Source organism: Ochotona princeps, chromosome 2, assembly GCF_030435755.1.
Source record: "Ochotona princeps isolate mOchPri1 chromosome 2, mOchPri1.hap1, whole genome shotgun sequence".
Taxonomy (NCBI): domain Eukaryota; kingdom Metazoa; phylum Chordata; class Mammalia; order Lagomorpha; family Ochotonidae; genus Ochotona; species Ochotona princeps.
Window position 1 is genome coordinate 24,497,332 of NC_080833.1, and position 129,484 is coordinate 24,626,815.

At 47.5% G+C, this 129,484-nt stretch overlaps 1 protein-coding gene across 1 annotated transcript; it reads right to left on the reverse strand.

Annotated features, from left to right (window-relative positions):
* Positions 1–6,050: 6,050 nt before the first annotated feature.
* Positions 6,051–118,905, reverse strand: CSMD2 (CUB and Sushi multiple domains 2). The gene is made up of 40 exons (XM_058661032.1): positions 118,836–118,905; positions 118,471–118,584; positions 112,008–112,103; positions 110,731–110,934; positions 110,182–110,306; positions 109,051–109,147; positions 107,969–108,073; positions 103,564–103,682; positions 102,959–103,028; positions 100,737–100,853; positions 97,880–98,089; positions 97,026–97,214; positions 92,667–92,844; positions 91,399–91,544; positions 82,840–82,920; positions 82,302–82,415; positions 74,819–75,007; positions 72,418–72,564; positions 66,190–66,378; positions 63,064–63,249; positions 62,118–62,312; positions 59,762–59,935; positions 58,347–58,520; positions 48,515–48,688; positions 47,948–48,136; positions 38,084–38,257; positions 34,083–34,265; positions 28,889–29,065; positions 28,041–28,220; positions 27,334–27,507; positions 21,286–21,459; positions 20,921–20,994; positions 17,947–18,058; positions 17,258–17,437; positions 13,776–13,841; positions 11,191–11,352; positions 9,761–9,873; positions 7,697–7,784; positions 6,341–6,479; positions 6,051–6,253 (listed from the first exon to the last, which is right to left on the reverse strand). Exons 1-40 carry the CDS (start codon positions 118,903–118,905, stop codon positions 6,094–6,096), a joined length of 5,808 nt encoding a protein of 1,935 aa, XP_058517015.1. The 3' UTR covers positions 6,051–6,093.
* Between the last annotated feature and the right edge of the window lie 10,579 nt (positions 118,906–129,484).

A 129,484-nucleotide genomic window follows, 5' to 3' on the forward strand; every position in this document is an offset into this window, starting at 1 on the left:
TCGATGATGGACATTGATAGCTTCTTGTATGTTTTCGCTACTTTCAATAATACTGTCATGAATATGAATATGCACACATCTCTCCATCTATTCTTGATTCTTATGGGCCTGTATCTGGAAGTAGAATTGTCATTATTATATGATAATTTTATTTTTAATTTTTGAAGCACTACCATATTGTTTCCAGAATGATTGTATCATCAATAGGGTACAAGGGTTCCAGTTTCTCTACTACATCCTCGGCAACAATTGCTATTTTCTTTTTTTTAAATGATATTTACATAGTTGATTATGGTAGGAAGGGTTCAGTTTTAGGGGAATGTGGTTGAGACCATTATTTGCATATTTTCTTCCTTCCTTCCTTCCTTCCTTCCTTCCTTTCCTTCCTTCTTTCCTTCCTTTCTTCCTTCCTCTCTCTGTCTCTCTCTCTCATTCTTTCTTTCCTGAGGGAAGGAGGGAACTACAGGGAGAAGCTGCACTCAGGCTCTCAATGGCCTTAGCATCTGGGGATAGGAAATGGCTACCAGATGTCACCCCAGGGTCCCTGGTGTTGAGCATGCTCTGAGGGTTCTGCTCAAGTGGTTTCAATAGTTCAATAGTTCTGAAATGCTATTTATCTCGCCAAACCAAGAATGAGGAAATCCTTCAAAGGTCTATTGGCTGACGTAGTTCACCTTAAATTCTCCATTCACCCAGATATTTGCTGCCAACATTTGACTGGGGTAGTTGATCAACTTGTTCTGTCCTCCTCCCTCTGTTATGGTACCAGATGTCTTCTGCAGGCTCCAGTGGAGTGCCGTATACTCCATGTGCATCTGGGTATGCTGTCCACTGCTCTGCCCAAGCCACTGAGGAGTCCCAGTTTTGACACACGCACTCCACAGTCAGACTGCAGATCCTGTGATTCTCCCCATGGTTAGTGTTCTGAGTCTAGCAGTTGAGTTGGGGGGATCCCCAAAGAAACCTTAAACAAGGGGATCCCAGACCTGACTCTTGTGTGTACTTACCAGTACGGTGTCTAGCTTTGTCTACCCCCCACATCAGCCTATGCACATACTAGTAGTTGCAATTGCTGGGTCAGTTCTGTCTCCAGCCCTCTTATGTAAACCAATGAATGTTGTGGCCCAGCCCAACCCTGTCCACAACACACTTGACCCTCACGTTCACCAGCAGGAGCTACAGCCTAATGGGAGTGACCCCCATTAGCTCCCACTAGCCTGCCCCCCAGCCCTGGTTCCTGTGCTTGAAAATCTGTATGGCATACTGACCTGGTCTGTCCCATATCCCATTCAGCACTTGTACACATTAATGAGCATTGAAACCTCAACCCAACCAACCCACTATCCAGCCCACATTAATTCCAGTAGGTATCACAGCCAGTCGAGCCAGGTCTGTCCACAGCCCTGGTTCTGTCCATTCCAAGGCCCAGATCTTACAGTCTCCAGTTCCAAATCTTGCAGTGTCCGGGTCATTATGCAGTCTAACTTGAAAGCATTTTCCCCCAGTCCCAGCACTTAAAACCACCTGCAGTTATTTTGGCTTATGTATTTACTAGTGGGTACGATCGGTTAGCCCTGCCTGGTTCTTCCTTGACTGAGCTCACATGCAGGCCCTCAGATGCTGTAGCCCTGCCTAGCCTGGTCTGCACCCTCCCCAGTTCTCACGCTTGCCAATGGGAGCAGTGGCCTAGCAGGGGAGCCCTCCCCTGTAGCTCCTCTATCAGGATTCCCCCTGCCGACTCCACCCCAGATCCATGTGCTGGCTGCCTTGGTGTGAGCCACCAACCCTGCATGTCCCCACCAGTCCCACACCCTAGGACCCTTGCAAGCCTGCACCCCCAGGACCCAGTTGCCTCAGGCACTGCTGGCACAGGAATAATGGTAGCAAAGACCACCACAGGCTGCTGCTGAAATATTTTTTGTTTGTTTTAAAGATTTATTTATTTATTTATTTATTGGAAAGGCAAGTCATATTTTATGGAGAGAAAGACAGAGGGAAAGATTTTCCATCTGCTGGTTCACTCCCCTAGTGGCCACAATAGCCAGAGCTGAACTGATCCAAAGCCAGGAGTCAGGAGCTTCTTCTGGGTTTCCCATGTGGGGGCAGGGTCCCAAACTTTGGACCATCCTCGACTGCTTTCCCAGGCCACAATCAGGAAGAAGGTGGATAGCAAGTGGAGTATCTGGGACATGAGTCAACACCCATATGGGATCCTGGTGCTTGCAAGGTGAGGATTTAGCCGTTGAACCTTCGTGTTGGGCTTTATTTTCTGGTTTTTGATAGTAGCGACCCTAGTGGGTGTAAAGTAATAGCTCACTGTAGTTTTGATTGGCATTTATCTAATGATTGATGACAACTCTTTACATATGCTTGTTGGTCATTTGTGTATTTTCTTTGGAAAAATGACTGTGCAAGTATTTTGTAGGGATTCTTTACATAGGCCTTACCGAGTGTGGCTATTCACCCCTTATCAGATTCGGAATTGCACATATTTTCTCCCGTTCTGTATGTTGGCATCTTCAGTCTATTGATACATCCTTTGGTACACACGGAAGTTTTAGATTTTGATATAATCTAACTGCTGCTTGTAAACTCGGTGTCATATCCAGGAGTTTATTATCAAAGCCAAGGAAGATGTACCGTGTTCTGATCAGAGTTCTATAGTGAGAGGTATTACATGGTAGTTGTTACTCATTCGGAATTGATTTTTGCAGGTGATGGGAATCCTCAGTAGGTGGCACCGGCAACACAGTACAGACAAGACAGGCACTCACACCTCTCCAGCCTTGGATGGTAGCCCAAAATACTTTGTTTTCCCTTCTCTTTCCGCAACAAACACCCTTAGCCATGAAAGATGCCATAAAAATGTGAGAAAACCAATGCAAAAATTTATATTTTATTTGAATTTCAAAAAATTTAAAATTGCTTTCAAATTCAGGAAAGTACCATAATGCAGGACCCCAGGGGAAGCCTCACATACCGAGACAGATAAATTAAATGTATATACTGCAGACAAGCTGGGGGGTGTAGTTTACATATTTACAGCACTTGGTGTTTTCTGAAAACCATATTTATACACTTTGTTACATTTACAAAAGAAGGCTTCCACTACCATTTACCTACAATAATGAAAAAAAATGTACACCTTTTTTTTCTTTCTTTTTTGGTACTGTACAAACTTTGTATAATAAAAATATATCTCTGTACAAAAAAAGGTTTTTTTGTTTATTTTTGTTTTACTTTTTTTTTCTCATGGGATGGCGGTGACGGGTCGATGGTGTGATTGGCAGGTGAAGGACTTGTTCTACCCTGCTCCTTCCCCAGTCTCTGGAGGTGGAGAGAAAATGTCAGAGAGCTGGGAGCAGGTGGGCACAGCCAAGTGGGGGGACCCCACCAGCAAGGGCTCCTTGGGTATCCCTTGGACTTGACCAGGAGACCCACGGAGGGTGGTGGGGCTGGAGAGGGAGTCCACAGGTGGTCTGAGTGAGAGTATGCAGCGGCGGGAGAGGGGAGCAGCTGAAGTGCTTCCTGCACTTGTGTCCGGGGAAGGAAAGAGGTGAGAGTGTGAGTGTGTGCCTGGCTTGGTCCTCTCCCACTCACCCAGGTATCTACCACATCCCAGAGCAAGTGCAGGCAGGAGTGGGTTCCCACCATTGTCTCTCTACTGCATCTGCTGGAAACGGACATCTGTCACTCCACTCAGCCGTCTCAACAGCAGTCAGCTCTTTGAATTGTTCACTTAAGAGCTGGTGCCCCTCACCTCCATTCCCATACTATTAGTATGTGATATGGGCACGAGAGACAGGCATGTGACACACGCACGGGTGTGAGCATCTACTGAAACATTCTTGAGGACACAGCAAGTGGCTCTTGAGGCCATACTTGCATTTCTAAACCTGTAAACTTCCCAACAATCCTCATGGGGGAATTCACCAAGGAGCCACACAGAAGTGACTTCCCTCCTCCTAGGCATTCGACTCGGGAGTTGCTGGGTCCCTTGTTGGCTGTGGTCAGGGGCTGTTGGGAGCCAAGAGGCCAGCGCCAGCTCCAAGAGGTTAGCGGTCCTGGATCCTTGTCCTCATGTGCAGAGAGCAGAGCCCAGGTAGGCCACAGGGCTCCCATGGGGACTCATCTACTACTCCCTGTCTTTGGTGTCCCCTTCTGGACCTGGGTGTCCGGCAGCTGGTGCAGTGGGGTCAGACCCCTCAGGCTCTGTATTCCGACTGCACACTGAATTCTGTGGCTCACATCTCCTGATCTTTCCAGCCTTCCCTTTCTTTGTCTTATAGATGAATCAGTCCTACATTTTGGTGCTGCTGTGTGGCCTAGAAACATTAAATGCTGCAAAGTGTCAGGCACAAGAGAAGGTACCTAGTAGACGGCAGCTGTTACTATCGGGGGTACTGAGGCAAGCAGGCTCCACAGTCCTTTCCAGTGCCTCCCTGCGGCCTTCTGACCTGATGTCCATGTCTCTTCTGCTGGCTGAGAGTCACACTTCATCCTGCGCTCCTGGCCAGACTCCTGCCCTGTCTCCCCCAGGCTCACCTTTCTTTTCCCAGGCTGCCCACTACCCAACCACGTGACTCTTGAGCAACATCTTGGGTTTAGAACTCAAGGCAATTATGTTTGAAAACACAAACAAATGAATTCCCAAATGGTTTCTGAAGATTTCCACCTTGCCGTCCCTGTGCAGACAGGAACGCCCACCTGCATCTCTTGGCTGCTGTGTACTGACCGGCAAGGGATGGATCTCAGCAACGTGCTCACCAGGTCCTCACGCCACAGCTGGTGCCGTGTTGGTGCGGAGGCTGATCGTGTCCAGCCCTGACCATTGCCTCCTGTCTCTGGGGAGCAGGCATGGGCATCCTTGCCCCACACATGTCTTTTTTATCCTAAATGGTGTCTTCTATGGGATGCAGGTGAAACAGAGGTGTGTGTCTGTGAGTGCTCAGGCCCACACAGACACACACACATCCACAAATTGCCTCGCTGTCTTAAATCCATGAAAGTCCTTCCTGTGTCTGCAGCCTCGCTTCCTCTACTGCCCCGATCCAGTGCATCGCAGGAGGCCTCTCCAGGGTGGCGGGCGCAGAAGGTGGCAGGGCAAGGGCCCAAGTCCCAGCAGTGGCAGACACAGGCGGAGAGACGGACGAAGATGGGGACTGGGCGCTGTGCTCAGGAGGCTCCTTCCTGTCCCGAGGGGAGCTGGGAACAAGCAGATCACAGCAGGAGATTAGGTGGGGAGCACACAGAGGCAAAACCAAGATGTGAAAACGGGAAAGAACAAGCAAAAATGAGTTGTCTGGATCTTCAGCTTTGAATTTCAGTGTCTGTTGGGAGGGGTTGGCTGGGGAGGGGGAACCCCTGGTCTCCCTCCCTTTAGCAGTTTCACCCTTGCGGGGCTTCCACACCCAGCATGGGATTGAATTCTCTCCTTACCAAAATGTGTTTGAGATGGTTATTTTAGTTATACATATGAATGAGTGCAACGTGATGTATTCAAGACACATACTCGGGGTGGGGGGCGGTGAACGCTTGAGATTGGCTCGCATTTCAGACTCCATAACCATTGAAAGTATTTGGATGAAACTTGCGAACTGGATGCATTTCTGGGGGTCGGTGTGGTATTTTGGTACATGTAGGTAAACGTGATGGCTAGAGGCTTGCAGTGAGTGGCTGGCATCGGGCTGAGAGCCTCTCTGTGTTGGTCTAGGGGAGCATGGGGGCTGACCCCACTGCTTATTAGCTGTGTTCACTGGAGACGCACCTGCTTTTGGTTTTCTCATCTATCCCATAGATCCTAACGGAAGCTTCCTCCCAGGGGGTGAGTCAGAGCCACAAGCACCTGTGCGGTGCCTGGGAAACAGGGTTACCCAGCACACAGCCCTGTGTCTGTGTGCGTGTGTGTATGAATGTATGCATGTATATATGTGTGTATGTGTTTCCGTGAGTCCGAGCTCCCATGCTCCCAGGGGCCACTCTGTTATCCTGGCCCTCTTCCTCGCCCCATTTCCCACTGCCTGTGTCCCCTCACTCACTGGCTTCTGGAGGCGGGGCTCTCGGTGGCGGTGGGGCGGCAGCCAGGCCCAGAGGCTATACGGCGGTACACACCGTGCTGACTGTGAACTCCGCCTCGCTGGCCATGATGTCCGTGGGCTGGATGTTGCGATCGTACATCGGATTCTCAAATGTGGCTCTGACATTCGTGTTCTCATGGCCTGCATAGCCATTGAAGGGAACTTTGGGTCTTCTCCTGGGAGAGGAGACAGAGCATGAGGCTGGGTTGGGCCAGGCCCCCAGGCATCACGTTGCCCACCCCGGGGTCCCTCCTTCTGGGTACCTGTGCTTGTACAGATAGAGCACAAAGCCCGCGATGATGAGGGCGATGAAAGGCACCAGGATGGCAGCCGCCACCGAGCTGCTGTTGGAAGCAAAGTGGCGGCCGATAGACTCGGGGTCCGACTCCCATAGCCTGAGGTCTGCAAAGGCCCAAAGCAGGAAACTCAAGTTACGGAGACAGGCCAAGGTGCATGCGCCCTGAGCGCTCCCACACATCCCTGGAAAGTGATCGTGGCTGAAGCCTCTGTTCACTCTAGCTCAGCCAGGGGGCCCCTGGGGAGCCCTGGTGCTGGCCTTCTGCACACACGTAGCCTCGTCCTCAGAGAACCAGAGGCCTGAGTGCAGGCCCTGGGAGGAGGATGTGGATGATAGAGTGGGTCTCAGAATAGCCTTTTAAGGGTGTAGGGCTTTGGAAGATTCCATGTTTCTTTGGGGCCTTAGAGAGCTATTGTCATATGAAAGCTTAGGAAGACGAATTGTCAACTGAGAGCAAGTGGAGAGGTGGGGGTAGGGGTTGTGGCAGCAACGGTTCCTTCTGGGACACCCCTGCTCCAGGTGAGGGATGGGAGTTGTGGCTCTGAAGAGCAGCGTAGCCCCTGTGGCCCTATGTAGTGCCCAGTTAACTGAGGAGCTGGATCTCTGGAGGAGGGAACAGGTCGGCCTCAGAGGAGTTGCCTGTGAAGCAAAGCAAGCTCTGGATGTTCTAGGTCTTTCCCTGGTGCCTGGCCTTGGGGGCTGGGAGCGCCTGCAAGCCTCTGAGGGCTGCATGGATCTGGGGACCTCAGAGCCTGCTATGGGGCACCAGGATGGCCTCCTGCTTCTCTGTCCACTGCTCCTGAGGGGCCAGAGTCTGGGACTGGGCATCCTCAGATTCTGGGTCAAGGCCATTGTCTGAAGTGAGAATGTTGGGCAGCGGTGACGGGAATCACACTGATGCAGGTGCAGAACAAGGTGGGGAGAGGAGTGCTGTCTCCATGGGGCTCAGCTTTCCCTGTCTTTAAAATGCAGACAACACTACCAGCCTCCTAGCACCTTGCTAAGAGGAAGTGACAGTGCAAGTCAAGGCACCTTGGAGAACCAGAGCCATTAAGGACATCTGTGTTTCTGGATGTAGTTGAGGGCTGGCCAGAGAATGTGGCTGGGGGTGGGGCCTGGGTGGGAGGCTCTCCACTTCCAGGTGGAGGGTACAACTGAGATTATGTGTTATATAGCTACCCTTCTTCCTGGAGAGATCCCAGAGCTTGGGGTCGACTCTCAAAGGCCCCAAAGAAGCCAAGGACTCCTGTGGGATGCGAAGCCTGGCCAGCCCTCACCCACCCCCTCAGCACTTGGCTGCTCAGGGACCAGCACTGGTTACCGAGTCGTTGAAAGCCGAAATGCCCAAAGCCTTGACCCTTGACGGAACCTTGGTAGATGAAGGTGCCTCCGGAGGACTCACAAGAGACCTGGGAAGGTGAGGATTACAGAGAGCAAGAGGGGAGGTGTGTGGAAGGATCTAGCTGCTGATCCATTCAAAGGCATGCACTCCCAAACAGGTCAGGTCACCCTTGACCCACTGCTGTAGATAAATGACAATCTGCCCACCCCCAAGTCCCGGGCTGGGCATGAGTGACCCACTGATTTGTGGCAGGGCCACCACCTACATGGATGAGGTAGGAAGAGAGCCTTAATGTTTTACTGCTCAAATTACTGGATCAGTCTCTGCCTCAGCTTCTCATTCGTCAAATGGGGAATGATAGCAGTAGTTGTGTCCCAGGGTTGCTAGGAAGATTGAGTTTCCACAGAGAAAGCACTAAACTCAGAGCAATTAGTCTAACACCTATGGGTGCTGATATTCCTAGGAATAAAAAAAGGCCTTTGATCCAAGATGGACCAAACAGAGCCAGCAGAACCTTGACTACAATGTGCCAAGTGGATGAGCATATTTTGAGCATGAGCTATTTTTCCAATGGCCGTTCATTTTTGGGTGGGTAGCTGGGGACATGACAGCTCCCTGCTGTTGCACTGCCACTGTGTCCCTGTGATGCTCATGTGATACGTGACAGGTGGTCTGATCTCTGAAGGCGCTCTAAGAGGCTCCACCATGCCCCAGCATCCCAGAGGCTGCTCTGGGAAAACCTCTCCACAATGCCCCTCAAATACACGCTGGCCATTGTGGGGGGGACTCTTATGGGCTGCTACTGGCCCTCCAGAGCCCACTCTCACTTTGCCCCAGCCTATACTTCCAGCTCCACATTCTGACTTTGATCTTTGTTCTCGCACATCCAGCTTTCCCACTAGCATGGTGGATGGCCGAGTCTCTTGCTTCTGTGCAGGGTTTGCCCTGTGATTCTAGGAGTTGGTTGGTGTCTTATGCATACAAAGGTTTAACTGTGCACCAACACTTGGGGATGCCACTTGGTTTTCTGCATGAATAAAGTCAGTCTAGCCACCATGCTCTACCAGCTGGTCCTATTGAGGGGGATACACTGTGACCCCTTAGCTGTCTGCCACTCTGGCCCACAAAGATTTCACCTTCCTTCCCACCCTCCCCATCTAGCTCCAACAACCTAAGATGGAGAGGCCAAGGTACTCAACTCTGCCACTTGTGAAACAGGAAGGTAGGGGCAGAAGTGTATGGCTGGAGACCCATCTTTTCAGTTCCAGGACGCCCCAGAATGATGAGCTACCAAGAAATAAAGGTTCATTCTATCCACCAGGTCCTGGTCTCCCCAGCTGTGCTAAGTCACAAGGCATCCACTTCCTCCAGCGAGAGTAGATGCAGGTGCTCCTGATGGACTCATAATCACCTTCTCCCAGCTTCCACCCACCACATCATCACTGCAGTTCCTTCTTTCTCTGCTATTCCTTTCTGCAGTTTCTATTACTCCTGGCCACTTGAAGTCCAAACATGTTAAATGGGAAATTTTAGATATAAATAACCCAGAAGTTTTAAATAACATTATAGTATATTATAGTTGTTCAACTGTATTGTTGGGCTCTCTTGTCTCTTACTGTGCCTAACGGGAAAATTAAACTTTTTCATAGGGAGGAGCAGGTCCAGGACCATCCACAGCTTCAGGATTTCCTGAGGGTCCTGGAACACACTTCCCTAGGGGAAAGGGAGGATTTTGTACCTTGACTTGGCTCCTATCTCCCAGTCTCCTATCCCAAGCTTCCTACTCCAGCAGTAAATCTTACTCCATCCCCCTCAGCTGTGTGCTGCTCTCTGGACTTGGCGCCTTCAGGGTCTTTTCACTGTTGCTTTTGACTTCACTAGCAGAGGGGGATTCCTGTGTTCCCAGTCCTGGCCCCACAGGAACCTTCATTATGAGATTCCATGTGAATCCTTGGAATCTTCACACTCCCTGTCCTCTTCCCTGCCTGGGAACTGGGACTTAGGACTTGAGAGGAAGACAAGGAGTCAGTTGGCAGAACTTACATGCCCATCCAAAGCCCAGTGATCATCTTTGAACTTGTTCACAAAGATCTCTGCAGGCCCCATGATCTGGTAAACCTGGAGGAGGAGATGGAAATCTTCTTTCTTGTAAGTTCCTGGGGAAAGAAAGTCCAGGAGTATACTTGGAAGTTCTAGGAAATGTCAAAGTTCAAGTGTGTGGGTCTGTGAGTGGAGTTTCTTGCGTGATGTTGATATAAGCAATCCCTGAATACCTACACATAGGTCTGTGTAGTGTGTATTGGGGTTGTGTGAGCTGAGTTTGAGTTGTGCAAGGCATGCACGTGTGTGCTCATGCTGGGCGCAGAAGACAGCAGCCCTATTCACACGTGTGCAAGGTGTTCATTAACACGTGAGCATGTGTGCAACTCAGTGGGGGCCACAGTGCATGAGGGCAGGTGCCTGGCAGAGGGCCAGTGTGTTTATGACTACATGTTAGAGTAAATAAGTGAAGAACGCGACTATGGAGTTTGTGTGTGCATGCAGAGTGTGCACTCAGTTTGTTCCTTTACTCCTACATCCATCCATCAGTCTATTCAAGAATGCTCGGTTACTAAGATATGTAGTTTTTCTGATTCTAGAAACATTGAAAATTGGGGAAATTTTGGACAATACACACATCCCTGGAGAGCCTGTTCTGATTTTAACACTAAGCAATGACTGCTGTTGACATTTTGGTGTAAATACTTCCAGTCTTCTTTCTTATGAAGATACCTTTTCCTTGAAGAAATTAAGGTTATATTGTATACACATTAGGGTGGGTGCATTTTCCCCAAAACTGACAGATATACCTCAATCACAATATCCATTTCTCTATTTTTGGGAGGTTACCCATTTTCAGTTTGTATGTAATATGAAAAAAGCATGTAAAGTGAGCATCCTTTATTCCTGTGTGTTAGCTTACTGTTGTGCCTGTTTCTTGTGATATGCATTGAGAGAAGTGTAATTAATGGGTTCAGTAAGTTTCAAAGGCCTGGAAACAAACTGCTGACTTGTTTTCTAGAATTTTGTTCTTTTATCCTTTCACCAACACTAAGGGTTATCACTTTAAAAACTCAGTCGATGGGATCAGCGGAACATGATATTTTGTGTTTTGTTTTTTGGTTACTACTGAAGAATATTTTTTGCTTTTGTTAATTGGCTTGTTGCATTTTGGCTTCTGGGAGTTCCCCACTCTTACTTATGATCTCTCTTCTCTATTGATACAAGTTCTTTACATCTTCAAGCTACGAATATTTGTCATCTGACCATTTCGCTCTGGCCAAGGTGTTTTTGTCATGCAAACAATCACCTCCTCTTCCCTTGACTTAAAGCCAAGCCAAGCCCTGCTTGACAGCACATTCACCCTTGTAATGGGCATTTGCCATCCACACTCACCACCTGACCTACACCTGTAGATACAGCCTGCTTCTTACCAGCCAAGTGCAGCTCCACACCGCTGTGGTCAATCATGGTGGCGTTGACCTTGCTGTTGCCAACCTGGAAGCCAGTGACTTTGAGCATGGCTGGTTGCTTCTTCCCCTGGTACTCATATGCCCCTTTCCAAAGAGAATTCTTGGCAAAAACGTCCCCAGGAACTAGAGGAATTGAGAAAAAATATGTGACAGGGACTTTGTGTGTACCGGTAAAATTGAGCCATCTCATTAACACTTTGGCCTGAACCCACTGTATGGAGTCAGACTGTTTTCTTTACCCAACCTGTGGGGAGGTGGTAGAGTGCTCTGTCCCTCTTGTGATCCTTTTGTGTGTCAGGGTAGAAGGGTGGAGGAATTTAAATCAGCCTCTTGAAGAGCTATGTGCACTCCATTAGTCGGAGAGAACAAGAGTCAAAATATGGACCCAACCTATGTGTCCATCAACAGATGAATAGATAAAGAAATGCTATATTGGGCTCATGTTGTATTAAGCTGCAGTTTGCAACACTAGCATCCCATATTGAAGTGTCTTTTTGGGTCCTGACTGCTCCCCATCCAATCTAGCTTCTTGCTAATGCATCTGAAAAGGCAGTAACAGATCGCTAAATTATTGGGTTCTTGCCATCCAGGTGGGGAATCAGAATGGACTTGCTGGCTCTTGGCTTTGGCCTGGCTCAAATTTGACTGTTGCAGCCTTTTGGGGAGCAAACCAGCAGAAGGAAGATCTCTCTCTTTCCTCTCTGTCATTCTGTCAAATCAATCACTCAATTGATCTTAACAGAAAAATAAGGCACACATACACAACGGAGTATCATTCAACCTTTTAAAAAAAGGGAATTCTCTCTCTGATCTGGGTGAACCTGGAGGAATTATGCTAAGTGGAGCAAGGCAGACACAGAGAGACAAACACAGAATGATCACTTACAATGGAATCTGAGAAACCTGAATTCACAGAAGGAGAGAGGGAATGCTGGATTGGGAAGATGGTGGCCAAAGGATACAAAAATCCAGCTGGACAAGGCGAATGCACTAGCATTTGCTGCATGGTGTGGAAGCTGTAGTGAACAATAGTGTATTACATATTCCAAAATTGCTAGAAGAATAGGTTTCACATGTTCTTACCCTTACCTCGGATCTGTGCATGATGACTAGCTGAAGGGATGGGTATGCCAGCTAGCTTCATTATATATCTGTATATGTAGCTATTATTTGTCAATAAAAAGTAAAACATAAGGAGAGAGTAAACTACAAAAGGAAGAGTAATAAGAAGTAAGGAGAAAAAAACAGAAGGGGGTTTTAGAAGGTTAAGAAAAAAGGGAAGAGAGAGAAGTGACTTGGCAGTTCAGTTTGATGGACAGGGACGTGACTAAAAGAGTCAGACAGAGCTGGGTGGTTACTGGTTTGTTTGTTTGTTTATAGCAAGTGAGCTGGAGAGAGCAAGAGTGAGAGAGCAAGCACAAGAGACAGAATGCATCTGCTGGTTCAATCTTCAAATGCCTGCAATGGTCAGGGTTGCAGCTGGGCCTGGACCAAAGCCCAGACTCAGGAACCTAATCCAGATCTCACATGTGAGTGGCAAGGATCCAGTCACTTGATCATCATCTCTGTTGCCCAGAGTCTTCATCAGCAGCATGCTGGAGTTATGTACCAGAGCCAGGAATCAAACCCAGGCTCTCTCAGGTAGTATGTGAGCATCTTAACTACCACCTTAAATGCCTTATCCTTAGAACTGGATTCTGATTTCAGTCTGGTCACTCGTTACTTGATGATGTGCAAGAGTCAACTTCATCATCTGTATGGCCCACACACATCTGTAGTTCTATAAGTGAGGTCCTCTCACCTCCCTGATTAGGCAAGTGTAGGTTAAATTATCTGGTGTAGCAACTTGTGTATGACATGATATAAGGCCCATAAAAGCATGTAAGGGGTGATGACAAGTTAAACTGTTTTGTGTCCTTCTAAGGAATCTCTAAGGCATGCATTCTAATCCCTGGTTCACCATAGGTACACTGGACCAGAACAGGTAAAGCTCATTTACCTGAGTACCGAGCTCATTAGTGACCAAAACGGCAACTGAATGGAACTTAGGATGTCAAATCTAGTCTTGTTTCCTATGTAATGCATGCCCTGACATGGCACATACAAGAAGCAGGTAAAAGTCTTAAAGAATTTTATGCTGGTCAGGTCACAGCTCTAGTTCTGTGTTCAGGTCTGAACGTGACACTTACAAAGCCATCAGCTCCTTGGATAAGACTTGAGTTGGCCTTTGTGTCTGTATGACCACACACTGGATGGTTTTGTTCCAGTGGAATTAAGGGAATGAATGGTGACAGAGATTGCAGCCCTAGTCACATTCTGAAGGCCCTGGCCCTCACCCTGGCTGTGGGTGAGGTTTCTGCTTCCTTCAAGGTCACTTCTTTCTGGGCTTGGGAGGCAGCTGAGGACTTCTGCTCAGGTCCAGACCTGTGTTTATTTGTGTTTCTGTCCTTCCACTGGCCACTCAGCTGCTCACATGCATGTTTCTGGCCAACCAGGTGAGGGAGGCATCACCAGTTTCTAGAGCCAATGGCTGGGACCATACATACCTGAGGCTTGGGTGAGTGGTGGCTCTCGAGCTGTGTTGATGGGTCTCCCACTGGGCCGGACCTCTGCTGGGGAGAGAGCATGAAAACAACAGATTTAGTCTCTGGTTGATACTCTACTGGAAAAATAATGGCCACCTGTTGGATATGTGGTCAGTGTGATACTCTGAGATCTTGCTTTGGGTTTATCTGTTCAGACCAGGAACGATTGCTCTTATGGACTTGTGATGTCATGGATTTATCTCAGAGTAACAAAATGCCAAGGAAATCAGTCATGTCATTATAGTTATTAAAATGTTAAGGTATTAGGATATATATGTATATGTGATTCTTAATTGTTTCATTAAATAACAGGATCTAGCTGTGGGGTCTTCCAACTATAATCTTCAAGTAGTCAGCAGAAAAACTCAAAATTATCATATGATTGAGCAAACCCACTACTGGGTATATACCCAGAGACACTGAAGTCGGCATCCCAAGGAGATGTCAACATTCCCATATTCCTTGCAGCACTGTTCACAGTGGCCGAGAGGTAGACTTAACTCAGCAGCTATCTGTCAGTGAATGAACGGACAAAGAAAACATAGAATATTATTCAGCCTTTAAAAAAGAGGGAAATCGGGCCCAGCGGCGTGGCCTAGCGGCTAAAGTCCTCGCCTTGAACGCCCCGGGATACCATATGGGCGCCGGTTCTAATCCCAGCAACTCCACTTCCCATCCAGCTCCCTGCTTGTGGCCTGGGAAAGCAGTTGAGGACGGCCCAATGCATTGGAACCCTGCACCCATGTGGGAGACCCGGAAGAGGTTCCTGGTTTCCGGCTTCGGATCGGCGCACATCGGCCCGTTGCGGCTCACTTGGGGAGAGAATCATCGGACGGAAGATCTTCCTCTCTGTCTCTCCTCCTCTGTGTATATCTGGCTGTAATAAAAATGAATAAATCTTAAAAAAAAAGAGGGAAATCCTAGACTTTGTACAACATGAGAATATTTTGTGGGGTGAAATAAGAAACAAAGAAACAAATTCTGCATGTCTCACTTACATATGAGATCTATAAAATTGAAACTCACAGAAGTAGAGGAAAATGGTGCTTACAAGGGTCAGGTGATGGGAGAGCTGTGAAGATGTGGGTCAAAGGGTACAAAATTTCAGCTGGAGTGTTGGGAGAAGTTCAAAGTCTATTGTACACCAAGGTGAATAGAGTGAATAACAAGGTATATTTGAAAATTGTCAAGAGAATAAATTTTAGTATTTTCACCTTGATAATTATGTGAGATGATAAATATGTCATGATTTAGCCATTCCACAATGCATGCATATATTAAAATATCATGTTGTATGCCATATATGTATAAAAATAGACAATTAACTGTATAAACACTTCAAATGAACCACAAGATACCACTTTACACCCACTTATGATGGAGATTCTAAAACAATGGCTGAGAACAGTGCTAGCAAGGATGCAGAGAAGTTGGAACACCGGTGCACAGCTCATGGGAGTGAGAAAAGGTACATGCAGGTGGGGATGCCGTATGCCAGTCCCTTCAGATGTTGCACAAGAGCTGCCATCCTTCTCCTAGGCATATATCCAAGAGAGTAAAAAACATTCCCATTCAAAGCTTCCCGAGATGTTCACGGCTACACTCTTCATCAATAACCCCAGATCAGAGACAAGCCAAGTGTCCACCAGTGGGTGAAGGCACCTACAAACTGTGGTATATCCACAGGATGGACTATTGCTCAATGCAATTCTGACGCCTCCTCTAACACGGGCGGAGGGTGGGGGAGGAGACCTGGAACACATGGTGTTAAACGAAGGAGACACAAAGGAACGGGTAAGGTGTGATTCCACTAAGGACAGGCAGATTGCCAGAGTACAAACGTGATTACCCTGGGGAAGGGAAATTAAAGCTACTGTTGAATAGGCACAGTTTCTGTTCGGGGTGATAAGAATGCAGCTGTGTGGGATGGTGGGAAAGTTCTAGAAACAGCAGTAATGGTGTCCTGTATCATGAAGGTAGCCAGTGCTACTGAACTGTAAACTTCAACTCTTCCATTATGTACAGTTTTACCACAATAAAAATGTATTTTAAAAAAGAAAACTGATGGGGCCGTGTGATGGCTCAACTGGCTAGTCCTCCACCTGCTGGTGCCGGGACCCTATATTTGTGCCAGTTTGTGTCCTGGTTATTCTACTTCCCTCCAAGCTCTGTGTTTATGGCCTGGGAAAGCAGGAGAAGAGGGCCAAGGCCTTGGGACCCTGAACCCAAGCAGGAGACCTGGAAAAAGCTCCTGGCTCCTGGCTTCGGATTGGCTTAGCTCCAGCCATTGTGGTCATTTAGGGAGTGAAACATCAGATGGAAGATCTTTCTGTCTCTCCTTCTCTCTGTAAATTAGCCTTTCCAATAAAAATAAACAAAGATTTAAAAAAATCCAAATAAATACAAAGGAAACTGATACCACTCCTGCACATGGAAATCCTAGAAATGATGTGTTTGAGGAGCTGGAAACGCTAACCCCTGAAGTGATCATTATGTGGTCCTGCCGTACCCCATCAATACGTACCAATATTTTTTTGTCAATTGAAAACTAAACATTAAAAAGTAAAAGCAAATGTTGTTTTTCATAAGGAAAAGAACCTTGCAAAAATGTATGCAATGAAAATACAACAATGCTATAGAATTCTGGCCCTGATGAAGGCCTTGACCTTGTGGTCTAGGGGCAGGGTGGTAAATGATAGTTGGCCATCAACCGGGTCTTCAGCGCCTTCCTTTGCTGGCAAGTGGTCTCAGCTTTCTCATCTGCTGGGGAGAGGAGCAGCACCTGCCTCACAGGGTGACTGTGAGGATCAAGTGTGTTAACCCACACAGTGCGCTTAGGGCAGTGCTTGCTGCGGGGCGAAATCAGCCCCCTGGGAGTTCAACACGACTCCAGCAGTGAGCCGATCCCTCTAAAAATAGTTCATCATTTAAAAAAATTTGTGCTTGTGCTTTAAAAAGCATTTGCTAATTTAATTTATTGGAGAGGCAGAGAGAGGGAGAGTGGTGAGAGAGAGAGGAAGAAAGAGAAAGAGAGGGAGAAAGAGAAAGAGAGAGAAAGAAAGGGAGATGGAGAGGGAGAAAGAGAAAGAGAGAGGGAGTGAGAGAGAAAAAGAGAGAGGGAGAGAAGGAAAGAGAAAGAGAGAGAGAGAGAAATGTTACTAAATGTGTGAAACAGTCAGGGGCCGAGTCAGGCTGAAGCCAGGGTCCAGGAACTCAACCTAGGTCCCCTCGGATGGAATGTGCTCACCTGAACCTAGCTCAATTACCTGGCCCCAAACTGTTTTAAACGTTTTCACTGCTCTGGTTTGAGTCCCTGGAGACACCACACCTCAGTCAGCAGCAGCAAGCTGCAGGTTCGAAGTCAAATTCTGCCGCCTTTCAGCTCACGTTCAGTCGTCACCTGTGTCTCCCACCCCAGAGAGGTCCAGCAAATGGGCACTCACCCAGGCAGATGGGTGGCTTGCCTGTCCAGCTGCCATCCGCTTTGCAGGTGCGGTGCTCAGAGCCACCCTTGAGGGAGAAGCCTTCCTGGCAGGAGTAGATTAGCGTGTAGCCCATGGAGGGCAGGTCCAGGGCCCCGACGTTGGCATGGGTGGGTGTCTCGGGCTGCCTGCAGTGGTGGGCTGGGCAAGAGGGAAGACAGCATTGAGCCTGAGAAGGTGGGGGGGGGTCTTCAGGGACCTCTTGGACCATTCATTCCTCTGATCCCAGTTGGGACACCCTCTTCATGCTCCCTCAGAGCCCCTTTGCAGCCAGCATGGGCCTCTAGGCTTGTTTCCCTGGCTCCAGGCTGGCATTACTAGGCCTAAAAGGAGTTCACTCGGATACTTGGATACTGGCTTGGCCAGTCCTGGCAGGGGGCTGGTGCGGGTGGGGGGGACAAATCGGGAGCCCTTTTCCTGAAGGAAGACAAAAGAATTCCAGTCAAGAGCCTGAACTCTCCACCAGAGGCCTGGCCTTGCAGTCCATGGAGACTGTATTCAGATGCCAGGGGGTTTCTGTAGAGTGGAAGCATCTTCCGGAAGGCTCCATGGGGTAAGGATTATAGAGAGACCAACACTTGCTGGAGGACAAGTAGTGAGCTCCCTGTTACTGAGAGCATTCCAGCATGTCAGGGTGGGTGTGCACTCACGGACACAGTCGGGCGGGGTGCCGCTCCACGTTAGGTTGGGGAGGCAGGTCCTGGTGGTGGAACCCTGCAGCAGGTAACCTTTCTGACAGCGGAAGAGCACGGTGCTTCCAACCTGGGGCAAGTACAGCAGGTCCCGTCATCTTCCCATTCCAGCTCTGCCTCACATGCCTACCTCTACAAAAAGCTTCTCATGGCCTACCTGCAACCCAGCCGCCAGCAACTTCTCTGCCTCTCCACACCCACTTGGCAAAATTCTGTAGGGCAGGGTCCATTTTCCACACTGCAGGTGGGAATTCACTGTCTCTCAGCTCAGTTCCTCCCCTCCCCTGGCCTGTCACTGCTACCTATAGGATCAAATTCAAAGACTTTTTTGATACTTTCATTATCCATCCTAACCTCTTTGTTGGATTCCATCATCTGATTCAGCAAATATTGGCAGTTTTATCCACCCAGATGAAATTCTCAAAGCCTCCAGTCGGGTTGGATTCCAGAGAGCCCTGAATCCAGCCCACGGACAAGTCCTGTTGGCTCTACCCACTTGGTACATTCTGAATGCTTCTCTCTGCCCCCCACTGTCACTGACATCACACAGTACCACCCTAATCTTTTACCTGCGTTGGGACAACAGGACCCTACTTATCTCAGTGTGCCTATATGTACTTTCCCTGTTTTCCTTTCTCTACTCAGCAGCCCAAGTGGCATTTCAAACAGTGCAACAGATTGTGCTGTCTTCCAATGGCATTTAGCATAAAAGTCAAAATATTGATCATGGTCTCAAAGTTCTATGTGCCCTGACCCATGCCTTCTTCTGGGCAAAAACTATTGTTTGACATCTGATGGATGTAGGGAGCACATACAGGGGAGTTCAAAGTTTCATGGAAAAAGGAAATTAAGAGATATGCTTGTTTTGGTGCAAACATTTTGAGTCCATGCACAGTCTTTGTTTTTTCCCATACTATGTGTGTCCCATGAGCTTTCTGAAGATAGGAAGTGTGACAATACATTCGGTGTCTCGGTGGAGCCTGACCCCCAACTCAGAGCGGGGAGGGTCTCTGTCTCATTGTAAATTATGACATTGCTCTTTCCATGTGCCATTCCTAAGTGCCCCGAGGGGCCATTGCCACGGTGAGTTTTGTGGTAATTTCCCTATCCTATATGCATATACCTATCTCTCAACAAACAAGCTGACTGCCTGTGTTACACAACAGCACATTTCTAGAAGACTCTGTGCTGAGGGGAGTGGCATCGTTCACATTCATTGCTGTAGAATAACCCACTGTGTGACCACACTACAATTCTCCTCACTTCTTGGCCATATCTGTATCTTTGAGGTGTGTTCCCACAAGGGGAACTTCTGGGCCACAGAGCTGCTGACCATTTCTCTTGCCCAAGCCAGGGCCCAGGGCTCTATAAACCTCACCTGGCTCCTTGTTGGCCTCTCCCGGCTCACGATGCTGCAGAGTCTCTTGGTGGGCCTGCCCTCTGGTCCCCACCCTGCTGAGGTTTTCTCAGCTGAAAGGCCATATGTCCAGCCAAGAGGGCTGGCCTCATGTGATTGGCTCTCCTCATGTGGAGGCCAAAGTTCCTATAGCAGGACTCTTGGCTTCCTCCCGTTACTAAAGTAGCGACTCATGCTGTTCTTGTCCCCTTGTTTCACCCTAGGTGTTGCTTAAGACTGGTCCCAGAAGTGATTTTGCATGTGTGTTTGTTGTCACCAGACCCAGAGTCCACTAGAGCAGGTTTCAGCTGCCCTATCCTCATTCACTGTGTTCCTAATACCAAGATTCTTCTTGGCCGTAAATATTTGCTCAATGAGTGTGTGGACTAGATTGCCTGATTAGACCCACTCTCTGATATTCTGGACACGTCTTGGCTCCAGGTCATCATCCCACCTCAGGCACGCCTGTGCCTTCCTGCCTCCCTTTCCATCCCAATCCTTTCCTCTTCCCAAAGCCCATTCTCAGATGAGTCTGTAGGGCTATAGCCTGTTGGGTCTAACAGTGGCTCTTGCCCACCCCTGCTCCCCAGACAAATTCTGGGTCTAAGCAGGGCTGTAGGTGCCTTGGGGATGAAAGGTCAGTCTGTCCTAACTCCCAGTTGCTGGCAAGCATCCAGTAACTCAGTGCTGCTCCATCTTTCCAACAACTCCATTGAAGGATGCAGAATGCTGAGGGGCACTGCTGTGGAGCATGAGCCAAAGAGGCAGGTGCTTCCTTCCTCTGGTTTCTAAGGTCTTGGCTACCCTTAGTGCTGTCAGGAGGGATGTCCCTGGTATCTCTTACACTGCCATGGGCTGCTTTTGATTTACTCTCAGATTTAGGACTGAACTTTACCAGGCAAGAAATAAATATAGAAGTCTGGTTAATTAATTGAACTTTTATAACCTGTGTTAAAATAAATCATGTTTATCGAATGAATGGCAAAGCACATCTATTTGCAGGATTGTATGTATTATTTTAGTTTTCAACACTTTTTAAGATGTCAAAATGAATGTATGTTAGCATCCACTATTTTAAAATCAGTTGTAAATCAGAAGTTCTGTTATCTTGGTAATTAGAATATAAAACTTCAGCTGTATTTCAGAAACATAGAAACATAGCTTGAGGCTGAACTAGAATCCATTAATAGTCTTTCTGTATTTCTGCATGGGAGGCCTCTGTCTCCTGGTTGAAAAAGATTGCCTGTCTTGAATCTATATCAGCATGGACTGAACTGAAATGGTGCGAGTCCATTTTGTATTGTCTTTGCATTAAGTATCATGTAAACAGACGCTGAATGTAATATAGATAGTATCTGCTATGAGTTTTTGAGTGGATACAGTTTATTAATACATCAGTTATTTACTCATATATCTGTCTGTTTTTGAACTTGTAAAATGTGAACTACCTTTTATGCATTTAATAAAAAAGACCTCTGAATTAAAAAAAAAAAAAAAAAGGATGCAGGAAGACCCAGTCTTGGCTGCTCTCATTACCTGATAGCCCTGGGAATTGTTCTGTATTCCAAACTGTGGCTTGCCCGGGTCTGCACACACAGTCAGTGTTGGATCTGGACGACAAAACAAGACAAGGTCACATGATTAGTAAACCTTCACTGCCTTGGCATGGTCTGAGAAACAGGTGTAGGGAAGAAAATGGGACCCGTGCCTGCTTCATGCTGGCGACTTGTCCTGGTGTACCTTAGCTCCAGCTAGTTATGTCCTGCTCACGGAGCTCAGAGAGCACCTGTTACATTTGGAAGATAAGACCCCCCACCCATGACTGGGAAGGGAAATCATTATCTCCCAATCCGAAGAAGGTTGTTCCCTGGTCCAGACCCCCTCTGCAGACCAACTCTCACCTACACAGCTGGGCTGGGTGCCACTCCAAGTCCCGTCTGACTGGCAAAACCTCCGTGGAGAGCCCACCAGCACCAGAGGGGGCTGGCAGGAGTAGGAGACGGACGACCTGTAGGAGAAGCCTCGGTCCTCTCTCCTCCCACGGGGTGGGACGCCAGGATCTCCACAGAACACGGCTGGAAGAGGAGGGAGAAAGGCAGGCCCAGGTGACTCCCCAGAAGCTGGTTTGCCTCTTCCCCATCCTTGCCTTAGGTTTTTTGTACTCTTCTTCCAGTATCCTCTGGAACTCTGTGAGCCTGGGCAGCCCTGGGTAAGAGCTTACAGCGGCTTAGCGCTGCTGTTTTCAATACATGCTTCCCCTCCTGCTATGCTGCGCTCTCTGAGTCATGGAGAAACACTTCAGAAGGGCTGGAGCACTGAGAAAAAAATAACCTACAGTACCACCACCCAGAAGTTTTCCTTTGCTTTCATACAGAATCCTTTCTTGTTCTCATTCAGTTGCATACAAACTTGTGCATGGCTGCAAACCGAAGTCTGTGTGATGGTGACTCTTGGTTGGTTCGCTTAAAAGTGGCCTAGGAACATTTCCCACATTGGTGGCATTATTGCCACTGCCTGGCCACACAACTTTTGCAGAGTGATGTACCATAATTGTATTGTATCATAACACTCAGACGGGGCATTTTCTGTTGAAAGGTGACACACTACTTTTCTTGCACATATATTAGAATTTAGAAATTTAGGTTTGAACATATTTCCAGTTGTTAATGTGTACTACTACATTTCTTTTCAAATGGTGCCTGGGTACATTGTGCTGGGTGTATACAACATGCCCACTTCATTCAGCACATGGTAACATCAGACAGAATCGGGCCCGGCGGCTTGGCCTAGCAGATAAAGTCCTCGCCTTGAACGCCCCGGGATACCATATGGGCGCTGGTTCTAATCTCAGCAACTCCACTTCCCATCCAGCTCCCTGCTTGTGGCCTGGGAAAGCAGTTGAGGACGGCCCAATGCATTGGGACCCTGCACCCGTGTGGGAGACCCGGAAGAGGTTCCTGGTTCCCGGCTTTGGATCAGCGCGCATCGGCCCGTTGCGGTTCACTTGGGGAGTGAATCATCGGACGGAAGATCTTCCTCTCTATCTCTCCTCCTCTCTGAATATCTGACTTTGTAATAAAATAAATAAATCTTAAAACAAAACAAAACAAAACAAAAACCAAAAAAAACCATCAGACAGAATCACTGGAAACTTACTATATAGCTTCTTCTGACATCCCTTCAAGTGTCACTCTGGGCTATGATATGAGTGTGTGAATGTGTAAGGGAGGGCTTGTAAAAGTTCCTTTAAAAAATACAATTGAAGATTATGTGAACTTTCCACAAACTCTTGGAATCATTCTTTCTTTTTGGAATTTATTATTATTATTATTACTATTATTATATTATTATCATTTTATGATACAATTCCGTAGGCTCCTAAAACTCCCTTATTCCCTCCACAATAGCCCCCCACCTAGTTCCTCTCTATCATTACTACAATAAAGTTCTTCATACACAGTCATATGTCCATCATTGCGGGCATGGACAATGGCAGAGAGTTCAGCATCCTATTGACAAGATAGAGTAAACAGTTTCATTGTAAGTCCATCTTTGTCTGGAAGTAGGAATGCATACTACATTGTATCCTCACATGTGGATATGATAATCTCCATTACACAGTTACTATACAGCCCCTTAAATGAAAAGCCACAATACAAAATCAAACCAGGAAGAAAAATAGAAATTTACAATGCCATGAAGATAAATAACATGCTGCTAGAAATGATAATCTCTATTACACAGCTACTATACATCCCCTTAAATGAAAAGCCACAAAACAAAATCAACATCAGGAAGAAAAAAGAAATTAACAACACCATGAAGTTAAATAACATGCTACTAAAGACTAACGTGTAGCTGAAGAAATGAAAATCAAGAACCTTCCTGAAGAAAATGATGCTACTGTATGATCTATGAGTCAGTGAAGAATTCAATCAGAAGAAGGTGTTTTGAAGAGATGAAACTAACAAAAAAAAAAATCTAAATCCATGTGATACAGTTACCGCTGATCTTTGTTGGTGAAATGTATCTTTTCTAGACAATAAATAGATGGGTTTTGTTTTTTTAATCCAGTCTACTAATCTATGATGCTTGGTGGATGAGTTTAAACCGTTTACATTCAGGGTTAATACAAATAGGTGGTAATTTGGTCCTGTCCTTTTAGGAATGGGTTGTTCATTGATTTAGTCTTCTGTTGTCATTTTACTGGGATGTTCTTCCCATTTGCCTTTGGTTTTGTTGGGTGCTATTCTTCTTCTCTGTCAAAGAGAACATCTTGAAGTATCATTAGTAGGGCAGGTTTGGAAGAGGCAAATTCTTCTAACTTTTCTTTACTGTGGAAGAATTTTATTTCATTTTCAAAGACAAAAGAAAGTTTGCTGGTTACAGTATTCAGGGCTGACAATTTTTTGCTTTTAGCATCTGAATATGTCACTCCATTCTCTTCTTGCCTGTAGAGCTTCCTGTGAGAAGTCTCCTGTGAGTTTAATTGGCATCCCTTTATATGTCAATTGATTTTTTTTTTGACGTGCACATTTAAGGATCTTTTCCTTATGTTCAATTGAAAAGAGCTTGATGATCATGTGTCTTGGTGAAGATCTCTTTTGGTCAAGCCTGTTGGGAGTTCTGTGTCCCTCCTGGATCTTGTTTCCCAATTCTTTCTCTAGATTAGGGAAATTTTCCTTTCTTATTTCATTAAATATATTTGTAGACCCAGCTTCTCTTTCTGCACCTTCTGGGACTCCCATAGCTCTTATGTTTGGCCTCTTAATAGTGTCTTTCAATTCTTGAATACTTTTTCTGGCCTGATCCAGCTCTGCTTCCAGCTTTTTGTTTGCTTCCCCCTGGTGACAGGAAATATCTTCCAATTCTGAGATTCTTTCTTCTGCTTGCTTCATTCTATTTTGGAGACTCTCCATTGAACTTTTAATTTGCTCTACTGTGCTCTTAATTTCTGATATATCTGCCTTGATTTGCTTTATTGCTGTTATTTCTTGTGTAACATATTCCTTAAATTTTTTGAACTCTTGTATGTGCTTCTCATTGTTGATCAGAAGCTTTATAATGAGTTTTTTAAATTCTATGTCCCCCATTTTCTCGATGTCTTCCTCAGTAACTCTGAGGTTGGCATAGGGTTTTGCTCTTTTGCAGGGGAGTCTTCAGTAATATTCATTGTGCCTTTGTCTCTTCTTTTGCTGTTGGTCATTGTACTTCTAGTTATCAGATTCTTGTCCTTGGGGCAGGTTTCTAAGCTGTGTCACCCACAGGTCTACAGTTGGATTTTAGTTACTGCAGTTGGTACACAGCTTCTTGCTTGCAGTCAATTGTGCCACTCCCTCCAGTGAGTTCCAGGTGGGTTCTTATGTTAGATTTCCACCCTGGTGTTGGTAGCCCCAACTCCTGACTCACCAATCTCCACCTTCTGTGCCATCGTGCTCAGGTTTTTGGACTGTTGTCTCTGCAACCTTTCCCCACCTCTTGTTTGAGTAGGTCCCAGGATTAGGGAGACACCAGGTGTCCTATCTAGCTAGGTTGTTGTTGGTGCTGATCTTGCCGGAGCCTGTTGGCTGTTAGATCTGAGGACCACACAGACCTATTTTGACCATATGATGCCACAGTTGATATTATTTTCCTGTGGGACCAGAGCAATACACTGAACTCGGTGAATTCTTGCTAAGTTCAGTGCAAGCACATTTCACTGTTGTCCCCTGCAGTTCTAAACTTTTGCCACACTGTACAAAATGGTGCCTGATGTACCACTGCTAGAGTTCTTGATGTGCTGGCCGTCAGGTCTGAGGGCTACCAGACCTGTCTTGGGTGGAACCTACAGGATGCCACATTGTTTCAGTTCACTGAGCCAGAAAAGAATTCACTCCCAGCTCTGTGTATGCTTAGTCCTTTCCCTTGGCTTTGCCTCCTTACACAAAATGGCACCGAATTCAGCTCTAGGGGGCTAACTGGGCTGTGAAATCCACCCTGTTCTCACACTGCCCATCTGGGATCTGCTGCTCTGTCTCTGCTCCTGTACAAATCAAACGGAACAGCAGGGCAGACAGTTCTTTGTCTGGGTTCACCTCCCGAGCTCCCAGTGAAAGTCCCTTCCCACCTTATTGCTGGTGGAGTTCCAGCTGCTGGTGGAGTTTATATTGCAGTTTGCTGAATGCAGGTAGATTATCAGTCACTATAACACCACACCATTGCTTTTGCTGCTTTCCTGTGTCTGCCAGTCTCAGGATACCCCTCTGCTGTTGTTCTGTCCTCTCCTATTTCCTGGAATGTGTCCTCTCTGCTTCATCCTGATTAAATGTTTCTCTGTCCATTTAAACGTGTCCTTACCCTATTCCACCATTTTGATTCTGCTCTTGGAATCATTCTTACAGAGTCTGGAGGTTCACAGTCATGTACACAGTGAAGTGGATGCTGCACCAGCAGTTTTTGCCCTGGAAGTGGAGGCATCTGGGCTGACCAACTGAAGTCTATTAGAAGCCACACTGCCCAGAAGCTATCCTATCCAGGAAGAGACAACTTAAAGTCGAATAAATCCAGCTCCATTGTTCAAGAGACACATTTGCTAGATTGCTCGTAGGGATATGAACTAAGACCCTGTTTCTGGAATGCAGCAGGGGACACATATTAAGCAGCATGGGGTGTCTACTCATTCCCAGCACTCTTCCCTCTAGGATTTTATCCACAGTTTTCAGGGATGTGGATTGCAGCACTGCCATGACAGCTAGAGAACACCTGGATTCGTCACCAGTGGAAGACTGAACAAGCTGAGGTATCCACAACAAAGAACATGGTGGGTGCATCAGACTACACTGATGGAGAAAGGTGCTGATGGCCAGTGTTGGGGCCTATAAATAAACACAAATTCTGAAATAGCAGGTACTGCATGACCCAAGACCACTCATCGGAAATTGTAGTCATACTCATTTGAATATAGAAATTGCATTATATGAAAAAAATGTGGTCCACACAGATGTATAGTCCCAACCCGAGTGCAGTAGTCTTTGGGAAGTGATAGTCCAAATAGTTTTTAGTTTCTTCTTTACATTTTCTAATACATACACTTTTAAAAAACTAACACCTTGATCTTCATTCCTTGTTGAAAAGCAATTAGTAAATCAGCTGTTTCTCAAGACGAAAAGGAAGCTTGCTGAGCCCAGACTCAGCCTCCAGACTTGGTACTTTCCAAACATCTCCCTGGTGACATAGCAGGTTCAGAAGGATTAATCGCATACCAAATGCCTGCACCACTTTTGAGTTACTGGCCTGAATCTCTCCTGAAATTCCCAACTAGAAACCAATGTTCAGAGGTACCCAAACAGACTTGCAAATATGTGAGCAGTAAGAGAAATGCCAAGCAGAAACAAAAAGTAGGACTGGGCATTTGGTATAACAATAAAGACACCAGTTTCCCTATCAGAGCTCCTGGCTCTAGCTTTCTGCTAACACACACCCAAAAGACAATGATGATGATTCAAGGGTCTTTAGCCTGCCTTTATGGGGTCTTCTGCAGGCCACACATCCTGTAGTAGACTTAGGGCTCTTTAGGACAGCACTGAGCTAGGGGGACAAGAAGTAAAATCAGAGCAGAAAATTAGGGGTTCCCTGGCAGTCTCTTCCAGGCAGGGAGTTTTCCATTAAGGCAGGCATGTGGCTGGTACAGGGCACCCCTAGATTTTTGGACAATGTCTTTTCTACTTAACTATCTTTCAAGCCAAGAATCAATGCCTGATTGTTTCTGGCTTCTTTTCCTCCCACCATGGGCCAGGACAGTGTCTGAAGCCAGTGCTGAATTAAGGCATCCTGCCTTTCTTGCATGACACTATGACACTTGCTTCCCTCTTGATTCATGTCCTTGACAAAGTTCTTCCCTGGTTGTGGGGAAGAAGGAAGTGGAAGGATCTGGCAGGTTGGCTGCACCATGACCCTGCTGAGCAACTTACGGAAGCACTGAGGCAGCTCTCCAGTCCAGGATCCATTCCCCTCACAGGTCAGCACCGCGGGCAGGGACAGCTGGTACCCCTCCAGGCAGGCATAAGTCACACTCGAGCCCCACATGAAGTCAGATCCTACCACCTTCCCGTTGGGGATGAGCTGAGGTGGCTTGCACATGATAGCTGTATGGGTGGGTCGGGGGAAAAAAAGGAGGCTGAGTTCTGGTCCTGCTACAGCAAAACCAGCCCAGTCACCATCGCTGATACCTTAGGCTGCCTTGCACCTGCTGGGAGCCTGGCCCTGCAGGAAGACCCAGAAAGGACCCATCATGCACTGGAAGTCTGATCTTTCTGCACTTTACAATGCCCTCTCTTAAGTATGACCCTATATTCCTCTCTTGACACAGCCCTCTCAACGTTTGGGGGCTAGGTCTTCTGACTTCCTCCTGGTAGATGTCCAGGGACCAGTTATCACTTTGAAAAGATGTTAGGGCTACATCTTGTCGGCCTCCATGCCCTTCCCATGGCTTGCTCTGGTACCTCCTCTGGCCCTCCGCTCACATCTGCAGCCTCCATGCTCTGCCCCCGGCCCACCCCACTCTGGTACCTCCTCTGGCCCTCCGCTCACATCTGCAGCCTCCACGCTCTGCCCACGGCCCACCCCACTCTGGTACCTCCTCTGGCCCTCTGTCCAGATCTGCAGCCCACAGACGCACCTTTGCACACTGGCTTAGTGCCATTCCATGTCCGATCCTTGGTGCAACTCAGCACAGACACCCGATGTGACTCCATCATGTATCCAGGCATGCACTGGTAGGTCACGGTTTTGTTATACCTGAAGTCGTTGCCTAGCCGGAGGCCATTGGCTGGAATCCCGGGGTCACCACAGTTTATCACTAGGAGAAGAGAGACGCAGCACTGTTCACTCCTGGCTTGAACCCCATTTCTCCTCAGCACCCAGATATCATCCCTTTACTTTCAGTACAGGTCCAAGAAGGCAAAGCCAGCTCAGCAACACCCTCCCTCCTCACAGGCTCCTGGTGTCCATTCTCAAGCCCATTTGGTCAAAACTCCCTATGTCAGCCCTCCCACCTCTCCACTGCTTTGTCCACCCCACGCTGTGTGTCTGGCTCTGTGGGCTAGGAAGACCAGTGTTCTAATTCAAAGTCCGCCCCCTCCAAGAGGCAGTTCCCAGAGGGCTCTGTTGAAGTTGGGCTTTAGGAGAGTAGAAGTTTCCAAGTTGAACAGCCTAATGTGAAGATGGAGCCCCTAATACAATATCTGTTAGAATAACAGCATTTGCTGTTCTGACTAAGAGGCTGCCATAGGCTGCACAGCCTGGAAGCAGGGTCTTGCTATGGGATCCATGTGCACAAGAGAAAGCCTGTGCGCTCGTGGGCTGCCACACTCACTCATATATGTTAAATGAATACAGGCCATATGCACCATTCACATGGGCCTGGCCAGCTTCCTAGTCTCACATGGACATGTTTCCCTTGGCATGTTGCAGCTGGATCACCTGGACCGTTTGATGGCCATGGAGCCCTGAGGGCTTGGTTCTTACCTGTGCACTCGGGGTCACTGCCTGTCCAGGTGCCATTGACGGAGCAGTGTCGACTGAGCAGGCCTGGGGCATAGTAGCCTTCCCGGCACTCATAGACGATGGAGCTGGAGAAGACCAGGCCATCGCTAAACGTGACTCGGGCATTGCTTGGAGTCCCTGGGTTCCCACAGGAGATCACTAGAAAGCCAAAGGGGCACATTATCCATGAGACCCTGGCAGGTGGCACCAGGGGCAAGGACTGTCCAGAAGAGGAGGCCAAGCTACAAGGGCCCAGCATGTGGGGCCGACTCTCCTGCTGCCTCTGGGGCTCTGAGCATCTCACCTTGAGCTGGGAGGAGAGACTTGGGTGGAGTGCTTTAACTTTCTTTCTTTCTTTCTCTTTCTTTCTTTCTTTCTTTCTTTCTTTCTTTCTTTCTTTCTTTCTTTCTTTCTTTCTTTCTTTCTTTCTTTCTTTTAGGAGAAAAGGTTATTTTATCATCACAGCTAAAAATTTAAGGAGCAATCCATTGCCATCAACACATACCCAATTTTCTTTAATTCTATGTGGGAGTCCTGTAAGAAGCTTCTGGCTTCTGAGTTTGGATGGCCCAGCTATAGTCGTTACAGCCATCTGGGAAGTAAACCAGCAGATGAAAAATTCCTCTATATTTCATCTCTGTAAATATGCCTTTCAAATAAAAGTAAATAAATCTTAAAGAGAACTTTCCCATATTTGCTTATGCTGAACCTGGATAATGATTCTTCTTCTCCAATCAAAAGAATAGTGAGTTGGTTCCTTAGCAACATCTAAAGGAGAGTCTTGTGCTTATGTAAGGGCCTTTTGGAACTGACAGATATGAAATGTGCTGCCCTCTGCCTTTATTATCCTTGTTGATACTCAAACCATCCCATCTTTGGTTCGTTCCTGAGTTTTTCCCCATGATTCCTGGGTGGATTCCTTGCTGGTGTGAGAAGAGGTTTCTTTTGTATAGTCCCTATCCTGACTTGAACCATTAGGAGCTTAGTTCCTTCTAACGCACAGTGCATTTAGAGACCAGTCTGGGCGCTAATGATACTTATGGCTTCTAACTGGCTGTTTATTTTATAAATTTAGCATGGACAGAGCTGGCAAAATAACTCTTAAAGATTTATTGATTGCTTTATGTGTTTGAAAGGCAGAATGGTTGAGTAACAGGGAGATACAGAAAGGAGAGAGGGGAAAGAAAGAGGAAAGGAGAGAGATCTTCTGCTTTCTGGGTCACTCCCCAAGTGACAGCAATGGTCAGGGCTGGGCAGGCTCAAGCCAGGAGCCAGGAATTTTATCTGGATCTGCCACATGGCTAACACAGACCCACACACGTTTGAGCATCTCCCATTGTCTTCCCAGGTACGTTAGCAGGCAGCTGGATGGGAAATGGAGGGGAGCTGCTGGGACACTAACCAGCTCTCCAATAGGGGATAGCAGCATTGGAAGCTGGTTTAACCTACTTGTTGTACAACAAGGACTTGAATCAGTGCCCACAAGGGATGCTGGTGCTACAGGCAGAGGCTTACCCTGCTATGTCATGCAGCCTGCTCCAGAAAATAGCTTTCTTGAATGGAAGATACATATTAACTTATACTGATATTTCTAACCCAAATTTAGGACTAAGAATTTTGTTCTCTGTTTTTAAATCCTTTATGCTCAAAATATTGGGTCCTAATGTCTGTCATCTAGTTGTATTTATTTCATCCATATATGCTCTGTGTAGCTAATACATCCTTTCAAAATAGCAATAGTTTCAGGATAGTAATGTAATATTATTACTAGTAACATGATGGTTGAAAGCAGTTTAAGATTTATTTTCAGTTCTCTGTCCTTAGGCTACATGTCACAGTCAAATTCCATTTATTCAAGTCAGCTGTAATAATTCTCTGGGTTATTAAATCACCAGCTCAACTAATTTTTCATTGGGGATTTGATATTTAGAGATCACATGCTTTTAATCTTTGATTTGGTTTAACCTAACTTTAAAGCTTATACAATACTTACACGGTTTAAAAAAATCTACAAAATAATTCATGTTAATTCACACAATGGATGAGCCCTAATGTCTATTAACTCAACACATATTTGGGTTGTTAGCTGTGTGGAAGACAACAGTGATCCAGTTAGGTCCTTTGCCCCTGAGGAAATTGGCCTGCTATAAGACACCTGCCTATAGAAGAAGTAAAATATGATGTAATAAGAATTATATTCGAGGGAAAGTGAGCAGTAAGAAGAAAGTAGTGAATTGAAGTAAGAGATGAAAATGTGAGTAGACTGCAGCCCTTGTTGGAGTGCCTGGGTTTGAGTCCAGCTCGACTGATGATCCAGTTCCTGCTGGCGCATCTGGAAGGCAGCCGGTGACCACTTAGATATTTGGGTCCCTGTTATCCACGTGGATGGAGTGGCTGGCTCCTGGCTTCAACTAGACCCAGTCCTGGCTGTTGTGGGCATTTGAAAAATGAACCAAATGGATGAAAGACCCCAGTTTCATTGTCTCTGTCATTCTGCCTTTACAATAAGTAGAAATGAATAAACAAACATTTGAGACAAGAAGCAAACCTGAGAGGGTCGGTGGAAGCTTGCCAAGGGGAGCATGCCAAATTCTAAGAGCTGAATATGTGTGTCTGGGACACCCCCACCCCTACAAAATTCACGCCCACTTTCTGTTGTTGAACATGCCTGATGTGGTAACTGACCCCATTCTGGCACGGGGTAGGAAAGCAACATGGGTCATGTACATTTCACTGTCTGTCCCCCTACCACAAACTTCCCTTGCAGTGTCTCCAAAATTCTCACAAACAGTATCTCCAGGCTTCTGGGCAGACGACAGGTCTCATTTCCGGGCAGGTGTCTACTGATCAGGGCCAGAACATGTCCCCCTTATCCTGCAGGACTACTCTACAACTCCTACTCACTGACCCCACCCACTTTTCACTGCCTCTTACTCCACAAAGGAACCTGCCACCTCCTGGCCCAGTTCAGACACCCAGTTCCATCATGACCATGCTTTGCACTGCCCCGACCACTTACTGCCCATGTCTAAATTGCCTGGATAAATTCCACCTCTCCGTACAGTAAAATGGGTCTAAGCAAAAGCAGCCTGGTGTATACTGCTGTGATTTTAACTAAATGATTCACTGCCTGCCGCGAGCCTCACTGTTGCTTGGAAACTGCGCTCTGCCTGGTCCTGTCCCCACTGCCACCTGCCGTCCTGTCAGAGCTCTTCTGTATCTTCTCCCTCAGCTGCTTAATACACTTCTTGCATTAAAGAGTGTATGAGTGTGTTAGGCAGGCTGGCTGTACTTATTTAATAATAAGAAGAAATTCATGGGAGCAGCTGTAACATGTTTGAACAAACAGGTTTTCAATTTAAAAAAAAGATCTAGTATTTTCATTTTATTTGAAAAGAGAGAGAGACAGACAGAGAGATTTCCATCTGGTTTTTTTTTTTTCCATAAAACGAATGGGGCTGGGCAAGGCTGAAACTAGGAACCCAGAACTCAATCTGCCTCTTCCCAAATGGAGGGTGGGGACACAACTACTTGGACCATCACCGACTGTCTTCCAGGTGCAAGAAGTTGGTTCCCAAGTGGAGTAGCCAGGATGTAACTAGGAACTCTGACATGGGACATAGAGACTTAAGCCACTGTGTGTCAAACATTCATCCAGAGACAGACTTTAAAAATGCTTTTTTCCTGGGGCTGGTGTGACGGTTTCATTGATGAATTCTCCACCTTCAAGCACCAAGAACCCAAATGGGCACCAGTTTGTGTCCTGGCAGCTCTAATTTCCATCCAGCTTCCTGCTTGTGGTCTGGGTAAGCAGTGAGGATGGCTCAAGTCCTTGGGATCCTGCACCCACATGGGAGACCCAGAAGAAGCTCCTGGCTCTTGGTTTTGGATCAAATCAGCTCAGTTGTAGCCATTGTGGCCATTTGGAGAGTGTCTGTGTGTTTGTGTGTCTCTCCTTGTATTTCTAAATCTGCTTTTCCAATAGAAATGAACAAATCTTTAGGAGAATGTTCTTTCCTCCCAAATGTAGGAGCGAACAGAGAAACAGAATTTCCTCCACTGCCCTCCCTCAGGGAGCACTGAGGACCTAGGTGGTTTTGACAGCATTTCTGACTGGATTGGTATTTATCCAGGCACTTGGAGTGTCTGCTACTTCCCGTAGATAGAGAGCTCTCAGAGAACCACATGATAGTCATCTTCATTCGTTCCGGCTGCCCTAAGTAAACATCACAACCTGGTGGATGAAACACAATCCCAAGGCTGGGATGCCTGAGACCAAGGCAGTGCTGACTCTACTTCCGGTGAGGACCCTTGCTGGTCCAAAGATGGCAGCTTCCTGTGTGTCCCCGCATGCTAGGAGGGGAAGGAACTCCCTGGAGCCTCTGTGCGAGGGCACTGACTCCCCTCACGAGAGCTCGAGCTGTCTCCAGGAGCCCCTCTTTCCGTCGCTGTCGTGTTGCTGGTTAGGCTTCCACACAGGGAATTTGCAGGGCCACTAGCGTTCAGCCCACAGCAGTGTGTCTGTATTGGCTACAGCGCATCCCCAGCTCACATCACCACATCTGGCACATTGTTACTGAATGAAGTTATATGGAAAATGGATCAATTCATGGGCTAAGTTTAGCCTTCTTTTGTTTTCTTCTTAGTTACAGGTTGTCTTTGGATTACTAATAAAAATGAGTAGGGGGTGATCGATGTGGTGATGTTAAAAAAAAAATGAGTAGGGGGTCTGGCATAGTAGCCTAGTGGCTAAAGTCCTCGCCTTGCATGCTCCAGGATCCCTTATGGGAGCCGGTTCATTTCCTGGCAGCTCTGCTTCTCATCCAGATTACTGCTTGTGGTCTGGGAAACCAGTTGAGGACAGCCCAAAGCCTTGGGACTCTGCATCTGCACAAGAGACCCAGAAGAAGCTCCTGGCTCCTGGCTTCGGATGGGCTCAGCTCCGGACATTGTGGCCACTTGGGGAGTGAATGAGCAGATGGAAGATCTTCCTCTCTGTCTCTCCTCCTTCCCACTCATTTTAAAAATAAATACATTTTTAAGATGAGTGGGAACTGTCTAACAGCCCACCTAGGGCCATGGGTTTTCTCTGGGAGGGTGAATGAGTTGCATAGCAAACAGGGGCAGGGTGCTGGGGTTTGGCAAAGGGGGGAAGCAGAATGGTCACATACATTACCTCCACACTCAGGCTGCGAGCCACTCCATGAGCTGTTGGCTTGGCAGGTTCGTTCAGAGGATCCGCGGAGTGTGTATCCAGCCTCACAGCTGAAGCGCATCAGGCTGCCCGGAGCAAAGCTATCCCCCAGTCGGATGCCATGGGCTGGAATGCCAGGATCGCCACAAACTCCTGCGCTGGTTCCTGTGGGTCAGAACCAAACAAAACTCATTGCCTTTGGAAGAAAAGGGAGGAGGGTAGAGAAAGAGAGAGAGAGGTTGATTCTCTCTCTGGATGCCCATAACAGCCAGGGCTGGACTGGGTCAAAGATGGGAACCAGGAACTCAACCGAGGCCTTTTGTGTGAGTGTCAGGACCCCAACCACTGGAGATGTCACTGCTGTGCTGCAGGGTTTGCATCAACAGGAAACTGGAGCCAGGGGCCAGAGTCAGGTCCTGAACTCAGACACTCCCATATAGGATGTGTCTTCCCTGGGGTCTAAATTGCTAGGCCAAACACTCACTCACTTATTTTATTTTTGCTGACAAGGAACAATTGTGTATCTTGTGGTGTTTGGACACATTTGCTATTTATTTCGAAATCTCACTATAGAGAAGTGTAACTGTCTGAGGTGTCTGATACTGCAACTTGCAGTACTCACTACTCACAAATCAGGCAAGGAAGTGAGTTCTAAATTACATGTTCTAGCTAGCTTGTAGCATTCCTGGCCTCTTGCTACATTCCTGCATTTACCTGGCTTCTGAAAGGGTTTGGGGACACTTGGGAAAGTGCTAAGGACCCAAGAGGACAGGAGACATAGCTGCAGGACCTGGCACCTGCGGGCTTGAGAAGGCCTTACACCACAGAGATGGAAAGGAGACGTTCTCCAGTTCAACCAGGCCAAGCACGAGGAAGGAGGAGGATGCTGTGGGATACCGACAATCGCCCGGGAGGACAGCACATCCGGTTTTCATGGAATCTCTCCCCTCATGAACCCATGGGGGCATCCATTTGTAACATGTCCCTTCACTTAGGTCTCCACCAACCTGCCAGCCTGGGATCATGTCTGCTTTGTTTCTTTAGCTTGGGAGTATGCCATACAACTTTATTTTCTCCCCTTTCCTTCCTCAGGAGACTCATTTAACCTCCAACCTGAACACTGGGAAGAAGAGGAGTCTGCCAACTTTGCTGAGGGTTTTTTTGATCTTGAAGTTTCCCAGGTTGGAACTCGGGCAATAGGCAGTGCTGGGTCTCCTTGAGGGCATCCAGGGTGGCAGGTAGCTCTCCCTCCCACACTGGCTAGTTGGCCTCAGCTACAGCCAATTCTGCTGTGAAACAGGCATATGGTGGGTGCGGTTCCCCAGTTGAAGGAGCTTGTTCTGTCTGGACTGCTGTGTTGGGGGCTGTAAGGAACTCTGGGCCAGAAAACTGCCCCTCAGGGCCACGTCTTTGTCAGCAAAGACGGTGAGGCTGGAGAGGTGGGCAATGGACCCCTTCGTGGGGGTCTCAGGTCCCAGAAGTCTCTGCATGCCCCCAGTTGGCCTGGAGTTCATGACACAGGGTGCTTTGTTGGCCATCATCCTGGTCCACTGAATGAGGCCAAATATGCGACTGGGATGCTTGACTGTGTTTCTCAGACCTGTCACGAGCTGCTGCCACGGAGATGACATCTGTAAGTCTCAGGAAGGCAGCAACTACCTCTGTACCTACCATTATTCCTGGTTGCTGATTTTCCTTATCTAAGGCATTTAGGGTTCATTCATTCATTCCCCAGCCCTGCATTGATAGAATTTCTTCTAATTGTGTTCTTAAATGTCTCCAGGAAGGTGCTATCCCTGAATCTCACGTCCATCTTTGCTGGATACACAGGAGAAATGAGGCAGGATCAGGGGTGAAGCAGCCGAAGGCACCTCTCCTAAAGGACAGTCCATGCCCTCTGGAAGCTCCTTTCTTGCTTCTCACTTGCCATGCCTGCAGGGAGTTCACTTGTCTCTGCCTGGGAGCCCTTTCCTCTGCTGGCAGGACTACTCCTGGGGAAGCTACACAAGGGTCATGTGGGAGGCGCAGATGGGTTTTAGAGGTTCTACATAATAATTGTATCTTAATATTTCCAGTCGTTCAAACCTTGGCCAACACTGGGAAGGAAGGTTAGCATCTGTGATAGCAAAACCTGGCTCCCCTGCCATGGGTCAGGAGTATGAACATGTGGTTGGGTCACATATGCTAATGGGTAGGAGGTGCTTTTCCTTCCTTCCTTCCTTCCTTCCTTCCTTCCTCTCTCTACTTCCTTTATTTTTTTCTTTCTTTCTTCCTTTCTTCCTCTACTCTGTCTTTTCCTTGTCCATGCAGAACAAACATCCTTCTAGCAGATCAAAGGCACCCTAAGAACACCATCAGCCCAGTGTCTGGGAGGAGGTACCTTGTTCCAGGCAAATGGATTTTCTCAACAGGGAGAGCGGCACGTATCTACTTAGCTCCTTTTATTGCTGGGAATGTCCTTTACTCCTGGGACATGTTCTGAAGACACCCAGGAGGCCTCATTGTATATTACCCTGCCTTTCCCACACTATGCTCCCAAGTCACCTGCTCCAGGAGGCCCAACAGAAAGAAGTCAGGGGCTTAGTAGGCAGTTCTTCCTCTAGCTTATGCCAGGGAAGTGCTCAGGATACACATGTAGACCTGCCCCGGTCATTAACTGTGTGAGGATAGATTAATAGGTCTATGTGCTGGGTAATGAGACCGAGGGATGTGTCTGAGAACAGTCTTGGGCAGTTTTTAGGCAGACCTAACAAACATCTGGTTCAATATTCTGGCATTGACCTTGATTTTGGTAGACAGACTTATCTGGGAAACTTGGCTGCAAGAACAGCTGCTCAGCTGATGATGGACATCTCGCACTGGGAGAAGGCTGCTGAATTAGGAAAAGGTGGGGTCTTTACTTCTGGAAGGGAGCTGGCATGGCCAGAGTTGGAGAGTTGACTTCAGTACCCAGATGGGATTCCTATAGAACCATGATCCTTGTAAGCAACTGCCTCTTTTTTCTTTTTTAATGATTTGTCTTCTTGTAAGCAGTTATAGAGACAGAAGGACACACACAGACACAGCACGAGAGAGAGCAAGAGAGCACCTCCACTTTTTGGTTCACCCGCTTAACAGCTGCAATAGCCAGAATGGGGCCAGGCCAAAGCCAGGAGCCAAGAGTTTCATCTGAGTCTCCCAGATGTATGCAGGTGTCCAAGCACTTAGGCCATCTTCTGCTGCTTTCCCAGGCTCATTAACAAGGAGCTGGAGCAGTTGGGACTTTGAACTGGTGCTCATATGGAATACTGGTATTAACCGATAGTCCCTCTGTTATCTCTTGAGGATAATATACTGCACAGGAACGCTTCCCAGGGCTGAGCAGGATCACTTTAAAGAAGACAGAGCTGCAAGGTACTTGTTTTCTAGCTTAGTGGTTCTTGATACCTGCAGGACAATTCTTTTGCTCTGTTGGACAGCATTCCAGAGGAATTTCTGGCTTGGAGAACAGGGCAGGCAACCTGGCAGTTCCTATATTTCCTACTTGGATAGCAGGTCACTGTGCTTATAGGTCAGTGGTGAAATGGATTTGCCTGTAGAAGTTTGTGGACTGACTGGTGTCTCAGGGTGGTAGGGGAGAATATTTGTCCCCACTAAGCAGACAGGACATGGGGCAAGGTGGGGGAGAAAGCAAGCTGGGACCCAGAAATTTAACGCAGGGAAGAAATGAGCATAGGCGAGGGTGTATGAGAGATTAGGGCTGTCCTGGGAGCTCCTTGAATGCATGGGAGTGGACAATGCTGATTAAGGGAATGAAACTGGAACTTGAAGGTTGAAGTCCAGCAGGGATATTGTCTAGCTGTGCTGTCCACCTGCAAGCCAAGGGATGAGGGCTCCCTTCAATCAATCAATCAATCAATCACACTCACACCTTGGGAGCTCATCCACTTCCCATCTGCCAGGCATTCCTCCTGACCACCTTGCCTTAGTACCATGCTCTATACCTGAGCAGTGTGGTAGGGAGCCAGTCCAGTGTCCATCCAGCCCACACATGCGGGTAGCGTTTCCCACCAGCATCCGCTTGCCAGTGCAGCTGTACCGCACGATGGAGCCCACGGTGAAGCTGTCCCCCGACATCTGGGCATGTGGAGGGGAGCCTGGGTGACCACAGGACACCACTGTGAGGAAGAGCACACATTTTAGCACCTCTGCTTGGAACTTGATCTACAACGCATAACACACCCTCAAGCTTCTTGTAGCAGGAGTCAGGGAAGCAGAGAAACCCTTAAGTTTGTCCTGAAGCACCTGGCAATGCTTAGCCACCTCCCTGTACAGTTCCCAACCACAGAAGGGGAGAGTAGTGACTACTCAGCATGCAGTAGGTCCACAATATCAATTTCTTTGGTCTTGTTTCTCTGTTTGCTATTCTTTAATTCCTCTCTACCACAGGACACACTCCAAATGTCTCTGGGCAGACAGGTGGTCCACATGACATACGTATGGCACGGGGAGCTCTGACATTCACGGATTATCTGCATTGGCCTTGAACAAGGATAAAGGCAGGTTACAGTTCTTTTTCAACTCCATTCTACAGTTGTATTTTAAGTTATGCCCAGTGGATTCTGACACACACTTTCCTAAATTGCTAAAGTACAACTAGGAAAGCCAGTGATAGGGTAAGAATACCAGAACTGAAACACACTGACTAGGGCAGGATGGGGCTGTTGCATCATTGGGCTTGGCCTTCCCATCACTTTTGACAGGTTGACGGATCCCCAGGTTCATTCATTGACTCAGTGAGTGCTTGTTATGTGCAAGGCACAGTTCTACATGTTAGGGAGAGCCAAGTCCAAGTGCTCACTGAGCTTATTGTCCAACGGAGAAGAGAGAGTGCAAAGAAGAAGATAGGTGATTCCAGGGGTGTCAGTGAAACAGAAGAAAGATGCATCAGGTAAAGAGTATCTGGGAGTGAGGTGAAGGTGCTGCTTGCGAACAGCAAGGAGAGGCCAGCTGTGCGAAATCAGGAGCAAGAGTGTCACAAGGAAAGGAACCTCAGACGTAAGAGCTCAGAGGACAGAATGAGCTTGGTGTGTCTGAAGAACAGCAAGAAAGCCAGGGATGCTGGACAGAATGAACAAGAGAAGAACGGAAGAAGATGGAGTGGAGGCTCTCTGGGGTCAGGTCATAGTGTGAAATTTAGATATGATTCTAAGCACAATGGGACAGCAGTGAAGGATGGACTCTGATCTACCTTGAACAAGCTCAGGTTACTGAGTGGAGAGATACTAGGGCAGGCCAAGAAAGAAAGGGTTGTTGCAGTAGTTCCCAAAGAGATGATGAAGACTTAGATTAAGTCTTGGGGTCTGGTAGGAGGCGCTTACGGTCATCATTATACCCAGACAGGCATGGCCTGGATACTGACCAGGAGAGGTGATCAAGAGTGGGACCAAATTGTTCTTGATGATGAACTGTTGGCAGAGTCAGGGAGGGCTGGAAGGTCCCAGGTGCTCCCACTTCTCACTGTGATCTTGGTATGTGTGCAGTACTCTTTTAAGGGTTTGTGGGGGATGATCTGCAAAGACTGCTGCTGACAATTCTTCCCATCAAGAGCTGGAGCCTGCTTCCCTTCCTCTTGGACATGAGCTGGCCTTTGGACTGGCTCTGAATGATGGACTGCACTAGGAGTGTCACTGGGCCAGTTGCAGCCTATAAAGTACTTGGAACACTACTGCTGCTGTGCAAGGCAATCTTGCCTGAACCACTGAATGCCAGGACATTCTGTGGCAAGAGAGACTACGCTGAGACCAACCACAATTTTTCTGTCAACTACCAGCACCAAGGTCTCAACATTAGAGTGAGGACATCTTAGATTTTATGGTCCAGTTGGAGCACAACAATCAACAACATATGCAAAAGAGATGAGCTGTCTCCTTAAATCCTACCCAATTTACCAATCAAGGATAGTGAAATGATTACTGCATGAAGTCACTTAATGCTTTGTCTAATTAGTTACACAAGAGATCATTGAAACAGAATAGATATGTCATTGGGGTTCTTGAGGTGAAGGGGTGATATCCTGTGCGTGCAGAGGACATGAAATGTCACTAGCTTGCTGTCTGCAAGGACAGCCACTAACTTCTCCCATCCCTGAGCACGCTCACCACTCTTCCCATTCCAGGCAGTGCAAACTGTTATTTCCTCTGCCCTTGGATCCAGGCTGGTTTTGTGACTTGCCTTCATCAATAAGACAATTCTGAGAATTCTGAGTTCTGAACTTAAGACATAGATCTAGCCTTCTTCTGAGCCGATGGCCACCTCTGGGGCCCCAAACAGACACGCAAGGTCATTTTGGATTCTCTGGTCCTCACTGAGCTATGCAGTATAGATGAGCCATCCTTGCTGGCATTGTTGGTTTTATGTGTGAACAGGACTAGGCCACAGGTGTCCAGATGTTTAGACCAACATTATTTTGGGTATATCTGTGTGGGTGCTTGTGGGTAGACTGGGCAGCTGGTCCTCCCCAAAGTGAATAGATCTCTTCTAATCCTTTGAAAGCCAGAAGCGGGCACAAAGGTGGAGAAGGGACTTCTTTCTGCCTGGGCGCCTATCTCTGAGCTCAGATATCAGTCATCTCTTTGGTCCACAGACTCAGACTGGAATTTACACTCTCAGCTCTCCTGGCTCTCCAGCTTGCTTGCTGGAACTCTGGGGATTCTCAGCTTTCACAATCTAGTGAACATGCTCCTTAGGGCAAACCTCTCTCTGTTTCTTCTGACATTATGCCTTCTCTTGGTTCTGTTTCTTTGGAGAACCCAAATTATTGTACCTTCCAAGGTCTACCCAAATTTCTGGTCTACAAAACTATGAGAAAACATAGTTTCTGTTAAGTCACTAAGCTTTGCTATTCAGCAATGGCTAACTCATACAGCAAGTTTCAAGGGTTTGCTGTTTATTCCTTACCACAACTCTCTGAGGTAGGCACTGTTTTAGTCGCCACCTTACTGATAAGGAGAAGGAGGCATGGCAAGGACAAGGAACTTGAAGAATCAATTCTGGAAACTTGCCATGTGATAGAGTCCACACTCTCCTGCTTGGTAACACATCATCTTCTGCAGCAACATCTGGATGGCACCTCTGATTCCCCCTCTTCTGAAAGGAATGGAGTCTCCAGGTACAGTTCTAACAATTCCTTGAATGTTCATTAAATACTTTTGTCTCCTAAAATCTATCCTATCTTAACTCTCTAATAGTTTCTCAAATAGATTCTTTTCTGATGGACATACATATAGAACAACACACTTGCAGAACACACAACAGTCATACTGTGCAGCTTCATGAACTGCCACAAAGTGAATACATGGATGAGACTCCGGTATCTATGACCCCTTGATCAAGAAAGATCATTTGTGCCCTGGAAGCTCCTCACATCCTTCACCTCCCACCACACCTGCTCAAGGTGAACACTGTCTTAACTTGTATTACCAGAAGTCAGGTTTGTGCCTGCTTTGCTTTTGAGTTTTACATAAATGGGATCCTACATTACATAACTTGTATTTAGCTTCTGTCGTGTGGAGCAATAGTTCATCCATCATTGTTCCAATAGAGTAGGGTTGGCAAGCTTGCTGCAAGGGGCAAGACAATAACACTTTAATCTCTGAGGTTCATGCATAGTCTCTGATCCATATTTTTCTTCCTCCTCATGATAAAAAACAGTGGAAAAGAATGTTTTATCTGAACTTGGAATAGTGAGTATTAGAGGCTGGAAGGGGAATGGGCAGGGAGTTAGATGCTGGGTCACAGGGACCAAAATGCAGTCATGTTGAAATATTAAGTTCCTATATTAGAGAACACAGTGGGATGACCAGTTCACAATGAGGCATTATGCTCTGCATAAAGAACTGGAAGAGAGGATTTGGTAGGCCGCAAACACAAAGATAAGGAAATGAAAAGTTAGCTGCCTGGCTTTATCAGCTTACTCTGTGTATGTACTGAAATATTGCACTGCATCCTACCTAATGTATAAGTATTTCATATCAGAGATGTTTTATAATGAAAAAAACAGGATTAAAATCATACACACATAAACACATAGTATATATATACATAACATGTGGTATTCAGGGTGTGTATATGTATTTAAATATAATGCTCCAGGGCCATAGAAAATCAGGCCCATGAACCACAGTTTATCAACCCCTGCCATGTAGCACACCATTTGGTGTAGTTTTCTATTGCCGTTATTGCCACACAACAAATTTCCTCCAAACTTCACTCACAATAGATTAATTACGGCTCATGGTGTCTACAGGCTAAGGATCTGAGAGTGTTTGGCTGGGTGACCCATCAGGTCCAGCCAGGATGTTGGCTATGGCTACAGTCACTGAAGGGTTTACTATTGACTGTTGACTGACCCAAGAGAGAAAGGCAGAAGTGACAATGTCACTTGCTGTCATTTCCATCTTACAGGTTACACAGACCAGCCTCTGTGCCACCTAGGACAGTCCATAAAGGTGACTAGAGTAGGGTCATCATTTATGTTGGCTACCATCACACAATATGATTATATTGTGTTTGTTTACGAACACTGGGTTGTTTCCAGCTTTCAATTTTTACTTTCATCCATGTCACTGGCATGTATACATATACATTTATATGGGCTACCCCTGATGATTTCTGCGACAGTGCTTGGCTATTTTTTTTCTGATTCTTATTTGGGTCTAAACTTATTCATGGGGAGATTCGAGGAGAGTGTTGAATTGTGGCTCTAACAATTAGTTTCTGAAAAAAAAAGTGCATGCAGTGCCTGAAATTTCTGTCATTGGCTCCATCCAAGCTCCCTGTGAATATGTACAACAGGCAACTAGCGAACAGCATACTGCTTTATTCTTGTCGTAGGTTCACTCCTTCAAAGGAGGAAGAAGTCAACAACAATAATGTTTTTGACAAAAAAATAAAACAATGACAATACCATCTGGCTGCTGTGGAGAGGGAAGAACAAGTAAAGGAGGTGTGATAAAGAGAAATGACTTTCATTCGTTCAGTGTTCATCTGCATAAAAACCAAGGAAGTCAATTTGTCAACGTGAAAAAAAATTTAAAATGTTTTAGTGTTCTTGTCCATGTCTAAATGGGGACTCTCTAGGTTATTTTAGTGGCTAGATGCTAACTACAAATGAAGCTTAAATGTGTAGATAAAAATAGGCAAGATAGATAGATATTCCATACTCCTAATATTGTAAGTGCTCTTTCATTATGCAAAATGCACATGTATCAGGGGATTGGAAGAAACAGCTGATCAAATTATAATTCAGCAAAAGCAGACAATATGACTCAGTAATTTGTGGTTGAATAAAGGTTGTGCTGAGTATCACAGCAAAAAGAAAAGAGCCCGAGGCTGGTTCCGAGACTCTAGGGATGGGAGTTGGACTATGGCTATCTCTCCCCAGGTACTGTCTTTCATTGTCTTATAATGAAATGGCATACAGTAACAGGCCTGGGTCACGCATTATCTTTGGTCCATGTACATCCATATCAATGAAAGTGGTCTGCTGTCACCTGGAAGGAACAGGTGATTTTCCTTGAGTGGTTTCATCTGGGGAAATGTGAAGTCATTTACAATTTCCCAAAGTCCAATTAACATGCACTTGGATCTTATAGATACAGTCAGGCAGTTAGTCTACTAAAACAAGGTCATCACAACCATGAAACAGTGAAAATGTTTCTACTGGGAGTCAAAGGAAAAAAAGCAGATAAATTTGACTTTGCTCAAATTAAAAACCAGCACACATCAAAGGATGCAACCAAGAAGCTAAAAAAAAAAAAAAAAAGACCATCTCCAGAATGGAGACAATACTTGCTATCCAAAAAACATAAAGACCTGTTACAGTCAAATGACCCAATTAAAATACGGACTTGACTATACATTTCTCTAAAGTAGATATACCGACAGCCAATCAGTCTACCAAAGACACTCAATGTCACTGGTGATTTAGGAGATAGGAAATCTACAAGAAGCTACCAATACACATCTACCATGATGAAAAAACAGTAATAACAAGTTTATGTGCTCATATAAAAAAAAGTGGAACCCTTACACTCTGCTGGGAGGAATGACAATGTGAAGCCATTCTAGAAAACCCTTGAGCAGTCCCTCTAAAGATGAAGCACAGAGTTCCCAGGTGACTTGGTAATTTCACTCCAAGTCTACTGCCAGGCAACACAAGTTCACACACAAACCTGCCCACAGATGTTGACGGCAACACTGTTCATAGCAGCCCAAAGGAATACCCAGAAGTGGAAATATCTACCAGCTGATGAATGGACAAATACAGGGTGGTAACACTCATTTCCAGGATCGTTCTTGCCACATAAGAAATGAAGTCATGACACCTGCCAAAATATGGAGGAGGCGGGGGTGTTACTGAAAAATATACCGCATGGAAGAGAACCAACACAAAAAGCTCCGTGTGATGCCACTGATAGAAAACATACAGAATGGGCAATTCCACAGAGACAGGAAGTAGATTAGTGTTGCCCGGGGTGGGGGGAGGGTGGTGAGAAATAAGGAGTGGCAGTGAAAATGTTGGACTGTGTTGATGAAAACATTCTGGAATGAGTGGTGATGCTGTACAACTTGATGAGTAGACTAAAACCACTGAACCGGATTCTTATTTTATGGTCTGTGAACTGCATCTCACTAAAGAAAAAATACAGATGAATTAAATCTTCAGTTGAAAGAAAATATTATTGTATGAGTTTTTAAAAATCACAAGTGTGCATTTTTTGCAAATAACAGTTTCAAGTGAAATGATTAAAAATACACTGTATCTTAGTTATCCACATTATTAATGTAATTACATATTCATCATATAGATGCTAATATTGACATCTGGTACAATAAGCCTTGGGACAGAGGTTATAACAGATAAGTGAGAACTTTGTTTCATCAGAAGATACAGCAGTTTGACCCTTAGAGCTCTGAATTTCAGCCTACACCATGTGGGCAGGTGTGTCCATTTTCAACCCCAGACTACTAGCTGTTGCTGACCAGCAGCGACACGAACAATGGGGCACACTCTTGAGGGTCTGGGGAAAGCCGGAACCGCAACTGGACCCCTTATTGCCAAAAGCGGCTGCTTTCATACCCTTCTCTCTGCTGCCTTTATCCCTGTTGGTCTTAGCTTTTCTCCCTGCTTCTCTAGCCCTCTGCTACTTTTCTTCCTGTTCCTCTCTTCGTAGGTCTATATTGCTTTGGTACCCCTCTCTCCCGCTTTTCCCCATTCTTCTCCTTGTCCTGTACACCTTAGCTGTTACCTTAGCTTATCTACCCCTCTGCTGCCCCGTTCTTCTTCTGTCTGTCGTTCTTCTCCCCATCTTTCTTCTCCTCGTCCCATACGCCTTAGCTTTTACTGGCTGCTTTTATACCATTTTCCACCAATCACTTCTCCCCGTGGGTCCACTTGGTGCCAGTAGCAATGACAGAATGTATAAGTATAGTAGCAATGACATAATCGCAGCGAGGGCATCAGCCTATCCCTGTGACTTCCTGTTTACCTGCTGGCAAGACCAACCCTGCCTCCTGGCCCTGGGTCAGCTGCCATCCTGTGACAGACTTTCCTATTCTGGGGAACGGCTTTGGCACCCCGCTCCCCACAACTAGCTGGCCGTAAACAGCATTAGATGGCCAAGATGGGATCCTCAAAGGGAAATAAAGGCTGTGAGTGGCTGTACCAGCTCTCCTTACAGCTACAGGCACATGGGCATAAGGAGATGGAGACTCCCAGACTGCAGGGCCGAGGAGATGAACAGATATCTGTCCTAGCAAAGACAGGGGACTGGGTACACCTCTACCTGTACTGCCGGTAGAATGGGCAGAGGACCATCCTTAACAGCAGAGAAGTACCAAGTTAGCTTCTTTGCTCATACACAGTGTGAGGCCAGCAACCGGATGTCAGAGGATTTTAGAATATCCCTGGCCCTGTAACCCTTACGTTGCTTCTCCTTAGATCAATTCAAGCAAATGTGGTTTACTAAGTGGCTTCTATCTACCAGGCACTGTGCTGATCGCTGGGCATGACTTTTCCTATTTAACATGCTGACAACCCCATGGGCTAAGGATTAGCACCATTTTGACAGATGAAGAAACAGAGGCTCTAAGAGTGGTCTTCACTTGGGAAGACGTGAAGTATAACCTATCAAGAACATAACAGGTAACTTATAGACAACAGACTCGAATCAGCATTAGACAGTAGCAAAACTTTAAAGACATACAGGGGGAACCAAGAGCGATCCTGACAATCTCTTAACAGGAGGTCATATGCACAGAGCGGCGGGGGGGAACGCCAGAGTGGAGCAGGGGGACAGGAGGAGACTTGTATCCCAACCCTGAAGACTCCCAGATCCTCACCAAGGACCATCAGTATGGGCACCAAGGACTATATCCCAACTGCCAAGGAGACCTTGGGGAAGTGGAGTGCCTTCAGAGGCCAAGAACTCTGAGGTCATCCACTCCTGTTTGGATCTCCCACATGGGATGGAAGAAGCCCAAATCCTTCCTCGCAGGAGCCAATGTCATCGGAACAACAGCCAGGAACCCTGAGCAGTCCACAGAAACAGAAGAACAGTAAACTTCCTTCAGGAATCAGGAGAGGAACTTTCTTTGGCCCCTACCTAGTTCCAACTTTGGATCCCCAAGCTCTCCTGCAATGACCATCAGGGTTGCTCCAGAGTCCCCCACCCCCCCAAAAATATTAGATTAGATAGATAACAACAAGAAAAGCTCAGTACCAGACAGGAGACGGTTAGCCTGGACTCACATATACGTTACTAGGTAGGACACAAAGATAAGTTATTCCTCACTAAGGTACTGAAGATTTCTCTGCACACCCCTCCTAAAACTGTTCTGTACCTCAACTGTTGACAAATGCCTTATTAGAGTTATAAGCCAGCATGGACTATCCCAAAATCCACCAAGTTCAGTAAAAATCATGCTTCAACACTACAAACTACTAAATACAAAAACGAAAATAGACACAAGACAGCTGAATAATACCCTATAGCCATCTTAAGGTGTATAGCAGCCAATTGTGTATATACTAAAATTGAAATGTCAATGAAGTAATCACAGGATGTAGTTAGAACTTGCATTTTCTAACATATTGGTTACTCAATACCATGTCAATTAACTGTATGAGGTTGTAAACCGTTGTTGATGTCACGTTGTGGCTTTTAATGGGTCGGGACGATATTCTGCCAGCTCTGCCTTCAGACCAGAGATGGTCTCCCCAAGAAACTGTTGAATTTATCTGGACAGTAAGATACTGGACACTATGCAAAGTACATGCTTGCAATGAAAGAATTATGACTGGATTTGAACTGTAATACTGCAACAAGGTGGAGGAATCCATCATGGGGTAGGGCACACAGAGGGGTTAGGGGAATCCCAGAGCCTATGAAACTGTGTCATAAAATGAAAGGTAATAATAAAAAAAAGAGTGGACTTCACCTGAACCACATAGCTTGTTAAATGGTAAAGCCAGAGTTTACATACAGGTGGATCTGGGGCCTCTCAGCTTCAGTGCTTCCAAGGCAAGGGGCTCAGGTGTTACTTTTTTTTTCCATGAAAAGACAGAAAGAGACAAAGTAGGGAGATGGTGTCTTCTAGGCGGCCAGTTCTAAAGGTGGGGGATCCTAAGGACTGTAGAGTTGGTGGCGGGTGCATGAGGAAAGAGAACAGGTCTGTGGCTGGGAAGAAAGAGAGTTCAAGAAGGGCTTTGGTATCCAAGGAACAGCCAGGGGGACTGCCATGGACACACACCCACATGCACAACGCATATCCCCGGACTGTCCCTTCCCAGGACATGGACTTACAGAGACACTGGGGGCGGGGGCGGTCCCACGTGCCATCGCCCTGGCAGCTGAGCACGGGGGTGCCCAGGAGGTAGAAGCCGTGGCTGCACTGGTAAGACACGGTGGTGCCATAGCTGAACCTGTGTGGGCCTTTGGTGTGCACCTGGCGAACGCTATTTTCTTGGTGGCCCGGATCTGTGCAGTTGATGACTGCAATCAAAAGAGACAATTAGAAACGTGGATGAGGGGGTTTTCTGAAGCTTTGATGCGATCATTCAGAAACCCAAATAGAGATTCCTGGCATAGCAGAACCTTTCCTTCCAAACTGGACCATGGTGCAGATCCTATCTGGAGGAGGGTGGGGTGTGGGTGTGCTGGTCCTGAGCTTGCTGTACCCCTCTTTGCACTTTGCACCTTGATTACTGGCTGAGAAATGCATCCTTTACAGAAACTTCGCCCCCCATGCCCTCATCGTTAACCCCTCCCTCTCCAGTGCTCCTCCTGTGTGTGAGTCCTGCTCCTAGGCAAAAGGCTGGGACAAGGTTGTGGGGGCAGGGGGAGTGGGAAGGGATAGGAGGGGCAACTCACTTCTGCAGGTGGGCAGCATATCGCTCCACTGCCCGCTGGCCAGGCACTGTGACTGAGCAGCCCCCTCAGCCACATACCCAGGGTTGCAGACAAACTTGACCACATCGTTGAGGTTGAACTGGCTGCCCTGAGTGAGGCCATTGATAGGGTTTCCTGGGTGGCCGCAGGTGATGGCTGTAACCGAAACAGAAGGCAGGTGGTGAGTCTTCCTGCCAGTACACACCTCCTACAAGCAGCACTTCTTGGGCACATCAGTGCAGTTCAGCACTAAGCCTCATTCCAGTCTTTTTGGCTGTAAAACCCTGTTTCCGGCCATTGGCACAGTAGCAGCAGCTCCCCGCCATGGAGAGCTGGATAGTGGCTCTCTCTGTGGCCAAAGCTGTTAGTCCTGCCTTAACTCTCCAGCCTCTATGCCTGTGGCCTCCCACTTCCATGCCATGTACTGGACACACTGACAACTACCCTGGAAACCTGGACTGAGCCAGGGTCAGTACTAAGCAGGCCTGGGGCAGAGCTCTGCCTCCCTGTGCAGCAGCAGCCCAGGCAGATGCTGGGGACTGGAGTTGCTTCTCTGCAGCCTGCTTCCCCTCTCTGCTCTCCGACAGCCCTTGCTTGGGAAGGGGGCTCAGGCACTGCCCTTTCCATGGGCTTAAAACTAGAGTGGCTGATTTGTGTGATCTGGGAAGAGGGAGCTGGCTTGCTTGAATCGGCTCTGCCAGCTGCCCTCAGCAATAAAGCTCTCAGCTGCTTGCCGGGAAGCAGGCTCTCCCCGACCCTGGCCTGCCTTTGCTTGGGTCAGCCAATCCTCCCACTCGGAGCATGGGTAACAGGCCCCACTTGGCTCTTACGTGCAGCACTGGTTTTCTACTTGGCCTGCATTAGTACCGGAGGTGATATTTGGGCCTCCACCTGCCACTGTGTTGTGCCTATGGCTTGTTCAAATACGGGCAGTGGAGAGGAGGAGGACCCAGGGCTTGTAGGCCTGGTCCCAGAGATACTGAGCCCTCAGCTCTTGCTGCTTTTCCATCGTGGTACCGATGGCTCCATCAGCTGCACTGGCCTCAGTGAGGCTTCTCGAACACATCAAGCCAGCTTCTACCCCAGGACCGTTGCATTTGTGTCTCTCTGCCTGGAGACCTCAGATGTTTCTGGATGTCTGCCTTCAAGTTTCCCCTCAAGTATCACCTGCCCAGTGAGACCTTCCCTTACCCAGGGAGCCACGCCCCCGTCAGAGCCAGGCCCTCACCTAGCCCTACCTCTCTTTGCAGAACCATATCAGTCCAGCTTCCACCAAGACAGCTGTCTGTGCACTCCAGAGCTCCCTTTACCGTCACCGTGCTCCAGAGGGCAAGGACCAGGGCTTACTGCTACACCCTTGGGTCTGTATCTGCACCTGACTCGCAGTGGGAGCAAAAGAGTGAGTACATGAATGGCTGGAGGCCTGGCCTTTGGTCCTTAGTTCTTCGTACAGCCTGCCTGGCACCAGAATCTCCCAGGCCTCTCCTTTTCAGGTTCCTGTTGTGAGAAGATGAGGAACCCCAAGGGATGCTCTCTTGGCTCAACCCTTGGATCCCGAAGAAGCTCACCTCATGGCAAATGCTGGCCATGAGCTGGAGGTGCAAGAGTGGGTAGGACCCAGTCTTTGCCATGGGGTGTCTCTGTGCCAGGCCTCAGGCATACCATCCCTGACTCTGCTGGGGAGAGCTGGCAAAGGGTTGGAGACACGTGGGACATGGGGTCTTCAGGCAGCCTGGCACAATGCAGGGGAGAATGGGCCTGGGGGCTGGCAGAGCAGGACAGCCAGCTCAGCTCTGCCCCTGCCTTAATTGGTGGCCACAGATTTCATGCTGGGTATCTCAGTTGCCAGAGCTGTAAAGTGGGCACTTTGGAAGGCGTTTCCCAGGGTTGCTGTGAGCACAGCTCATGCATTTCCTTCCTATCACACATGTGCCAAGCAACTTTACAGATGAGGGACAGCAACACGGAAGGAACAGCATGATGTGGGCTCTGATCCCAAGGAACCAGCTTTGCAGAGCCATGGGAGAGCAGGCAGGAAAGCAGGTGCTGAGGACAGTGGGCTGTGCAGAGCTAGAGCCCATGCAGGCAGGCATGGCATCCACCCTCCATCACGCAGACAGTAGGGCAGGGAGAACAGCAGGATTTCTGACTATATCCCAAGGTCCAGGTTTTCCCGGGTTGGTGACAGGGTGGGGGCTCCATGAATCCACTCAAGGTCAATGCAAAATCCTCCATGTGCAGAACTGCTTTGGGGAGGACCCATTGCCATCCTAGACATGGAAGCCTGCACAAGGAACTGAGGCAGTGGTCAGGAAAGCTGCAAAGCGGAGCTCCACGGGACAGGATGGCAGAGTAGTGTCATGAAGCTGAGGAGGAAGGCTCCACACAGGACAGAGCCCTAGAGAGGCTGAGGTTGAGGAAGATGAAGCTATGAAGGCATTGATCAAGCTCAGCTGTGGCAGCCCTAGTGCTTTGCAGCTGGCTCTGCCTGGCTGGGGCCCTGGCTCACTGCTTTGCTCAAGCCCCAAGCTGCCGGCCCTGCACAAGGAGCACATTGGGTTTCTCCCTTGGTCTTTGGGCCTGGGCTTGCTGCTGGCTTCAGAGTTCCCACTGGCTGGCACTTACCAGATCCCTGCCCTATGGCTCTCGGGCAGCAGTGACTCTGGGGATGCTGCCCTGGGACATAGAATTAGTTTCCAGTGGAAGAGCCACTGGTAGTAGGGACAGCTCCTAGACTATAGTTGCTTGACTGTTTATTGGCAACTCTTCAAAGTTGCCAATAAACAGGATGAGGGATCCTCTCTGATTTTTAAAAATTTTAATTTATTGGAAAGGTAAAGAAGGGGAGGTGGTTAAGCTGAGGTGGAGGGAAGGTGACAAAGAGACAAACCTCCCATGGACTGGTCCACTCTCCAAATGCCCACAGTGGTTGGGGTTGGGCTGTGACCAGGCTAGGGCCAAAGCTTGGATGAGCCTGGTCCAGGTCTCCTGCATGGGTGACAGAGACCCAACTACTTAAGACCCATATACCCTTCTGGGGTCTCCATGAGCAAGAAATTGGAACTGGAGTAGAGTTCCTGGGCACTAGGATAGGGGGTATGGGAGTCTTAATTGGTGTCTTAGCTTCTAGGTCCACTGCCTGGGCAATGATGGTTAGCTTTATGTTAGTCAACTTGGCCAATATACAGTACCCAGCTCTTTGGCCAGACATGATCCTAGATGTAGCTGAGAAGGTATATTTTAGAGTTCATGTTTAAGGTAGGAGAGTATAAGAGCAGCACACTACCCTCCACAGTGTGAGTGGGCTTCATGCGATGAGTTGATGATACAAGCAGGCTGACTTCCAGGGAAGCATAAAGAGCTCTGTGGGCAGAGCAGCTTCAGTACGGGACTAGAGTTCCAGGGTAGGTCTCCAACCTGTCGGCCCCGGGTGGCAGAGTGTGGACATGCCACGTTTGTAGATGACACTTGTGGGTCCTGCTGGGCAGTCCATACTCAACCTGGGCTGCCAAGGGGAGAAGAATGAGGCATTGTTTGGAGGAAAGCTGGGGTGCTATTGGAATGTGAGCATGGACATAGGGACAACATTAGCTCTGAATTTTCCCAGGGCAGAGAAAACAACCCATTCGATTTGTGTTCACCCACAACACATACCACATAGTCCGGCATACAACAGGTGTTAAAGGAATGCTTTCTAAGCAAGGTCTTACAGCTGAGGAAGTAGGGAAGAGTGAAAAGCAGAATAAGCTCACCACAGGGGATGGTGATTCATGGATGGAATCTTGCAGATTCTGTAATTAGGGTGGGAGGGAAGAAAGCAAGACAGACGCAGGCAGGACAGGTGTGTGTTGGGAAAGTAGGAAGTGGGAGGGAGCTCTTGTCTGATGGCTTCTGTCATCCTTCTATGCATCTATGGTTGGTAAGATTACTTGAGGCTTGTTGGGGATTAGCACATGTTGTCTTGTGTAATTCTTACAAGCCTATGAGGTAAGCATCAACTTGAGCCCCATAGGAAGAGAGACTTCCTGGGAGGCCACTCCACTTCTTAAGTGGTTCATCCGGGTTCCAAACCTCAGGCTCCTGTTTCCTTCGCATATCTGCTGAGAAGTGGGGTATAGGTGGAGCAGGGTGGACCTTCCAGAAAGCTGAGATTGTGTAACAGTAGACAGGAGGGCTGAGTGAAAGTGGAGTGAGCTGAGGGTTCCTGGGGGTCCAGCTGACACCAAAGATCTTGAACTCACATGTGAAGCAGCTAACACGGTGCCTGGCTCAGTGTGGACACTTAGAAATATCTGTACTTTTTACTCTTTCCTGTCTCCTCCAGACCCTGTGAATCTCTGTACTCCAGGGCTTGGTAGAATAGACCAGAATTCTGTAACCAGACAGGATGACAGCATCACCACCACCATTATCATCATCACAGTAACAACTACAACAGCAGCTGCTCCTTCCCAACTGTCTCAGGCACTATTCCAGCTGCCCTAAGTTACTACATCTTCACAGTAGCCACTGAGGTACCTGCTGCTCATGGGTGAGGAGACAGTCAGGAAGCTGACCCATCTACAGTTAGATAGCAACCCAATATTTGCAGGTGGAACTGGCAAATGAGGCCCACGCTGAGTCCCCACTGGCTTTGCCACACTGCCTTTTCATATGGCCCAGGATCAGCCATTGGGTGCAATGATTAAGATGCCACAAAGGCAACCAGCATCGCATATTGAAGTGCCTGGGATTGATTCCTGGTTCTGCTCTTCATTCCTGCTTCCTACTAACGCACCCTGGGGGAGTGAGCAGACGGTACCTCAAGGAGTTAAGTCCCTACAGCCTCTGTGGGATAAATGAGAAGTGGATTGAGGTTTGGCTTGTGGCTTTGGCTGGGTACAACTCCAGTTGTTGCAGATATCTGGGGCAGTGAAGTAGCAGATGGAAGACTTCTGCAGCTGCCTTCCAAACTGCAGGGCCCGGCCCCCCAAGGGTTAACCTCACCAGGTATGCCTACTGCACTAATCTTGCTTTTTCTCATCCTGGTTGCACTTGAGAAAGCTTGAGAAACTGCGGGCTGATCAACAGGGCACGACGTCACCCCGCATGACTGATGGGTTCATGTTGACCTAACTGCAAACACCCTGATACATGCGGGACATACAATGGCCAAAGAGCTGGGAAAAACTCCCCAAGAGGAACTAGGTAGGGTATATTAAGACAGAGTGAGTTTCCAATAAACGCCATTTTTACACAAATGACCCAGTGTGTGTGTGTGTGTGTGTGTGTGTGTGCGTGTGTATGTGTGTGATTTTCTTCTTTTTCTTTTTTTTTTTTTAAATTTTTAGCCCTAGTCCCTCCACTCGGCTTGGGGTACACAGCAACATGGGCGTTGCTGGCACAAACAGATAAAATGATGCAAGTATGAAAATAATATGGCCCAGGTTTAACTTGGAATGTCCTTAGGTCAGGCATTCTCCATCCAGATCCTAATGCTTGCTATTACATAGAGTCTAAATCTCCTCTCTCTCTCTCTTTCACAAACACACACACACACACGCCAATTTTCTGAGAGGGCTTGCATTTACATGTTCTGGATGAAAATGAATGAATGCTGTTTGGATATATCTGAAAGGGAGACTGAACATGGAAAAGTCTTGATTTCCGTCCATCTAACTTAAGAAGTCGCTCGTATTTATTTGGGGTGGGGTTTGACCTAGGGGTTAGCCTACTGGCTTGGCAGTCCACACCCTATTTTGGAGTGCCTGGGTCTGAGTGCCAACTCCATTGCTGATCTCAGTTTCCCGCTAATGCCCACTGTGGGAGACAGCAGGGAATGGGTCAATGTTCCTGATACCCGTGTGAAAGACCCGGATTGAATTCCCAGTCTCTGGCTCAGACCCAGTTTAATGTTAGCCATCATGAGCATTTTTAAAGAGAACATTTTAAAGAGAATGAACCGGTGGATGCAAGCTCACTAAAAGATACATTTTCATATCTGCTTTACTGAGTAAGTCTCAGCTTATGGTTCTAACCCCTATGTGAAAAGCCAGACAAAGAGAAGTTTAGACAAAAACTCTGCTTGACAAAATTAAGAACAAAAGATCTGCACTTTACATAAAGCCTCACTTTGGGGAACTGTAAAAGCTGATGATTTTTCCAAATTACTTCGGAGAATAAGAGGAATCTCCTAAATTTAAGGCAAGAAGAGCAAATGGAAGGAGAGAAAGTTCAGGCCTGCAGCATAAATCAAAGGCAGAGAACATTAAAAGCTGTAATTACGTATAAGAAGAGAAATAAATACCAAACCCAGGCAGAGCTATTCCTCATGCCTCTATTACCAGCTGACTGGGGGGCGAGGCTGAATGGAAAAGATAAGGGAGGAGCTGATGAAGGACCCGACCCCAGGGAAAGGCACTTCACGTCCTCCAGGAACACAACACACGCTGAGGAAGAGTCCTGCTGTGTCAGTCTGACCCAGGAAAGGGGCATGGCAATGTGCGTCTCCCTCTGCTACCAGGAGAGAAACAGGAGGAAATACAAGTGAAGACAGGCCAACGCAGGGTTCAGTGAGACAGCAAAACAAACCCAAACCTTCCTTACCAAACTCAAGAGAAGACGTCTGCTCTAAAACCTATGAACAGAACCAAAATAAATTCAGGCCAACAACCAAGGGAATTAAATTAAGGAAGGAAGTAAATACCATGTGAGAGAAGTTGTCACAATGACAGAAAAGAATATTCCAGTTAATCATCAGAAAGCTTCAAAATGAAGCGGGAACCTCAGCCTGGATCCACCCACAGCTACTCTGACAGAACAGAAAAAAAAAAAATTAAAACACTTCAGCTGATTAAAATCTTCCCACCAACAACAAATGAATGAAGCATAAGAAAACTTCAGCAGTGTTCTAATACGAATTAACTATTCTTAAGTATTGTCAAGTACATTAGGAGATGTGAAAAATAACCTTGCTAAATGCAAAAAAAATGTAAGAAAAGAAAAAAAGGATAGCTTATTACATGCAGGAAAGGAATAAGAGATGACAAAATCATTTCAGAAAGGAACAGTGGAGTATAAAATCCCAGGGGAGATCATTTTCAGACAATAATTTAATAAACAGTATTGAGTCAGGCAAGCAACTGATGGAATGAACATGAGATCAAATAAGAAGTAAAAATGATGAATGAGCAAGAAGCTGAGCTACAAGGCAGGTGGCGCTCCAACATATACTCAACTGGAGATGACCAAGAAGAAAAAACAAACAGTTGTCCAGACCTGGTATTTAAGACTATAATGAAAGAAAATATTTCAGAAATAAAAGCAGATCTGAATCTATGCAACTAAAAACCCACAGAACACCTGGGACAATTGTCTTGGAAGAGTCAACTCTGAGGTATATTTTAGTAAACAGGACAGACTAGAAGGATAAATAGGAAAAATCAGCACCCCTAGCAAAATCAAGAAAGAACCTACAAGAAAAGTAGATTAAATGACTATGATCATTTCCAAAGTTGAATGCATACACGTGGGACTGAAGGGAGTTCCCACAAGTAGGGAAGAGAGAGTTGGTCCAGGTGAAGAGTTGCTAGAGATGCCATGGATAGTAGGACGATTGTAGTTCAAAATACTGCACTGCACACAAGAGAGTAGATTGCTGTCACCATATATACACACAAAGGGAACTCTGTAAGGAGATGGATATGCTCATTTGCTTGACCTTAAGGATCATCTTACTATGTCTATCAAAGCAGCATGCTGTCCTTCTTATATATATACAATAAAAAATGAAGGCACAAGAGAGAAAAGGAGTATGATGCAAAGTTAACTAATAGTGGAGAAGCATTTTTAAGAAAGTCATTTAGGACAGCCTAGCTGTCCTTCAAGCTTCATGGTACAGAAAAACAGCTTTTGTTAGCATGAGCATGGGCAGTATTACCAAAGGATGCCGACTGACGCAGGCACTGGAGACAGATTTGGCCCATACCAGCAGAACAAGTTTAGAGCATTGATGAGCTTTTCATAGATTTAACTGTAGAGCTAGGAGCAAAATAAAAGTGAGGGTAATGGGTAGGAGTTTACATAAATCAACAGAAATTGTATGTTATGACAAAGCAGAAATAATGTAAAATGGGGGAGAAGGAGAGTAAAAAAGTGGACAGAATAAATACGTTGATTGTACAATAGTTGAAATGTGAAAACCAAAGGATATTTTGAAAAATTGGTCAATTAGACGCAGGCACAGGGCACAGTGGTAAAGCCACCATTTGGGATGCCTGGATCCCATATTGGAGTGCCTGGTTTGAGCCCTGGTTCTTATACTTCCAATCTAACACCATGCCAATACACACCCTGAGGGGCAGCACAAGTACCTGAATTTCTGCCAGCCACCTGGAAAACCTGGATTGAGTTCTGGGCTCTTGGCTCTCGCCTACCCAGTCCTGGCTGTTGGCATGCATTTAGGGAGTAAACAAGTGGATGGAAGATGTTGCTTTCTTCCTTTTTTTTTCTGCTTTTTAAAGAAAATGAAAATAAATAGCAACTAAATATCAACAAACTAACCAACAAAATCAAGGAGGGCTAATGGCACTAAAACCTTACCAGAACAAAAGTAAATGAAAGAATGGAGATACAAACTTTCCTAAATGCCCAAATAGAAGAAAAAATAATGAACAAATCACAAAAAAAACACATTATACAGAGATACACCATAAAACAACATTTTACATCTAAAAATTGAGTGGTGGGCTTAAGAGGAAACATAATAAATATTTCAATATATGTGCATGAATTTAACCAACCTACTAAAAGATCTTCAAGAAAGCTCATGAGGCAAGGCCAAACCTAATCTTAAGAGATTCAGATCAGCTAAAATAAATGGCTCGTGAAAGGTATGCCTGGATAAAGGATGGAAGGCAAGCAAAGCTACATTCAAGATAAAAAATGCTAAAGGCAATGGCAAAGACATCTTAAAAAGGCTGAAAATCACAAGTTACACTGGAGACTTAAGGCACTATGAGTACCTATGTAAGAAATAACACAGCAGTGGTTCTCATGTAGCAGAAACAACGGGAAATGCACGGAAAAACAGAAACACATTCATAATAGGAAACATTAAACACACGTTTCAGAACGAAATAGGTCAACTGGACACAAAAATAAGTAAAAATGGAGAGGACTAAAAGGCATCATTAATCAAGTCTATCATGAATATTCATGGGAGGTTAGCTGTCATGTCTTTCTTCTCAAGTGCATATACAGCATTCATCACCATTGATCGCAATCACAAAGAAAGCATCACTAAACCCCATGAATTAGAAACACAAAACAAGGCCATTAGAAATTAAAAATAAAGTAAAAACAAAAAGACCCTTCTACCGAGAAATTTAAAACGAAATTCTCTATTAAAAATCTTCTGGGTGAAAAGGGACATTAATAGGAATATTGCAGAATTTCTAATAAGCAATAAATATTCATTACTGGAACCTATGAACTACTATTAAATAAAGCAGTGATCAGAAGAAAGATGATGACCTTCCATACTTTCATCTCTTAAAATCAACACAAATGCAAGAGTGAGAATAAATGAATTAAATCCTCAACTCAAGAGCTAGAAAATGAACAAAAAGGTCATCTGAAAGCAATCACATGGAGGAAATAATAGAAGCAAAATCCGCAATTCATGATGCAGAGAACTCAAAACAACACATGGAATGGTTTAAGTCTTTGAACATAATGAACAGGTCTAGGTAATCTCCAGCTAACCAGATCATGGGGCCTGGAGAGTCACTGCTGACCTGAGCCCCGCGGTAGGGAGAGTGGGTGACATACTTACGCACACAGAAAGGGGTCTTGCCCGACCAGTGGTGATCCTGCTGGCAGATGCGCACAGACATGCCGATGAGGCGGAAGCCGGCATTGCACTGGTAGACCACGCTGCCCCGGTAGTTGTAATTCTCACCGTTGATGTGTCCGTTGACAATGGGCTCAGGAGTCCCACAGTGTCCGGCTTCGGGGAAGCACAGGGAGACACAGAAAAATCAAAGAGCAGCTTACAGAAGACAAGGCTGAGCTTGGTTAGGGTGAGGAGAGACAGGGCACAAAGACTCGTTGTGTAACCATGCACTGCTTTCCCCACTGCTTTCTGACAGTAGCTCTCCAAGAGTGACCTCCAGAGACCTGGAAACGGCTGAAATAATGAACTACTGAACTGCGACATGGAGTATGCTGTGGTCTACACCCCAGCAGCCTGAGCCTGGCCGTGTTCGTAAATAACACACATCAAAACAAGTGATAACCACCCTTCCTTCTTGGGAGGTACCTGGGTGAGCTATTTTGATTAAATTAGGGTTGGGTTGAGTGTATATCTGGCATTTCTGCCAGCTTCCTTGGGCTCTACATGGAAATAGTTGGTGACTGTGTCCTTGTAGGAGGCCTAGAACAGATCACCTCATCTGTCTTGTTAGCTTTGTGTGGCTGGGATCCTCTTTTGGACTTGAGTGACCTTCTTGGGTCCTTCCTAGAGAAGAGACCTGTGCGGTGAGGCTCAGCCAGAGACGGGATCAGCTGCAGAGCAAAGGGTAACTTTGTCCTTTGGAAGGCAGAACATGTATAAGCTTCTGACATTTGCTCGATTTAGAGATGTGTAAAGTGGCTAACTTATGATAGACAAGGTGTTTCAGGGAGCTTCAGCGATGTGTCTCTGTAAATTGTTTGGTGGTGGAGACCGGGTCATGTCTCTTACGGAAGGCTTAAATAACAGCGGGAGTCTTTCTGATCAGAATGAGAACCCCTCCAAGTCTTGTCTCATCAGATGGAAACCTTTCTTAATTCTCTGGGATGCTCTGAAAGAAGCTACTTCAGGCTCTTATTAATTTATTTAGAGGGAGACAGAGAAGCAGATGGTCTCCACCTACTAGATCACTCCTCAAACGCCTGGGAGCTGGCCAGCTCAACCCAAGTCTCTTATGTGGGTGCAGGGAGTCAATCACTCAAACCATCAGCTGTAGATTCCCAGTTGAAAATTGAAAGGGAATACGGAACCAAGACTCAACCCCAAGCACTCTGATACAAGATGTGGGCATGCTAACAGGTGCACTAAGCACCTGCCCCTGGTTCAGGGCTTTGGTCATGGCAGAGGATGGTTAGTTGGTGGCTGAATTTAGTGTTTTAAGAAAGTACGTCAATGACATGCTCCAAGGCTGACCCCAGCTATGGAGAGAGCGAACTTGTCCTGGGGAGGCCACTTACCAAGGCAGCGGACCTCAGAGCCACTCCACAGCCCGTTGGCCATGCACTCCCGTACCCTGGAGCCCACCAGTGTGTACCCAGAATTGCAGGAGAAGATGGCTGTCGCTCCATAGATGGACAGTGTCCCAATGCGGTGCCCACTGGGTGGGATGGGCAGCTCACCGCAGGAGATGACTGCAATGACCAGAAACATGCAGTGAGCAGCTTAGTAAGGAAAATGATGAAAACAAAGACTGCTTCACCCTGCCCTGTGGGAACTCACGACCCGGGTGTGTGTGGTGATGCTGATGGGCAGGAGGACGCCTCAGTTGCAGGTGTCCAGAGCTGCCAAGAAGCTCAGCTGATGCTCAGGCTCACACACACTATCTTTGGGGAGGCAGCCTGGGTAAGTGTATTTTAAAACATTCCTTGGGTGGTTCAGGGTGTGCCTGGGTGGAAAGAGATGCAGCTCTGTAGGGTGTTCTCTGGTGCCCAGGGAAGGCACTGCCCATTGCTGCTGGGCCCAGAGGCAGCCTTGTGCTCCCAGCTCTGCTGGTGGTCTCTGGCTAATGGAGGAGCTGTGGTCTCTTTGCCAAGGCTGTAGGGAAACGGTAGCAGCTGGCCCGGAGTGAGGCTGTTCCAGGGCTGTGGGGCCTACTCGTCACATGCATGGTTCCATCCCACTGTGGAGGTCACATCACTATACACAGACACTGAGTGTAGGATCAGAGGTGTAGAGAGATCACGCTTTCTCCTGGACTCACAGTCCCCCTGCACATCAACAAGTTATTCCTTCCACCCCTTGACAAGCACCTTCTCTAAGGTGGCCTTATGGACTGCACAGGTGCAAGGGGTGGACTCTGCTGTGAGCCAGGCAGAGCTGCCCAGGGGGGGTGAAAGGACCTATGCAGCTGCTGAGAAACAAGCCTTGGCCAGTAGCCCTCTTCAGTGTGCATTGGTGGAGGAGCCCTCCCACCTAAGAATGTTTCCTGCCCAGGACACTCTGCATCCAATCACAGGGCAGTATGCAGGTGTACAAGTGCCTCTACTCCCATCTGCAACAATTCTGAAGAGCAAGCCCAGATGCAGAGGAACCTGGGTGTCCACTGCAGCTTCCATTGATACAGTATGGGAGCACCACTCCCCCTTTGTCCATCCTAACCTTCTTTTCCCCTCTCCTCCTCTCCCTTCTCCAGCAAGTGCTGACCCTAGGATCTCTCCTTAATAAATCTCAGTCTCACAGGGACACAGACTTTTTTTATTAATTATTTTGCATTATGTGACAGTTACATAGGCTCTGGGAATCCCCCCTTCCCTCTCCCCTCCCCCCTGGTGGATTCCTCCACCTTGATGCAGTATTACAGTTCAAATTCAATCAAGATTCTTTCCTTGCAAACGTATACCAAGCATAGAATCCAGCTACTTATTGTCCAGATGGGTTGAACAGTTTCTTGGGGAGACCATTTCTGGTCCGAAGTTAGAGCTGGTAGAATATCATCCCAGTCAATTAAGAGTCCCAATATAACATCAACAGCAATTTGCAACATTATGGAATTGACATGGTTTTGAGTAACCAGTATGTTAAAAAAAAAAAAAGCAAGTTCTTAACCACAACCTATGATTAGCTCATTGACATTTCAATTTTAGGTTATTTACAGGACCGGCTGCTATATACCTTAAAATGGCTATAAGGTACCATTTAGCTGTCTCGTGTCTATTTCATTTTTGTATTTAGCCACTTGTTGTGTTGAAGTATAATTTTGCTGATCTCGGCAGATTTTAGGATAATCTAGACTGGCTTGTAACTCTAACAAGACATTTGTCGACAATTAAGGTGCGGAACATTTTTTTTTGGGGGGGGTGTGCAGGGAAATCCTCAGCACCATGGTGAGGAGTGACTAATCTTTGGGGACACAGACTTTTGAAGCTATGTTTAAGAACCAAAGACAAAACTCCTGGTGGAGAAGGCCAGGCTTAAGTGGCCTATCCCACAAGGGAGTCTCATTCTTTCTAAGTGCCCTTCCTTTACAGGTCTTATACTGTGTGGGTACTGCTGCTTTGTCCATCTGCCCAGTGGACTCTACACTCCTTACAGGCAGGAACTACAACCTTCTGTCTTTAAAACCTGCATTGCTTGGTAAATGGTAGGGACTTGATGAACGCTGAATAACCACATGTGCGGATGCTCAGCTGAATACGGCTGTTGATAGGATGCCAAGAGACTAACAAGTCCTTCAGAGGAGCAGCTGGACATTTCTCCAGTTCTTGATTCCAGATGAGTGTCCAAACAGAGGAATATGGCACTCCCTGGTGTCCCTAACAGCTCAAGAAGGAGGCTGCTATGCTAAACATGTCCACCCCCCACTCCTGGGCTTACTTTGACAGGTGGGCATCGAGTCTCCAAGGCTCCATCTGCCATTGGACTGGCAGCGGATGACCCTCTGACCCGTGTAGTAGTAGCCAGGGTCACAGATGAGCATCAGCTGGGCCTGGAACTGGTACTGCGACTCAAAGATGAGCCTCCACCGGCCATGCTCCACGCTGATGCTGCTGACATCCGGACAGGTCACAGCTGAAAAGCAAGGACAGGGGGAAGACTTATCATTCACCAAGGAGGACGCTGCCAGAGTCCAGCATAGGGGACTGAGAGATCTTAATGCTGTCAGGACGAGTCCAAGATTCAGTCCCATGCATGTTTGGTAAATGAATGAAGAAGGTTGGGTAGGGGGAGGCAGGAAACGTGGGGAGAGGAAGCAGATCTGCCAAAATTACTCAGTCAGGGTGACTGGTGTGTGAGACTGCTGTTATGTTTCCTTTGGCCGGACAGTCTGTTTGCAAGGAAAACTAGAGATCTTTTTTTTTTTTTGAAACGTAAAGTGTCCCTATTTTAAAATGTTGGGAAGTTATTCAAAGCATTTCATAAAGCACAGTGTAGGTTAGACAGAGCAAAATAAAACTAAACCTCGTATCTTTGGATTGGACGTGACCTCACAGGTGGCCAGCCTGTTGTCATTTCAGAGTTGTGGTCAGTGACATACATGCACACTTTCTGGCAGTCTCTCCATGGTAAAGGCGGTAGACCAGGTCTTTCCTAAATTCTGGGTATCTTGTGAAAACAACTCAGGGCAAAATGATCTATCAATGCCTTGAGAGTAACTTCAGGTGGTAACGTAAGCCAGAAATGGCACTGCTTGAATCTCCCAACCTTCAGGTGCACACTTTTTCTCATCACTGGACTTCAAGATCATTCTTTAATAGAAGGGAATCTTTCTAGCAGCTTACCCAGCCCCTCCTTAACCAGCCTCCACTGCCCCAGGACTCACGGACACACGATGGGGGGACATTGTGGTTGCTCCATCGGCCTGTGTCCAGACACTCCGTGGTGACCTCAGCACCAGCCTGGAGATGGTAACCTTCATTGCAGCTGTACACAGCCTTGGTCCCCACCGTGTACTCCTTGCCAAACACCATTCCATTCTTGGGGGCTTCAGGAAGACCACAGGACAGAGCTGGAGAGGAGAAGGAGATGCTGTGAGCATTTCTGGTTCAAGAGAACCCCAACGTATTTTTATCCTTTCTCTTCCCAGACAACCCTCAGAAGATGATAGTAAAAATAAATAAAAGAGAAAGATCTCATAATAAGCAAATGGGAGGATCGTCTTCACAGGCAATGGGTTTAAAGTGTGGCAAATGGAATGAAAGTCAAAGTGTGTTGATGGATTAGAAAAAGCAGAGGAAGTGCAGCCCATGGCAGGGTGAGACCAATTCTTCTTCCTACTGTCCCACAAATGCAGTGTGAAGGCAGCTGGCACTTTCTCTGTAGGAATGGAATGGGTGTTATTTCCCAGTGAAGCGGAGAAAAAAGAACTTCCTCAAAGGAGTAAAGGCTGCAAGGTGGGTGTATACATCCCAGAGGAAAGTCCTCCTGATTCTAAAAGTTACCCATCTCTATCGCATCCTTAACTCAACAACTCAACAACTCAGGATCTTGAGGATAAATACATCTGCACACAATAACAGCAGAGGCCACCCACATCAACTTCATAAATAACTTTTTTTAAAATGACAAGAATATAATGCAATCTTGAGTGAAACATGTGCAGAGCAGACTACGCAGTCTTTCAAAGAAATCAGTGGTCACCAATCACTGTTTTCGATGGTCTAGAAGCCACAGGACAGAAGTGCCCTCTGTGGCCCCTCATCCTCACTTACTGTGATAACTACTCTAGACCTCAGACTTCCTCCATTCTCAACCACAATGAGCAGAGGAAAGTCTTGCTGATAAGGGTTAATCATGAAGCTTGATGCTACTAGAATTTCCAGTTTCGAGAAGAGGCGTCAGACTGGGACCCTATGATAGGGGATTGTCTAGAGGGAGAGAGGTTGGGATGCCAAGATGAACTACAGATTCAAAGGCTGCACAGAGACCAAAAGAGGAACGCAGAGCAATGAGGAGCTGAAGAATGTCTACACGTGAGGATTTCCTAAAGCCCATCTGGCCAAGACCTTCAGCTCCTTCGGCTGTACTAGACTAGCCAACAATCACGTCCCATCGTCTAGTGTTCCTGGCAGGAAATCCTTTGATCCCTACAGGACCTTGCACAGAATCGAAGCAGATGAAGGGGGTGGGCAGCAGGTTCTTCTCACTGCCCTGGCCAGGCCCTCCCCTCATGGATAACTGAACAGACAGGGGTAATAGCCCAGCCTGAGATTGCGAGCTTGAGACTTGTGACATGGTCACTCAGAGCCAGAGCTGGAGAGGGACGCTGCCTGAGGATGGAAAGAAGAAGATACAAGCCCAAAGCATTTGTAGCTTGTGATGAGTGAAGTCTCAGAGAGAGAGAGAGAGAGAGAGAGAGAGAGAGAGAGAGAGAGAGAGAGAGAGAGAGAGAATATGGGGCTGCGGGAGGAGAGAAGGCCTAAAATCTCTAGTGAAGAGTCAGTCATGGTTTGGGGAAGTCCCAGACAACTGGGAGAATGCCAGGTCCTTCCTGGCCCTGAGTCACGTGGGAAACAGCTGGAGGAGCTCCACACACTGCACTGGGAGGGTCACAATCTCCACACAGCCTTCCAGCTCTGAGCAGAGGTGTGTGCGGTGGGCTTTGGCACCAGCGTTCCAGAGAGTACAGGCAGAAGTGCTTACGGGGAGGGCACTGGGGGAGGTGCAGGGTGGGAATGAGAGAGACTCAGGGCAGCAATGGGGAGAGTGGACAGGACCCCAGGGGGTTTGCATTTGGGTGGTGATTTTAAGGTCGCTGAAGAGAGGCTTGGTAGTTTTCATGGAAACTCTGGAAAACACACAGTGCAGGTTGATGCAGCCAGAGGTGGAGAGACAAAAGCAAAGGGTGTTTGCCATTTGGGAACAAGTCGGTTCTATGGAATCTTTGCTTAGAGCTCACACTAGAATATGAATAACACTATTTTTATACATTGAGAAACGCAGGCATGGTTCGGAGACGACAGCGGTATTACACAGATCTTCATCACATCAGAAAGTGAAGCCAAGTATATTGCAACAGCAACGCCATTTCCTGTTGTTGTCTATACACTTGGCTGATTGAACACTGAGGCTATAAACAAACACTTCTACCTGCTTCTGGTGGCCAGATGCACCAGAACCAACTTTCTGCAGAGCAATAATGATCAGTGGAAAATGTAGCATCTACTATGGCTCAGCAAGGGTACTGCTGGACACTTATTTTAGGCAATAATTACAGATGACCATAAAGGCGGACTAACATCTACGTAAGGTTATAGCAGCAAAAACTAGAAATCCATAAGCCCAATGTAAGAACACAGCTTGAATAAATGAGTTTTTCCTTAATGCTATGCACAAGGACAAGTACTGAGGAAGTATAGTTAATCCTATGAAAGGAGTTAATGAAATATTAAGAACTTTGTAGACTCATGATCATATTTTTTGATCAATATATATAAGATGAAAGAAATGTACAGATGTGATCTCCGGTGATAGGGTCATAGGTCAATTTTTCAATTTTGCACTATCTATAACTCGATTTTAGATTTCTATTCTGAATCTGTATTGCTTTATGGAAAACAGTTCCTCATACATCCTGGAAGGTACTGCATGCACTCCCAGTGTTTCATCAGTGGACTCAAGCATCCTCTTTTGGGAGCCCTCTCTGGCTGTCCGGTAGGAGGTCAGTCCCTTCCTCTCTGTCTCCTCTCACCATGTGGCTTGTACCCCTGAATCAGAACTTCCTTACTCTGTCATCAGGCATTTCTGAGTTCACATACCCACTTTCCCACCACCCTGAATAGACACTACTGTGCACATGCCATCCCTGGGGCTTGAGACGCTCAGAGATGATCCACAAAGAAGCCCATGCTTGGAGATGACTGGTCCTGGGACAAGAACAAGCTGTGAGTTGGATTAGAGCCACTGTGTGTACCCCATCCCCACCCCCTGTGTTCTGCCTGCTCCTCACCTTGGCAGAGAGGGATGGCTTCACTCCACAGGTGGTAGCCCTGGGGGTGCCGGGTGCAAATGGCCATGCTCTGTCCCACCAGGCGGTAGCCAGTGTTGCAGCCAAAGTGGATGGTGCCTCCGGGCTGAGTGCTGGTCTGGCCCAGGATGAAGCCGTGGAGTGGAGCCCGAGGCAGGCTGCAGTAAGGGGCTGCACATAAGAAGGGTTTCAGGAAACAAGTATCTGCCAGGAAGACATAGTCTAGCATGCCTATCCCTGCCCCTTTCTCCTCCCCACCATCCTCATCTCTGTCTCCCCCCGATGCTGTGAAGGAAGGTGTGAGTCAATTAGAGAAGCTAAAACAAAACATGACACAGGCAGATGAAAATCAGCCCCATGAAGGATTCTGTGGTCTGAAGGCAGCATTGGCAATAGGGCCATGCTCAGTGCTCAAACTCCTGTAGCTCCTGAACTTGGAAAACCAACCTCCCTGATGTTGGTTCCAGAAAGCTGTTACCTATAGGAGTGTCCTCTCTTTGACCTCACATCCAGGTCTGTGAGTCTGGGTGAGTCAGTGATGTTTGTGTCGCTCCAGGTTCTGTGGCTGGACATCGGGACTGTACCTACCTCACAGGTGTTTGGATATGAGATTGGGTTTGTAACTCGTCTAGCACAGTGCAGGGCACTCAGAGCCCAGCCAGCAGCCAGTCAAGCCCTTGCAGTCTGCAGGGAACAGGACCAGTGGATCTGTGACTATCCAGGACCTGACATCCCTGCAGAGCCAAGGGTATGGCCTCAGCACCAATCATTTATTGATTTAACAAATCTATCTCAAGTCTGTCATGTGCCAGGTGCTGTTCCATGTGCCAGGGACAGCAGCGAGAGCCCAGCTTTAAGTGCTTGCATTACCAACCCTGCCAGAGTTCTGTGGGGGGAGACTGTGAATTTGGGAAGAGGAAAGTCAAAGGAATACTCAACCCTGTACTTATTCCTGGAGTCCTTGACTGGCTCTCCCAGGCAGACAGGGTCAGAGCAGGACTGAAGTCCCAGGGACTTCTCACCCCCTCCACAGCAAGGGCCACTGATACTTGATGGTTTATTTTTGCTTATATATTTAAAAATGAAAATTGTGTACTTATATCATTTTATTTGACAAGTAGAGAGAGATTGATGGAAAAAGATCTTTCATTCTCTGACCCATTCCCCAAATGCCCACAGCTGCCAGGACCAGAGCCAAGACCAGGGACTACGTCTGTTCTCCCACGTGCATGAAGGGACTCAAGGACTTGAGTTCTGTTTGTTGCTTCTCAGTGTGTGCGTTAGGAGGAAGATGGATTGCCAGATGTGCCAGGACTCACACAAGGCACTCAGACATGGGTGTGTGAAGTGTTGCCTTAATTCTTGTGCCAAATGTGCAGCCTCAGTTTTTAAAATGTAAAAAATTAGAGAGAGATCAACAATGTAATTTAAATTATTTTTAATTAGAGATCTTTTCCAGCAGGATAAGAATTTATCTATCTGTTAGTAGAATATATTCTTTTTAACAATGTTAATAAAATTTGCTAAATAATCAGCTCATATTAATATCTAGAATTCTTTATGAATTAATATATGTTTGAAGTGCATGATATATATTTTTTTAAATTAATTTTTTTTTTATTATTTAACTTCATTAATTACATTGTATTATGTGACACAGTTACATAGATACTTGGGTTCTCCCACCCCTGCCCAAACCCTCCCACCATGGTGGATTCCTCCACCTTGTTGCATAACCACAGCTCAAGTTCAGTTGAGATTCCCCCATTGCAAGCATACACCAAACATAGAGTCCAGCATCTTATTGTCCAGTCAAGTTCAATGTCTTCTTAGGTATACCCTCTCTGGTCTGAAGACAGAGCTAGCAGAGTATTATCCCAGTCAATTGAAAGCTCCATCATACCATCAGCAAAAATTTACATCATTATGGAATTAATTGACATAGTAATGAGTAACCAACATGTTGAAAGTAAATGCGAGTTCCCAGCCACCTTCTGTGACCACCTCACCTATACTTCAATTTGGTTTATACACAACATATAACATTCAAAACATAACATGTTATACATAACATCATATCATCTTAAATTAAGGCAAACATGTGGTATTTAACCTTTTGTGATTGGCTCATTTCCCTTAGCATTATGGTTTCCAGTTTGGCCCATTTGGCCACAAAGAACTGCATTTTGTTTTTTTTAATAGCTGAGTAGTATTCCATGGAGTAGATGAACCATAGCTTTCTTATCCAATCCTCTGTTGATGGGCATTTTGGTTGCTTCCATGTTTTTGCAATTACTGATTGTGCTGCTATGAGCATAGGAGTGCATGTTGGTTTCTCATAAAACAATTGTTCTGGATATATTCCTAGGAATGCTATTGCTGGATCATACGGTATGTTGAATTTGAGTTGTTTGAATATTCTCCATACTGATTTCCATAGAGGCTGTACCAGCCTGCAGCCCCACCAGCAGTGGAGTAGGGATCCCTTTTCCCCGCAACCTCGCCAACAAGTGTTGTTGGTGCTTTTATTAATATGCAAATATTATGGTAAACAAATATTCAGCCACAGAATAAATTGATCGTGTAACTGTGGGCAACACATTGTATTAGAATATTTTAATGTGAAATGTAAATCCTAACTGTATTTTGAAAGATGATGCTCACAAGTTAAGTTATGAGCATAACATTAAAATTAACACAGAAAAGAAAATTGAAAACCCAAATAAAGCCAGAAACCTTGCTTTTACGCATAGTTATTCAAACACCAGTCCTCTCACGAAATGTGGATTGGAATAGTAGAATTTTGCACAAGTTCAGACAATTTCAATTTAAACCTAGATTTAATTTCAATTGAATAAGCACATGAAATTAAATCACATTTTCTTCTTTTGCTTTTTAGCTTGCATGTGTGTTTGGAAAACATATCAAATATTTGTGTGTGTATGTCTATATCTATCTATGTCTATATCTGTATGTGTCCCTATTTACTCTTTCCTTGTATTTTGCTTTGTTTTCTTGCTGGAAAAGTAGTCTGGCCAGCTATGACAACGAGCTCACTGTATCCACTTATTTATTTTATTTGCATCAAAAGATCTCTGAACTTCATTCAAAGTATTCAAATGTTGTTTAATTTACTTATAAGTGTTTAATTCTCTATGTAGGAAAATGCTTCAAAAATTTTTGAGAAAATAATTCTGTTTCTAAATCTGTATTGTAAATTGCATGAAAATATAGATAAGATACATATAAAATCACTTTAATAATTAAAGAATACACAACATATAACATTCAAAGTATAGGTGAGGTGGTCACAGAAGGTGGCTGGGAACTCGCATTTACTTTCAACATGTTGGTTACTCATTACTATGTCAATTAATTCCATAATGATGTAAATTTTTGCTGATGGTATGATGGAGCTTTCAATTGACTGGGATAATACTCTGCTAGCTCTGTCTTCAGACCAGAGAGGGTATACCTAAGAAGACGTTGAACTTGACTGGACAATAAGATGCTGGACTCTATGTTTGGTGTATGCTTGCAATGGGGGAATCTCAACTGAACTTGAGCTGTGGTTATGCAACAAGGTGGAGGAATCCACCATGGTGGGAGGGTTTGGGAGGGGTGGGAGAACCCAAGTATCTATGTAACTGTGTCACATAATACAATGTAATTAATGAAGTTAAATAATAAAAAAAAAATTCTTTTCCAAACTCAAAAAAAAAAATTAAAGAATAAATGTATGTTGATATAAATTAAAAAAAAAATTAGAGAGAGACAGACAGACAGACAGAGAGACAGTGTTGGCTCGCTCTCTGAATTCCTGAAAAAGCTGGAGCTGGGTCAGGTCAAAGTTAGGAGCTGGGAACTCAATCTAGGTCTCCAACATGAATGGAAGGAACCCAAGTACTTGAGCCACCACTGCTATCTCCCAAGGTCTACAGTAAAACAAAACTGGAGTTGGGAGTTGGAGCTGAAGATCAAACCCAGACTCTTACATGGGGTGTGCACATCTAAACCACCAGGAAAAACATCATACCCAAGTTGGTGTGTTATATGCCTCCATGCCAGCCATGTGTCCTGCTCTGTGTCCTGTGCACACTGTATCTATCTGCCTACCTCACTCAGGAACAAGAATCTCCGTTATAAAATAGAGTCACTGTGCTAGAGGCACGGGCTAATTACACAGTTTCACTGTGTTGTAATTATTAAGTACTACTTGCTGTGTGATATAGTTAGTCCCCTTTCTACAAGGTATGTGTCCCATAACTGCAACTCCCTCACAACTCCCAAACCTGTCAGTCTTTGGACATCAAGCAGTGGACTGCTCTTTAGTAACTTTTAGTCTAGAATTTAGCAACCAGCCCAATGAAATGTACTGAACTGGTATCTGAAGGCATTTCTAAAAGTTTGCGAGGCACTAGTAAAATGCAGCAAGTTAAGATGCCGCCTGAGGTGCCAGCATCCCATGTGAGTGCCAGTTGGAGAGCTGGCTGTTCCTCTTCCAACCCAGCTTCCTGCCATTCCACCTGGAAGGCACTGGGCAGTCAAATGTGGACAAGTGCCTGGGCCTCTGCTACCCCCATGGATGCAGTTCCCACCTCCTGGCTTCAGCATGGTCCAGCCTCAGCCATTGTAGCCATTTGGGGAGTGAACCGGAGGATGCAAACTTTTGTTTTCTGTCTCTCCCACTGTCTGTCATTCTGCCTTTCAAATATATAAACAAATCTTTAATAAAACAGAATTTCAGAATACACACATAAACAGGGATCATCACAAACTTCATGCATGTCATACATAAAAATACAATGCAGAGACTGTGGTATGCCAAACTCGGCTTATTGTTAAATCACATTTTATAGGAACACCAAGTGCCCTTGTGTTTCTCTTTTGCATGAACTCAGTCTGGTTTTCCCTAGGAGGCACCTTAATGTTTCTTTTTTTTTTCCTTCTGTGAGGAAACTGAGACCTGAAATTATTTACACCCTCATCAAGTAATCCTATGGCCAGTTAGTGCCAGGGCTGGTCACCCTGGGGCACCAGCGGTAAGAGTTGCCCCAGGCCTCCTCTGGGTGTATTAGAGAAAGGAGTGCCAGGTGGCTTTGCAGAGGGCCTGTGCTGAGGCAGCGGGGGCCCTCTCCTCCCAGGCTCCCCTCACCCCGCTGCCTCATGTGCTGCCTCTGCCCAGGGACTCACACAAGGGTTCTTTCTGCCTCTGAGCTTGAGCTGGTCTTGCAAGCAGGTGGCGTATGAGAAGGGGTGCAACAAGATAGGGGAAACCTTGGGTAGGTGAATTTTCAGACACACACACACACACAGAATATTATCCACTGATTGACTTCCCAGATGCCTGTAATAGCTAGGATTGGGCCAGGCAGAAGCTAGGAGTCAGGAACTCTATCCAGGTCTCCCACAAGGTGGCAGGTACCCAAATACTTCCACTGCCTTTCCAGGTGCAATACAGCAGGGAGCTGCACTGAAAGCAAATTGACAGATACGGATGCCGGTTTTACAAATGGTGGCTTAACCTGATGCGCCACCAGCTCTGAGGTTATAATTTGGCATCCCTTCCTATCAATATTCTTTAAAAGCTTTTTAGTACTTGATTGAAATTCAGGCCAATCACATCCAGGATGAAACGTCCTGAAGTTGTTGGTGTGTAGTGGGACCCTGTCACGGTTGTGATTCATTCCTACCTCCACTGTTGCCGAGCCCAGGCAATGACCTGAGCACTCACCCACCTCCAAAGTGGCCAGCAGACAGCTTACCCAGTTTTCTTTCAAGCCAGACAATAATATCTATTCTAGAAGTTCACATTCAATTTTGCCCATTTCATTACATTCCCTGGGTTATTTTGTGCTCATTAGAGATAATTTAGGGTTTTTCCATTTTAAGGAACTGTCGTCAGCATTTTAGAAAGCGTTAGAATCACCTGTAGGTGTTATTATCCTATCATGAGGAATAGTTAAAGACACAGGTTGGCAGGATGGGAAGTGGGGGAAAGAGGATGAGCAGAGAGGGAAGGGAAGGCCCAAGGCCCCCTATACAGCTTTAGCTGAGGGGCACTGGAGGAGGAGAAAGGCTTCCTGGGCCCTACGGAGAGCTTGCTGCTCTGGTGAGCAGATGGTGTGTGGTTAATACGGCTGCTATGGGCAAACAAAGTAAGGGGCTCAGGCTCTGTGGTCCTTCCATGAATCCTGGTGATCCACTTACCTGAATACCGGATCTTGAAGCCCTTACGGTTGTAGGCATGGTCCGATGACCAGCGCAGGTACACAGAATTGCTTGAACTGGTGACAACCAGGGGAGCTGAGTAATTTCCACTGAGGGCCTTCAGCAGAGGACTCTGTCCGGAGGGACCTGTGGGTGGGGACAGGGACATGGAGTTACAGACCACCAAGCTCTCCAGGAGACCCTCAAATACAGACTGGGGTTCAGATAACAACTTGTGAGAGTCAGGAGCCTTCCTTGTACCCAGCTACTCTTGGCACCCACAGGCATTGCTCCAGAAACTCTGTTCCTCCCTTGAACCTCCGGCTACCTATGGAGTTGGCAGGTGAGATAAAGTCTACTTGTCATTTTGGGCCTTACCCAAGGACAAGCAGATGCTCAATGAAAGGGCCGGTTTTCAAACTAGAGACATTGTCCACTTTGAGCACCCTACCTCTCGTGTGCATGCTAAAAAAAATCAGTGCAGTACCCACCATATTGGGAGAAAAACACCCTCCTTATTGAATGAATAAACAGCAAAGAAGCTGAAGGAAAATGTCATAGCTCAGGGTCCAAAGGCGCTCCCCAGTATTTCTTCTAAGGGCTCTTTGAAAGAAGCCCACCACTTCCTTTTTCCTGGTATCAAGTGCTGGGGATTGTATCCTTGGAGACTGGTTCACAGGGAAACAGAACGTAAAGTTGGATGATCAGTAACACGGGATTATCACTTTGAAAAAGGCCCTGAGAGGAGGCGCTAGTAATGCTGGGGCAACTTTTGGAAGTTTGGAAAAAACCCTTGGACCACCTTAATCAAAGTAGAGCCCTTGAAACTGCAGTGACAAAGTATGAAGGAAGGGGTCCACTGGAAGAAGGGGTCTGCTGGAAGAAGTCTGTGATGTCACACCTGGACACCCATTAGTTGACCATGCCTGGAGAACAGTCGACTTCCTAAAGCAATCAAGAATGCACTGATGAGACACAAGCATCGGCATTGTTGAAGCCTGTGCAATGGTCTTCATGCCTGATGGGAGGAGCTGTGAAACCAGGCTTCCCAGGGTCCGTGGGGTTGAGGAGATTCTCCATGATGTAGGCCAGGTAGAAGCACGTAAGAGGCAGAAGCAAGGCTGGGTGTGACACTAGCATGGATAGAAAGGTGGGAGTGTCAGCTGGAAGAGGCCAGGATGACCTGTAGGGTCTGTGGAGATGGCTCATAGGATCTCATACCTCTAGGGACAAGAGAGGTGGTAGTCAACTAAAGAAATCAGTGAAAAAAAAAAAGATGATGCAAAATAGACATGAGTGGCTAATCAGAGGGTGAGGGGAGCTGCCCCAACTGGCCACAAGCCCTTGCCTGGTTTGCAGACTCAGGCTTCACTTCTTGTCCCAGAACCCTGTGGCTGAAGGAGAAGCCCCAAGAAAAGAGGATCCTTCAGAATGACTCCGACTACAGGAAGAGGCAATTCCTCCAGTCCTCTTCACAGTTACCTGGAGAGGGCTTCTGGATGCAAGGTGTGAGCTGACACTAGCATCCAGGGACGCAGAGCACTGTCCTGACTGTCTGAGAGGAGAGGCGAGGAATGGCTGGTAGTTAATGGAGTCCTGGCTCAGGTCCATCTCACAGCACAAACTTAACCAAGTAGTAACCTCAACTGTAGCCGCTGTGTCAGATGCAGTGTGTTTATTAGAGTAGAACAGCATAGTCTGAGTGACAGTGGAATGTGCCCATGGATCAGGCGATGCATTCTTTTCGATATGTATCAGAAAGGTGGGCAAGAAGCTGTTTGTGGCCATGCGAGTAAAAGAGTTTGTGTCAGAACTCTGTTAATTCTTGTGTTCCCAGCCATGATATCATTGGAAGGGATGTGGACATGCTGGACACTCACAGAACAGAGCATACTGGCTCATGTATGTGAATGGGACTTGATGAGCCAGAAGGCCACAGTTAGCGTAGAGACAGCTTTGCAAGACTCACATGTTTCAGAGGGTCGGAGATAGATCTTACGATGCTTGCAGTGGGATTTTTAGGGTTGAGTGATCTGGGGCATGTTCACCCATTGCCTCTAGATTAGACAATTATTGTACTTTTTGCTTGCTGCTACCGCAGAAGTCCTAGTGTTTGTGTTTTAGAGGCAATGCACCCTTCACTGGGGTGACTCACTTACTGGTTCACCTTCAAGGATATGAGCTTTGAACAAGAGCTACCCTGTTCTGTAACAGGTCCAAGCTGCCTTTTTGCTTGGGCCATACAACCTGTCAGGTCCTCTGTTTTTGAGTTTCTATGGTAGAGTCAGACACCCCAGGGGGCCTCTGGCCAACACCAAGAGGAAAACTGCAGCATTGAGGGAGTCTGGAGCAAGCCTGGCCTGTTTGCAGCAGAGGACTTGGCAGCCCATGGTTGACCTACCGTCAAAGATCTCAAACTCATCGTACTGCTTCTCGCTGAGGAAGTACTCCACAGTGATGGAGATGTTATACTCGGGCTCCACTCTGACCAGCCATGAGCAGGTCTGGAACTGAGGGTAACTTCCAGGGTAGCTCTGACTCAGGATCACACCAGTGGAGTCTGTCAGAAGCTCGTTCGTTGGGCAGTGCACTTGGAGAAAGAAAGAGAGAAAAATACCAGGTATGTGGGGGTGGAGAGGGGATGAGAGCAAACACATGCTCCCCGGTGCAGAAGAGGAGCCTGGGGGAACATGCAGTGGGGTGCATTCCCACTCATGCCCATTGCTTCATTGCTCCACGACATAAAGTGACTTCAGGTCCTGGGTGAGTGCTGCAGGATTGCTGGAGCTCACACCTGGCAAGCTGGTCACAATCACTTTCTGGAGCGCAGGTGTGCACACTATCTCCTGGCTTGGCAATCAGTGCAGAGGTCACTCAGAGAAAACTATAATGCATGTTCAAACTCAAAGGGTTAATCTGTGAGTTGAGTTTGACCCAGCAGGACAGATGGACGCACAAGGGATTTTGATCAACACACCTGAACTCATGGCCCATCTCTGCCCACTTACTATCTGTGTATCTCAACCACATAATTTTGTCCTTGGGATGGCTTCTCCACCTACAACACCTGTCATCATATTGCATGATAGTACATGTGAGGTATGCAACATAGTCCTCCAATGTATTACAGAACTGATGATGACCACCTGGATACAAAGAGAATCAGCAGCTGGATATGGCCTAGTTAACATATAAAGTAGCTAGAGGTAATAGTGTCACCCTCAGGAAGCCCATCAGGGTGGGTTTAGACAAGGGGGAGCTGGAGGAGCAGGACTGGGCCTGTTCACATCCTAAAAAGGAGCAAAGATGCCAGTGTTCAGGGTCTTCGCACCCCAGTGACTGGGGAAGGACTTTATGCTACAGTGGCACGGGAATGCATTAGAACAGCCTGCATGAAATCCACTTCAGGATGATTGCCTACAGCGGCTTGGGCTGTGGACCCATAGTGCAGCTCTGAGGATCAAGCCAACTTCTTCAGTAGCTTGACAAAGGTATGCCTTGTACAGTATTACAAGCACTCAGATCACTGCAATAGATAAATCACTATTTTGCTGCCAATGTGCCTTTGGAAGGCTTCCGGCGTGTGCTGTGTTCAGGGAGTCTGGAATAAGGACGTGTGTGGGAGCACAAAGTCACAGACTCATCCCTGGATTGTAAGCTCAACAAGTGCATTCGGGGAGCAGACCTTGCCACTGGCCTCCCCTAATCCCACTTGTTTCCTTTCACCCTCACCATCCCAGGAGCAGGGTCTGCTACCCTGTAAGCAATTCATCCAAAGTCTCGGGTGGTTTTAACAGGTATCCACCGCTTTTTGTAGTAGAGCTTCCTGCTTGGTGTGAAAGGGGAAAAGGAAAACGAATGGCTTCCACGAGGAAAACTGCCTGTGCACACTTCTGATTCCACCAACCACAAGACCTACACTGAGAGCTGAGGTGTGGGCATATTTAGGATTCCTCGATGGGGTCTGTTCCCCAAGTCATTCCTTTTCTACTCAAGGGTGTCCCCACCGAGTACAGGCAAGCCCTCTCAAAGACTGCTTTGTAACTTTTCCTTTATATGTGGAACTTTGTCAGATTAGAGCATTCATGTTGATGAGTTCTTTTCCCTCTATGCTCAAGATTATAGGACTTTGGAAGGCTTACTACTATTCTTGTATGACACTATCTTGCCCTTTATTATTTTTCAAAATTTTGACAGAGAGATAGAGGGGCAGACAGATACAGATTCCAGCACTGGTTCACTGCCCAAGTGTCCCAAGTGGTTGGGATCAAGCTAGACCAAAGCTTGAGTGCAGTAACCCAGGCACCTGAGATATCACCACTGCAGTTGGATGGAAGCTGGAGTCAGGAGCTGTAGCCAGGCATTGGACCCAGGCATTCTGAAGTGCAATACAGACACCTTCAGGGCCAGGCCAAAGATCTAGTCCTGTGATCTCTGGGCAGGGAGTTCTGGGAACATTCTCTACATCGTTTAGAGAATTTGGACAGAATGAACTTTCTGTACCTTCGCAGACCCATCATTCACATCATCTTGGTTTTCAAATTTATTGGCACAGATTTGTGCACAATATTCCAGTGATTCACCAAAGATATTTTATTTCAATGATTCTATCCCGTGTTTTACTTCTTGTTTTGAATTTTCCTACTTTTGCCTTTTATGTTAATCAGCTTATCCAATGGTTTGACTCATTGGCTGCTTTTTGTTTCAAGTAGATATTTTTAACTTATGAATAGGGCAGTTTTTCTGTTGCATAACTTGATCATTTCTTTTTAAAAATTAATTATTGTTCAAGCCTGACTTATTTATTTTGAAAGAGTTATATGGAAAGAGGGAGAGACAGAGAGAGATCTTCCATCTGCTGATCCACTCCTCAGATGACTCTAACAACCAGGGCTGGGCCAAGCTGAAGCCAGGAGAGGAGAGGAGAGAAACAGAGATGCATCGCTCATCCACCGATTCACTCCCTCAACACCCCCAACAGCCAGCACTTAACCAGGCCAAAGCCAAGAGTCTAGAACTCCAGGTAGGTCTCCCATGTGGGTGACAGGGGTCCAAGGACTTGAGCCATCTTCTGCTGCATTCCAGTATGTGTAATAGAGGAAAGCTGGATCCTAAGTAGAGACCCACACATTCTTGTAATGGGTTGTGAGTGTTGTAGGCAACAAGTAGCTGTGCAAAAAAAAAAATATACGCCCTTAAAACATTTTTGAGATCTAATCTATGTACAATTAAAATGCACCAATACTAAGTGCATAATTCAATGAATTTTTAAAAAATGTATATGTGAGGAAGCTTTAACAAATTTACAGAGAAAGTGAAATTAAGAGATATGTGTTGGTGTGGGTGCTAGGATGCCCGTGTCCCGCTCTGGCTGCTGATTCCAGCTTTCTGAGTTGTGCACTCTGGGAGACAGTGGTGATAGCTCCAGTAACTGACCCCTGCCACCTGTGTGAGACACCTACTGAATTCTCAGCTTCAGCCATGCCCAATCATGGCTGCTACAGGACTTCGGGAAGTTAAGCAGCTGGCAAGGGATTGTTCCTTCTCTGTCCATCAGTCTCTCTCTCATATAAATAAACATTATAAAATGTTTTATAATTATATAAAATTGCAAGAAGTTGAAATCCACACCTTTTTTTCATTTTTTCTTAATATGCATGTTCCATGAACTTTTGATACCCATCAAACTTGTTCTTTACACAATCAAGTTCTTTATACCACCACAGGTTCTTTCACATTCCTTTGCAGGTGGTATTATTTGCTCCTACTCTAGAAAATAAGAATTACTTCTAGAAATACAGATTAGTTTGCCTGTATCAGAACTTGGCATTCCTGGGCTAATACATGTATTACTTCAGTGTTTGGCTTCTTTTGCTAAACACAAAAGTTGGTGAGATTGAACCCATAGTACTGTGTATCTCACTCCTTCGTTTATTTCTATTGGTTGAGATTATCCCAATGTATCGTCATAGCTTCTTTACTCATTCTCTCATGGATGGACATTCGGGTTGTTTCTGTTTGTGGTTTATCATGGAAATCATACACAATTCTTGTTGTGGATACAGGTTTTCATTTTTCTTGGTGAAAAAGGACAAGTAGATTGTTCCTTTAAAGGAAACTGAAAATGTCACTTGTTACATATCTTTGTCACCAGTTAGCATTTCCATTCTTTTACTTTTTAGCCATTCTAGTGAGTGTGTAGTTGCATTTCATTTTGATTTTAATTCACATTTCCCTGACGGCTGAAGCTGAGCATTTTTTCATGTGTTTATTGATCACATCTTTTTGTCAAGTGTGCGCTCTAGCTTGTTGTCCATATTTTTACCTGATTGCCTTGCTACTGAATTATGAACAGTCTTTAATAGGTACTGTGGAATCTTTTCTTATTCTGTGGTTTGCTTTTCCTTTTTTCACATTTTGTTTGTTAGTTTTTCCTTCATGCATTTTGAAGATCTTTAATTGACTGCATATACATTTACATGTCCTTTTAAACGAATACTTTCATTATTAATGTAATACTTTTGGTAATGATCTTGTTAGTAATATTAAAAGTTATTTGTTAGTCATATTCATGGAATATATTTTTCTCCTTTTATTCAGAATCTATATAGTATTTTTATTTGAAATACATCTTTCATATAAAAGAAATATTCACTATTTAAAGCTTTTAAATGCTGATGTGTTTTTTAATGCAGTAAATGTGCAGTAAATGTAAATGTGTTACATTTTTAAAAAAGATTTACTTATTTACTTATTTGAAAGGCAGAGTTACAGAGGTGGAGTGTGAGAAATCTTCCATTTACTGGTTCACTCCCCAAATGGCTGCCAGAGCCAGTAGCCTTACACTCAGTCTGGATCGCTTAGATGAGTAGCAGGGACCTGAGACCTAGGGACATGATCTGATGCCTTCCAGGCACATTAGTAAGCAGCTGGATGGGTGGCAGAGGTGATACTCAGTCTCAGGATCTCTGATACGGGATGTGGATTTTCTAAGTCTTTCATTCCAGACATGAGTGATGCTTTTCTAGCTATTATCTTATTCTTTGTGTTTTGCAATTGCATTTCACTCAAATTTCCATGTTGCCTTAGCAAGAAGCCTGCTTCTAGGACCTGATGCTTGACTTGTCACAGGAAACTAAGACTTCGCTGGGTAGGGTGTTAGCTGGGTCAGCCAGGAATGGAGTCAGCCTAACAGTAGAGGATGCTGAAGAACCTGTGTGTGACAGGGCTTGCCATGGGCATCAGGTGAAAGCCTTGATGCTGCCTAGGTGGAAATGATGTCCAGATTCAACTTCATGCCTACCAAAATCCCAACTGCGTTGTTTTCAGACATTGCAAATCTGATCGCAAAATTCGTAAGCAAATTCAAAAGATTCAGAATAACCTAAATAATACTGAAAAAGAACAAAGTTTGAGGATTCACATCGTTTTTTAATAAATGGCACCAGGGCAACTGGATTTCCATATGTGAAAGAAGGAAGTTGGATCCTTACCTTGCACCATGTATGAAATCAACTCAAAATGGATCAAAGGTCTAAGTGTAGCAGCTGAGTCTATAAAATCTTACAAGTATCCATAGTCATAAATCTTTTAAACATTCATTTCTTAGCTATGACATAGAAAGTACAAATGACCAAAGGGGAGGAAAGAAACTGGACATAATCAAAATAAAAATTTTTGTGCTTCAAAGAATATTATCAAGAAAATTAAAAGATAATTCATAACCCATGAAAAGAAGGGAATTCCTGAGCCTATAGAACTGTATCATTAAAGAAAGAAAGAAAGAAAGAAAGAAAGAAAGAAAGAAAGAAAGAAACAAACAAAGAAACAAAGAAAGAAATTTTAAAAACCAAAAGAGAAAGGGAGGAAGTATTTTAAAATTTCTTGTCTTATAAGAGAGTAGTGTCTAGGATTTATAAGGAATTCCTACAACTCAATAATGAAATGACAGATAATCTAATTTTAAAATGAGCATCCATCATCTCAAATATGTATCATTTTATGATGACAAAGTTTGAAATCCTACATTCTAGCTATATGCCATTATACAGCTATTATTTTTAATGAAATATACATCAAATGGGTAAAGGATTGGAGAGACATTTTGTCAAAAAAGATATGTAGTAAGTACATGACAAGGTGTTCACCACCAGTAGCCATCAGGTAAATGCACATCAAAACTGCAGCAAGACACCACTTGCCACGCAGCAGGAAGGCTACAACTTAAAAGGCAGATAATAGTGCCAGTGAGGACGTGGAGAGGTTAGATCCCTCAAACACTGCTGGTGGCTAGCGTCCAGCTGCTCTTGAAAATAGCCCTGCAGTTTCTCAAAAGACTACCTAGAGTTACCATCTGACCCAGCAGTTCCACTCCTGGTTATGTATCTAACAGAAATGAAACATGTGTCCAATTATAAACAAGTGCAGAATAAGTTCATAGCAGTTCGTTGTAGCCAAAAAGTGGAATAGCCCAAATGTTCACCTATGATGAATGAACAAAGTCTGGTATATCCATGTAATAAAGTATTATTTGACAACAAAAACGAAGGTAACATGCTACAACATGGATGAGCCTTGGAAATATGCCACTAACTGAGAAAAAGGCAGTCACAGAAGACCAGGCATTGTACGATTCTAGTGATGTGACATGGCCGGAATGTGCGAGACCATGCAGACAGAACACAGCTGGGTGGCTGTGTTGGACTAAGGGGGTTGGAAAGAAATGAGGAGTGTCTGCTTTTGGGGTGGGGGTGTTTATTTGGGAGTGACAGAAGGGTCTAAAATTGATTGTGGTGATGAGTTCATGACAGAAAATATGCCAAAAACTACTGAACCGTGTACTGGACATGGGCGAATTGCACAACATGTGAATTGCAGTCCAACAGTAAAGCTTACAAAGAAAGACCATGATGGGCATATCAGAGGGAGGCAGGAACGGCACTGAGTCCCAGAGGAAACTGTGAGACTGAGGCTGGGGAGAAAGCCAAGACAGACAGGGCCATGTAGGTATAGGAACAGCAGCAGGGGGCGAGAAGCCGTGGCTGGAGCAGTCCAGGGCATTCTGGAACTGCAGTCCATCTACATTGGGACTTGGTTGTCAGGCAGGAGTATAAAATAAAATAAACAAAATAAACAGTGAGATTCTGCATTCACTGGGGGGTGGGGGTGGGGCCAGCGCTGCAGCTTGTGGTTCCTGTCTTCTTTGTGAATGTTCTTACTATCAATTCTCCCTGTCCATGCTCTCTGATTGCAGAACAGGCTGAGTTCTGCATCCACAGGCTACCAAACATTTGCGCTTGGAGTAACAATGTTGAAACAGAAGTACTCGTTATGATACTAATGATCACCAATGCAGAGCAGCTAACCGGCATAGGGAGAGTTCTAAAGCACTTTCGATGGTTATATGGTTACCTCTGTAGTTCACCTCAGCCTCCCAGGACCACTAGGTAGGTGTCCTACCCTAGGCCAGATGCCTCAGCAGTCAAAGGTGTCTGCTGGGAGACCAAAGTCGAGAGAATTCACCTGCTGCGGAGGCACTGGCCCAGAATGAGGGCAGCTGTGGTCATCTGGCTGCCTGGCTCAGCACTCAGGGCCTGCAGCACACTCACACTCCTGAAGCGGAGGACGGGAGCAGAAGCCCACCCCTCCCTGAAGTCCTCCCAGGAATGCTGAGGATGCACTTTCAGGGAAAGCCCAGATGAGTACCAAGGAGAGCAGAATTATACCTGCCACTTTTCCACATCTCTGATCAGGGCACAGGCCTTATGGAGAGCACGTGCTCACGCCACATTCACCCCACGGCCTTATATTGTGGGCAGTGACTGAGCACCGAGACAAGGAAGAAGAGCATGGGTGCTGATGAAGATGGAGCTCAGGGTGATTACCTTCACAGAGTGGGGGTGGGCCTTCAAACTGCAGGTACGTGCCAAGTTTGCAGGTCAGGATTTCATTCCCCACCAAGGTGAAGCCAGGGAGGCACCTGTAGCGAACGATGTCACCTGTGAAGAGAGACAGGCATGAACTTTCTCCGGAGAAGTCTGGGAGGGGTTGCTGGGTGCCCGTTGCTCCCTGGAGCTCACGTCTAGGTAAGAACATCAGCAACAGGGCTTAAGGCGCTCAGCTCCAGTCATAAGGCAGGTGCTGTTATAGGACATGCTGTGTTAGGACGTGCTGTTACAGGACATGGTCACATATAGATTCCCTTCTCAAAAACATGCTACCCAGATTCCTGGGCATTCCTAGCTCCTTTTCCCAGATACAAGCAAGAGTGATGAACCTTTCGATGCAAGCTCTAGTCTGGGACTGTCAGTCTTTTGGCACAGGTCTACTTTTTCAGTCCACAGACAGGAGGGAGAGGTGAACCCCTCTGGCCAGCCCTCACCGCTGTCCTCCCCCGGGTTCTTGCTGGCTTGCAAGTGGTACCTATGTTGAACTCTTCATTCTCTGTGACGACTTCGGCGTTGGGGAGGATGGTGGGAGGAGGGCATTTGGTGAGTGGATAAGCTGAAAGGGAATGAAGACAGAGAAGTCAGTTGGTGTGCAGCTCTTCATCAGTCATTCATTGTTCGGTTCTTTACTTTCTCATTCCTCATTCTTTCACACTGTTAATATTAGGGACAATGCATTCTTACATTCTTTTGGTGTATTCCCCAAATACTCCCAATGGCATGATTGGGCTGGGCCAGAGCCACAGGCTGGGAGCTCCATCCAGGTCTCCCACACAGGTGGGAGGGACCCAGTCACTTGAGCCATCCCTGCTGCCTTCCAGGAACTGCATCAGTAGGAAACTGTAGATTCAGGAGTTCACCCTGGAAGCTGCATTTGGGCAGGTGTCGTTCAGAAGGGAGACTATTTCCTCTAGGTCAAACAGGAACTGAGTGGCACAGGCAGGATTTGAATCCAGTCTGGCTTCTCCCAGACCCTGTATTTCCATGATCCTGTGTGAGTTCCTTGAGCATGCCCTGAAGTTAGCTTGTCTCCCTTTGGCCTTCCGTTTGCTTTCTGAATTAGGATTCACTCCTAAGAGGGCAGTGTGCTGTTACTGAGTTAGGGTTCAGTGTGCGCTTATAATCTGGGTTTCATTTCCTACATACAGTTTTGAAATTCATGCATAGTGTTCCCACAACAAACATTTTTCATGAGCATCTATTGCTTTAACAATTTAATGATTTCATTTATTTGAGAGTCAGAGAGACACAGGCAGGTAGACAGATATAGTGAGATCTCCTTCTGTCTCTAGGTTCAGTGACTTGGGATGGGCCAGGCCAAAGCTGGGGGGCCCAGAACACAAGTCTCAATTACTTGAGCTGCCAACTGCTGCCTCCCAGGGTGACCATGAGCAAGAAGCAGAAATTGAGAGCAGACAGAACTGGAACCCAGTCACTTTGAGGTGGGATATGGGTGGCCATGCAGTGCCCTGACTGGGAGACCAGATGCACAGCTCCTGAGCTTCTTGTAGATTCTCTCTCTGATGGAATTTCAAAACATTTTTGTACCAAAAAGAATTTACATTTTAATTTCATTTTTCATGAACTCTTTGAAGTCCCCTTGTTATCTTCAAAATTCTCATAATCCCTGCTGTGTTTTTAAAACAGCACTTTTTAAAAAAAAAATTACAAATGCAATACACTGTCATTAAATAAAAACTGAGCTCTTCTGTGGAGCAGTAGGAAGAAAATTAAACTCATCCATTATCCTCTCAGAGATAACCACTGTTAACCTTTTACTGTAAGTTTGTGGAGAACTTACTCTCTGCATATAAAAATATTTTTCCCTCACAATTTGCATCATAATGTCACATACTTTGCATTGGTTTTTGCATATTTATTACTATATTGCAGAAATTTCCTCATGCTAATGATATTTCTTCTAAAATGCAACTGGAAGAACTTTATAGGATTTAATAATCTACATTTTCTAGAACTTATTTCACAGACACCTTGCTACTAAACATTTAGGTTTCTAATGTTTTGAAATTTAAATAAGTATGTGATGAAATCCTACACCTGCATTGTTCATGATTTTCAAAAATTTCTTTTTCAGATTAGGAATGATTAGTACAGGGAGTGACCTTTCAAAAAGTTGGACATCTACTGAATCTCAGGAATGCACTCTTGGATGAATGCTAACTAGGACCCCGCTCTGCTTTAAGTGGGAAAAAATGATCATGTGATGTCACTCTGTCTTACTTAGGTTCCAGTAAAGAGAGGCAGTTGAGCCGTATTTAACTGAAGCTAAGAGCCTTTGTTTTGGTAACAGGGAGTTGGAATTTATCCCGTTTGCATTTCTCATAATATTAGGATGAGTTTATTTTACTGCTTGATTTTATTTAGTGTTTTCCATACCTTTGTTCCTAAACAGTCCTTTCGCCTTTCTATGCTTCCTGTCACGGTTATGGTTCACACACTTTTTCCTTTAGTCATCTGGAAGCATTACACTCTATTTTAAACTCATCAGTACCTGCAATGCATTCTTGCCACACTTATTTCTATAACTAAAGCCAGCCAGCAAACAGTAACTACTGATTCTACCTGCATGAACATTTAGGACAGTCTTTGATGCTTCTCCCATTCATCAACTTGTGACCGTAAACCTATATATTTTTAAAACATTGTAAGAGTTTTTATTGCATTTACATTCTGAAGTTGGGCTTAGTGTCAATGTTTCCCTGTTTCTGTCTTCTCATGTGAACGTCTTCATCCGAGTTACTGGCTCATTCGTGCCTCCCTGGCTGATTACATCCTTGAAAGGACAGGTCAGATAGAGACTCTCATTTTAGGCTCTTGAATTCCTGCGAATGACTGCGTCTTGCCCTGTACTTTTCATTCTCCTCTGAAGAAGTGTCTTTCTCCTCCATAGAAGTGTCTCCTCTATGTTCTTGTAATTTAATGCTCCGAGACAACTTCCTCAGCCTGCATTCCCATCCTTGGTCTGAAAACGCCTCCCAGACTGGTTTTCTTGCTCCTCAGCAGGCAGCTTTTCTTTCCTCTCAGAAACTTTCCAGCGCCTGCCGTTGGTTCTTCGTCAAGGCTTCCCACTTCTGCGTCGGCTCTTGGGTCGCTGGATCTCCTATTTCCCATCGTCTGGACTCCACTTCCAAATCTCTGCCCTTTTCCTCTTGGTGCCACCTGCTGCGTCTTCCACATCGCTCAGCAGCTTTCCTACAGTATCGGTTCAGCTCTTTGCTGCTTTTTTGTGCAGATTCAAACTGTGCGGCTGTGTTTCTTTCCAGCCTTATTTTTTATTATGTCGCTTTCCTTGTCAGTAAAACTTGTAAAATGACCACAGAGGTAGAGGAAAAAGTTGCAGTATGGAAAAGTTCGTGGAAAACTAAGATTAAAAGATACATTTATTTTGGTGCAAACGACTTTGAAATCCATGCATACAAGGAATTTTCACAGTTACTGGAGAATGAATGTTATGGCAAAAACCTGCGTGGATTTCACAAATGTCTTGCACCAAAATAAGATTCTTTTACTTCTGCTGTGCATGAAATTTCTTAAGCACTGTCAAAAAAAAAAAAGCTTTTTTTCCCCCATGAATCATTTCAAAGTAAATTTGCCCATACATTGATTCCTACCCCCCACCATCTTAGCATACATTTCCCACAAATAAGCACATTTTCGCACCTCATCAGGAACCACCTTTCAAAACCAGGAAACTCACACAGCTCCATTACTGCCATGCAGTCCTTGAACTGCTGCTAACACGCTTCCCCACCTGCCTGATACAGCTGATGCAGTCATTGATAACAAAAGGTACTGGGCCAGCATTCCAGGTTACGTGTATTTCGCTCTGGTTTCCTGTACTCTGGGACAGTTCCAGCATCTTTCCTGAACTTTCTTGAGCGTGACATGTGTGGAGAACATGTGCAAGGGAGTCACAGACGCCTCTCCGTGGAGGGCTGTGTGACGGCTCCTGTGAAGAGACAGGCTGTGCAGTGTTGCCTGGACTGTGGTGGAAACGATGCTGATTCCGCTCCCTCAGAGGGGGCAGGTGCACTCTGACCTGCTGCTGAGGGTGGGCCTAATTTGCATCCTATGATTAAGGCAGCATCTTCCAGGCTGCACTGCTGGAAAGCTACTCTTAACTACAGTGTGAGGATGTACTTAGAAATGATGCAAATAGTCTCATAATATTTTATTCATTCATTCATTCACTCACTTACTTGTACCTGTTTGGACTTTCACGGGGCCCTGTTTTATCCGCCAGATGATCATTTGTTGTGATCATATGGACTTGACATCCACAGGACCCTATATGGTTCGTTGTTATCCAAGTGTTTGTGTTCTTTTGACTCCTATTATTCCTTGGGAATTTTCCTACTTGATTTTTTTACCAATATTTTCACTTTTATTTTAAAAAAAGATCATTTATTTTGAAACAGTTGCAGAGAGGGAGGGAGAGACTGAGAGAGAGAGAGAGAGACTCCCTACCTACTGGTTTACTTTGAGATGGCTGAAGTGACAAGGGCTGGACCAAGTCGAAGCCAGAAGCTAAAAGTTTCATCTGGGCCTTCCATGCAGGAGGCAGGAGCCAAAGGACTTGGGCCATTCTCCATTGCTTTTCGCAGGATATTTGGAGGGAGCTGGATCAGAAGTGGATCAGCTGGGACTCAAAATGTCTCCATGTGGATACCAGTGTGGCAGGCGGTGACTTAACCTGCTATGCCCAACACTTGCCTCTGTTCCCCTATTTTTTTACGAAGAAGATGCTATTGGCTGGTCTTGTACTTTTTCTCTGCCCAAGCCCTAGGATCAGCCACTCCATCAAGGGGCCCTGGTCCAATTTTGTGGAAAATACAACCCAGATTCTGGTCTAGATGGAAGTCACTACTTTGAAGTCCACTCACTGGGAATGCCTAAGGTATGCTGGGATGTATGCACACACACACATGTGATCACACACATATGGTCCACACAGAGAAAATCATGTGTCCATAGCGTGAGCCCAGTTCAAATCCAGTGGGTCTAGTGGGACTGGTACACTTGAAATGCTGCCCACCCCTGCTTGTCACCTGTGCTCTGACAGCAGAAACCAGCCCTTTGTGGTCTTTGCCACATTAACTTAGTTTCCCACTTGATCCTGTGGAATCATGGAATCGAGTTCCCACGTTCACCTCCACGTGGGAGGTGGACCCCCTCTTTACCCAATGGTACTGCCATTCTCCTCCCAGGCTAATTTGCATTCTGAGGAGGCTCCAGTGTCTTATGAAGAGGTCTATTGCCTTTGTTTAGAACTCTACATCCCACACAACGTCTCTCCCTGGACACATAGCTCCTCATTCCTCATGGGCACCAATTCCCAGGCCAGGCAGCCCCTCGGCATGGACCCTCTGCTCCCTCCTGGCACCCTGGCCTGGGTCACAGTGGTTCTTGACCTCCCTCACCCTGATCTGGCTTTGTCCCAAACAATGGCGGTGGGGTCGCCATGTCCAGGGAGGGAAGGGGAGCGCTTAGCTCCACCACAGCTCCCTTCTCATCAGTGCCTGCTCTTTTATCATCTGGCTTTTAATTCTGAATCCATGTTATCCACACTCAGATGCTAGAAGCACATGCCTTCTAAAGTTCACTTCTGGTTTGAAATCATACGTGTGTTTTCAAGAACGTTTCTTCTATAGTTCAGATCTTGTTTTCCTATTAAAAAGTCACAGGATTTTTCAGGTTTTCTTCAGGTATTTTCCCCTCTGCTTAGTGATCTTTAAAGCAAAAGCAGGTTAACTTAGGGCTGACGCTTACCTGTAGGCAGGTCAACACTCCTTCCTCCTACCCTCGCCCCACTCTTGGTTTTCTTCAAGTTGTGGTCCTTTGTTTTCCTGGAGCTCGTGTCCCGAATACCATTGCTTAAGTTTTCCACTATTATTCCATGCCAGGCGAGTTCTCCACCTTGACGTTCACTTCTCAGCCTTTCATCTGTTTCTTTCATGGGCCTTATTATAAACTACAAAGATTTCACTGTGCACTTCCTTATCTTTCATCTCTCTGTCCTTGCATGGGGCGCAGGCATCTCACAAACGAACCAACCAGATCGAGACAAATGGAAACATCCAACAAAGCCTTGTGCTGGCAAAGCTGTGGAATACCGGGAGCTCTTCCTGGTTGCTGGGAAGAATATCAATATCACACCAGCTTTGTCGGACATATTTGGCATTTCCTGGTGAAGCAGTGCACAAATACGCTCAACCTTAATGATTCTACCCAGAGAACTGGGCTCAAGAAAGACTACTGTGCTCACAAGAAGGGATAGACAACAACGTCCCCACTGCTTGAAGGGCAATAACGAAGAGGCTCCTTAACAGCAAAGCAGATGAACTGTACTGTTCTCATGCATGGAATCTCACGGAACCTCGACAAATGAACCAGGGATGGTGACAGGTATCAGCACAAGTTTCAAAAATGGAGAGACAAAATCAGGTCACAGAAGAACATTTCTAGAATGATTCTGTTTCTATAATAGAAATGACATGACACATGATGAGACATACACGTGGCACAGAATCAGAAATGCAAGCAATGAGATCATGGTTGGCTCCGGGCGGGAGAAGGAGAGTGGGCAGAGGAAGGTCCCCGGCGTTCTTCCCACTCACACTCACGTGACATGCACTTTTTGTGTGAATGACGCACTCTGTGACCAGGCTCAGACTGGATTTCTCCTGCCTCCTGCTCTCTCAGCCCTCCAGAGCCTGCTGACCTGGGCACAGCACAGCACTTCCTCTCTTGTCTCAGGCCTTTGCCTGTTCCTCCAGTGACAGGAGTGCTGGACTACGGTCTGAGCTGCTTAGGGGCTGTTCTAAAACTTCTGTAGAGCAGCTGACTGATGGACAACTGAGCATACTTCTCACAGTTCTGGGGCTGTGAAGTCTAAGAACAACGTGTCGGCCAATCCAGCACCTGCTGCTGGTCCATGACAGTTGTCTGTTCATACTGAACAAGTTGCCTTGGTTCTGTGTTATAGGAGGACTGATCCCATTCTTCACCTCCCCAAGGCCCTGCCTCCTAACACCACCATTTGGTGGTTGGCATGCCAATTTGTGACATGTACTTTCAGGCCATGGCAAAGGCCTTGTGTCTCACTGGACAGGTAGAAGGGGACAGTGCCAAGGATACGTCCTGGGGCAGGTTTCTCTCATGGAAGGAACTGGGACTTCGGAGAACTGGAACAAGGATGGCTTGGGGCTGTGTGCAACTCCCTGATCTGGTCCTGAGGGCTCAGCTATAGGAACAGTAACAAGAGAAACAACCCAGTACTAAGGTTATATCACACTGTCAATCTGTCAATAGAATGCTATTCATAATGATGATGGCTACTAAAAGCTGCCATGTATGTGGTGCTTTTTATGCCCTGTGCCTGGAGGTGAGCATTGTTTTATTTAACTGAGATACTGGGGTGGGCATTTGGTCTAGTGGTGAAGATGCTGTTTGGAACTTCTGCATCCATACTGGAGTGCTTGGATTCAAGTTCCAGCTCTGCTCCCGACTCCAGCTTCCTGTTAAATGTGCACCCTGGGAGGCAGCAGGTGATGGTTCAGGTGCAATGCTTCCTGTCACTCATGTAAGAGACCTGGATGGAGTCCACTGTTTCTGGCCAAGTTGGACCACTGTGGGCATTTTAGATGGGAACCAATGGGTGATAGCATGGTCTCTGCTTGTCTCTTTCTGCTTCTTTAAATGCTTAAAAATCATAAATATGCAGGCAACAACATTGCGACTCAGAAAGGTGAAATGAAAGACTTGAAAGGCAAGAGCTCTGAAGTAGCAGAGTCAAGGTTTGAACCCAGGCCTATGACTTAGCGGCCACTCGATCCTGCTGTGGGACAGTTACAGGGAATCTGAGTGGCATCAGTAGAGTTACAGGTGCCCAGCAGCAGGGGCATGGAAAATGGAGCTGAGTCTCAGCTCCTGTTTGTGCTTATCCTGGGCTATAGCCTCTAGGAGTGGTAACCACAACCACTTGTTTCTCTAGCGCAGTCTTTTCCACAGACCTAGCACTGAACATACTCAAGTTGCATGTACAAAGCATTAACACTGCATGGTTACACCAGGGTGGCTACTCCAGCACCAAAAGGGTACAGTGCTCATCCCAATTCTATCTGCACCATTATGACCACTTTTCAGAACCGTCCCGTTAGTTCCTCTATGAGTATGATTATGCCCATCTCAATAACTCACAGCACTGGTAGAAGTAAAAGCCCCCAAGCCTCTCATCCCACTGGGGGTTAAAGGGGAGGGTCACCAAGGCCACTGGTGCCTGGGCCAAGGTGGGGGCTGGAATATGTTCCAGCTCCACTGACGTCCACTTCAAATATACAGAATGCTCTGTCCATAGCAAACATGAACACTGCAGAGAACTTTCTAGAGTGTTGGCTAAAACAAAAAATACGCAGTTCCAGAACTTTGAACTCTTAGAAGCAAATGGGTTTGCAACAAAGGCAAACCTACCCTGAGTTGCTCATGCTTTTCCTGCTTGAAATCATCATGTTTTCATTTGTGAAAAATAAAACCAAAAGAAACAAAACAAAAACAACACACCAGAACAAAAACCACCAACCCCCAAGCCAAAAGCCCACTCCCTGGGAGGTGAGCAGAGGCCCTGGAGTCCTTCAGAGGGAGGCAGCCCTCTAGAAGGTGCTCAGGGACACACTGGGCCACAAGGGGAGTAGACATCACAGCCCATGAGTCTATGTGAATGGTGGATGTGGGGAGGCCTGGGCTTGGCACCAAGGACCAGTTCAGGTGCCCCTTGACCCAGTGGTATGCAGAAGAGGGGAGCTGGAAAGGGGCTTGCACTGGCAGAGTCCTGTCCTGGGAGTTCTCACACAGATCAGCACTTTATCTTCTTGTAACTCTGGAGTTATACGGAGCCCCCAAGAGTCTCTGAAGCTCACTCCAAGCCCTACTATCTGTGGGTGCTGGGGCCAGGAGTCCAGCCCAGCTTTGACTTGAGGCCCAGGCCCTTCCCATGAGACTAGGTGCCCGTACTGACCCGAGAAGGCGATGGCAAAGATCCCGCCCATGGCCGCTTCATGGCGAAACTTCAGCAGGACCTGGTTGGATGAGCTGTGCATAATTTTCTTGGCCAGGCTCCTGGTGAAGATTCCGAGCTGTGGCACTGTCTGCTGTGGCCCATCCCTGCAAGGAGGAAAGGAGGGTCTGGCTTGTCAGCAGTCCCTGTGCTGCTTGCCTCTGGTCCCTATGCCATCAGTGCCCTTGAGATACACTGACTGCCACACTCTATCTCCTCAATGGGCTCCTGGGACAGGGCCATGGATCTTACTATGAGTGCTTGTGGTCTGGGCTATGGGATGAGTGCAGGCCCCTCCTGCTGCTTTCCATGCCAGCCCTACTTTCTCACACCTGAAGTGAAGACAAACCCACATGACCATTCTGAGCAAAAGATCTCAGCCAGCTCCTCCCAGCATCTTCAGCCCATTGCTTGGTCAAACTGGAAATCAACCCAGGGTGGTCTGATATCAGTTACCCATCCCAGGGAATTCGGAAGGGGGAAATCCCTGAGTATTCCCTAGGGGCAGTCACCTGCACACAAAAGCATTTAAAAGTTACGCCTACATCCAAAGGTCCAGTAGTTCGAAAAAAAAAACACACACACACACACACACAACAACTCAGAAGTTACACTTATCAACCAACACTTCACAGAGTATGACGTATGGCTATCTGACTCAATTATGGGCTGTCTGGTTCAGTAATCATTAGCCATACATGACTACTTAACATTTCAACAGATTCAAATTAAAATCAAACTCATCAGCTCATCAGTCACTCTAGAGTCAAGTGCTCAGTTGCCACCTGTGGCTTGTGGCTGCCATGCTGGGCAGCAAAGACAATTAACAGAAGTTCTGGTGGTCAGTGTTGGCTCTGCATGATATGACCAATGGGACTTAACCCAAGTTCCAGCAAAACTTGCTTCCCTCATTATTCTCAGTAACTTGTCTCAGGTACATTCAGAAGGCCGAAAACACTGAGAGAAGTACCCATGTCCATTCCCCTTTACATGTCTACTGGTGCTTTCACTGGCCCCCGAGCAGGTGGCCCAGCCAGGAGCCACTCCTCTCCTTTCTCTCCTTGTGAGTGGTCACAGCTTGATTCTGCAAAGTTCAATTGAAACTCAAGCGCTGCTTCCCTTGGAAACTGTTCCACTCTGGCTAGTGTGAACCAACAGATGGGCAGCCCAGATTCCAGCCTGAGAAATGCTCCTCTCTCAGGGGCTGTCCATGTGGCACCTGGCCTTACCAGACGGTGATGAAGTCCCCAGAGGGTTCTGTCTGCAGCAGGCTGAGGTTGAGACGGACGCCATGACCAATGGGCACGGTGATGAGCCAGACACAGTCCTGAGAGCTGGAGTATGGTTGTGGGTACCCCGGGGAGTACACGGTGCCGTTGAAGGCAGTGACGTTCCCGCCACAAGGCACTGCAGACACAGAGGGTGGCATGTGCTGAGAGCCTAGAACCCAGGAAATCCCAGCTCCTGGCACAGATCATCCTGCCAGGCATGGGGAGGCAGGGTGGGGAGCAGGGACTCCATCTGTTAGGTGCCCCCATGGACCTGCTCCCTCCCTCCTTCTGCTCCCTCTTTCTGTGCTGTGGAAGAGACCTATTGATTGGTCAAGCTTTCCTCTCTCCCTTCCAGGGTGGTGACAAGCAGATGTCAGGGCCAAGACAGTGCTAGGCCTAAGAATGTTTGAAAAGGAAAATGTCTCTGATTTGCTTTCTCTAGAGTGGATCTGACTGAGAGCTGAGGGATTTTGTGGCTAGTTTAAAAGCCAAGGGCCAAGGAGAGCAAAGCCATCTGTTGACCAGATGACTGCTGACAAGTAGTTCAGTCTTTTTCTCTCTGAGTCTTTCCTCACCTGCAAGGTGGAGCCAAGAGTATTCTTCATAGGACTGTGGTGGCCATAAGGTGAGGGATGTGTGCAGAATGCCCGGCCCTGCACCTGCTTCCAGAGATGGCCTCTGACGCCCAGGCATGGCCATCTCTTCTTACCTTTCCATTCCTTCAAGGCAACATCCATTTTTGGGCTCACTCTGATGGAGTCTTAGGTAGGGGGGCGCGTAGAGGGCCCAGTCACCAGGAAGAAGGATGACCAGTGGCACTGGGGCAAGAAAACTCCTAAGCTCCTTGGTCAGAAGTGGAATTGCTTTGGCTGATGGGGATCAAGCATGTACAACACAGGGCGAAGCTGATCATCATTGAGCAGTGTCATGGGACCCCTGAAAGAGCCTCTTCTCTGGTGTGTGAGAGTAGAGAAGAGTTCCTGGGAGTGCTCACCTCTAGACTCAGTCCCGAGGGCCAATGAGGGCTGTGGGCAAGGGGGGAGGTAAGGTGGGCTGTCAGGTGAGGAAGGAACATGTCTTAAGAATCAGGGGCAAGGCAGCATTTCTGCTTAGCTGGGCGCAGAGGCTGTGAGCAGATGAGAGGTGTGTACTAGGTCCTGTGGGGTATGGGGTGCTCCCGCAAGGGTCTGGACTTTACCCTGAGGTGTGAAGGGATGCCTTGGTTGGCCTCGGAGCACCAGCAAGGAATCCACATCGGAAGTTTTGAAGGTTTTGACATGAAGTGTAGCCAGTGATAGCCAGCACCCATTGACAGCGGGCTAAGGGGTTGATTAGTGTTCCTTGAGCTGGGCAGGAACAGGAAATGGGTTTGTGGCTAAAAACACCTTGACTTAATTGGACCCATCTGCACCCAATATCCTGGCTAAATTAGGATGTGGGGGGAAGAGTATATAAGGAGAGGTGATGGAGCAATAAAGCAAGACTTTGTAGAGACTTCTACCATCACTGGTCTCCTGTTGGTGTTTCATTCCCAGACCCTCTCCCTGTCCATATTACTGGCTCTGCTAGTTGGAGTAATCATGGTCCCTGTGTACTGCTTAGATGGGACAATGGATATAGTAATGTTGTTTCTAGTTTGTGTACTATCAGGAGTTCCAGGAGAGATGAGGCCTAGCAGTGATGGACTGTGGGCAGAGAAGCCAGGGAAAGGTGAATGTCTGCAGCTTTGTAAGTGTATCCAGGTTATTTGTGTGTGTCTTTTAGGATAACTTGTAGTACTGGGGAAGCTGGGACATAGGTCTTCAACTTAATGGATAAACTTAAGGGTAATGACCATTTGTTCCCCTTTTGGATTATTTTTGGTTGGGTTATGATTGGTTAGATTGTGATTTGCTATTTCTAGTATGCTCTATTATCACCAAGCTTGGTTAATAAAGACTCCTTAATAAACCTTTGACATGTCTGGTGTGATCTTGCTTGCATCCCGTAACAGTTTCTCTCGCTGTATTGAGAAGCAAGCATCGAGGAGCCTGAGACTAGGTTGGCTCAACGAGGGGTGGAATTAGCCCATTGAAGAGGCCAGCAGAGGAAAGCCAGGCCATTGGTGGCCTCAGCTAAGGTAGAGGCAGTTGTCAGAAAGAAGCAGAAACATTTGAAAGACATTTAGGACTCAGGGACAGCACTTGGGAATGTGGGAGCGAGCAAAAAGGTGGGTACCCACATTAAGGGGTAGCCCACCAGTCGGAGTCGTCATTGCTTCCTGGAAACAGAGATGAGAAGTTCCATTCTGAGCATGTTCAGCCGTAGAACACGCCAAGACTGGGATGCAGATGCCGCCGAAGTAAGCGAAAGCAGAGTGAACACTGAATACACAGGGAACTTTGAAAAGTTCACAGAAAATGGAACTGAAGGGTATGTTAATTTCGGTGGAAAGGCCTTGGAAAGACCAGTTTTCTCACATGTATTTCCCACAAATATTTAGAAGCTTCTTGCTAAAATAAACTGATTGCTTCAGTCTGTTTTTCACAAACCTTGTGCATGCCCCTCATGTAGGTATAAATGTCAGCCAAAGAACTGCAGCATTTGGGGGACATGGAGGTGAGACAAAGAAGGGACAAAGTCCCAAAAACAGCATTTCAGTGGCAAAGGAGGAGATGATTGAAAAAGGCAGTAGATGGAAAAATAACTTTGGAATCTGTGGCTCTAGAGAGGAGAGGAGTGGGCTGAGAGAAACCCGCCCCAGCTGCATCATGCGCCAGGAGCGAGAAGGCAGCAAGGGAAGCTGGGCGCAGAGCACGTCACCAGGCACTGACCCAGGACGGATCCTCTGCATAAGCACAGGATGGTTCTAGGAGTCTGGGACACTGCTCGGGGGTGTGAGAGGGGCTAAACAGTATCAGAAATGACAGTACTGCACCCAGCACCTGCTCAGCCAGGGACGTACGCACAGTCTCATTCTCTTGGGGTTACTGCTGAGCCTGAGCCATGGCCACCCATCACTGGTGAGGTCCTCTATATCACATGAAGTGATCTAGGAGTCCCACTTTACTAAGGAAGCAGCGGGAGCGCCAGGATCTGGGGCTTCCAGGGAGGAGACCCGGTGACCTGATTCCAGAGCTGAGTACTCTCTTTCTGGGGTACCAGCCCTGTCTCTCCCCCACTTTCAAGACAGACGTTAGCCTCTTCTCTGAGCAACTGCTGGGCCTCAGAGCTGAGGTGTGCAGATGGGAGCAGGGGCAGCACACAGCCACTCGCCATCTTCCTCAAGGTCCTGGTTAAGGAAGAGGATTTGAGAAAATGTCAACAACAGCTCCTGGGAATACACCAGCTCTCTCCAGATATATGTGCGACAGAGTGCCACAGGCTGACAGTGACCCATCGGCTGACAGTGATCCACTGACCGACAGTGACCCATCGGCCGGCAGCCATCCACTGGCCGACAGTGACCCATCGGCCGGCAGCCATCCACTGGCCGACAGTGACCCATTGGCCGATGTTGTGGGCTAAGGAGTTGGTTAGCACTTGCTAAGCTGAGCACTACAGGCAGTGGGCTTGGGGCTGAAAGCACCTGGTCTAATGGAACTCAGCTGTAGCCAATATTCTGCTAATGAGGGTGTGGGGCAAAGCGTAAACAAGAACTAGGTGAAAGGTCAAGAGTGGAGGCAATAAAAGCAGCCTCGAGAGAGGCCGGGGAGAGACATTTCCACCATCCCAGGTCTCCGCGTGTCGGCGCCTCATCCCCAGATCCTTTGCCGTGCCACATTACCAGCCTAGCCGGCCGAAACAGGCTGACAGTGATCCACTGGCTGACAGTGATCCACTGGCCAACAGTGACCCATCGGCTGACAGCGATCCACTGGCTGACAGCGACCCATTGGCTGACAGCGATCCACTGGCTGACAGTGATCCATCAGCTGACAGTGGTCAGGGAAGCAATGTGTTATACACAGGCTGTGTTTTCTTCTCCCCTGGGGAAGGGGCCATGTCTCCCTTGACTTCTCCACCCTTCTGCACACCACTGGCCTCCCTCACGCTCATGTGCGCCTTCCCTTTTGATGGGGAACATTCAGCTTGTCTGGGTGGACCTTTTCAAGGCCTGTCTAGGTGGGTTGTGGCTCACATCTCCTTTAGGTGTTCCCCATGCTGGCCGAGCACTCTGTCCCCAGGAATCTCTCCTCAGCCAAACTAGGTCACGTTCACATGAAAACGGGATGGACTAGAGATCCCAGGGAGCAGGTGCTTCTCTGAACAAGTGGCTTCTCTGGACCAGTCTCTGACCACCCAGGGAGAGTTAGCAAGGACGAGGGAGGGCCATACCTTCACACCTGGGCAGAGGGTGGTCCCAGTTCCTGTTGGTGCCATGTTCGCACGTGAGGACAGGGTGGCCCATCAGTTGATATCCTGGGAGGCATTCAAAGGTCACTGACTGCCCAACGTTGTAGCCAGCTCCCCTCACGATGCCATTGGCAAAGGGCTCTGGATCTGGGCACTCCTGAAGCTCATAGGCTAGAAAAGTATGGAAGAAAAAGTGGCTTTAGTTTCTTCCATCCAGAAGGCAGGAGCTGCAGAGGCAGAATAGCATGGGTTCCTGCACCCTTGTGGGTGACTCACACTGAATTCCTGGCTCCGGGCTTCAGCCTGGCCCAGACTCAGCTGTCAGGTGTGTATAAAGAAGGAATCAGTGGATGGGAGATCTCTTTTTGCCTTTGTCTTGATCTCTGTCTTTCAAATTAACAACAGCAACAATAATGCCAATAATACTAATAGGAGGCAGAGAGTTCCTTCACTCCCTCTATGGGTAAGGACACAGCAAGAACCAAGCAGTAGATCTCTGCACCCTGGGACTCAGCCTTACCTAGCGCTTCCCAACACTCAGAGCTGTGAGAAACACGCCTTTGGTCTTTGTCAGCCGCCCAGCCCAGGGGAAGTGGCTGAGGGGTCAGGTGGGTGAGCAGGGGCGATGACAGCTGCATGCATGTCCAGCAAAAGGTAGCGTCTGGGTTGGGGATAGAGTTCAGGAAGTTGACCCTTTGGATGAAGTTGTGGCAAGCACAATGAGCCAGAGACAAAGCCGCCAGCAGGCTCCCCACCATTGCCACTTGCCCAGGCCACAAGCAGGCAGCCTGGGAGGATGGGGTGGGCACAGGTGCTTGGGATATGCCTGTCCTTACCCTGGTACTCCAGCTTGAATCCAGGCCGGTTCTGGGAGTGGTCGCTGTGGAAATACACGGTGGTCTCATGGGACGTGGAGAGCAGGGCGCTGGGCAGCTCGCTGCCGCTGAACCTGCCCATCATGCGGCTGGTCTCATATGGGCCATTCCGGATTTCAATGAAGTCATGGTTGGGCTCGGTGGAGAAGTTCAGGAACTGGATGTGAGCTCCTGGAGGCAACACGGAGGTAGCCAGTGCCCAGAGCAGCACTGCCTGCTCCACCACACACCGCAACCACACCCAGCAAGGGCTCCCTGGAAACCTCCCTGGATCTCATCTTCAGGCAGGACTGCCAAGTCCATGATTTATCCAAAACGAAAGCACCTGTTACTTCACTACTCCATCCCAAGCCCACTGTATGTTTTTGAAAACAAGGCTCACCTGCTTCAGTTTTGATTCATAGATCTGATATCAGCATCAAAGCAATTTTTACTCAAGAACAAACTTTTTACTTAATAAACAACATCACCCTCAAGCATCATAGCCAACACTCACATTTTCCAGAATGTTTAAGACAGCTCGGAAGCATAAGGCTTAGCAGTACCTACACTGTCCCAACTGCTCCCTTCCTGGGATCCCAGTGGCTTAATCCAGATCCAGCAACCTGACAGCTGACATGGACTCAATTAAGCTCTTAAAGCGCATATGCATGTGCCCCTTGTGGAGAACAGAGGTGGGAATATTAAAATGCGTTTCCTGATGAGATTTTTTTTCTAAACTAGATGACCATGGAAAAGATTATTCAAGAAATGCATTTACTGAGTGTTGAAAAATGCCCATATCACACTGTGACATCGACTGCACCATTACGTACAGAACACGACTAGGATGATTATTTTAAAAACCTGGAGGAATCTTCACCCACCCGCTGACAATGGTTCCTGAGCTCCTGCCACGCTTTCAGGTGCACCTGCCGAGTGTTTGGGCGGGGCGAAGCTTTGTGGGGGACAAATGCATTCAAGAGGGCACCACCTCCACACAACACTGGTCTAGCACGCAGGGTACCCTCAGGGTGCCATTGTAAGGGGATGTTCAGGCTTAAAATGTGCTCACCCGCTGCTTTCCGACTGGTTTAGAACAAGCACGTGTGTGGGGTCTTTTGCATTTGCATCTGATTGTTTAAAGAACAAAGACTTGACATACAAGACTAAAGCCCTTTGTTTTCCACGTTGTTCCCCCTCCTGCACCCCTTACATCTGGAAAATCTCTTTGTAGCTCATGGATTTAGACTCTGTAATACATTTTTGGATTTCTGTTAAACACGTACACACATGATATTATACAGCACACAACAACTTGGAAATTTCCTTTTTTTAACTCAGGGTTGTGTTTTTAAGATCTATTTGCATTAATATACAAAAACTTGCCTATAAATTCCATCTTGCAAACTACCCAATGGTATGAGTTACTCCTTAATGAGCACAGAGACTCTTAGAGATTGCATACAACTTTACAAGGCACATCTTTGTGCCCATCACCAACGGAGCCTGTGCTTTCCTCCTGTGGCTCAGGCACCCTCCCTATACTCCATCTCTGTGGCCTGCGTGCCCACTAAAGAGGCGGGCTATTAAAGATTGAAGAATTTGTGAAATGAGCAAAAGGAACTGGCCCGTGACCTCCACCTAGTGGCAGCAGCATGTGAATGCAACCAGTGCCATAGGCTAGGTAGGCCCGGTGCTGGAGTGCAATACTTGCTTGAAAGCCAGGGATCGCAGCCACTGTGACTGGACCCTGCAGAGCATGCATAAGCCCCTGGGACTTAGCTCTGGTGGCTGGACACAGGGCTTACCTCCCACTTGAACCTGCTGGCCCTAAGCCTTCTCCGTCACCAGAGGCTCTCCGCCCACAGACTACATGTGGCATTTCAGGGGTTCCCCCAACCCACCGTCCTCAGTGGCTCAGAATCTGGAGCCTCCTGAGGCCGCCACAGTTGTCATCATTCAGTGTCCTTGGGCAGATGGACGTTGTAGGCAAGCCCACGCCTTTTGGAAAGTCACCAATCTCCCTGCCCCTCCAACCAGATTTAGAGAAGCCTCCTTGGGCTGCTTCCCCTTTCTGGAATCAGAACGCAGACTCAGGACTGCATGACAGAAGACAAAGGGGCCATTGTCATGTCCGAGCCCCTGGACTGGAAGAAACTCTATAAAGGGGTAGGATGCTCTCCGCGTGCAGCCCTCTGGATCCAGCATTTATGGCTTCGGCCTGCGAGATCTGGGTTTGTACTACATTGGTCGGGAATGGTGTCCGATTTAGCAGCCATCAACATTTGCATCCAGGTCAGGATCTTTCACACCGGCCTATCCCCCACGCCTGGCCGGCTCCTTGCTTTTCCTTCATCCTCCCACAACCCACCCGTATATCCAGCCAGCTGCAATGTGTGCAGGAAGAATACAAACTCAGTTTCATATTGACCTTGGCTCGATTTAATTACGATGATAAATCGGATGGGGAGTTCAAAGCAAAACTTGAGGTTTAGTCTCTGTAAAACAGATGATTATTTCTTTCTTTGCTTAACCATCCCAGAGTACCTTCTCATCCCACATCCCTGGATTGGAGTTTCTTGCTCGAGGGGTCATAACAAGCTCCTGAGATTTCTCCCTCCTCCTCCAATCTTTCATCCTTGCTGTTCCCCAGTCTTCAGTCGCAGAGGCAGGACCTCTACGGACTTGGTCGAGGTCACCATGGGATATGGAAGCTCATGTATGACCCCTGCAGCCCGGGGTGGGGCATGGTGGCATGACTGGGCATGCATGACCCCTGCAGCCCAGGGTCCCATGGAATGAGTAGGGTCTCTACAGTGTGCAGGCTGAGACTTACCAAAGCCCACGGGCAGTGCTATCTTCCAGGAGCAGTCCATGTTACTGGGGTAGTTGCCAGGGAAGCCAGGGCTCAGGATAACCCCCTCCATCTCTTCCACAGATCCTCCGCACTGCGCTGTGACCGGGAGGTAAGATGGAGTATTGGGACCACAGGCAGGCATGCACAGGGCCACACCGATGTGTGGGAGGACCCCTACAGCCCTGGGTTTGTTCTTCCTGTGCCTTACAACAATGCACACACAGGCAAAACTCAAGATAACCCATTCAGGGAAGGCTGTTTGCCCTAGGACTGCTGGGAAGCCACAGGCCCAGGTGAGGGTCTCTCGGGCATGGCTGCGGTCTTTGCAGGTCTCTGGGGACCTGCAGGAAAGCAGCGTGGGCCTGCATACCTCCTCATACCTCCTCACACAGTCCCTCAGCTGCCCCACTCCTAACAGCCCAGCCAACTCTCCCAGTACTGCAGACAAAGAATGAGGGAAGGGGAAGTTGGGCATGAGGACAAGACCGCTGTGTGCCAGGCATGATGTTGCTGGTTGGCAGGTGAAGCTTGGAACAGAGGTGGGCGACCTCCCATGGGAGCCCATCGGGAGAAGCAGTGGTCAGGGCCGGGGCTGGGGACATAGACTTCTGAGTCATCTGGGAACACTAGACTTGGGCTCCAGTGCCACCTGGAAAGGGCACCTCAATTTTTATCCTTTACTCCTTGGGAGAGGATAAGAAATGAGCAGGCAGGGGCTGCCTGGCAGGGGAGCCCAAAGCACAGGCAGGGTCCTGGGCAAGTACCCTGCAGGGACTTGGCAAAGAGATCTGAGCCCTTCAGTGTGGCGTGGGCTCTGGCCTGGACCTCCTGGGCCATCATTTCAACTTCCCTACTTGTGGGACCTTGGGCAAGGTCCAAGGTCTCCAAAACTCAGTTTTCTCAACTGTAAAGTAGAACTGACAACAGCAAGTAATTAAGGTGGTTACAGCAGAACAGCTGGCCTGTGGGGAAGCCACTGGTTGAGCAGCTAGCTGGGACACCCACATTCCAAACTGGTGTGCTAATGTACTACCTATAGGGCAGCAGGTGCTGGTTAAAGAATCTGAGTCCCTGCTATGCCTATAGGAGATGGGAACTGAATCGTAGGCTCCTGGCTTTGGTCCGGTTCTTTGCTGATATCCAGGGAGTGAGCCAGCAGGCAGGCTGTAGTCTCCCTAAAATGACTACAGGTTACATCACAGGGCAGTTGCATGCAGCAAACCCAACACACAGCAGTGTCACACGGAGCTAGGTCACCTTTCTGACCTGCTCGGCAGGTGACCAAGTCCTATACCCTGGGATCATCAAGTGACACTCTCCTAGTTCACTTCACTCCCCATCCCAAGTTGGCCCCCAGGGACACTTTGCTGCCCCCTGGGCATCAGAGAACTTTAGGCTTTCTTTCCTGCCTTTGCCATTTTCTCTTTTAATTTTTCTATTTGAAAGTTAGAGTTATAGAGAGAGGGAGAGACACAGAGAACTCTTCCATCTGCTGGTTCACTCCCCAGAGAAGGCTGCATGGCCATGGCTGGGACAGACCAAAGTCAGGAGTCAGGAGCTTCTTCACCAAGTGGATGCAGGGACCCAAATACCTGGACCATCTGCACTGCTTCTTGAGCCATCAGCAGGATCAGAAGTGGAGCAGGTGGAACTCCAACTGGCAGATGGGGCTTTACTCACCACATCACAGCGCTGGCCCGTCTTTTTTTAATCCTAGGTGCTTCTACTTCCAGTGTATAAACAGAGGACAGTACTCCTCCTCCAAGGAGCGGTGGAGAGGAGACACAGACACCAAGCCTGTACATAGTCGGCATTCGATAAATGCCAGCTTCTGCCTTGCCTGAGTACATTCTGGAGTGGACACCTGGTTTTGGGCTCATTGTCACAGCTCAGCACAGACAGGGACTCAAAGCCAAGCTGAGATCCTCTACACTGCTTGGTGTTTCACTATGGCTGATCTGTCATTCCTGGCCCACAGAGTCCAAAGCCCAATGTCCCCGGCTATAATCTGGAACCCAAAGCACCACTAGGATGTTTTTGAATCAGCAGACCTCCTTCAGGTTTCCATCAGATGACAAGATCATCTGTCATAGACAGTTGACTTGGGATGAACAAGCTTGAACTTGGACTCAACAATACCCTACTGAGCTCAAAGATTGGGGAAGTAGCTTTGAGCTCCTGGTGAGTCTGGGCTCTCTTACCAATGCAGAGTGGAGGAGGGTAGTTCCAGCGCCGGACGGTCCCGGGCATACAGGAGATGTGGGCGTGGCCCTGCAGGAGTCAGGAACAGGGATGAGCCAAGCCATCCATGGGCACAACCCCACAGTTGGCTGGAAACTGGGAGCTTGCTTGGGGCTTTGTGTGGAGGACCAAGAGATGCAACAATACCCAAATGCATTGCCTAAGGGAGGGGCCAAGGCAGAGAGAGAGGGCTGGGGAAGACAATGGCTCCTGACCATTACCAAGGAATTCTCATTACTGAAGGTTTTCTTGTGAGATTTCTTTAATTACTAAATTCCCTCATGACCTTCAAAGAAAATTAAATTTGCCCAAAGTCCAATCACTTTGAACTCTGCAGGAGCACTTGTGAGTCTGGCTGGTGCCAAGTTCTCAAGGCCAAGCCAAGTTTGTCTTGTGCATAAAGAGCTTCAGGAGGGGATTATGGTCCCTGAGAGGGGATCTGGGACCATTCCCTGGGAATCTTGAGTGACTTGCTGGGAGTATAGGGGGCCAGAGGGATACAAGACTGGCCAATTCCATGCTAGGGAACACCTGCTTCTGGCGCTGGGGTGCCCAGGAGAGGTACCTGGAGGGCATAGCCTGGCTCGCACTGAAATGAGACCACGTCATTCACCAGGTAGCGTTCACCACTCTTCACTCCGTTACTGGGCACAGCAGGTTCCGGGCAGCTGCTCAGGCCCACGGCTGTGTAAAGCAGAGACAGAGGGAAGGTAAAATGGACAAGGGGGCCTCCCTTGTGTGCTTGTCCTGCTCCTGGCCTTAGGGCTGGGGCTACTCCTTTCCCATGGTGGCACCGTTAAGGTTGGGTGTGTTTGTTTCCCAGTGGGAGGTGGCAGCATGTCCTAACAAGGGCGAGCTTGGTCTGTCCTTGTCCCTGCCTCACCAGGTGATATCTGCCTCTCACATACCCTCCCACCCTCGGCTGTGACACAGCCAGCCGGGAGGGCCCTTCACAGGCCTGGGCCAATGCTAGCACCATACCCTTGCACATCCCCAACTGTGATCCCAGTGCATCTTTTTCTTTCTATGTAGCTGCCTCTGGTGCTCCATTTGAGTCAAGGAAAACAGACTAAGGAAATTACACAGAGAGCATTTGCAGGACACCAAGGCTCCACAGAATCCAAGGCTCTGGGGCAGGAAAGGCATTGGCCGGTGGTGCCCCATCTGCCCACTTAGCTCAGAGCCAGGAGGCACCCCAGGCCTGGGCTTCAAACCTTCTGCATGAGCCCCTTCCAATGCACCCCTGCCTCTCCTCTCCAGGCACACCCTAAGAGGACAGATCCCCTGAGTCAAGGCACAGGGAGAGGCATGGGAGGAGAGCGATTCTGACATGCGTTTCTTGTCTCGGTAATGCTCAGGGCTAGGGCAGGCCTGCGGGCTGGGACAGGCTTTGACTGTTTTCCCTGGTTGGTTGTGTTTTCAAGGTCAGACCAGCTTCCATCAGGGAGCAGCAAGAGTTACCTCACGCTTGGCCTCCCATGCTCAGCTCAGGCATCCTGTCAGCACTGTCCTCCTTGTGGTGCCTACCCAGCTTACAGATTCTCCTGTCCTTGCTGCCCTTCCTCCCCACCCCTCCTCTCTCTTCTCCCTGGGGAGCCGGGCCTTCTTCACCTGTGCTCCTGAGCCAGGGTACCTCCAAGCCCAGCCATGTAGAGCAGGTCCTTGTCGCCCATTCTATGGCGTGCGCCCTTCTGATCTGGAGTCTTTGTGATCTGCTGGAAGCCCTTTCCCATCTCTCCTCCATGGGCTCCCACACATTCCTCTTTCACTCTATCCTCTTGACTTTTCAATTGCAACTGGTGTTGATTCTGCCCTTCTTACGTACCCAGCACGTCACTCAGTGATTTCCTTGGCATCCTCCATAGCCTTCCTCTTCCTTCCTGCCTGCTTGGGCCTTCCTCGCAAGAGCAGCACAGGCTGAGGGCTTCCCCTGTGCCCCATCCCAGGATGGGACCTGGGATTTCACACTTCATCTCCTTCCCTTGCCACAGGCCTTAACATGCCATAGCACAGGGGAGGTCCCCCATCGCTGAGATTCAGATCAAGCCTGACTAGATGCTGGTTCTGCCCAATAGGAGGGCAGCTGTTGAGGTCACACAAGTGCCCACATGACCCTGTGCCCTTTGGCTTTTACCTTCTCTCAGGAGACCATTCTCACCCTGCTTGGCACCCCACCCTGGCTGACTTCCAGGCAGCAGGTGCAAATGTCGCATCTCCAGACTGGCAGTCTTTGTGCTTTTCCCATGCCCCAAGGGAATGCATCTGTAGGTCAGGTTCATTCGAGTCTAACTCAGCCTTAACTAGTCTAACTCAACAGTAAGCAAATCTCTGTGCGTGGGGCCGGATTTGGCCAGGGCTAGAAGTCTGGTAAGGAAGCCAAGGTGTGGCTAGACTCTGTCTTCTCCAAGGACAGGGAAGCACAGGGGGAGGGGGAGCTAACTTGTGTGACTAGGTCTGACCCTGGGCACTTGGATGGCCTGGGGAGTCTGGGTCTGGCCAGCCTCTGCCCTCCTGGTGGCTACCCTGGGAATCCATGTGGCTGCAGGGAGCCATGTACTCTGAAAAGGAACCAGGAAGGACAAACAAGCCTTGGTCCTTGCCCCCCTCTTTTGGGCAGCAGCTGAGTCATGTTCTGTTCAGGGGACTCTGATGACTGCATGTGCTCTGTGTCTTCATATGGGAACTTATGGACGAAAGAATGCCCTGATGGTCCTCCTTTACACCGTCACAGCTGGAAGTGTTGACCTCTGTAGTCTCACCCTCTGTCAAAACTACAGGGCCCTGTAGTCACTCCAGAAAACCTCTTCATATAGGTTATTTCCGACCCGCATATGAATGGGACACTTGGAAATGCAAGCCACTGGGTGCCCATGTCCAAAATCTCAGGAGCAGAGACAGAAATGCCACAGTCAAGGACTAAATCATCAGAATGAGCTTGCAGGGCCTTGTCTTGGTGGTCTCCCTACTTCATGCAGAATACAGTTTCAGAACTTGAGATCTCTTACTAGGAAGGCAGGGATGGGCAGAGGGAGAAGAGGGGAGGGGCAGAGAGAACCAGAGCTAAACAGGAAGGAGGCAGAAGAAGGTCCATTCTAATTTCTTGAACGCTGCACAGCTTGATTTTATTTAAGCCATGCTTCAACAGAGGGACAATGCCTTTTTTTTATCGTATGCAATTCATTACTTTTGAGAGCATATTGTTCCATTTCTATTTCAATTAAAATAGAAATTAAGCGTGAGTCATGGCCACAGATGTGACTGTATGGCACCCTCCAAAGCCATTGCCCTGCACAACAGAAGCTAATTCTTCTTTGTCTTCACCCTCTGGGTAGATTATCTACAGAATAAAATATGACTGCAGGGGCTTGGCTCCTGGGATTTCCAGTCTCCAAATACTAGGGATTGGTGGGGGCAATGGAGATACTGACTGGGGACTGGGACTGCTTTCCCCTCACTGGCCCCAGTAGAAGAGGACAATGGTGGGCGATGCCAGCTCCTTTTTTGCACAAAGACAACTGAAGTTCTCTTGGGTATGAAGCAGAAGAATGAGTACGTGCTTTAAGGGAGAAATGCGTCTTTGGAAGAAGAAAGAACAAAGACGATTCTAAGCAATACTGATGGATGCAAAACACCAGACGAAGAAACACAACTTGGGAGAAGGGAGGATAAAATAAAAAGGGTGAAGTATTCAAGAGATCTGGGCTACTTCACTCCTCTAGGTGAGTGACACCTTAGGTGTCTGAAGGGAGGAAGGGCTCAGTGGCCCTGTCCTGTTCTCACCACCCAGGGTCCTTGCTTCAAGCTGTCCTAAGTTGGTTTAGTTCTTTAAGCTGAGGACAGACAACCCTTTCCTAACCTCTTCGATTAAATCCGTTTACCTTAGTTACGTGGGTGGCCATCTGTGTCACAGCTAGTGCTCACCCTATAAAGCCTCTAGTCCCCCAGGGGCCTTGTCCCCGTTGTTCAAGGCAGCCATCCCTTTCAACTTCTCTTTCCAAGCCTAACTCAGGCATGCCTAGCTAGATTTAACTCTGAACCCCCTACCTCCGGCCTACCCTGTTACACTGAAATGCCTGTTTCCATCTCCCACCCCTGTACTGTGTGCTTTTGAAGGAAGGGAATGTACCTTTCATCTTGGATGCTAGGCACCTGTTAGGGCTTGCCTCTTGGCAGGCATTCAAGTCTGTCCTCGACATTCACCTCTGCACCTGTCCTGGGTGGAAGTGCCCCCTGTCCTCAGTGCTGTGGCTCTGTCCCTAGAGCCATTCTCAGAAGTGTTTTCCAGGCTGCACTTTCTGTCTATGCATTTGCCTCTCTCCAGTGGGCTCGGAAGGTACCAACCATCTCCATCCTGTCCAATCTTATTAAAAAGCCCAGTATAGCACCTGGCAGGTTGTAAATGTCCAGAATTTGTTGAATAAAGGAATCACAGATGCCATTGCCTCCCTACCCTCTCCCGGGCCCAGTGGGAACAGGAACCTGGCAGCCAGCCCCAGGACTCTAGTAATCTCCAAGCAAACCTGTCTCTGTTCCTCAGAAGGCACAGCCCCTCAACCCATTTCTTGCTGAGAGTTTCATCCATGGCCTGCTCAAGGGATGCTGGAAACTAAGGTGTGAGGGCTCTAGCTGGGAGGGAGAGATCTGGTAGAAAAGGGAGTGAAGTTTCTGGGCACAGGGGGAGTGATTTCCAAGACCACTGCATCACAGAATCAGGGAGGACAGCACTGGCAGCTACTTCTGTCCCAGGAAGTGTGCTGGGGCCCAGGCCAGTGGCCGAGGCACTTGCCAAGTGTTGATGTGGACACAGAGTAAATGCACACGTTTCACTTAGGGAAAGCTCAGCTCTGCCACTCTTCTTGGCTGTGCAGGGCTGTGAGGGGAGAGCATGCAGCCTCAGGGGATACCCAGTAGCTGTTAGTTTCCCTGCAAACCGACCCCTCCACTCCCCTGGCAAGACGCTGGACTCTCACTTTTGTATTCCAAGTGGAAGCCAGCCGCAGACACGCTGATGTCAGAGTAGAAATGAAGGTAGAGTTGGTTGGAGGTGCTGTTCAGCAAGGCAGGCACGGTTGTTCCTAGGCAAGAGAACCAGAATCATTTAGGGGAAGTTTCCCCAAGGCTTCCAAGGTTCTCTTGCTGGCATCCTTCCACCGAGGTCCCCGGAGAGCCCCCATGTCAAAGACACTAGACAGTCAGCATCTGTGGAGCTCAGGGTCTCTAGCTGATGAGAGAAGGGGGAACTCCAACCACTTCCTGTAGGATGAGCAGAGACAGAGCTATAGACTGGCAGGAGGGGAGCTCCTCAGTGACCTGTGACATTGGTCTCTCCTGGGCATCTCCAAAGTGACCCTGAAACATCCAATGGTCAGGGCAAGCCAGTACTAAGGGCAGATTACTGGGGCGCATTTGCCTCAGTGTTTGTATATAGCCAGCATGGGCTTCTGGGCCAAGGTCACTGGGCATAACCCCCAGCATCTGAACAGGAGTTCCCATTGGAACCAGAAGTGTTGTGTCCACTTTGGAGAGCATATTGGCTGCACCACAGACAAGTCACCATGGTTACTCTAGAACCCAGCCAGCCCGTCCCTGGGTATAACCCCCAAGATAACTGACAGTATTCAGCCCCACAGAACCTCAGTCAGCATTCACTGCAGCTTTGTTACCAATATACCCAATGTGGAAACAACTAGGATGCCCACAAAATGTGGAGCCCCCATCAAAGCAAGGGCTGGCCCACCTGACAAGGTGATCGGCCTGGGACATAGGCTAATTGCAGAGAAAGTAGATGCAGAAGACCCCTTGTGTTCAGCACCCAGAACAGGCCAGTGAGTAGTCAGAAGGCGGGAGGTGGGGCATGGGAGCTGAGTGTAGATGAGCCCCTGGTTTCTTTTGGGGATGACAGCAATGTCCTGGGATCTGACAATAGCGACATCCGTAGGACCTAAAGACTGTCCTAAATGCCACTGAAATGGAGAAGTTCATGATATACAGTTGTGTCTCAGTCACAGAAGACTGGTTGCTACTTCTGAGGACCCTGCATGCGTCCCCTTACCTGAGAAACTCCCCAGCATGGTAACAGTGTTATCCGCCCCATCAAATACTTCCAGAGAGTCCCAGTTCTGCTCTGTGACAAAACTGATGACTTGGATCTGGGAAGGCGGAGGACGGAAGCATGGGTTAGGCAACCTGGATCACTGCCTCTCTGCTGGCCTCCCCTCCCCTCTTTCCCTTCCCTCCATCTTTATCCCTCCCTCACCCATCCTTACCCTCCCTCTCCAACGTGACTCTGTTTTACTATGTATACACTCTGGGCCCAGCACAGAGCTAAGCCTCCCAGTCTAAGCAAAACTCAGTCTCTTCCTCTGAGGTGCTCACTGTGCCGAGGGAAAAATAGGTGTAAAATAAATGATTAAACCCAAGTAGTGAGACTATTGTAGTCTGCCCAGCCTTTTCCTCCTCTCAGGTTCCCCCCATTCCCTGTCTCCAATACAGGAGACATCCTGCAGCAGGAAGCCAGCGGCCCACTCCTGGTCAGTAGAATACCAGCCCCAGTGCCAGTTCTGACCCCAACCCCAACCCCACCCCTGCCCCAGCCCTAGCCCTAGCCCCAGCCCAAGTCCTGGACCCAGACCCAGTCATCCTTGCCCTAACCCTAGTCTTGGCCTCAGCCCAGGCCCTAGCAAAAGTCCTGACCACAGCGCCAGCCCCAGTCCCTGCCTTGGCCCCAGCCACAGCCTTGGCCTGAGCCCCAGGCTCAGTGTTAGCTTACTGCCTTTCTGCTGACTTGCAGCCTCCCAGCCCTATTCCCAGCCTCTGCTCCAAGTCAGGGCACCCTTCACTTGGCTCTTAGTCCTGGTTACTGGTTCTACCTCCCTTTCAGCCCTGGCTGTGATGCCCCAAGGGTGCTGGGCATTTTGTTGTTTTTCCTCCTTGCCTTCATCAGCAAGTCCTAGAGAAAACCCTTCAAGCCATGTGAAGGACACCTCTGGGTCATGTTCTGTCTTTCTGTCCCAGGTGCAGGTTTCTGTCTACTGGCAAAGCCAGTGCCTTCCTGTGCTGCTTCCTGAGCTCCCTGCCTCTGTTCCCCAGCCCCTATGAGCTGCTGTGTCTTTGATTATGGACTGGGCCTCCCTGACTACAGGAGCAGGGCCCAGCCGAGCTCATTGCACCTACATGCCCCTACCTGGATGCCGGCACCCTCCGGGACCATGATCTTCCACACACAGTTGAGGCTGTTGAGGTAGGGCTCTGGGAAGCCGGGGGACAGGATGGTGCCCCTGCGCTCCGTGAGGTTGCCTCCGCAGGGCACTGGGGGGGAGGGGGATGCAGCTCTGGTCAGAGGCTCTTCCCACTCCTCCCGCCAGGCTCTACCCTTCAAGCCTCCCAGCCTCTGCAAGGGACTCTTCTATGCTGACTCCCCATATTGAGCCCCCAGAACTGCCTGCTCATTCTAGCTTTGGCCTTCTCCAAGGACTTGTCCCAATACACCCCGCTTCAGGCACTGGGACCCCAGGCATGCCTCCTCTAGTACCCCAGCTCCTCCTCCTCCTTCCTGCTGTCACACTCGGCCTCAGGACTATGAGGCATTTTCCTTAAGCTATGCCTTTGGCAAGGGGCTGCTGTGTGTTTGCAGGCATCAGCTGGGTCCACCTGCCTCCTCCAGGGAGAAGGGGCTATTGGTATTTCCACTCCCTAGTTTCCCTCCTGCAGTCCTGGCTCTCTGAGTACTCACCCACACATGTGGGTGCTGAGACATTCCACTGGGCCAGGGCCCCGGGCACAGGGAGGCACTCAATTTCTTGGGATCCCTGCAGGGCATAACCGGAATTGCATTCGAAGCGGACAATGGCGCCCACGGAGAAGTCACTGCCCAGTCTCTTGCCATAGCGGGGTTCCGGCACGGAGCTGCACTGCGTGGCGCTGGTTCGGGGTACGGCTGCAGAGGACAAGGGCACTGAAGGGCGGACCGCACCCCTCCAGAAGCTGGCATGGTGGTGCCCACCAAAGGACTGAGGCAAAGATGATCTGCAAGGACCTTGTGAAGTTCTGGGCACTTTATCCTTTAGGGCAGGGGGAGGGGATCTCCAGATGGTCTCTTCTGGAATGCAGTGGAACACACAGTGTGGCTGCTGCACTCTCTAGAGCCATGGCGTGCTTGCCATGGTAGTGCGTGCAGTACACGTGGTCCATCAGGGTTGCTGATGCTCCAACAGAACGGGCTCTCATCTCTGTTCAAAGGGTCTCCACCCTACACCTCCTTGTGTGCCTTAAGATCATGTTGGAGTCCTGAGTGTAGACACTCTCCCAGTGACTGATAGCACCTTGCAACCCAGGTCCCAGGGATGGCACCCCACAGGGAAGCACATTCTGGGCAGAGTAGAATGGACAGGTCCCAGCTGAACACCTGGGCCCCACAAAGTGGATGTCCAGGTGGTAGCCAAGAGCACTAAGGCACTGCTTTCTGGGCCAGAGAGGAAGTAAAGAAACATTGATGATCTGTTTGCTACCTCATAGTTTGCCTACTCTTTTCATCCTACCAGTGTGGTGCTGTTCTTGCCCCTATATTCTGGGTGTGCAAATTGGGGCTCCAGAACAGGGAACAGCAGGTGCCTAGGTTTGTAGAAAATGGTTGAGCTAGGGTTCATATCCATGTCCACCTGACTCTAGAGCCTGTGCTTGCTCCGTGCCTTGGCTTTGTCTTGTAGACCTAACCAAGCATCCATGAAATACAGTCCAGGTAGGAGGTCCGGCCGGCACCTGCCAATGCCTCCAGGCTTCACTAGATCATGAGCGATGAGAGTCAGGGCCGAAACTGGCTCTTGAGTCTGATTTCCTTGCTCATTCTGCAGAGTTTGGTCAAAGAAATGTCTATTGAACAAGCAACTGTATTAGAATCCACTGAGTTTCAGTGACATATGACACAAATCAGCCATTGATCCCCCCAAAAGAGGATGAGGTTCAGACTATGGGTCAAAGGAACTCACTGTCAAACCCTTATGCCCTGCATACCTTGGTAGACAAAGTGAAAACCTCTGGCTGGTGCTTGGCCTTTGGCACTGAACTTGATGAGCACTTGATTAGAAGTGGCCAAGGGCAGCGACTCTCCTGCCAAGATAAAAGGAGGAGACAAGGGTTGAGTACAGCCGTTAGGCCCAGCAGGGATAGTCCTGGTCAGGAAGGAGAGGCTGCCCACACATCACAGAGCAGCTGCTTCCACGCTCCAGGCGTCCCAAACCCAAACACTCAAAGTTCCTGGAAAGTACATGTTACGTGTCTCACGTGATATCTTTGAACTGCATTTCTCTCCAGCTTTTGGAAGGACACTTCCATTAAGACACTTTTGAGTAAAAAGGTGTGATCATTATGTTGGGAAGACCAAGTGGACTTGGGAACTCTCTCAGGCAAGCCAGGGTGTGTTGACACGCAATCAGCGACACCCAGATTGGGAGAAAACTTGCATCGGCACAGGAGACCGTGGAGGCTGACAGCCTGTGCAGCTTAAGGTGGAGGTGAAGTTGCCCCTTGTGGTGGTGCAGGAGGGCAAGGGGAAGGACGGTGCTCAGTGGACCTGGGTGAAGTCTGGAAGTTTGGAACTGCTTGTCAATACACCACCTAGCTGCACACACTGGGACCTCTGAGCCTGGCTGCCAACTCTGCCATGGAAGGGGAGGAGTGGTCACTCGGAGCCAGGCTTCAAGTGCAACGAGGAGAGGATTGAGTTAGGAGCCACTGCCACGCCCACCATGGACTCTGGAATGCCCATGTGAGGCTCCTGGCAATGAGGAGCTACAGCAGCCATCCTTGCTGACTTCTGGCTCCCAAAAACAAACAGGAAGTCTAGAAGAGAGCCTCCTATCACCACTACCACTGTTTCCAGCTCCTTCTGGAACTGCGAGTGGGAAGGGCACAGCTCAGGTCTCCCAGCCTCCCAGCTCCAGCCTTGAAAGATGCTTGTTTTTCAACCACTCTCAGGCCTCAGGTCAGCCGCAGTCTTGAGCACTTTCCTCTCAACAGAAAAGCAGAGTCAAACCACTAGGTAGAAGAAAAGTTTTCTGGGGAGGAACTGACTCTGTGGCTCACAGGTTAATCCTTTAGCTGCAAGTGCTGGCATCTCATATTGGTACCAATCGTGTCTCAACTGCTCCACTTCCCGTCCAGCTCTCTGCTTATGGTCTGGGAAATCAGCAGAGAATGACCCAAAGCCTTGGTACCTTGCACCTACGTGAGAGACCTGGAAGAAGCTCCTGGCTCCTGGCTTCTGGCTTTGTATTCTCTCAGCTCTGGCCATTGTGGCCATTTAGGGAGTGAACCAGAAGATGGAAGATGTTTCTCTCTATCTCTCCTTCTCTCTGTGAATCCAATAAAAACAAATAAATCTTTGAAAAAAAAAGGGGTTTCAAATTTTAGGAGAGAAAACTCTTCTGAGAAGTCACAGCAAACATCCTGCAACAGACAGGCAGAAATCGCAGGAGACTGTTGATCACAGTTGTTATAAGGTTACGTCTTGCACTGCATTGGTGACATCAGAGGGAGGACATGTGACCAACGAAGGCACAAGGAGATGAGAGATGTTGGCATCAGGCAGCTGGATCTCACAGAAAGTGAACAGAGATAGGAAGGGAAATTTAGGAGATTCTCCCAGAATCCACAGGGAGAGAGTAAAGTGATGAAAATGATCAGAGATGTGGCAAACAGCGTGGGAGATAGATGAAAAGCATCTGCTAGGCACATGTCAGAAATTCCAGAGACACTGAAGGAGGAGAAACGAACTTCAGACAGGAGATTTTTTTTTTTTTTTGCTAACTCATTCAGATGGAAGCAGTGTGCAAAGTGCCAGATGCAGGTAGCGAGAGAGGCCTTCCCCCATGATAAGATGTCCAAGTGTGTGTGTCAAGTTTGAAAAGCATGAAAACATACGAAAATCCTATGCCTGCACAATCACAGTTCCTATGCAAGGCCAATGCAGCAGGCTGGACCTGTTTGTCTGTAATACTGGATATTGGGGCAAGATGGAACCATCACTGTAGTATTGAGCAATATGTGACCCATAACAGTCAAGTTGTCATTCACAAGACACAACAAAAGGAAGGTTTTCCATCCATACAAGACGAGAGAAAGCCTCTGCAATCATTCTAAACCCAAATGAAAAGGAAAAGAATAAAGGAGAGAATTCAAGAACTAGCAGAGATGAATGTGATCTGGAAGAACAGTTAATCTTAAAAAACATTGCTAATGAGGGAACAAACTATAAATGTCAAGATGTATTCTTGGTGAAGAAGTCCATAATTTAAAAACAATTGTTAGCAATACTAATCTAAAAATATCCAAATATACCAACAAGAGGTTGGAAATTAGAGACAGGTCAGATATGAACGGGAAAGTGAGATAGCAAAATCAAAACACAGGTGAGCAAAATGCAGAAAGAACAAAACAAGGGGGCAGATATCAGACCAGGTATTTCATTTGGAAAAAAAAAAAAAAAACAAATAAACCTTCCCTTAACAGAAACAGTAGAGGAGAAAATGGAGTGACACATTAGAAACACGAGAAGACACTACGATATCTGTTGTAACGGGAGAAAGTTCAACATCATATTCACAGATAGACATCCAATATGGAAGATGAAGTGGAAATTGGTGCATTGAGGTCCCCAAGCTTTGATTAAACCCTAGCATGCCTCAGGGAAGGGATGGGACAGGAACAGGACAGGGAAAGGCACAGTCCCACCACTGGCAGCGTGGCCCACTAAAGTGTTTCTCAAAGGAGAAACGAGAGACTGTGAGTCGATCACCCACATTCGGAAGTCCTATATTTACCTCTGCCACACTATCTGTAGCTTCCATACATACACTCACAGCTAAATATCTACAGTTGTATTCATACCTGTGTATCTACCCACCCAACCATGCATCTGTGCAGAGATTTTTGCGAACTTGGTACTTATTAATCCTACACATCTTGAGTGAGTGTGTATGGGGTGTGTGGACTTGGAAAAGTCCAAAGTGTGGTTCTTACAAGCTTACAAAGAGAATTTCAGGAGATGGAACTTTCACTCTGTATTTGACAGCCAAGGGTCAAGTGCCATGCCAGGGGAAGAGGGAAAGCTGAGCTGGGAGCCCGGACAGTGTGGCTGTGGGACCTGCGCCTGCCTCTTCTCACCTTTCTCCACCACAGAGAACACACGCTTTTGCCAGGTAATCGGGGACTTAAACTCCTTGGCTATGGGAATGGCCGCATGCAATTCCCACTGCGGAGATGCTGCAGGCCCTGCTCTCTGACCACATAACAAGAATAACGCAAAATACAATATGGGATATGAAGCGCAGCTAAAATCTCCATGTCATATCTAGGAATGAAATCGACAGCAAGCCAATACTGTGTAGATGAAAATGACAGCACCTTTGGAAAGATTACAAAAGATAAACAAATGGAGAAATAGGCCACGTTCCTAGACGGAAGAAGAGATGAGAATAAAAAGATGTGAATGGCCCGCAATTTAATTGAATTCTTCGTGTGAAAGTGTAAGGTGACAAGAACAACATCCAAGTCACCAGGGGGGATCAAGAAGACATTCCTAACCAGCTCCGGGGCAAAAAGTGTGAAGAAAATCTCACGTGGCTGTTTAGCAAGTAATGATGACGGAGAGCATGCAGCGGCAGTGACGGCATAAGGAAGCCGCAGCTGTGCTTACAGGTGAGCGCGCTGCTGTAAACAAGCTCCAGATTACACAGAGGAACTAATGAACGGAACTCCCAATTCAAGAAACCAGAACAAAAACAAAACAATTTGAAAAAAAGGGGGAGGAAACATTGTGAAAAAAGGACGGAGGTTAATTAGAAAACAAGCAATTCTACAGAACTGATACAGTAGAGCAACCAAAAAAAATGATAAATGTTTTGAGACATGAAAATGCTAATGATACTGATCTGATGATTGCATATTGCAAACATAGATTGGATGATCACAGCATGTTCCATAAATATGTACAACGATTATGTGATACTTTAAAAAATAACAAACGAAGTCCACAAAATCTCTGACGTGGCTGTGGGTGTCTGTGAAAACAGCACCTGGCATCATGAAGGCAGGGCGTCTAAACCACTAAGACAAGGAGATGAACCACCGCCATTGTGTATCCCGTAACTGTCTAGCTAAATCTAAAAGAAATTACGACAATGACTTCGTACTAAAAACTAAAATATCAACGTTGATATTAAAGTAACATGCTTGAAGACACCAATAATGATGGAAGAAAATAAAAGAAGCCACTGAGAAGGAGATGAAGTAGCAAGGCAAATCTATTTGCGCATGATATTGCTTTTTGCCTAGGGGCTGAGAATTAGCCAGCAATGTTAGCATGACTGTGGAGGCTTCAATGACTTCCTCAAATGAGTACACCCAGGATGACAGTCTTTGAACTAACAAGCAAAGATCAGTTAGGAAACACAATTTGGGGTAGAAAAACCCATTGGCAGCAGCAAAACAAAACAACAACAGCAACAAAAGAAACTAAAATCTCCATGAAATATCTTGGAATAAAATGAGCAACCACAGAAAAGTTTAGACGATACGATAGCAACTTGTAATAGGTTATATATTCCTGGATGGAAGTAATGATATCATAAATATCATAAACATGTGACCTCTCCACAATTTAATTTGTAGGTTTTATAAAATTCTAGTCAATACTTCTATGCAATATTTTAAAACTTGACAAGGAGACAAAAGTACACACCAACAGCAAGTTAAAAAATGTGAAAAAAAAAAAGAATAACTACAGGGATTTATAGTGCCATATGTTTGAAATAATTCCAAAAGTAAACACTGTAATGCTTTTGCAGTGATGAACCGATGCAAGAATGAATAGAAACTTGAAGAAAATGGTAGCAAGCAGAGGCATGAATTCTTCATAAAAGTTATGTGTAAGAAGACTACAGAATGTTCGTGGAAAATGCAATGTATTTTGTTGCAAAAATGCTTTGAAATCCATGCATATTTCTTTTCACAATGCACATTTTTCATGATTTTTTGAAAGTCTCTATATATTTATGGATTTTTTTTGCACCAAAATAAGGTTTTCTTTCAATTCTGCTTCCACAAACCTTTTGAAGCACCCTTTGCAATATGTCAATCTGGCATTCACACATGCTAACATTACGAAAGGACAACTGATGAACTACACTTGAAAGAATATGGCTAACTTCCCTACATCAAATAAGATACCCAAATAAACACCAAAGGTATTAAAGTAAAACAATGAAACAAAAAAGAAATAAAGGAAAACACAGAGGAATATTTATTTGATCTACATAAAGGCAAATGAGAAAACTATAAAAGAAAACGTTGATAGATTTGATATCACGGGAAATTTAAATTTGCTAACATTAAAACATGCCCTGAAGAAAATTAAATGGCAAGTGACAAACTGTAGGGGCAGACTTTTATAGCATATAATCATGAAAAAACGTTTTCATCACATATAATATACACAGCTTATAATTACACAGAACTCTACTCCATAAATAAGAAATCAAGTGCTAATAAAAAAAAAACAACACAAATTCTCCAACAAGAAACGTGTGAACCAATAAACATATCACAAAATGGTTACCCTTTAACTAGTAATAAAAAAGGCAAATGGGAAAATGAAATGCCAATTGCACTTCAAACTAATGATGCCTTTGTGTTTTTAATTACCCAGTTTTGTGAGAATAAAGCACCTGACTCATGTTGGTGAACAAATAGCCAGCACTTTCTCCAGGGGTGTTTGGCAATCTGTATAAAAAGCTGTACCAATCTCACCTATCTTCCAACTTGGCAATTCTACTTCTAGATAGTTTAAGGTCAGCGCTTGTGCATAAAGATATACATATTATCCATTGAATTACCATGCCTAAGAGGGAAAAATTAGAGTTGAATTGTTCCATAATGAGGAGCTCACTGCATCAATCTTAAGTAACTGAGAGACTACTATGCAGCATTTAAAAACCCTATTTTAGAAGAAAAATAGAGCTGAGAAGAGCTCACCATGAATATTTCAATAAAAAATATGCATATTGTTTTAGGCAATAAAATACATGAATGATTAAGTCGACTAGTTACAAAGCCTGGAAGGAATGACTCTACATCTTACCAGCAACTCTTTTCCAGGGTCGTTTTATTTTAATCCTCTGTAGTTATTTTGTTGTGCCCCCAAATGTAAACGATGAAAATGTAATATGCTGATAATTAGGAAAAAACGTGTGGTCTCAATACAAACCCACACGAGACAGGTGGTAGATGGAGTGTAGACACACTGAGGGTGGGAGAGCTCGTGCAGTCCCCTGCCAGCCTAGGCTCTGAGAGGCCAGCCTTTGCAGAAAGCTGTGCAGCTGCTCCTGTGGCTGTGTGGGGCTTGGGGAGCTCCTGTCCCTGCAGCTGGCCCGTGACAGCCCAGGTCCTCCACCCACCACCATTGGCTGGGCCCTCGTACCTGTGTGGGAGCCGGAGAGCGAGCTGAGGAGTCGGGCGTGCTGGCTGTGGCCATCATGCACCTCCACCACGTCGTTGAGGGCCGTATGGAAGAAGGCAAACTGACCAAACACCACTGTGGAGGAGACATGGTGTGCAGAATGTCAGGACCTGAGGTCCCAGGCCAGGCGGAGGCCAGCCCAGGGGAGTGCTTGTGGGTTTGCAGGTGGCCTTTGGCCTGGTTGATCTGCCCCACACGGAGCACTGGCGCATGGGGAGTTGGATGAGGCCTGGGGTGGTCTTCTCCACAGGGGGCAAGGCAAGGTCAAGGATGTGCTCTCTGCTTAGGTCAGTGGGGATGGCATTAGCTAACCTTATTTCCTTTGCAGACAGCTTGTAACAGCAAGCACTTGGCCGTGGAGGGGCTTTTAAGGGCATCCTCTCCCTTAGCATACATCTCGGAACCCCCACACTCTCTTGTTTTCAAAGATCCAGGAGGCCAGGGAAACCCCTCAGTGTAAGATTCCCCACAGCTGAGAGGTAGGAGGATGCTGACCCCTCTGACCCCTCTTCCCCCCAAAGTAGCAACTGCCTACAGGGCAAGCAACCTCTCCACCCCACTGCCCTCTGGCAGAGCCCGCTGGGCACAGGTATCTTATTTCCCCTGGAGTATCCTCTTGCTCTTGAATCTTACATATTTTATCCCTATTTGGGAGACAAAGAAATTGAGACACAGAGGTCTGGGCCCCAAGGGTACCGTTAGTTTGGGGAAGGTGGCTGCAGAGTGGGCCACCAGAGCCCTTAGAGGGCCTCATCAGACAAGGTCTGTGTGTCCTGCTGCTTTGCTGGGCGTTGGGCTAGCAGCTATGGACTGCAGGAGCCTCCCTCAGCCGTCCCCTCCTTGTTCTTCTCTACTGGAGGGGCTGGGGTTGTTCCTGGGCCACCATGAGCATGGCTCTTCCAGCTACCCGCCAGCCCCTAGCCTCACTCTGAGCCCATCTCCCAGGTGGCCTGGTATCCTTGAGGGCGAGAACCAAGACTGAGGCCTCTTCACTTGGGCTCAGAGTCTTAAGCAAGCAGAAAGCAGGATATCTGTGTATTATACATATTGTGGGTGCTGTCTGCTGGTATTCGTGTGTGTATTGCATGTGCTGTGTGTGTTATAGGCAGGTGTGCTGTCTGCACATGTATGCATGCGTGTTCCACATGTGTGTGCTATGTAGACTGTGTGTTGTGTTGCATATGCTGTTTGTGCTGTACGTATTATGCTTGTTGTATGTGTTGTGCACATAAGGCATGCTTTATGTGTGCATGTACAAGTGTGTGTGTGTTGTGGGTTGTACCTGTATGCACACATGTGTGTTGGGGCAGAGAGGGACTCAGGCTATTTAGTTGACTGCTTGTTAAAAAGTGTGTTTGTTGCGACAGGAGCAACTTGAGTGAGTCAGGAGGTCCTGGCTCTTGTCTCATGGGTCGAGGAGCAGGACGAAGAGTAACTTGCTGTAATTGATAATGGGCACTGAGTGAGGGCATGTGGCAGGGGCATCTCTCTGCTCCTCTCTGAGAGCAGTGGTTAACAAGATGGGCAGGGCTCACACAGTGTCCATTCTCGGAGGAAAGAGAGAGAGTAAGAACAAAAGAGAACTTCAAACCCAAACATGGCAGCCCATAGAGAAGAAAGGTAACGGCATTCATTGCAGATGGTGTGACGTTTTGGGGAAGAGGGGGAAGAACAAGCCATGAGACTTTTAGGTCACATATCATAGGAGAGGTGACAGCAGCCCTAGTCTGGGCCAAAGGGGACTGTGGGGACAGATCACCACTTTTCTCAGACCCAGCACTCCACAGATAGATTCCAGGCCAGGGACACTGGTCATCCTTGACCCTGGCTGCCTACAAAGCCCTGGGCTTTTCATCACTTCAGGAACTCAAACACAAACTGTATGCCTGCCGAGCAAGGACTCTGCCCCAGGAAGCTAACTGGACTTCATAAGTATCCAGGTTTTTGCTGTCTGTACTCCCGCAGGTCCAAGCTCCAGCCCTTAATGATTGCTGTGAATGTGTTCTGTACAGGGGCTGGGGCAGGAGTCAGTGTGAGTATACTGAGAGCTGGAGAATTTACAGAGGGCAAGGAACAAGTCTCTGCCATCCCTGGGGCCCCAAGACCCAGCCAAGTGATGGCCACTGGGCAGCATCTACTTAATGTTTAGGAAGCGGCTCAAGCCTCGGGCCTTGCCCTGAACTCACAGTAGCCTACCATAGGCCAGCTGCTGTCTGCAGTCCACCCCACTGCTCTCTTGGGTGGTCAAAACTCAGTGATGCCCTCTTCCACTTGTCCCAAACACTTTTAAGACCTCCCACATGGAGGAGAGCCGGGGACAGCAGCCAGGCCTGTCAGCTGTTCATTATTCAGAATCTTCCCAGATGAAACCAGGCTTTAAGGATCCCCACTGCCAGGCCAGTGACATGCTTGGAGGTTTTCTATCTGAACCTAATAGAACCTGGAGGTTTCTGTTTTTCCAGGGCCCTGAACTTCTCATCCTTTTCTTGCTTGTTACACCTATACCTGTTGGGCCAGGCTCAGTTCTCAGGGGGCTCCTGCTCACTGCCGCCTGCACATTCAAGCTTAACTCTGTTCTACTCCTGCATTCCTATGTACTCCTTGGCCACCCACCAAGGTTCCCAAGAGACATAGACCATGTTGGGTAGCCCTCTGGTGTCCCTTGCACCCCCTGCCCCAGTCAGCTCCCTCCCCCAGCTCTGGATCCTGGGGGGTGCAGCTGGGCTTCCTTGGTACAGCTGGGCTTCCTTGTGCCTTCTCCTCTCTTGTGTCACGAGTGTACTCTGCAGCCCGTGCCAGGCCATCCAGACTCAGGTGCCCTGTCTGCTTGCCCCGACCAGGGGACTGGATAACCAAGAGAGGCTTAAAGTGGTTCCTATTTTGGAAAGTGGCAGGGGGCAAGAAGACACAAAACCAAAAACCCATACCATAGTCTTTGGGCACAGTGACAAAATACAAGCAGGTCTGTCCACTGGTGTAGTTCTGGGGGTAGTTGGGGGACAAGACCACTCCATCTGAGCCCACATACTGTCCTCCACACGGGGCTGAAAGAGAAATCAGAGAGAGCACAGGTGACTTCATGGGCCACCCAGCAGCTGTCCATCCTCCCTCTGCCCCCAGCTGCTGTTCCTGGGGTCGCTGCCCAGAGATGGGTTGGTTCTAGAACAGAGAAGGCGAGTTCTGAGCACAGTGCCATGCATTGTTCAAGAATATCCTCCCTGAGGTTTTTACACTCAGGCAGATGGCCTGAGATCCACCCTGATGCCTTCCAGGACCTCTGGGGCAGATGCCAGTTCTGCTTATGTGACGGTCAAGATTGGCATCACTCCTTGAAGGTACAGCCTTGACAGGCACAGCCTTGGGGAGCACCGTGAGGCTCAGGAAGGAGCTGCTAACCCTGGGGCTGGCACCTGCACCCAGGTGAGTAGGGCATGTTCAAGCAGGAAGTTGCAGCTTTCTCTCCAAGACTGCTCTAGGAGTGGCCAGTCCACACTACCCTACTACCTTCTGTTCCCTTTCCTGGCAGTTAATTTCCACGAGGGGTGGGCCTCAGTACCAGCCTCTTCCACCTTGTCCATCAGGCCTCTTGGTTTCTCCATGTGGGAAATTCTGACATGGGTGCCCGTCTCGAGCTTAACCTACCTGCAGCCAGTCCACTCTTGCCCTTAGCTGATCTTGTAGTGACTGACATTCCCTTGTCCCTGGTGTGGCGTGTCTGGGGTCTGTTGCTGAGGACATGATCCTCTAACCCATGGTGGTAAGGATACTGACAGGTACTGTCACCGCTAGTGGATTGTCACTCACTCTGAGCCACAGCTAAACCAAGCCTTTCACTCCCTTCTCTGGGGACCATGCCCCATCTTCCCTCCCCCTAGCCCTCGGCAGCCCAAGCCACCTGTGCACACTGGCCGGGGTTTGTTCCACACAGGCTTTCCATCGGGCCCTAGGATGCAGCTCAGTGTGGAGGAGCCCTCAACTTCATAGCCCCCATGGCAGTAGTAGGTGATGGAGGAACCCAGCTTCAGGTCGGACCCCATTCGTGTGCCATTCTTGATGGAACCGGGATCAAAACACGACTCCCGTGGGTTTTCTGGAAAAAAGAATAACAAACATGTATGTGCATGTGGAGTGCTCATTAGCAGCCCCTCTCCGTGCCTTAGCACCTACAAGGACAGCCTGACTTTAATTGGCCACAGAGAGCTCGGGGACTCGAATCTAGGAGCATCTCTGAACTTGGATTAGCAACCCAGAGCTACAATCATATTGAACAGGTCAAGATCTCCTCTCTCATTCCCTTACGGACTCCTCCCTGCAGAGCAGGTGCTACTGGGAGCCCACAGTCCCCGGCCGATATCCCACCACAGGTAGGCTGCTGTGGTTAAGGTGAGACACACCCTGTGCACCACTGTGGCCCCCCACAATGGCATGCTGTCTTGGCACTGCTTCCATCCAGCCTCTGGAGATGAGCCCTTCTGTCTTGCCCTTCTCCCTTCATTGTGCTATTGGCTGAGGAGGTGGGGTTGACACCTACCTGGCAGTCCTGGTCATATCCATCCCTCTCAGGCACTTCTGAGTACAAGGGAGCCCACACCCGGAGTCAGGAACCCATACTCCCGGCTCTGGGTTGGGTACCTCAAGCGGAGGTCCCAAAGATAGAGTTTGAGGTTTTTACACTGTGAATTGGATGCTTGCCAATTGTTTCAACGGAAACATTTTTTCCACTAAGATAACCATCTTCACCTTCTGCCTTCCCTATCAGGGTTGTACTTGTCTGATGATGGGGATGGGGGACTAAGTCTCTGGAGAGGAGGGGGGTTCTTCAGTCTCCCTCGCCAGCCACTGTTCACTTCCATTCATCACTGCCTTTCCTTGGTCCCATGCATACTTAGATCATGAGTGATCAAGAAGCCTGACCTCAGGGGTGGCCAAGGCTAGTCAGTCCCAAGGAGGGACAGCTGAGTATGGGGTTGCCATCAGTATCTTGGAGGCTATGCTGTGGGGAGCCCCAGAGAGGCCTAGAGATGGGAGTTTACACAGAGGTGCTAATGGCCACCCAGAAAGACTCAAATCCACAGTAGGGTGAAGGAAGAAGGAGCCAGAAGAAAGGGGTCAGTGTTCCCAGATAATGGGCTTGGATGGTACTCTGCCAAGGGCTCTTGCTGTCACCTGGGTACCTTTTAGACTCCTTGGGAGGTAGCTGCTGCTTTAGGCTATTGCTCAGCTGTCAAACTGCTGAGCATCCTGCCCCGTCAGTATCTGATTCACAGTTGAGGGGGTGAGGCTGGTATTGGGTTCACAATGACCCTGGGACCCAGGCAAGTATCCAAGTGGCCACTGTCCAGCAGAGGGCCTTCAGTGTGTTCTTTAGGTGCCCTGGGCTGCATATCCCTGAACTGTGTACCAGCTCAGTCCTCTCCCTACTATGCCTTGTGGCCCTGGCCAGAGTACAAATGGCCACTGGGTGACCTAGAAGTCAATCTCAGAGCTACAGGGACTTACGTCACCAGGTCTTATGTTTGTCCTTTATATAAATGGAGTCTAACCGTATTTGAAGTTCAGAGAAATTAAGTCATGTGAGACTGAGTTCACATTGTGGTGCTCCATATCCCCTCCTTCACCCTTAAAAAAAATTGAACTTAAATTTGATCCAGAACTTCAAGGTGTCTGCTGCATGCTACCTTTCCTGCCTTCCTGCATAGCTAGGTCTGGTCAAAGAGAAGCAACATAAGTCAGATGAAATCTGCCTGAAGAAATCCAACAACCTCCTGTCTCAGAGTAAAAGGTCTCAGCCACCTGAGACCCTGCATGGGGGGCCCCAAGTGTCGACTCCAAGTGCCCCCTTGCTGGTGATGATCTAGCCATCTAGGCCTGTGTGAATACAGTGTTCCTGCCTTCCCTCTCGCCTTTCACATCTTGGCTCAAGATCTCCTGTTCAGCGAACAGTTGCTTACAATTCCTTTATGCCACCTCCCTCCCTAACCCGCAGCCTTCACTTTATTTCTCCCCACTGCAATTCCTCCTCTCATCCATGACTTTCTTGTCCTTTAGTTTCCTACCTGTTTCCTCTAGAATCCAGGTGCCAGGAGCACAGCTTTTCAGCGTAGCACATTGCTGTGTTCCAGTGCCTGGCATGTAGTTGTCATTAGGTATTTTTAATTGATAACTTAAAGGCTGCTGAGGTCACTCAGCTGAGAGAATGTGCGCTAGTCCTCCCCACTCCCTTCCTCCCTTCCTCTTCCATACAGTCTAAAACTCAGACTCAATGACCAGAACCCCTGTCGCCATCTTGGATTGAAGTTGACCTTGAGGGTGGGACCAGAGAGGTAGCATGGTGGGGGCAGGGCGATGAAAAGACTGCCACTCCATCAGCAGTGTGTGCCAACCACTAGATTTCCTTTATAGGAAGTAGCGTCAATATAAACTCCTACCTTACTTGAGCCAGGGTGGCCTGGGGTAACTGCCGTACTGGCAGTGGACGCCAGCTGGATAGGACTATCCTGCAGTTTTTCTTATGTCCAGATTTGCTCTCTCCCTTTCTCTGGCCAACTCCGATGCTTTCCAACGCCACCCTCTGGAGACAGGTGTTTTGAACTTCACCTCATTTCTGATAGAATTCCATTTTCCTTTTCTGGTTGTAACATAGATCATGCTATCTTGGGACACTGGGTACGTGTCTTTCTTTCCTCCTGGAGTTTAGAGCCAACCACGCACTCTTTCCATAGCCCCATCAATCAGTGCACAACTTGGCACCAGGGCTCGTCTTATTTGGCACAGAGTGAAGGCTCAATACACGGCTGCTGAACTGTTTGGCTGAACACTCGAGGCTTGGAACATCAACAATAGCATTCACAATTCCAGCCATGGACTCCATGGTGTATTTACTCCCATCTCAGAGGATGACAGCTTCTCATTCCAAGCATTATTTATCACATTAATAATCACGACAAGGATAATGATAATGATGATGCCCCTTACAAGGAAATATCACTTTGTAATTTTCAAAGTGCTGGCCCATTTGTTATCTTGTTTGTGGCTCACAATGCCTCTGCTGCAGGCAGGACTGGGTGTGCTCACACTCAGTAGGAGAAATATGGTGATCAGCTAAAGTACTTTTCCGAATCACCCAGCTATCAAGAGGTAGAAGGAAGATCAGAATCTGGCCTTCCTTCTGGCTAACCAGAGCCTAGCTGTGAATGATAAGACTAAATGACTCAAACATCATTATGGTAATAATGAATACAACCCAAGCTTCCCAAAGGGGAAAGTGAAAAGAACCAGCTCCTAACACATGTGATCTGTTTCCTAATTTTGTCAGCAAAACCCAGGAAATGGCAAGGGCAAGAAACCAGTGGAAAAGTTGGGTTAAGAGCTGAGCACTGAAATACAGGTCGCCTCTAAGTGGGACAGGCTACAGGGCAGGCATTTGACCTACTGGGTGGGGTTATTGATATTGGATGTTCCATGTCCGAGTTCTGGTTCGGGCTCCTGGTTCTATCTTCCTGTTGATGCACCCCCTAGAAGGTTCATGCGGTAGGTCCCTGCTACCAATACAGGAGGCCTGGATTGAGTTCCTGGCTGCCAGCTGTGACTACTGCACTGAAAGTTTTGAATACTGATATGGGAAAATGTTCAAAATTTGCTGTTGGATAGAAATAAGTCAGATTTCATTCAGATTAGTTTATGCGTGATGAGTCCATGTACGTAGAATCTGGATCTTTGGTACTTGTGCACCCCCCAACCCGCCAGGTTTCTGGCTGCTGGCTTCTGGCTTTTGTTAATAAAGCTTTATTGCACTGAAGCCACACCCATGTGCCTGCAATCTTATCAGTGGCTGATTTAGTGTCACCACAGTGCAGCCGAACAGAGCCACATACAAGATTTGAGACAGGAAATTTACTCTTGGGTCCTCCACAGAAAACGTTGATTGATTCTGGCATGGAACTTGGGTGACTCTGTATTTATGCCACATCTCTGCAACGAGAGGACACATTATTAATGGCAGCACGTTGGGGATGGTAATATGAGCAGAATGCCAAGCTTCTAGAGTACACCTTACATACTTCTGTAACATACGTTTGCAACACACACGACTTGCAGATGGGCCCAAATGAAGGCATTTTCATTTTGAATGGCTGGAGTTGGTAGTGGGGTGGGGCGGGGGAATGAGGGGAGGTGTTGATCATAGTTCTCAGGTTCACTTCCAAGGGTTTGAAGGAGACAGTGGATTCACCTTGGCTATCAGTCAGCTCCCTGTTTTTCCTTCTAGGAGGAGCCTGCTCTGTTCTTTCCCATCTTCTTCCCTGTCTTACTTCTCTTCCTACTTATCATCTGCTTCCCTTGTTCACCTGTCAGGTACCTTCAGGGAGGGACATGAGCATCTCATTCACCATGTCCTTGGTGTCCAGCGCAGGGTGTGGAGCAGAGCAGATGCTCAAACCACACTTGGTGAGTGAGAGAATAAATGAATGTCCTTCCACCTAGGCATGGACACCCAGCTTGTCTGCCCAGAAGCATGACACCTCCTGGAAAACAGGATGGCAAACAGAGGGGGTCCAACACCTCACTCATTTTGCTGATCTGGGGCCTGGAGAGAGACAATGACCTCCTTTCCGGGACTCATTTTTAGCAGGCAGGACGATGGATCCAGGTGGCCAGTGCCTCAGGGCAGTAGTTCAGAAGCATATACAGGGGACAGGGCTGCACTCAGGGCCATCTCCTAGATGGCCCACCCTGAGATGATGAAGACATCCAATTGCCTACAGGGGCACCCAAGCAGAGACACCTAAAACCCTATGCCTAGTGCCCTAGAGTCAGGGGGACCTGCAACACCTGTAGCAGAAACACTTCCACTCCGGTTACCTCTAGGACGGGCCAGTGCCTTTGGGTGCCCACTGTGGTGTCAGCCCCTACAACAGTGCCTGCTGGCACTGGACAGTGCCCCAGTGCATCTTAATGGATTCTTTCTCTCATACTCTTAATCATGGGTTAAGCTGCTTTTGGGATGCAGGCCACTTTGCTGCTCTGTTTCTGATCCAGCCACCCACTAAAAGCACTTGGAAAGGCTGCAGAGCATGGCCAAGAGCTTGGAACCCTACCACCCACATGGGAAACCCAGACAAAGTTCTGGGCTTCCAGCTTCGGCCTGACCATTTGAGGAGTGAATGTGTAAATGGAAGAGCTGCCCCAACTCATTTTTGTCAAAACTGGCCTGAGTAGGTTTTTTGATCAGAAAGGAAAATATTCTTAACTGTTCCTGGCAGGGTATGGGAAAGGCCCCTGGGGTCTCTGCCCTGGGCCTGAGGAAGGGTTGGCCTTGGCAGGTTGGTCACTGTGCTGAACCCAGCCACATCTGGAGTGCTTCTCAAGGGACACAGCAGGACCCCTGAAGGCACGGCTCCCAGGAGTTGCAAACCCTTAGCACTAGTGGCACTCTGGGTCTCTCTGAAGACACAGGCATGGATGGCTTTAAAAGGGTGAAGCTGACACAGATCTTATGCTCCCAGATCTGCTCCAGGTGTACATCTTCATTGGACAACATCTCCATGGTGGGAATGCCGGAAATCTCTGCTACAGACAGGACACATGTGTGCCACAAGCATTTGTGTTGCACATAGCCCACACTCGTGCATATGCGCGTGCAAAACATTATGCTCCCACGTTATAGTTTCTATACACAGAGAAGGCACACATTCCACAAGGCTGGCCCCAGGAAGAGGATGCATGACCTCCCCCATCCTCATAAGCATGTAGCTCACCCAGTCCAACTACACAGGGAAAAGGCAATGGGGGGGGTAACAGAAGGATGGGTCGATGTAATGGCCAGGTGTCCCCCTTCCCAGGGCATGGGGTACTCTGCCAGATGCTATGCCCACTCACTAACGATCCCAACAACTCCCCCAGATGGCATCATGGATGCTCAGAGAACTTAGGCAATTTGGGCTTGATGTGGTTTCAACATGGTTTGCAAGGTTGATGCAATGGAAGGACACTGGGGACAGTGATTGATGAGACTACAAATCATAAGAAAACCAGAGAAGGTGATACGTAGTGGCGGCAGGTGGGGAGTGCAGCCATGGAGGCACCAGGCTTTGTTTCAATCAAACCTTGGGATAGGATCCTAAATATCTGCTATTTCTGACACAGACATCATAAAGGATGCTATGGGTATAGGCCATTAGCTGCATGGCAGTATATGAGGAAGGGAGTGTGGCAAAAACAATCCAGTTCCCAGGCCAGCCCCCACAGATAAGTACAAGTATAATGTCTGCCTGTGTCCCAAGGGTCTTCTAGGTGTGTATCCAAAAAACAGGAGGCAACTGATAGCTCTGAGAAACTCAATGAGCTGATGGATGTAGAGTACTTGGAGCAGTCAGCAAACCTTTAAGTTAGCTACAATTCTGATCGATGTTACTTGGGAGTTTCAGCAAGATGATCCCAGGGGTTGCCAAAAATATTTAATTAAAGGACACTTTAACGGGTCATTAAGGTCCCGCATTATGAAAGAGGGGAGTATTAGCCAGAAGGTTTTTAATTTTAACTGGTACTGTGACCCTTGTTCACACACACAGGCTGATGAGGCCTAGGTGTGCTTGGGTTATAACCATAACACAATCTATCACTCCTAGGGTATCTGTGGAGTGTTCAATACTCATTGGGCATTATCAGATATCTATAAAATTGTATCTTTTAATCTAACCTTCTGCGATATAATTTTTATCACCACTATTTTGTAGATGGTGTTTCAAGACATAATAACTTGCCAAGGCTACAAATCAAGCCAGAAGTGGAGCTAGGATTTGGATAATGGGGTCTGGGATAATTAGGGAAGAAGAAAAGGTCAAAGAGAGAATAACTGAGTAGAGAGATGCAGCATGCTCACAGCCTACACCTCCTGACTTCCATTCATAAAGCTTGAACTTTGCAGAACGCTCGAGACGTGCCAAGTCCCGTATCAAGGACTTCCACACAGGCATTC

Excerpts from the sequence above, each read along its gene's own strand:
- CSMD2 (XM_058661032.1), bottom strand. The coding sequence starts at position 118,905 with ATGTATGCTAAGGGAGAGGATGCCCTTAAAAGCCCCTCCACGGCCAAG. Across the intron at positions 103,683-107,968 it reads CTTCCACTTGGAATACAAAA|CCGTGGGCCTGAGCAGCTGC; the intron begins GTGAGAGTCCAG and ends TGCTTTACACAG. Across the intron at positions 48,689-58,346 it reads CAAGACCCCTTTCTGTGTGC|CCATCACCTGCGGCCACCCA; the intron begins GTAAGTATGTCA and ends TTTCGGTTACAG.